The following is a 144,179-nucleotide window of genomic DNA, read 5'->3' as shown; positions in this document are numbered from 1 at the left end:
CTGAGTAATGAGGATTCCACTGGCCCACTCATAACTTGGGATGCCTTTAAGGCATGGGTGAGAGGGGAGTATATTAGGAAAATTGCTCATAGGAAAAGGGTGTCTGCGCAGTCTCTGAGGCAACTAGAAGAACAGGCTCAGGAACGGGAGCAAATATACGTTGATGCCCCGACTTCAGATAACTATATATTATGGCAATACACCCTCAGGGAACTATCGCTGTTGAGAGTAGACCTCACGAAGAAGTCTATGATGGCTTGCGCCCAGAGGGTATTTGAGTATGGGGATAAAAATGGCAGGCTTTTGGCCTGGCTGGCAAAAGGACAATATGCAACAACTCATGTAGGTAGGATAAGAGACACAGACGGTACCATACTAACTACCCCAGCGACAATTAGTAATAGATTTTTTCAATTCTACCAAGAACTATATTCCACTAGAGTGAATTATGCAGCCCCTGACCTCTCTGACTACTTGGATCACATTCCTCTACCCGAACTTGACGTAGACTAACGCAAAGCTCTAGAGGCAGATATAACATTGGAAGAGATCCAGACGGCCATGGGCTGTATGCAAGCGGGGAAGGCTCCAGGCCCAGATGGCCTACCCATAGAGTTTTACTCACAGAATCAGGAACTGTTGGCCCCCAGACTAGTCTCTCTCCTCTCACAATTCCATACTCTTGGTTCACTACCTGATTCCATGTACGAAGCGGTGGTGGTGTTGGTGCCCAAACCCGGTAAGGACCCTGAGGAGTGCGCCTCGTATAGGCCCATATCTCTGATAAATGCGGATGCCAAGATATTGGCCAAACTTTTGGCTCTTAGGCTGGCAACAGTGATTGAAAGCTTAATCCATCTAGACCAGACGGGGTTCATGCCGGGGAAAGGCACCGATATCAATATACGCAGGCTTTTTCTAAATCTTGACACGGATCATGACAATGCAGGCACTAGAGTCATAGCTTCCCTAGACGCGGAGAAAGCCTTTGACTCCGTGGAATGGGGGTACCTGGAGGAGATAATGAAGCGGTTTGGTTTTGGCCCTAAGTTTCTTCACTGGATAGGCTTACTATATAAATCCCCTAGGGCGAGGATCCGCATAAATGATGCCCTCTCGGACTATTTTCTTCTCCAGAGGGGCACTAGGCAAGGTTGCCCCCTGTCGCCCAGTCTATTTGCACTGGCTCTAGAGCCACTGGCTATTTTAATACGGAACTCACACGATGTACGGGGACTCAGGGTTGGCCCTCTGGAGGAGAAAATTTCTTTATATGCGGATGACGCATTACTGTATCTACATGACGCCGAGACCTCTTTGCAAGCTGCACTGAGGATCTTTGACGGGTTTGGGAGGTTTTCGGGGATTAAAATTAATTGGTCTAAATCGGTTCTCTTCCCAATAGACCCTCAAGCCAGGGCAGTGGTGCCATTAACTCCGTTGGTATGGGTGGAGGAGTTCAAATATTTGGGGATTGTGGTAACTAAGGACCTCCAGGCCTTTCGTCGCCTCAATATACAACCCATTTTAACAAGACTAAAAGAGCATTGCTCTAAATGGAAGGACTTACCACTTAATCTGTTAGGGCGCATTAACAGATTAAAAATGCTCTATCTACCCAGGTTCAATTATGTATTTCCTAACTGCCCGATGTGGCTCCCTGGGTCACTCTTTAAAGACATAGATGTATGCATTGGCTCATTTTTGTGGAAAGGGTCCTCCCCCAGATTAGCTAGATCGACTCTACAGCTTCCGGTTCATTGTTGGGGTCTTGCACTGCCTAATCTACAGATCTATTATTGGGCTGCAGTACTAGTCACTGTGAGATGGTGGTTTGAACAATCTAGATTTTAGGATCCCTCAAGGAGCTAGGGAATGTAGTATATAGAGGCCCCTCAGCATACCCTTCACTCCCAGGCCCCACCAAGGTGACCCTTAAAGTATGGGCAGTAGCCAGGAGGAGATTCCTGTGCCCTCGGCAGTACTCCCCCTTCTCTCCATTATGGGGAAACCCTTCACTTCCTCATTTTAGGACAATACCAGACCCGCAAGTATGGGCCCGTTTTGGGATTAAGGTCCTTCAAGATGTTATTCACTCAGGGACACTGTTATCATTTCAGGCGCTAGCAAAGAAATATGGACTTCACGAGGGAATGTTATTTAGATATTATCAGTTAAGTCATGCAGCTAGGGCACAATTCACTTTCCCTGTAAGCTTAAAAACGGATCCCATTGAGGGAATTTTGGCACAGGAGACTCTCAAGAAGACCCTCTCCACCCTATATCTCGCCTTATTAGAAAGTGATTCCCCCAAAATGAATGCCCTTTGGGGCAAGTGGCAGGCTGATATCCCTGGCTTGGATAGGGAGACTTGGGAGGAGTGCTTTGAGGATGGGTCTAAGCTAGTGATTTCTTCAAGGGATAAATTACTGCAAACTAAGTTTATGCATCGGGTCTACTACACCCCTCAGAGACTGCACCAGATTTACCCTGATAGGTCGCGAACTGTCCCAGATATCAGTCCCCTGATAGCACGTACATGCATATGTTCTGGACCTGTCCCCGTATTGTGCAATTTTGGGAAACGATCTTTGAAAGCATCGATATCCGCTTACAATTAACGCTACCAATATTACCTGAGTTGGCTCTTTTGGGTATTCATGAGGATGACCAGAGACCTAAATATATGAAAACACTTATCTCATTGTTGTTGTTCTATGCCAAGAAAGAGGTCCTTAAGAAATGGGCATCACCGTCTCCTCCTAAAGTGGAGACATGGTACTCCACTATCAATGCTATACTACCCCTTTATAGGATGACATACACTAGCAGGGGGTGCCCATAGAAGTTTGATCGGATATGGCTACCATGGACTGAGCAATTCTAATATCAATGCCACGGGACTGGTTGTGTACCACCCTGGGAAGTGAAGGAAATAGGAGGCTCCCCCCCCGATACAGAATAGGATCACTTTGAAAACCTGACATTATTACCTGTGAGCATAGCTATGGTTTACGTGCTGTTAACAATGCTGTTCTATGCATCCTACTTTTAATTTAATGGATGGATATAATGTCTGTTTAAGATATTTTGATGTACCTCAAGCTGATAACTCCACAAATGTGTGTAAGAGTTTGATTCCTGTATAATCTTTGTTATATGATGACTTCTACAATAAAGACCAACCTTGTTGTTAAAAAAAAGCCAATATAAAGGAATAGTAGTGGTAAAAAAAAAGCACTATTGGATTTAATTAACCTTTTTTTGGGATTAATTCTCCTTTAAGGGGATGTGGCAGGGGCGTGTCCTATGGCTACATACATTTGCTAGTAGGTGTCCCTCATTCCCATCTCAAAATGCTGGGAGATATGCTGATAGTAATAAAACAGCTGATGAGTAAAATATACTTGAGGACATGTAAGTTCTAGGTATACTTGGTGCACAAATATCTTGAGCTGTATGGCCTTGGTCAACCCCTCCCTCCCCTGCTGTTATAGCAGAAACTATTAGCCTAACAAAAAAAACTAAAATTGTCCGGTATGCAGCTTGAGCCCTGTAACAAAAAAAACAAAAAAAGTTCAACCAAAAGTGTCGACAGTTCAGCATTGGAAGAACTGCAACCAGGAGTTGTTCTATAGTGACAGTTGCATATAGCAGAATTGAAATGACTGACCATGATACAGTGTTCACCTCATAGTTAGTGTCCCCCTTAACTGTGTGCAAACACTTCACAGATGTAATTCCTTGTTTGTAGGAGGGGGCCAACTAAAAAGTAGATATCTGGGTCCCGGATCACCGGACCACCAGCGGGCCTGTCTTGCGTCCATAACCAATCCATAAAATGAAAAGATTAGTCAGGATAAACAGAAAAAACAAAACGAAGGGAACACAAAATAGAGAACCAAAGAGCAGATCAGAAAAAGCCTCTTCCTCAAAGGAATAGCAATGTTTCACAGGTTTTGGTCTAGCCAGTCGCTAGCATCTTGCGGGGATTCAAAGAATTCCACAGTACCTTTGTGTTGTACATGGAGATGATTGGGTACAGCATGCTGCATTTCAGCTCCCTTTCTCTGAGCCTTCTCTTCACATCTGTAAAAGATCGGCGTCTTCGCAGCGTCTCCGTTGAGAAGTCCGGGAACAGCATAATGCGAGCGTTTTCAAACTTTAATTCCTTGTGTTTTCATGCTTCCGCCAGTAACATATCTCGGTCCCTGTAATTAAGGAACCTGACCAGAAATGGCCGTGGTGGGGCGCCCAAGGGTCTGGCTCCTATTGGAACCCTGTGTGCTCTTTCAGCGACATACATGGGGGGGGAGATCACCTAATGCCAGCAAGGATTTAAAAAACTGTTCTGCAAATGTAGTTGTAGCAGTCCCTTCAGCCCCCTCCGGCAACCCCACCACCCTCACGTTATTTCTTCTCTGACGGTCCTCCGCGTCATCTGCTCTGTATTGCAGTGAGCGTTTACCATCTCTTTCATTTCCGCCAGTTGTGAGCCCTGTGCATGGGAGGCATCCTCCACCTCCGAGATACGGTCCTCTGCTGTGGTCAATCTGCCTCTAATTTTGTCAAGATCATGGCAGATGAGATTGCATTCTGACGCCAGGAGATCAATGCGCCCCATGAGTTCCGACTTTGACGCCGCAATGGCTTCCAGGATTGGACCTGTTACGGCTGCCGTATTCACCTCAATCTCCTGTGGCATGGGAGATGAGTCCACCGGCCCCCTTGGTATAGCAGTACCTTGCTGTGCCATCTTCACTGCTGGTGGTTTGGCGCGCAGTGTTGCAGGGACAGGAGTTGAGACGGAGGAGGAGTGGACAGGGCTAGCTGCCATGCTTCCCTGGGAGCGGAGTTGTCTCTGTTCCAGCGGCAGTTGTAAATGCTGATTCTTCTGCTTTTTTGATACCGAAGACGGCATCTTACTGTGCCCGACAGACTCCGCTAGCGTGGTGTCACTGACAGTGCTGGTGGGTGCCGGTCAATCGCCGTAATCGGGATAGATTACCGGAGGATAGCTGGAGCTCTGGGAAAACACGTCCTGCCGCAATCACATCCGGCCACGCCCCCAAAATCATTAAGTTAACATGGGAGCTAACTTTGTCCCAAGCTATGCCAATCTCACCATGGGTCTGTGGGAGAATCTGTACATCTGGCATAACAGTCCCTTTTCCTCACACTTGACATTTTATGGCCAGTATATCGATGATATCATAATCATTTGGGATGGTCCTAAATCTCTAATCTCACAATTTGTAGCCCACTGTAATACCAACGATATAGGTTTATCATTCACTTCAATCTGTGATGATAAATCTTTAGCTTTCCTTGACCTTACACTCAGTCATGATCAAGGAATCATACATTCCCAAAATTACACCAAATCAACCGCAGGCAACTCTTATCTGCATTACCACAGTTGTCATCACCCTCGCTGGATCAAGAACATCTCCAAAAGCCAATACTGCCGTCTCAAACATAACTGTACTAGAGATGAAGATTACGCTACCCATGGTCAACATCCTAAACAAAAATTCCTAGAGAAAGGTTACCCACCCACCTTCATAGACGAAGCCTTCATGTTTTACACACAACAAAGCAATACCAAAGATAGACAAAATAATAAAAACACCTTGTCCATACAACAATTGAGATCCATAACCAATTTTCACACTAAATTTAGAAATATGAAACGCATATTCCAAAAGCATTCTACAAGAGGACCCACAATTTCAGCCCCACCCCTCATCTCTTATAAACGAGCCAGGAACCTAAAAATCAAACTTGCACCCAGCAGATTAAAGCCAACTTCTTCCTTCACCAGTGCCCCCTTGAGGTTTTTCAACATTCAAGGCATGTATCAATGTTGTAAGTCTGAGTGCCTGACTTGCTCACATGTCACCCATAGACAAAAATAATTCCACTCCAAGGGCCAAAAATATCCCATATCCGACTTTTAAACTTGCTCATCAGAGTTTGTGGTGTATTGCCTATCCTGTCCATGTGGCCTACAATACGCTGGGTCAGACTAACATAGTGTCCCCAAACATTTTCTCATTCACCACAGACACTCCTCCGTTGACCTGAAAGTTTGGGTAATCGAAGCAATACCCAATAATTTCCCAGCAGTCGAACGCCTTAGGCTCCTTTGCGCAAGAGAATCCTACTGGATATACTGATTAGCTACCCTTGCGCCGCATGGGCTGAATGAGGAACTATAAATTATCCCTTTACTTTAAATATTGGTCTAGATTAGCACCATTTAACTTCTAATCCTATACCCCATTCTTTCTTGTATACATGTGTACTCTTATTTATATATACACACACAACATTCTGACATGACCCCTTCCTCCCTCCATTCTTTTTTTTTTTTTTTCCCCTTCCATTTTCTCCCATCCTTTCGATCTGCTCTGGTCCGATGAGACCAAAATTTAACTTTTTGGCTAAAAACAAAACACTATGTGTGGCAGGAAAACGAACACTGCACATCACCCTGAACACACCATCCCTGCCATGAAACGTGGTGGCAGCATCATGTTGTGGGGATGCTTTTCTTCAGCAGGGATAAGGAAGCTGGTCAGAATTGATGGGAACATGGATGGAGCCAAATACAGGGCAATCTTAGACAAAACCTGTTAGAGACTGCAAAAGACTTGAGACTGGGGCGGAGGTTCACCTTCCAGAAGGACAACAACCTTAAACATGCAGCCAGAGCTACAATGGAATGGTTTAGATCAAAGCATATTCATGTGTTAGAATGCCCCAGTCAAAGTCCAGACCTCAATCCAATCGAGAATCTGTTGCAAGACTTGAAAATTGCTGTTCACAGATGCTCTCCATCCAATCTGACAGAGCTTGAGCTATTTTGTAAAGAAGAATGGGCAAAAATTTTATTCTCCAGATGTGCAAAGCTGGTAGAGACATACTCAAAAAGACTTGCAGCTGTAATTGCAGCGAAAGGTGGTTCTACAAAGTATTGACTCAGGGGGGCTGAATACAAATGCACGCCACACTTTTCACATATTTATTTGTAAAAAATGTTGAAAACCATTTATCATTTTCCTTCCACTTCACAATTATGTGCGACTTTGTGTTGGTCTATCACATAAAATCCCAATAAACTTAATTTTCATTTTTGGTTGTTAAATGTGGAAAATTTCAAGGGGTATGAATACTTTTTTAGGACACTGTACAAGTCCATTCATGCCTCTCTGTTTGGGAGTCATGCTTGTAACTGTCAGCAGCTTGCAATGCTGCCTGGGACTTGTCGTTCTGCAACAGTTGAAGGGCCTCAGGTTGAGCACCCATGCTTTATGATGACTGGGAACATGTTTCCCTCCTAGCAACGTAAAGGAGTTTTTACTTTTGATGGGAAATTTGTTAAGTCGTATTTACCCACTGTAGATGCTCCAGTGCCCTGCCTTAATGAACATACAGTCAGGTCCATAAATATTGGATTTGTAAATGAAACAAAAAAAGATGTGCTTTAACAGCAGACTTTCAGCTTTAATTTGAGGGTATTTACATCCAAATCAGGTGAACGGTGTAGAAATTATAACAGTTTGTATATGTGCCTCCCACTTTTTAAGGGACCAAAAGTAATGGGACAATTGGCTGCTCAGCTGTTCCATGGCCAGGTGTGTGTTATTCCCTCATTATCCCATTTACAAGGAGCAGATAAAAGGTCCAGAGTTCATTTCAAGCGTGCTATTTGCATTTGGAATCTGTTGCTGTCAACTCTCAATATGAGATCCAGAGAGCTGTCACTATCAGTGAAGCAAGCCATCACAAAACAAACCCATCAGAGAGATAGCAAAAACATTAGGTGTGGCCAAATCAACTGTTTGGAACATCCTTAAAAAGAAAGAAAGCACCGGTGAGCTCAGCAACACCAAAAGACCCAGAAGACCACGGAAAACAACTGTGGTGGATGACCAAAGAATTCTTTCCCTGGTGAAGAAAACACCCTTCACAACAGTTGGCCAGATCAAGAACACTCTCCAAGAGGTAAGTGTAAGTGTGTCAAAGTCAACAATCAAGAGAAGACTTCACCAGAGTGAATACAGAGGGTTCACCACAAGATGTTAACCATTGGTGAGCCTCAAAAACAGGAAGGCCAGATTAGAGTTTGCCAAACAACATCTAAAAAAGCCTTCACAGTTCTGGAACAACATCCTATGGACACCTGAGACCAAGATCAACTTGTACCAGAGTGATGGGAAGAGAAGAGTATGGAGAAGGAAAGGGACTGCTCATGATCCAAAGCATACCAACCCATCAATGAAGCATGGTGGTGGTAGTGTCATGGCGTGGGCATGTATGGCTGCCAATGGAACTGGTTCTCTTGTATTTATTGATGATGTGACTGCTGACAAAAGCAGCAGGATGAATTCTGAAGTGTTTCAGGCAATATTATCTGCTCATATTCAGCAAAATGCTTCAGAACTCATTGGACGGTGCTTCACAGTGCAGATGGACAATGACCCGAAGCATACTGTGAAAGCAACCAAAGAGTTGTTTAAGGGAAAGAAGTGGAATGTTATGCAATGGCCAAGTCAATCACCTGACCTGAATCCGATTGAGCATGCATTTCACTTGCTGAAGACAAAACTGAAGGGAAAATGCCCCAAGAACAAGCAGGAACTGAAGACAGTTGCAGTAGAGCATCACCACGGATGAAACCCAGCGTCTTGTGATGTCTATGCATTCCAGACTTCAGGCTGTAATTGACTGCAAAGGATTTGCAACCAAGTATTAAAAAGTGAAAGTTTGATGGATGATTGTTAATCTGTCCCATTACTTTTGGTCCCTTAAAAGGTGGGAGGCACATATACAAACTGTTGTAATTCCTACACCGTTCACCTGATTTGGATGTAAATACCCTCAAATCAAAGCTGAAAGTCTGCAGTTAAAGCACATCTTGTTCGTTTCATTCAAATCCATTGTGGTGGTGTATTGAGACAAAAAGTTTAGAATTGTGTCAATGTCCCAATATTTATGGACCTGACTGTACCACCAAACAGGTTGATTATATTTTTTGCCTTTAAAGTGGTTATAAACTTTAGACATGAAATAAGAACAAAGCTTATCCCTCCATGGTGTGTACTTGTCTCAACTGAGAGCACGAAGTGACATTTCTGTCTGCTGGTTCGTTCCTCTGCTATCAGCATGAATCACTTTTGACAAGTTTCCCTGACACCAACCAATCAAAAACATGAACGGGGGGGGGCTCCAGCTGATTGACAGCCTTAGCTCTGTTCCTGTGTGAAGGTGGGTTTGTCCCTTTCCTCCAATCAGCTCTCAGAGCTCTCCTCACTGAGCTCAGCAGAGTGTAACTTCAGCTCTCTGCCTCCATTTTTCTAGCCGCTCAGACAAGCTTTATAAATTCGGCACTTTGAATGGTTGTAAAGAAGACCGCAGATATACAGGTACAATGTATATAGGATTTGTTTAATGTCTGTGTATCACCTGAGGCCAGTCACTTCATTGGGTATATGTAAGTGTGTACAACCACTTTAAGGATTTTGCTGACTTGATAGTTTATATTCTAAGGTCTTAGTTTGAGCTATCTGCTGTAACTGTCCAACCCTTACTGACGGTGCCTCAAATTTGTGCATCTATGTTAGAGTGAATTAACTCTAACATTGAAATTCTTCCTCTTATTTATTGTACTTATTTTTATTAAAGCATTACTAAACCCACAACAGTGAATAAAATCAGTCTGTAAAGTAACTTGTTATACTCACTGTGGAACAGGGCTGGTGCTACCACTAGGCGAACTAGGCAGCCACCTGGGGCGCACTGCCGCCTAGGGCGCAGCCAGGACCACTGGTTTCCTTACTCTCCACTGGGAGCTTGTCAGTGCCTAGTTCTCCGTAGTCCAGGATGCGAAGGGCGCGCACAGTGACAGCACATTACCACTGCCAGGCCACCTCAGCTCTCAGCACTCACACACACACAGAGAAAGCAGCGTGTTCTGCCTTCACTTCCCGGGCCATTTGTCACAGTTTACTGAAAGGCAGGAGCGAGGGAAGTGTGGGAATCTCTTCCTAATAACAAGGTGGGGGGAGGCCATCCCGCCCCAGGGTGGGGAACACTTGACAGGTGACCACACTGCTTATACACACGTACTTTGTCCTCTTGCACTCACTTGAGCCCCGGGACAGCACAACACACAGGCAGCCATTGGCCCCGCCCACAACCACATGGAACGCCAACCCCTGTTATCGATTGGCAGTGGGACAACAAGCACACCACTCCAGGATTTGCTGCTCTGACGGGCTGCTTATTGCTGACATCGGATTCCATGCAACGTGCCTGCCTCAGCTCTCTCCTTATTTTTTAAGGGCAGCCCTGAGAAGCTGGCACTAACAGCCAATGCAGTGAGTGAAGTTCTGGCACCTGTCACACTGGCCTCCCCACCTGTCACACTGGTCCCTCACCTGTTACACTGGTCCCCCACCTGTCACACTGGCCTCCCACCTGTCACACTGGCCCCCCACCTGTCACACTGGCCCCCACCTATCACACTTTCCCCAACCTGTCACACTCCTCCCCCCAATTGTCACACTCCTCCCCCACCTGTTACATTCTCCCCACACCTGTCACACTCTCCCCCACCTGTCACACTGCTGGATAGGGATGTCTCCTTGCTGGATTTGGCTGCCTTTGTTATACAGGGATGTCTCCCTGTGAGAAATCAAGAGTGTGAATTTTAAAGGCTAATATGCAAGTTATTGTCCTTAATAGGGTTTGGGGACCCGGGTCCTGCCCCAGGGTACATGTATCAATGCAAAAAAAAGTTTTAAAAATGGCAGTTTTTTCAGGAGCAGTGATTTTAATGATGCTTAAAGTGAAAAAATAAAAGTGAAATATTCCTTTAAATATCGTGCCTGGGAGGGGTGTCTATAGTATGTCTGCAAAGTGGCGCGTGTTTCCTGTGTTTAGAACAGTCCCTGTTCAAAGTTACATTTCTAAAGGAAAAAAGTAATTTAAAACTGCTTGCAGCTTTAATGTCATGTCTGGTCCCGGCAATATGGATGAAAATCATTGAGAAACCACCCCCCAGCCCATTACCAGCCCCTTTGGGCCTTGTATGGATATTAAGGGGAACCCCGCACCCAAATAAAAAAAAGGAAAGGCGTGGGGCGCCCAGGCCCTATATACTCTGAACAGCAGTATACAGGCGGTGCAAACAAGACAGGGACTGTAGGTTTGTTCTTAAGTAGAATCTGTAATTTTGAACTGGTACATTTTTTACGTGTAGCTCCAGCCAAAAAATCTATTTTTAAGCTTTTTGGAAAACATAGGGAATGATTATCACCCCTTTGTTTTGCTGTCTGTGCACCTGTTCAGAAGATTTCACCTCACTTTCTGTCCCAATGACAATTGGATTTTGAAAATGTGGGGTTTTTAGTGAAACAAGGAACTCTTACTGGAGAGAATTTCCCTTCCTAGGGGTAGATTTCCTCTCACTTCCTGTTGACTCCTTCCGTTTGCAAGTAGGAGTCGTTTGTAAGTTGGATGTTTGAAAGTAGGGGCCTGCCCTATATACACTGCAGAAATTTGGGCCTTGGGTGTTGGTGTTGCCACAACACTGTAAGGCCTCACAGTTACTCTTGGTGGGTGCAGGAAGGGGCCCTGCTGTGAAATATTAGATCAAGAATAGTAATTACATGCCCCTCTGCAACAGGGTCAGAAAAATTGGGCCTTTGGTGGTGGACGGTGTGGTGGCATTGCCACAACACTGTAAGGCCTCACAGTTACTCTTGGTGGGTGCAGGAACGGGTCCTGCTGTGAAATATTAGATCAAGAATTGTAATTACATGGCCCTGTTAAACAGGGGCTGAAAAATTGGGCCTAAGGCACTGGTGCTGGTGCCACAACACTGCAACCCCCCACAGATACTCTAGTTGGAGCACAGGAATGAGCCCTGCTGCAAATGATTGCATCAAAAATTGTAATTACATGCCCCTTAAACAGGGGCAGAAAAATTGGGCCTTAGCCATTGGTGGCAGTCCCCAGAACCAAAAATGTTCTTACAAGCTATCAGCATGAACATTGAGGAGGAAGAGGATAGTCACTCAACATAACAAGATAGTCACTCAGCATCAGCATAGGCAGTCTTGAAGGGATCTCATCAGGTGCTTGGTAGCTGGTGATCCAAGACTGATTAATTTTTGTGAAGGTCAGCCGATCGACCAATTCGGTGGACAGGCGCACCCTGTGATCGGTTACAAAGCCTCCAGCAGCACCGAATGTGCGTTCCGAAAGATCGCTGGATGCAGGACAGGCCAGTAGCTCAATTGGATACTGTGCAAGCTCTAGCCAGTGATCCATCCTCAAGACCCAGTAACCCAGAGGATTTTCGGTGGGAAAGGTGTCCAAGTCTGATCTTGCCCCTAGGTTTTCCTGCACCATGTGAATCAGACGCTGGTGATGGTTGCTGGAACCGATCATACCTTGGGGCTGAACGCATCGGTCAGACAGCCACCGCTCCTTCTGTGACTGACCGAAGCCTCAGCAACACGTTGTCCAGGAGGACCAGGAGACTGAATCGCCTGCCTGCCTGTAGTATTATTAGGAGAAAACAACAGGAATTGTCTGCAGTGAGCTTTAGCTGCACACTGTACCCAGTATACAGTACACTAATATACTGCAGCTAGCTGAATCAACTGCCTGCCTGTGGTATTATTAGGAAGAGAACACCAGCAATTGTCTGCAGTTAGCTTTGGTTGCACACTGTGCACAGGATACAGTACACTGACTGAAAATACTGCAGCTGCCTGCCTGTGGTATTATTAGGAAGAGAACACCAGCAATTGTCTGCAGTTAGCGTTAGTTGCACACTGTGCACAGGATACACTGACTGAAAATACTGCAGCTAGGGGGGCGCATGCGTGAGGCTCGACATGGAGGACGTGTCCCGTTAGAGCTCCGCACTCCCCGCTGCATTGCCGGAGGTATACTGGGCTTCTGAACCGCCCTACAACTCAGCTGCCACAGCGATCCACTGGCGGAACATCCACAGCCTCATCCGGGATGGTTTTAACAGGGCACCGTAGTAAAGGTAAACCTAAACCTATTAAGGAAGCCCTGGCCCACGCCTCATCTAAGATGGCGGCGAAGGCTCTAGCGAAGCAGCACGCTGCATCCCCTGCTAACCCGGGACCGATGGACAGTGAAGAGGAGGATGACACAGACCTTAACCTGAGCGCCTCCCCAGTGCTACCACAGTCAGGTATGTCACAAAAAAGACTTCCTTACACACATGGAATCCATACTGCAGAGGGCCCTTAAAGCTACATCAGACCAGATAACAAAGAGACTGTCCAGATAAATAAGGGAGCTAGGACAGCGCACAGCAGATTTGGAGACAAGGGTAGACGACATAGAACTAACCCTGAACAAATTCAAATGACAGCAGACAGGAAAAGAGCTGACATTTCGCACTAAACGTTAGTGCTTACTCATGAGTAAGCACTAACGTTTAGTGCGAAACGTCAGCCCTTTTCCTGTCTGCTGTCATTTGAATTTGATGTGAACCTGTTGAATAAACGGAGCAAACCTACGAGTGCGGCTGTCCAGCATTTATTTATGTTTCATTGCCACTAGCAATAGCCAGCACCGACAACCTCCAAACCGAGAAGGATTCACCTCTTGCCTGTCAAATCCTCCTGGAGCGGTGATAACTCTCTCATAGAACTAACCCTGCAAGAACATGCCCAAGAACAAGCAGCACTCTGTGAGGAGAATGCTACACTCCTTTCCCGCTTAGAGGACGCAGAGAACCGCTCCCGCAGACCTAATTTGCGGTTCCGTGGGATCCCTGAAACGATTGACGATTTACAATCCTTTACTACTGCCCTGTTTCAGGAACTGTCTCCTTCCATACCCATCGAGCCTCTTGAATTTGACAGAATTCACAGTGCACTTACTAGCCGCCAGACAGACAGCCCACCGCGAGATATAATCGTTAAACTGCATTTTTTTCGTACGAAAGAGCAACTCCTCACTGCTGCTTGTAATAAAGACGCTCTCCTGTTCCAAACACATGCTTACCAACTCTTTTCAGATCTGGCCCCCCTAACAATCGCTAAACGTCGAGCAATGAAGCCACAGCTCCAAATCCTTCTGTAGCACCAGCTCAAATACACCTGGCAATTTCCATTTGCCCTGCAGTTTACGTACCAAGGCCAGCAACATTCCTGTACTACGCCTGAATCACCGCAGCGCCTCCTTGAGTCCCTACACCTAGCTACCCCAGCTCAGCAAGCTGAGACTATGCTCCCACGAACACCAGCCCGTCCAGCAGCTTCCCCGTACAACACAACGCTGAAACGCAACCAGCCAGGCCCATCATCTATCCTGAAGGGAACCCCATCCCGGACCCACAACCACCGCTTCAATGACCCGAAGACCTCCGTGCCTGGCTGATTAGACCCAACCCTCCCTTCTCTACAACTTATTTTTTCTCAGTATTTGTGGGATAATTGACCCCCGCAAGCCTCTATCTTAATCCCGTACAATTGAGATCCAGAGACACACGTCCTGGTAGATACTCTTTACCTTACGCCGGATGGCCCACACAGGCCCCTACAACCCTGCTAGGGTTGCATTGGTTCAGACCCTATTTATCTGTTGCCTTGTTATTTATTGAGCACACAGCTCAATAATGACCAGTTTCTTCTTTTTCTTTCTCCCCCCCCCCCCCTTTTTTTTTTCTTTTTAATTGTTTTTTGTTTTTTCCTCATAGCACGGTCATCTGGTTTGATGCGAGTAACAAAATAGCCTTGCACTTATTTAGGCCCAGATGCTTTAATTTCAAAGTACAATTTTACTTGTTTATTGATGTTTACATGACTAGTTGCCAAATATTCTTGCTGCACCCTCCCTAATCTACCCTCCCTTCTCACCTACCCTCCCCCCAAATCCCTTACCCTCTTCTCCCCTGCTCCCTCCTACCCCCTCCTCCCTATCCCACTCCCCAGCGAGAATATCCCCATTTAACATCTGGCGACATTGTTACAACCTGCTATGTTAGTAACAAAAGTTCAAGCAAGAAACTGACTTATATATTATGTTCTAGTTCCATGTTACCGTTATGAATTATATTTTTGCATCGGGGAGCTGTCACTGCTCCCCCCCTCTACGGTGTGCTCACTCCTCAGCTAGCAGGCCAGTTGTGGTCAGGTCGGGCAATAGAGTCCAACCTTTAAGGTTATTTTTGCTCTACTGGTTGCCCTACAGAACCTCCACAATGTTCTCTGACAACCCTTTCCTTTCCCCTTTCTTTTCTAGCTTCTCTCCATCTTTCCTCTATGGTCGGTCGGTTCACATGGGCCTGACGTCCCCTCATAATAGCTTACACCAGACCAGATGGCCCCCCTGAACATACTCTCTCTAAATGTTAAGGGACTCAACTCCCCTAAAAAAAGGGTTAAAGCTTTCCAATCATTTGCGTCCCTTAAAGCCAGCATAGTAGCCCTACAGGAAACACACTTTTTGACCCGCGACACCCCTAAATACTTGAGCTCCCGCTATCCCCAAGTATTCACCGCTTCAGCCGTCACAAAGCATAGAGGTGTCCTACTGGCCTTCCACCACACACTACCTTTTACCCCTCTTAACGAGATTAAGGACCCTGAAGGCCATTATATTATTTTAGTTGACCTCCTACAAGACATCGAAACAACATTCGTTTCATACTATGCTCCTAACCATAATCCAAACCCGTTCTTCTCTCACCTCCTGCAAGTGGTACGTACACACTGTAAGGGAACTTTGTTTATGTGCAGCGATTCAAATCTTGTTCTCCACCCACGTCTTGACAAATCCCCGTATGCCCCAGAACAGCACTCACCTTCCCTACAGTTCCGCAAACGACTCCAACAATCATCCCTGCTTGACACCTGGAGAGAATGCAACCCCTCCAGAAGGAATTATACATTCTATTCCTATCCACATAAGTCCTTCTCCAGGATAGATCATATATTTATCCCGGTGGCATCTGCACCACTTTTGCTACACTCCAGCATACAACCCATTACATGGTCTGACCACTGTGCTGTGGTAACAACGATCTCTTCCCTGATCCCCCAAAACAAAGACCGCACCTGGTGCATAAATGATGCACACCTGACCAACAAATCCTATTGCTTTGACATCCAGCTCGCCCTTAAAGAGTACCTTACACATAATGTAACACCAGACATTTCCCCAGTTCTACTGTGGGAGGCACACAAGCCTGTCATACGAGGCACATGTATCTCAGTCTCTACACACCTTAAACGTGACAAAAAACTCAAGTTGCAACAACTCGAAACAGAATATCACCACCACTTCCTCCAATTCCAATCCTCCCCAACGGAACCTCACAGAATAAAGCTAGAAAAAAACAAAGTGGAACTAGACCTGCTACTAGCAGAAACGGCAGACAAGGCCATTTGTAGATCTAACCACACCATATACACTAAGGCTAATAAGCCAGACACCTTCCTAGCTCTGCGACTTCGTCGACCTGACCGAACTCATAACCACATCCGACTCAAGTTGGCTAAAGACATCCACTCAAGCAATCCTGTTAAAGTGCTTGCGGAGTTCCGTAAGAGACTAACCGAACTATATGAAGCGAAAGCATCTTTTCCTCAGCACCAGGCAGAAATATTGTTCCAAAATGTACCTATGCCCAAATTATCAGAAGCCAACCGCGAGTCCATGGAAAGTCCGGTTATGACCGATGAAGTCCTTCTAGCGATTAAATCACTCAAACCCCACAAGAGACCTGGACCAGACGGTCTTTCGAGCACGTATTTTTTAAAAATTTGCTGATACACTAGCCCCGCTCCTGACAAATTCTTTCAATGCCCTGCTTAAACACTGCTCCTTTGGGCGGGACACATTGACTGCCATCATATCCATGATACCCAAACCTAACACAGATACCACCCTATGGTTCAACTACAGGCCTATATACCTGCTTAATCTTGATATCAAGATCCTAGCCAAAATCTTAGCAATAAGACTTCAACATTGGACGGCTTATACATAAGGACCAACATCCGTCGAGTAATCCTTCTACAACACATTGCTAAAACCCGCAACATACCCATGCATCTTTTATCCCTCGACATTAGGAAGGCATTCGATACGGTCTCCTGGTCCTACCTACACTTCATATTGCAACGCTGGGGCTTTGGTCCAAATCTTCTACAATGGATAACCTCCCTCTATGACCAGCCCCAGGTGTATGTCAAATACTCCGGGTTCCGCTCAGACTGCTTTCCTATTCAGCGGGGGACAAGGCAGGGTTGCCCCCTTTCCCCCCTATTTTATGCCCTAGTAATTGAGCCACAAGCTGCCCTGATAAGAGCTAACCCCAACATAAAAGGCATAGAGGCTGCCACTACCTCCCACAAACTTTGTCTCTTTGCCGACGGCGCCTTACTATTCATAACTTCTCCCCATACGACCCTCCCAAACCTCATTCAAACATTAGATAAATTTGCTGTCATAACCGGATTGGAGGTCAACCAATCCAAATCCAGAGCCCTCAATGTATCCCTACTGAACGACGAGTTTAAACATTTACAGGACAATTAGCCCTTTAATTGGTCCGATTCCTCGATTCCATACTTAGGTATAAAATTAACGAGCAATCCAGCACAACTTTTTCAGACAAACTACCTCCCTATGCTGCCTCATCTCACCACCTTGCTGGCCTCTTGGCAGCCGCTGTGCATTTCCTGGCTGGGGTGCGTAGCGGCGGTCAAGATGTCACTCCTGCCGAAACTCCTATACCTCTATAGAGTCCCCCCTATTGCAATTCCCCTTTACTTCCACCGGGTTATACAATCAAGAGTATTTAAGTATATCTGGGGCCCCATTAAACCAAGGATGTCAAGGTCCATACTGCACCGTAGCAGACACAGCTGTGGTCTGGGAATTCCTAATTTTGCACAATATTTTCACGCAGCCCAATTGGCTCAGATTGCATTATATCATGCACAATACGAGATTCCATTATGGGTCAGCTTAGAAGCAATGGATCTCCACCCCCTGGCAGTAAACAACCTATTGTGGATGTTCGAAAAAGCAAGAACCCTAGAAATAGGGAACTTGTGTACCCCCCAGTACAGTGGGACTTTATAGGCGAACAAATCGATTGCGTTTAAATAAAACTATTATTTATTTGAAAAAAGCATAAAAACAAGACAGACTAAACATAAATCTCTACGAAAGTGCTTATGCAGTGAGTTTTCTTTCATATTGGTCATTGTATACTTCCATCTATAAATACATGTTTCTCTGTAGGCCTAACATGTTTCAGGACAATGTCCCTACTTCAGAGGCGTATTGCAGAGAGAAATTATATGTATAGAAGACACATTCAAAAGTTTGATCTTTAAGATGAAAATAATGTGCATGAAATATGCACAAAAGCAAACTTTTATATCAAATGAAAAAAAGAAGAGAAAAAGTGGGTGATTTGATAAAATAGCAATGGCCATCAGTTAGCCGAATGGCGGACGTGACGGTTTTCCCCTGGATTCAGATATGGCCCCGCAAAGGCCCCCAAATAAGAGGATGACCCTGCTGCGTCCACAGAGTGGCCTTGTTTGGGTTTAACCGTGTTGTGCAAGCGGCTGGAGCGTGATGAGCATTAATAGAAATGGTTTAACATTTGGTTTAACATCGTTAAACCACTCGAAGCTCATCCCTAAAGGGGATATCTCCCTGCTGGATTTGGCTGCCTTTGTTATATGGGGTTGTCTCTTTGCTGTATTTGGCTGTCTCTTTGGTATATGTGAATGTTTCTTTGCTGGATCGGGCTGTGGTTTTTTTTTGCTGGATTGGCCTGTCTCTTTGGCATCTTATTGCAGGTATTTTTGCAAATTGAAAAGAAATTTAGCAGTTTCATATTTAGATGTTTTAATATTTTCTACTGTTTCTAAAATGGTAAGAGTTTTCATTTTTTTTTGGGGGGGGGGGGCACAAGTAGCCGGTCATGCCTAGGGTGCAAAATAGTCTAGCACCGGCATCTGCCTTGTGTAAAAAGGCTGTATTACCCTGTCTTCTCTGATCCTCCCATTCTTCCACTGTCCCCAAACTATCTCCTGATGAAACAGAGCCTTGGGGCACTCTGCACATGCTCAGTTTTGTGTGTATTGCTAAAAAGTTTTTTGTTTTTTTTGTCTTGGGAGGTTGCATGTGATCGGCACATGGCCAATCAACACTGTCCAGAGGGTCAGGGGTCATGCAGCTTCAAAGGACAGTCGAGGCGAATGAAAACTCCTCCTACAAGCTTTAACCAAACACTGATAGAAGTCACAAGACTGCTATATACTGCTAATGAGAAAAGGTATTTAGCAGTTTTAATTTACCAACGCTATTCCATTTCCATGTTCTGTATACTGTGGGAAACCAGATATAGTAAATGCAGGGTCCTGGGTTTAGTAAAACTTTAAGTGCTTATAGGTGGTTTCCTAACCCTAGCTACTCTACAGTGAATCCTGCCCTTTACACGACCAGGTTTTTTGATTCCTAGGTTATAGTGTGAATATCTCATTACACAACCACTTTTGGCTTTGAAATGGAAGGACTCCTTTTCTTTCTGCTCCTATTGTCCTTGTTCACCAATTGGTGTTACAATCCATCCCATATACTTTATACAGGTGTTGTTGATCACCGTACCTTTTCCATTTAACCACTTAAGCCCCAGACCATTTGGCTGCCCAAAGACCAGAGCACTTTTTGCGATTTCGGCACTGCGTCGCTTTAACTGACAATTGCGCGGTCGTGCGATGTGGCTCCCAAACAAAATTGACATCCCTTTTTCTCCCACAAATAAAACTTTCTTTTGGTGGTATTTGATCACCTCTGCGGTTTTTATTTTTTGCGCTATAAACAAAAAAAATAACGACAATTTTGATAAAAACGCATTATTTCTTGCTTTTTGCTATAATAAATATCCCCAAAAAATATATAAAAAAATGTTTTCTCCTCAGTTTAAGCCAATACGTATTCTTCTACATATTTTTGGTGAAAAAAAAAAAAAAAAATCGCAATAAACGTTTATTGATTTGTAGACGCTATAACTTTTGTGCAAACCAAATAGGGGATAGTTTTATGGCATTTTTATTTTTTTTTTAAATTTTTTTACTAGTAATGGCGGTGATCAGCGATTTTTATCGTGACTGCGACATTATGGTGGACAGATCGGACACTTTTGGAGTGATTTTGGGACCAGAAACGCACCAGCACCTTTGCAGCCATAGTGCTATTTGCTGGGTGTTTGGTGTGCTTCTGTACCTTTAAGAAGGGATGGGCTGCCCTTCAGTCCACCTGCCAGCATTTATCCATTAGAATGCATGTGCCTCCACTGTGGGGACACTCATATTTTAATGTTAGGACCACAGATATCAGGGTGCCGTGACGAGGCTCTGTGGCTTACGCATGCATTTGCAAATGTGTGTGGACTAAACCCCTGTTTTTAACGCGTACTGTTAGACAGGTCAATTTGGTTGTCTGCGAGCTGGTGGTAAGTAGGCTTTGGTTTTTTCCTGGGCATTCCCCAGGCTTTGTTTGCATCTGAATATCTCATTACACAACCACTTTTGGCTGTGAACTGGAAGGACTCCTTTTCTTTCTGCTCCTATTGTCCTTGTTCACCAATTGGTGTTACAATCCATCCCATATACTTTATACAGGTGTTGTTGATCACTGTACCTTTTCCATTTAACCACTTAAGCCCCAGACCATTTGGCTGCCCAAAGACCAGAGCACTTTTTGCGATTGACATCCCTTTTTCCCCCACAAATAAAACTTTCTTTTGGTGGTACTTGATCACCTCTGCGGTTTTTATTTTTTGCGCTATAAACAAAAAAAATAACGACAATTTTGATAAAAACGCATTATTTCTTACTTTTTGTTATAATAAATATCCCCAAAAAATATATTAAAAAAAATTGTTTTCTCCTCAGTTTAAGCCGATACGTATTCTTCTTCTACATATTTTTGGTAAAAAAAAAATCGCAATAAGCGTTTATTGATTTGTAGATGCTATAACTTTTGCGCAAACCAAATAGGGGATAGTTTTATGGCATTTTTATTATTATTTTTTTTTTTTTACTAGTAGTGGCGGTGATCAGCGATTTTTATCGTGACTGTGACATTATGGTGGACAGATCAGACACTTTTGGAGCGATTTTGGGACCATTCACATTTATACAGCGATCAGTGCAATTAGAAATTCATTGATTACTGCGTAAATATGACTGGCAGTGAAGGGGTTAACCACTAGGTGGCGCTGTAGGGGTTAAGTGTGTCCTAGGGAGTGATTGTGGGGGGGGGGGGCTATGTGTGACACGACACTGATCACCGCTCCCAATCACAGGGAGCGGTGATCAGTGTCCTGTCACTAGGCAGAACAGGGAAATGCTTGTTTACATCAACATTTCCCCGTTCTTCCTCTCTATTAATCTGCCTGTATGCGCCCTTCTGCCGACATATATCGGCTGTGAACCGGTCGGCAATCAGTTAAGGCTGGGTTCACACTGGAGAATGCAGCAGCTCAAAGCAGGAGTCCGGTGCGTCTCCTTTCAGCCCAAATTTTGGGCTGAACTCAGACCTGAAATGGACCAAAAGATGCGCAGGACTCCTGTGCAATTCGATGCAGAGAGGTGTGAACCGACTCCATAGAGCAGGGATATACAATTAGCAGACCTCCAGCTGTTGTAGAACTACAAGTCCCATGAGGCATCGCAAGACTCTGACAACCACAAGCATGATACCCAGAGGCAAAAGCATGATGGGACTTGTCGTTTTGCAACAGCTGGAGGTCCGCTAATTGCATATCCTTGCCATAGAGCCATTGCTCCATTGCTATGATTGTCCCAGGTACCAATTACATAGTAAAAAATTGTCATGAATGGCAGCCATTCATGATTCATTATTTACTAATGTGACAATGTGATTGGTCATGCTGATCACATGGTGTACAGGGCTAATCACAGCAGCCCCTGTACCATGTGGTAGCCATTCATAATCGTTAAAATGATTGCTGTTACGGTGATCATCACTGTAGCAATAAATCACAGTGTAAAAAAAAAATCCCACTCACCTTCCCAGAGTAGTACAGTGGCACTATGGTGACATTGCACTACTCTGGTGACAATTAAAAAAAATTGTGAATAAAAAAAAAAAAAAAAAAAAAAAATGTAGGAAAATAAAAATAAAAATGTGTGCCGCTATATGTAAACAGCAGCGGCCGCTGTCAGCCGCCATTAATTTAAATGAAATGACTTGCCTCATTTAAAGTCCCCATGAGCACTGTTCCTTTATTCCTTTATTCTTACTTTACTCCAGTGACAGCTAGGATGGAAAGTCAGAATGAGTGCACTCTCGCAGGAGTTAACGCTGTCCCTTGATCACATATCTGCACATGAGCAGTGTGCGCTCTTTCACCAATCATAACAGAGCTCAGAGGAGAGGGGAAAAGAGAATGTACATGTATGCAGATTTGTGGATCAGGGTGAACACTTGTTCCTGTGATGATAGGGCGCACTCATCAGACCCTTCATCCGGGCTGATATTTGGGGGGGCTAGGATCCCTCACAATGCTACTTTTTTTTTTTTTTTTGTGCTTGGACACTTGGTGTACAGTTTAACTGCTTGCCAACCGTGTACTCTACATTATCCTGCATTTCCAGGTCCGGTGTGCGTACATGTGCCTTCGGCGACCCACTCCTGCTGTTATTGGACACAGCAGGAGGCAATCAGCGGGTCCAGCAGACATGATGTCCGCCAGGACCTGCCAATCATTTGGAACACAGGCAGAACTACGGTCTGCCTATGTAAACAAGGCAGATTGCCGTTCTGTTAGAAGGAAAGGTTGTGATCCTGCGTTCTTGCAAAGCAGGAACACGGATCTCTGCTTTCCCATACTACAAGCACCTCACACAGTGTACACAAGCACAGGTTAGGCACACAGTTAACCCCCTTGGTCGCACCGATGTTAACCCCTTCCCTGCCGTTATCATTAGTACAGTGACAGTGCATATTTTTAGCACTGATCATTGTATTAGTATCACTGGTCCCCAAAAAAAGCGTCACTTCGTGTCCAATTGGTCCACCGCAATGTCGCAGTCCCGCTATACAGTGAGAGAAAAAACCCACTGACAAAGAAATGATCAGTCTATAACAGCTGTTTTTAACCAGGGTGCCTTGAGGTTTCTTCAGGGGTGCCTTGGCAAAATGCCTAAAAATTGCCCAAAAATGTATAGAAGCAAGCAGGTGGATGAAGGCTGCCTTTTAGTTACACAAAGCCACAGGTTTTTATTATGCATCATTTCAACCTTTAACCCCCGGCGCCCACATGATTGGATTTGATTGACAGCAGCGAGAGCCAATGGCTGCGCTGCTATCAATCTATCCAATTGGGACACGAGACACCGGCCGGAGCTGGTTTACACGTTCCTGTCGCGCAAATTTCGGGGCTCAGGTAAGTATAAGGGGGGCTCGGGGGCGCTGCTGCATTATAAAATGTTTTTCACCTTAATGCATAGAAAGCATTAAGGCTAAAAACGGCAAGGGTTTACAACCCCTTTAAGCACTTACGGACCGCCCGCCGCAGTTTTACCTTAGTACTTTTGAAGAGGAATATCATTGTTATGGCAGCAGCTAGCTGCCATAACCCCGCTATCCTCTTCTTCAGCGGGTGGTCAGCTTTCAGATAAAAGTGGTCTCTGCGACGGATTCGCAGCGAGATCACTTTTAATGGCGGCGGGAGGGGGCCTCCCACCGCGCTCTGGTGCCCTCCGATGCTTACTGGAGCCGTCGGTAGCAGTGGAGGCGGATCCTTCTCCTGGCTTGACATGGAGACGAGTGAGGGGAAGATGGCCCCCACCCGTCTCCATATCATTGTAGGGCGGAAGCGACGTCAAAACGTCACTTCTGCCCATAGCTCTTAAAGGGCTATTTTTTTTTTTTTTTTTTCATATGACAACATTTTTTTTTTTATCGCATTATGAGATCTGAGTTTTTTTTTACCCCAGATCTCATATTTAAGAGGTCCTGTCATGCGTTTTTTTCTATTACAAGGAATGTTTACATTCCTTGTAATAGGAATAAAAGTGACACAATTTTTTTTTTTTTTTAAAGAACAGTGTAAAATAAATAAGCCGAGCTCACATGCAGAAGCGAACGCATACGTGGGTAGCGCCTGCATATGAAAACGGTGTTCAAACCACACATGTGAGGTATCGCCGCGATCAGTAGAGCGAGAGCAATAATTCTAGCCCTAGGCTCCCTCTGTAACTCAAAACATGCAACCTGTAGATTTTTTTTAATGTCGCCTATGGAGATTTTTAAGGGTAAAAGTTTGTCGCCATTCCACGAGCAGGTGCAATTTTGAGGTGCATGTCGGGTATCAATTTACTCAGCGTAAAATTATCTTTCACAATATAAAAAAAATTAGGCTAACTTTACTGTTGTCTTATTTTTTAATTAAAAAAAGTGTATTTTTTCCAAAAAAAGTGCGCTTGTAAGACCGCTGCGCAAATGCGGAGTGAGAGAAAGTATTGCAACGACCGCCATTTTATGCTAAGGTGTTAGAAAAAAAAATATAGAATGTTTGGGAGTTCTAAGTAATTTTCTAGCAAAAAAACTGTTTTTAACTTGTAAACAACAAATCTCAGAAAGAGGCTTGGTCCTTAAGTGGTTAAGGTTTCGAGGCTGATGTCTGGTACTTGTACCTCGAGTTTTCTATGGAATTAGAGGGGTTGTAAAGTCTCAAGGTTTTTAACCACTAGGGGACCAGCCGCCGCAGTTATACTGCGGCAGGTTGGCTTTCCTGGGAAAATCGCCGTAGCTATACGTCAGCCGCTTTAAGACCACTAGGGGGTACGCGTGCACCCGTGGCACGGCAAGAGAGCCAATGCACGTGCCCGGCGGCCTCGATGTCCGCTGGGCACCTGCGATCGCTCCTGAGAGAGACAAAACGGAGATCTGTCAATGTAAACAGACAGATCTCAGTTCTATCAGGGGAGAGGAGACTGATCTGTTGTTCATACCAAGTATGAGCAGTGATCGGTCTCCTCCTCCTGGCAGTCCCACCCCCCACCCCCCCAGTTAGAATCACTTCCTAGGACACACATTTAACCCCTTGATCGCCCCCCAGTGTTAACCCTTTCCCTGCCAGTGACATTTATACAGTAATCTATAGCACTGATCGCTGTATAAATGTCAGTGGTCCCAAAAAAGTGTCAAAAGTTTCCGATCTGTCCACCGCAATGTCGCAGTCCCAATAAAAAAAAAAAATTGCAGATTACTAGTAAGAAAAAATAAATGAATAACAAAAATGCCATAAATATATCCCCTATTATGTAGACGCTATAATGACGTCACTTCCCGTTTACTCGGCTGCCAATGGCGCCAGTTTTAAAAAGATACACAGTATTCAGAATCGCCGTTTTCGGCCATCTGAATACTGTGAAGTGCAAAGGAGGGATCGGGGGTCTTTTAGACCCCCGATCCTTCCATAAAGAGTACCTGTCACCACCTATTACTGTCACAAGGGATGTTAACATTCCATGTGACAGCAATAAAAGTGATCAAAATTTTTTTTTTTTAAACACATTTTATAAAAATAAATAAAATACATAAGAAAAAAATTTTTTTTAAAGCGCCCCCGTCCCCACAAGCTCGCGCAGCAAAGAAAATGCATACGGAAGTCGCGCCCGCATATGTAAACGTGTTCAAATCACACATGTGAGGTATCGCCGCAATCGTCAGAGCGAGAGCAATAATTCTAGCACTAGACCTCTGTAACTCTAACCTCGTAACCGTAAAAAAAAAAAAATTAAAGGGTCGCCTATGGAAAATCTTAGGTACTGTAGTTTGTCGCCATTCCACGAGTGCGTGCAATTATAAAGCGTGACATGTTTGGTATCTATTTACTCAGCGTAACATCATCTTTCACATTATACAAAAAAATTGGGGTAACTTTACTGTTTGGATTTTTTTTAATTCATGAAAAAAGTGTCCCTTTTCCCAAAAATTTGCGTTTAAAACACTACTGCACAAATACCATGTGATATAAAATATTGCAATAATCTCCATTTTATTCTCTAGATTCTCTGCTAAAAAATATATATAATGTTTGGGGGTTCTAAGTAATTTTCTAGCAAAAAATACGGATTTTAACTTGTAAACACCAAATTTCAAAAATAGGCTTAGTCATCAAAAGGGTTAAAGGCCATTTTAAATCACTTTAAGGTCTGGAGACTGGGTAGGCCACTCCAGGACCTTGATGTGCTTCTTCTTGAGCCACTCCTTTGTTGCCTTGGCCATGTGTTTTGGGTCATTGTCATGCTGGAATACCTATCTACGACCCATTTTCAATGCCCTGGCTGAGGGAAGGAGGTTCTCACCCAAGATTTGACGGTACATGCCCCCATCCATCATCCCTTTGATATGGTGAAGTCCTGTCCTCTTAGCAGAAATATACCCCCAAGGCATAATGTTTCCACTTCCATGTTTGACGGTGGGGATGGTGTTCTTGGGGGTCATACAATAGGAAAAAAATTCAGGATGTGGGCCCAATCTACTGACCTACTCTTTCTTCAATTCTTGGGGTCATAGGCAGCATTCCTGCTCCTCCAAACACATTGAGTTGATGCCAAAGAGCTTGATTTTGGTCTCATCTGACCACAAGACTTTCACCCAGTTCTCCTCTGAATCATTCAGATGTTCATTAGCAAACTTCAGACGGGCCTGTACATGTGCTTTCTTGAGCAGGGGGACCTTGCAGCATTTCAGTCCTTCACTGCGTAGTGTGTTACCAATTGTTTTCTTGGTGACTATGGTCCCAGCATTGACAAGATTCTCCTGTGTAGTTCTGGGCTGATTCCTCACTGTTCTCGTTATCATTGAAACTCCAGAAGGTGAGATCTTGCATGGAGCCCCAGACCGAGGGAGATTGAGTTATTTTGTGTTTCTTCCATTTGCAAATATTCACACCAACTGTTGTCACCCTCTCACCAAGCTGCTGAAACTGCCTCAGTGTGAAAGGGGTCTAAAGCCTCATACACACGATAGGACTTTGTACAAACTTTCCCATGGATTTTTGTACAAAGGGCGTTGGCCATAAGTTTGTATTGCATACATATGGCAGAACTTTTTCAGCCACTTTTCACCAAATCACATGGTTTTTCAGCTCTTTACCACCACCCTTTGGTCAACTTCTGTATTGTTGTCTGATATCGTGTCAATCTCGCCGCTTTTATCAGCGAGATTGACACCTTGCGAGCCGGGGTCACACTGGTGCGGGGATCCGACTTGGATCCCCGCCAATACCAGGCACTGTTTGGTATGAATCTTGAGGGGGAACTCCACGACAAATTTTAAATAACAAAAACGGCATGGGTTCCCCTCCAGGGGCATAGCAGGCCCTGAGGTCTGGTATGGATTTTAAGGGGAACCCCTACACTGAAAAAATGGCGTGGGGATCCCCCCAGAATCCATACCAGACCCTTTTCCGAGCACGCAGCCCAGCCGGTCAGGAAAGGGGGTGGGGACGAGCGAGCGCCCCCCCCTCCTGAGCTGTACCAGGCCACATGCCCTCAACATGGGGGGGTGGGTGCTTTGGGGGAGGGGGGCACCCTGTGGCCCCCCAGCCCATGTTGATGAGGACAAGGGCCTCTTCCTGACAACCCTGGCCGTTGGTTGTCGGGGTCTGCGGGGGCTTATCGGAATCCGGGAGCCCCCAGATCCTGGATCCCCACCCTATGTGGATGAGTATGGGGTACATCGTACCCCTACCCATTCACCTAGGGAAAAAAGTGTCAATAAAAAAAACACACTACACAGGTTTTTATAGTAATTTATTAGACAGCTCCTGGGGTCTTCTTCCCACTTCGGGGGTCTTCTTCCGACTTCGCCGCTCTCTCTGGCCTCTTCTCCCGGTGTCCGGTTCTTCTACCGCTCTCCGCCCATTTCTCCCGGTGCTCGACCACTTCTCCCGGCTCCTCTGCTATCTTCTGACGCTCTTTTGCTAGCGGTGGACGGACTTCTGCGTCGTATTCTTCCCTCTTCTCTTCTTCCGATGTTGACACGACGCTCTCTCCCGCTGTAAGGGCCCTTTCACACTGGGGCGGTTTGCAGGCGCTATTGCGCTAATAGCGTCCGCAAACCGACCCAAAACAGCCGCTGTTGTCTCTCCAGTGTGAAAGCCCCGAGGGCTTTCACACTGGAGCGGTGCGCTGGCAGGACGGGAAAAAAAGTCCTGCTAGCAGCATCTTCAGAGCGATGAAGGAGCGGAGTGTATACAGCTCCCTCACCGCTCCTGCCCATTGAAATCAATGGGACAGCGCGGCTATACCGCCGGCAAAGCGCCTCTGCAGAGCCGCTTTCTGGTGGTTTTTAACCCTTTCTCGGCCGCTAGCGGGGGGTAAAACCCGCTAGCAGCCGAATACCGACGGTAAAGCGCCGCTTACAATAGCGGCGCTTTACCGCCACCGCCCCCTGCGTGAAAGGGCCCTAATGCTGTCTGAGCGCTCCGCAATGACTTATATAGTCGGAGACCCTGCCGCCTTATGACATCATAGTCCTGGGGAGAAGACGCCGGAGAGAGCGGAGAAGAACCGGACAGCGGGAGAAGAGGCTGGAGAGACCCCCGAAGTCGGAAGAAGACCCCGGAGCTGATAATAAATTACTTTAAAAACCTGTGTAATGTGTTTTTTTTTTTTTTTTTTTTATTGACACTTTTTTTCCCTAGGTGAATGGGTAGGGGTACGATGTACCCCATACTCATTCACATAGGGTGGGGGGCAGGGATCTGGGGGCCCTCTTATTAAAGGGTGCTCCCGGATTCCGATAACCCCTCGCCCACAGACCCCGACAACCAATGGCCAGGGTTGTCGGGAAGAGGCCCTTGTCCTCATCAACATAGGGACAAGGTGCTTTGGGGTGGGGGGGCCGCAGGGCGCCCCCCTCCTCCAAAGCACCCACCCTCCATGTTGAGGGCATGCGGTCTGGTACGGTTCAGGAGGAGGGGCGCTCGCTCGTCCCCACCCCCTTTCCTGACCGGCCTGGCTGCGTGCTCAGATAAGGGGCTGGTATGGATTTGGGGGGGGGGGGGCCACACGCCGTTTTTTCGGCATGGGGGGGGGTTCACCTTAAAATCCATACCAGACCGAAGGGCCTGGTATTCCCCCAGAGAGGAATTCCCTCTCGTGCCCGCCACAATAGGAAAATGTGTTTTTCGTATTGCAGCCAGCACGAGATGTACAGTACCCTGTCACCGAGAACCAGCACGGAAACATTCTTGCGGCTGCGTAGTATAGTTTGTAAAAAAAGTCCGATGGTTTTATCGGACTTTGCCCCATCGGACTTTTGTTGCCGGAACAAAAGTCCGATGGAAACAGAAAAAGTTTGTCTGATGGAGCGTACACACGGTCGGATGTTGCTCCAAAAGAGCTCATTTGCATGTTTGTTGTCAAAAAGTCAGATCGTGTGTACGGGCCTTAAGAGAATTCTCCTAGTCTCAGCTCTGTACCTGTATAGAAGACACCTGGAAGCCAGAAATCTTGCTGATTGATAAGGGATCAAATATTTATTTCACTTGTACTGACTCACTAGTCTGTCTCTCACTGTTCAAAAAAACCTACTATTAAAATTATAGACTGATCATTTCTTTGTCAGTGGGCAAACAAAATCAGGGGATCAAATACTTTTTTCCCCTCACTGTAAGTCACAGGCCGCCGCCATAACTAGTAAAAAAAAAAAATTTAAAAATCCATAAATCTATCCCATACCAAAAATATGTAACAGAATACATAGTGGCCTTAATTGATGAAGAAATTTTATTTTTTTCCATTGGCTATGTTTTATATTAGAAAGTAAAAAATATTGTGTTTTTTTTTTTTTTTCAAAATTGTTGGTCTTTTTCATTTATAGCACAAAAAATAAAAACTGCAAATACCACCAAAAGAAAGCTATATTTGTAGAAAAAAAGGACATATGTTTTATTTGGGTACAGCGTTGCAATTGTCAGTTAAATTAACGTAGTGCCGTATCGCAAACAATGGCCTGATCATAAAGGGGGTAAAACTTCCGTGGTGAATTGAAGCCTATGCCTGGTACACATAGTAAGGTTGAATAAAGACACCAGTCCAACCTGAGTGAGTGTCTACAATTGTCCCTATCCCTGTACATTGTGTCTCATTAAGATGCTTATCTATTATATTATTATTTAAGGTACCCATATAGCACCGACAATTTATGCAGTGCTCCACACATACATTGCACACTCACGTCGGTCCCTACCCATTCATATACTAGGGCCAATTTTGGACAGAAACCAATTAACCTACCAGCATGTCTTTGGAGTGTACACACGATGAGATTATCGGACGAATGATCGTCCGTTTTTGTTTGTATGCTACTCTCATACTGAAAATTAAGAGGTTACTAAAGTTACAAAAATTCTCGTACGACAGAATAAAAATTCGGAAGTGATGTCGTGTGTTGTATTTTCAGACAACCGCTGTACTGATTAAATGAAAATCGTCCAATCTGGTATCGTATGAGAAAATTTTCGTGCTTGTCCCATCAGGTAATTTTGCATCAATTGTCGTAATCGCCACTCGAGAGCTGACTGGCCGATCGCTTCAAAATCTCTATTTTTCATATGATTTTCTGATTGTGTGCGTATGGGCCATTCGTTTCGGCACCCAGATCTGTAAATTTCCGGGGGGGGGGCCCTATACCTATAAATGTTATCATAATGGTGAACTAACCCTATAGAGGGGTCCACATACCAGACCATAGAGGGCCCAGTGAGAGGGGAATGAAGGACAGTCGGAGGCCATGTCATACTCAGCATTTCTAGTAGAAGGTGGCTCTGAGGGAATGTTGTATTGAGCCCCCATTGAAATCATGACAGCTTGAAACCGCCGCACTTTCACTTTCGCTTTCCAGCGACTCCATTTTAGCAGTGACCGAGCTGAGGAGAAGGAGGAAGTGCTAAGAACACAAAGAAAATTCCCCCCACATTGAGGAGCGGCCATAGCAGAGCAGAGTCTAATCGTGTGAGGAGCGACCAACTGTCACCATGGCCGACCCCGCATACCAGCCGACCACAGAGCCCATGGAAAACAAGACGCCTAAGGCGTGGTGCACCGTACAGGTCGTCTACAAAGTGTGTCAGCTGGTGAGTGCGAGGAGATGGGGTGTCGTGTGGCGGGTATCGCCGTCTTCCCGGGCGGGCCCTGTGCTCACAGGTGGGGGAAGGAGGCATGACCCGAGTCCCCTCACACTGAGGAGAACACTCCAAGACTGCACGGCGGGCATGACAACCAATCAGCTTCTACTTTTTATTTTCAAACTTTAACAGCACAAGTTGAAGTTAGAAGTTGATTGGTTACTATGTATGTATGTTGTTGCCCCAGTTCTAGTACATTCTCTGCACTGTGCTCATGGAGGACACCTAGTCTGTTGCCAGTGGAGAGAGCTCTGTATACATTAGTCCTTGTATTATGTGTTTACAGTATATACTGACCAGCCATAACATTATGTCCACTGACAGGTAAAGTTACAATGGCACATGAAAGTGGGGGCGATATATTTGGCAACCAGTAAATACTTTGTCCCCAAAGATGATGTGTTAAAAGCAGAAGAAATGGTCAAGTCTAAAGCCTCGTACATGCTACTAGTTTTTTGGGTTGAACGAAAAGAAAAAAAAAAAACCTGACAGCTCAGGTTGGAGCCGCAGTACTAACAATCTGATGTTAGTACATCAATCTCCTCCCGCTGTTCTATTGTGTTCTGACAGGGAGACAGGCCCCCTGCCCCACCAGAACACTCCGGTCAGCGCTCTCACCCATCCAGGAACAGGTCAGTAGACCTTTTTCAGTAATGAACTTTTGGGTCCTTTTACACGGACGGACGCCGCTTTGCTCAGCAGGGAATCGCAGGCGGATAACAGGTTTGTCTCCGCTCACTGTTCAGAGTGGAGACTGGAGTCCCGCTCTCCTCCTATATGGGGAAAACGGACCGCCTGTCTGTTCTCACCTGAACTTATCCGATTCAATTCTCCAGACGGATGGAATATAGGGTCACCATCCTTCTGACTTTGGGTGACGGGGTCGGATTGGAGAGCGGCGGATGTCAGCGGAAATGTCACCATTGACATCCTCCTCTCCATAGGGGTGAATGGAGGGTCCCATCAGGTCCGCCTGAAAAACTGACAGGCAGACCTGATCAGACCACCCATGTGAAAGGACCCTTTGACAGAAGCTGACCGATTTGAGTGACTCTGACAAGGGGCAAATTGTAATGTCTGAACAACTGGGTCAGAGCAACTCAAAAACTGCATTCTTATTATTTTATTATTCACGATTTATATAGCGCCAACAGTTTACGCAGCGCTTTACAATGTATAGGGGGGACAACACAATTACAGTACAGTTCAATACAAAAGGTACCGGAGGGCCCTGCTCGTAGAGCTCACATTCTAAAGTGAGGGGGTGGTGGTACAAAAGGTAATAGCTGCGGAGAATGGATTTGATGGGGGTTCTTATGGGACATTCCCAGTCTGCAGTGGTCATAACTAGGAATGAGCTCAGGCGTGTTCGTAATCCCACCAGGAAGCTGACACTGCACACCGCTAATCCCAGACAGTGAGACATTTCCCGACCTGCAGCTGCACAGATCAGGAAATGTCTCAGAGCTTGTGATTAGCGGTGTGGGCTTCCTGGTGGGATCCCAAACACGCCCAAGCCCATCTCTAGTCATGACCTAACAAAATTGGTCTAAGGAAGGAAATTTAGCAATAGGTACATGGGCTGCCAAGTGTCATTGATGTACAAGGGGAGTGAAGGCTGGCCTGCGTTGTTCGATCCAATAGAAGCTTGTGCTACTGTAGCTAAAAATGTTGGAATAGTTCATGCTGGTCATGATAGAAAGGTGTTAGAGCACACAGATCATCGCAGTTTGTTGTATAGAGGGCTGCGTAGCCACAGACCGGTCAGGGAGCCCGTGCTGACCTGTGTCCACAGCCAAAAGTGCCTACAATGGATACCTGATCATCAGAACTAGACCAAAGAGCAATGGAAGAAGGTGACATGGGCTGATGAATTCAAGAATGGTTTGAGGAACACGAGTTTCAGGCATTGACTTGGCCTTCCAATTCTCAATCCAATCGAGCCTCTGGGATGTACTGGAAAAACAAGTCCGATCCATGAAGGCCCCACCTCACATCTTACAGGACTTAAAAGATCTGCTACTGATGGCTTGGAGATACCACAACATATCTTCAGAGCTCTACCGGTGTCCACGCCTCAACAGCTCAGGGCTGTTTTTGAGGCAAAAGGGGGACCTATTTACTCATAGGGGAGTGGTCATAAAGTTATGGCTAATTGGTGTATGTATAGCCTAAACTTCTTTTAAAGCAGAACTCCACCCAAAAGGGGAAGTTCCACTTTAAGGCCTCCTCTTCACCAAATGGCACTCTTTCTTTTGATGGGTTTGGGTGGAGCGGGTATATGGTTTTGACATGTGCCTGCTCCCACTTCTGCTTGGATTGCCTAGGCGATCTCGGTGGAAGTTCCTTCTCCCTCCCTCTCTGCGGTCTTCTGGGACTTGTCACAGGTCCCAGAAGACTACCGGACCATTCAGAGAGCGCAGCTTGCACCTGGCTGTGAAGCCACAAGCTGTCATAGTTGAGATGACAGAAGATCGAGGGAAAGAACAGCTCAGGTGAGGACCTCGCTGGATCCTGGTACAGGTGAGTGTCTGTTTGTTTATTAAAAGTCAGCGGCTACAGTTTTTGTAGCCGCTGACTTTTTATAAACACAACAATGACTGGAGCTCCTCTTTAGGTTTTGGCTAGAATAGTCACGTAGTGGGCAATCATTTGTGTTGCTCCTGATGCCACCAAAGGGCCCAAGATAATATTCAGTCAGTGAATGTAACATCTAAAGAGACTGTACTCCTGCAACAGGAGATGATCACAGACTATAGGCATTTTATAATCGAGGCATTGGTGGCTTCAGGCATACTGTGCTTGTCACCTTACATCTAAAGGGCTGCATGTAAGGGTTGATTTACTTAAGACAAATAGGCTGTTAACTTTTCCCCCCAATTTTCCTTGCACGTGATTGGGTGGTCTTTGAAAAATAGTTTTCCGTGAGATTCCATTGTAAAATCAAAATAAAATCTACAATGTTGAGTATATGAGATTGGAGATGTGCTACAGGTATGGCTGGATATTGTAGATATGCTGCAGAAGACATTGAGATATTGGGGCCATCTATTAAGAATCTAGTAGTTTAGTAAAGCCTTCTTAAAATAGAAAGCATTTGCTGTGATTTGGATGACTCCACACACTATCCTAAGGAATACTCCTCTTACGTGTGATGGAATGAGACATGTGAATACCTTTTGAGTTAGGAAGGGTTTATTGTGCTATGCACTGATTGGCGTAGGGGCTTTTGGATTGCTGTAGTCCCTTCTCACTAGGGAAGAGCGCGGATGTGTTCAGATCCTAGTCCAAACCCATGTGAGCGAGCCCGCCAGTAAGTTGTCCTGTACTAGGCCAATGATCTGTGGCTGAGGCATTCCCTGGCCAGCAGCCACATGTCTGATTGCCTTTTGTATATGTGCTGTTGTGGGGTGGCGATTGGCCCAGTACATTGATCGCTTCCAGACAGGCTCACTCATGTGGGATCGGACTAGGATCTGAACACGCTCAAGCTCATTCCTACTTCTCACAGTAACATGTATGGGTAGCAGTTGTGGCACAATAGTTCAATCCCCTAATAATCCCCCTATGGATTGAAACACAGGCATGCGGGAGGCTGTAAAAATTTGTTGTGCTAAATTTGAAGTACAGACACAAGTAAGGTAGTGTAAAAGAAATAAATTAAACCAGTTAACGCCTTGACCAATATTTTAAATTGTCACTAAACACAAGTGGAAAAAAAAAATATGTTCAGTTGCCTCATTAACTAGTACAGCACTTTGGACAGGTAGCATGTCCAAAGAGTGAAGGGTTGAGCACAAGCTGATGGGCACAATAGCAGCCATCAGCTTATGTTTGTGTTCCTCAGCCACTTCTTGGCTGTAAAGTGAAAGCGATCTGGTGTCTGTATACCTCTGAACACTTTTACAGTGCGGTCCCCGCCCCCACAATTAACAGCTTGACCGCTCTTTTAAAAGAGAAGTATGGGTTTATACTTACCTAAGTGGATGTAGCATGGGACCGATGCTGCATCGGTCCCCCCCGGCATCTCTACACTGAGAACTGAGACATCAAACGTGGCTAATGGCTTGGTTCTCACAGATCCCCGAGAGGACAGCCGTTGACTGTCAATCAGCAGCTCTCCTCCTCTCTGCTTCTCTAGGAGGGGCGGGGATCGGCCCTCTCAAGTCTCAGCGGCTTGCTGAGACAGGCATCAGTCCAGGCACCTGGCGCATCCAGACTTCATTGTCGTGATGATGCGGTGCCTGGACTGATTCCTGTGACGTCAGCAGAGAGCAGACTTCAGACCGCTCTCTGCTAAAAATGATTCACAGGAGTGCAGAACGAATTGCACTCCTGTGACCCTTAGGAGAAACCCAGCCAAACAAGCTCAGGCTAGACTTGTCCTTTAAGACTGGGTTTACACTTATGCGAATTGGATGTGGTTTCTCCACATCCAGTTCGCATGACAGAAGAGTATGACTGGCTCTCAATGGAGCCGGTTCACACATCTCCAGCTATGGAGCGCACTGCAGAAGGGCCCTGTGCGTCCTTTTGGCTCATTTTCAGGGGCGAAGCAGGACCAAATTTTTCCCTGAATTCGGACCTGAAATGGAGCCAGAGACGCATAGGACCATTCTGCAGTGCACTCCATGCATCTTTGGCTCCATTTCAGGTCCGAATTCAGGCAAAAATTCGACCTGATTGGCCCCTGAAACTGAGAACAGGGATGCACCGGACTCCTGCTACGAGCCGCTCCACAAATAGTGTAAACCCAGCCATAAGTGTCGCTAAACGCAAGTAAAAAAAAGTATATTCTGTACCCCCCATTGACTAGTACAGCTCCTTGAACCTACCTACATAGTATGACCAAAGATTGAAGAGTTAAGCATAAGCTGAAGGCTTGTGCTTGTGTTCTTCAGCCAGTTCCTGGCTGTTATATGAAAGTGATTTGGCAGCTGTATAGCCATTGATCACTTTCACAGCGCGGTCCGCGTGCGAGAAACAGGTACTGGAAATTCTTTTTACCTTATGACTTCATAAACGCTTTAAAGTGGTTCTAGAGATTTTTGGGTACCTTTTTTGTTTTTGGTGATACCACGGGCGCACCCAATTATAAGACTTGGCATGTTTGGTATCGTTTTACTCGTGGCAACCCCATATTTTATATTTTACCAAAGAATTGGGTATTATATTATGTTTGTGTGCAAAAATTGTATTTATTTTTTTCCCTGAAAATATGCGTTTTGATAAACAGTTAAGAAATAAGAAATTGCAACTACTATTGTTTTATTCTGCAAGGCCTCTACTTTCAGAAAATATATAGTGTTTGGGGGTTTTAAGTAATTTTAAATGCAGGTTTTACGTGTGTGCAAAAAATGCTCTAGAGCATAGATAAGTGGTTAATAGACAGACGGTCCTGTATAATGGCATCACACAGCACCAACAGGTTCTGTTCACTCTACATGGTCCCACTGTAGCCACCCTCCTCTGCTCGCTCCCAAGATAAATTACAGTAGCACGTGCCAATGTGTCAAGCACTGGTATGTAAAAGAACAGAGAAAACGCCTATTCATAAAAAGGCCAAAAACCTTTGGTGTCACCATTGAAAGATTTATGACATGTAGTGTCATGAATTATTGTAATAGATGCTGGTGCTTGATATCCGTTGCTTGAAGGAGGAACTCGCAGGAAGTAAACAAAAAAGGGCACATGCATGGGTGCAACAATAGTCAGAGTTTGTAGTTTCAGCCGGGTGGTGCAGATAGCGGTAACATACGAGCACTACTGACACAGACTGGAAATGAAGGAAAAGGATCCTCCATCGTGAGTGTGTGGAGAGAAAATTTATCACACACAAAACGGTATGTGAGATCTGTTTGCACATTTTAAGCGTTAGTGGTGCTTTATATTTTAATCTCGATTGAGACTGATTCTGCAAGGAGTGTTTTTAGTGACACTTTACCTGAAATAAAATACTTTTTAAAGAAAAGTTCATATCCTATCACCATCTGGTTATAGCAAGTCAGTCATTAGGAAATTGTTATGTACTCAGGTAGCCATAACTATTAGACCTCATGTTCTCCTAGAAGCCTTTCCTCCTGGCAGCAGCGTTTTTGGGAAAAAATACGCCCGACGCTTGTAAAAGTGTCCAACACCTTTACAAAGCGTTTAGGCGCTTTTACAGGCTTCAAGCTCTTGGGCATTAATTAATTTCATTGGCCAGAAAAAATCATTTTTTCTGGCCATTAAAATGAAATAATGCTCAAGCGCTAAACGCGCGGAGCATTTAGACGCGTTTACAAGTGTCAAGCGCTTTTTCTGCCAAAACGCTCCTGGATGCACTGGCAGTGTTTTTTTTTTTTTTTTTTCTTTGCCTCTAAAAACCCCTGCGATTTTACTCCAAATTGAGTTTTGCATCTCTTTATTTTCTTTTTGTTTGTTTTTTTTTTTTTTTGCCCAGTTTGTTGTTGGGTAGATTAAAAAACGCAAATCATGGCAAAAACGCACTACATGCTTTTCTGCGGCTTCTCCATTGAAGTTCATTGAGCCAAAAAAGCACAGTTTTGTGTTTTTAAAAAAGTTCTTGACCCTTTCCAAAAATGCAGTGGCTGAAAAAAGCGTAGATGTGAATGTGTGCCATAGGAAACCATGTTAAATGGACTGTAATGCATTTATGTAAAAAGCACCAAAAAACGCATAGATGTGTGCATGGACACATAGGCTAACATGGAGGGGCGTTAGGGAAAAAAAAAAATTCCTGAAGCCCCTAAAAGCGTCAGTAAAAATGTCCCGTGTGCATGAGGCTTAATACATTTTTTGTTACTGGGCAGTTAGTGGAAATGCACCCAGATGTGATATTTCAGTTATAAGTGAAGCACATTAAGCTGCATCACCTGTTGACTGCTTTCAGGGCTCGATCACACCAGCCTGTGTGTGTGCTGTGTAAGCGCGGTGTGGTGCGTTGTTAGAACACATTATACGGTTTACTTTTTTCTCTTTTTTACCTTTATTACATTATCATAAAATGACACTTCATTGAAGTCTATGCAGTGCAGTGTCATGACGTGTGTTACGTAAAAAATGCAGCATGTCTGCTCTTTTATGCACCGCAGCCCATCCCAACGTAGCATTATGGGGTGAACAGGATAGACCGGTGGTCTCCAAACTGCGGCTCGGGGGGCCAGATGTGGCCCTTTGCTTGTCTTTATCTGGCCCTCTGGGTCACTATTCCACCAACTGACACCAATGGTGGAGCACCATTCCCCCTACTGGGATGTGAGAAGGTGGAAGCACTTACACACCTGTATTCATTCCTCAAATTAAAACCAATGACGGGACACTGATGCCTGGGCATTTTCTACTCCCAATGGTCACAGTCTGGCCCCCCTAAAGCCTGAAGGACAGTAAACCGGCCTCTTGCTTAGAAAGTTTGGAGACCCCTAGGATAGACAGAAAACAAGCATTTTGTATGTGCCCGTTTTGAGCCTATGTTGTGTGCAGATCATAGCAGCTCGGTGAATGAGTCCTCCATGTGCAGATTGTGATAAACTGAAAGGGTTAACATGTGTCTTCACCTCTCCGCACCTTGACTTTTATTTCCGGCCCTGAAAATCAAATATTCCTGCACATATTACACTTTTTCTACTGTTTGTGTTTTTCCTGGTCAGACTTGGAGATGTTTCTGGGAAAATTGCCCATGTAGATGGTGTGTTTGTGAAAACCGAGAGCTCCCACGTCTACATCACAGCCTAGTGCTTCGGGAAGTCATGTGATATCTCACAGCAGCATGTAAACTTTCATATGATTGTGCTGTAACTTGAAATGCTTCTGTAGTTTCTGTTTCTCGGAATTGAATGGCATCTAAAAGTGAGGGAGAGGCTGAACAGTCTAGTGCTGTTTGACATTAGTCACTTATGACTAGCTGGGAAAAGAAGTTCCCAACTACAAGCATATTACTGCAACTGTGAAGTCTGAAGATCAGAGGGTCATTGGCCATAGGTTCTGAGAACTGTACAACAAAGATCTGATTGAGTGTCCAAGCACAGAGCCTCGGTCATCCATACCAGAAACACAAAGGTGGTGGTGTACCTGCAGGAGCTGAGCAATCATAGAATTACAGGGAAGAAGAGAATCCTCCCTTGCAGAGGGGCTGCCCCTGAACTACCCCACCCCACTGTAAGAGTTAAATGCTCGTTAAGTCTAGGGGTAGATAATTAAGGTATGACACTTTACACTTTACACTCACATGTTTGTGCTGCATTTACATATGTACAGCATTATAACAAGCTATTGGCAGCTGCTGCTTATGCAGCCCACAAATTAACTTTTTTTTTTTTTTTTTCATATTTCAACCAGTGGGTTGGACAAGAAAAAAAAAAAAGGATCCATTCACCCGATCCATGCGTTTTGAGGGGAATCATTTCCACAGTGCTTTATGTGTTCTAACAGAAGGGAGACTTCCCTGCCGTCATAATACAGGCAGTGTCTGAGTTACAAACAACACCTACTTGTAAACGGACCTTTAAAGGGGTACAGACTCGTTTTTTTTTTGTTTTTTTTCACCCTATGCATTAAGGTGAAAAAACACCTGGCAGTCACCAGCCCCCCGTTTTACTTACCTGAGCCCCGTCATCTTCTTCAGCGGGGGCACGCCATCCTCTCCACGGAGTCCCAGCTTTGATTGGACAGATTGATAGCAGCACAGCCATTGGCTCCCGCTGCTGTCAATCAAATCCAATGACCCAGGGGCGGGGCTGTCAATACTTTCAGCTTCTATGGACACCGAATGAATGACTCGGGAGCGCGCCTGCAAGGTAACCCCCTCGGGATATCGCTTCTCCTAGGGGGTTATCTAATGCGGGAGGAGCCGTGAGAGCCGCCGAGGGACCCCAGAAGAGGCTGTATGGGGCCACTCTGTGCAAAACGTGCTGCACAGTGGAGGTAAGTATGACATGTTTGTTATTTTTAAAAAAACAAAAAAAAAACTAAGCTTTAGTATCACTTTAATGCCGGCCGCTTTTGCTCCACGCTGGTCCTGGATACCTCCGAGCAGCTATCTTGCAGTGCTGGGCACATCCCACACTGCAGTACTACAAGTACCGCATGGCCAGAAGAGCCCCAGATAACATAAATGCATGCCCAGAGGCGCCCGAAACATCCCACATCCCTGCACAGGCTGAAGTTACACTTAATGCACTGTTCCGACTTGCACACAAATTCCACTTAAGAACAAACCTACAGACCCTATTGTGTTCATAACTCGGGGACCGCCTGTACACTGATTAGTGCTGCAGCTATAGCCAATGCCACTGATTAATCAGGAAATACCCAACAGTCGGGTGAAATTGCAATCCATGTATAGCTGGCTTTTTAGGGTCAACATATCAATATTAACAGTTTTTTCAGCCATTACGCCTGCACGGCTGACTAGACCATTGTTGACATGACAGCTCTGAATGACTCATTCATGTGGCAGTGGAAGGAAGAGGTCATTCCACTTCAATATCACTAGTGTGGAAATCAGAGGTGTAGGCACTACTAGCTACACCTTGTTGATATTTTTATTTTATTTATTTCAGGTACTTGTATAGCGCCGTCAATTTACGCAGCGCTTTACATATACATTGTACATTCGCATCAGTCCCTACCCTCAAGGAGCTTACAATCTAAGGTCCCTAACTCACATTCATACATACTAGGGACAATTTAGACAGGATCCAATTAACCTACCACGTGTCAGCCTTGAGTAGAGGACATGGCCAATTGGAGGATACAATACCCTGTACATATATACAGTGGGGACGGAAAGTATTCAGACCCCCTTAAATTTTTCTCTTTGTTATATTGCAGCCATTTGCTAAAATCATTTGAATTCATTTTTTTCCTCATTAATGTACACACAGCACCCCATATTGACAGAAAAACACAGAATTGTTGACATTTTTGCAGATTTATTAAAAAAGAAAAACTGAAATTTCACATGGTCCTAAGTATTCAGACCCTTTGCTCAGTATTTAGTAGAAGCACCCTTTTGATCTAATACAGCCATGAGTCTTTTTGGGAAAGATGCAACAAGTTTTTCACACCTGGATTTGGGGATCCTCTGCCATTCCTCCTTGCAGATCCTCTCTAGTTCTGTCAGATTGGATGGTAAACATTGGTGGACAGCCATTTTTAGGTCTCTCCAGAGATGCTCAATTGGGTTTAAGTCAGGGCTCTGGCTGGGACATTCAAGAACAGTCACTGAGTTGTTGTGAAGCCACTCCTTCGTTATTTTAGCTGTGTGCTTAGGGTCATTGTCTTGTTGGAAGGTAAACCTTCGGCCTAGTCTGAGGTCCTGAGCACTCTGGAGAAGATTTCCGTCCAGGATATCCCTGTACTTGGAGCATTCATCTTTCCCTCAATTGTAACCAGTCATCCCGTCCCTGCAGCTGAAAAACACCCCCACAGCATGATGCTGCCACCACCATGCTTCACTGTTGGGACTGTATTGGACAGGTGATGAGCAGTGCCTGGTTTTCTCCACACATACCGCTTAGGTGTTTCAGGTGTTTATTTTTTAGCAAACTCCATGCGGGCTTTCATGTGTCTTGCACTGAGGAGAGGCTTCTGTCGGGCCACTCTGCCATAAAGCCCTGATTGGTGGAGGCCTGCAGCGATGGTTGACTTTCTACAACTTTCTCCCATCTGCCGACTGCATCTCTGGAGCTCAGCCAGAGTGATCTTTGGTTTCTTTTTTACCTCTCTCACCAAGGCTCTTCTCCCCCGATAGCTCAGTTTGGCTGGACGGCCAGCTCTAGGAAGGGTTCTGGTTGTCCCAAACGTTTTCCATTTAAGGATTATGGAGGCCACTGTTCTCTTAGGAACCTTAAGTGCAACAGAATTTTTTTGTAACCTTGGCCAGATCTGTGCTTTGCCACAATTCTGTCTCTGAGCTCTTCAGGCAGTTTCTTTTGACCTCATGATTCTCATTTGCTCTGACATGCACTGTGAGCTGTAAGGTCTTATATAGACAGGTGTGCTTTCCTAATCAAGTCCAATCAGTAGCTGGACTCAAATGAAGGTGTAGAACCATCTCAAGGATGATCAGAAGAAATGCACAGTCACAGTGTCACAGCAAAGGGTCTGAATACTTGGGACCATGTGATATTTCAGTTTTTCTTTTTTAATAAATCTGCAAAAATGTCAACAATTCTGTGTTTTTTTTTTTTCTGTCAATATGGGGTGCTGTGTGTACATTAATGAGGAAGAAAAATGATTTTAGCAAATGCCTGCAATATAACAGAGTGAAAAATTTAAGGGGGTCTGAATACTTTCCGTCCCCATTGTATATGTAGCACAAATGTTACATGCATACAGACAACTTCAAACACAGGATCCTTCTGCTGTGCTTCTGCCTGCCAGATCTTATGTTTGTTTATCCCCCCCAATCTTACACTCACTGTTCGGGTATGGGTGCTGGCTGTCAGAATACAGTAGACATAACTGCAGATATGTCCATCCGGGCTGTTTAGCATGGATCAGGGAAACTAAGCAATTTCTCTGTGGGCTGAACAAGTGAAATCTTAACATGTATGGCCAGCTTAAGTGCACTTTCACACTGCCCCACTGCGCTTTGGTCACCCACATTTTTCGTGTGGGTAAGCTGTGCTTTCCCATAGACTTTTTTTATTATGCCCTGCATTTTTGGTATGCTTTCAGAAACACGCCAAAACCCTCAGGACGTAATAGAAGTCTATGGGAATGTGCAGCAGATCAGTGTGACGCTGCCTTAACAGCCTAGTTGTCAATGGAGCATTTTTACATGACCTTTACTGTATTTGTGGGCGCATCTGAGCTGGAATTTCCTTACATTAGAGAAAATGAAACCAAAATCTTAACTTTGTTAGGATAAGATCGTTTCTGGTAAATGAAATTTAACTTAGTGAATCTATACCTTAACTAACTATGAACTTGTTTTGCACTTTTGCCAGTTTTGTCTGTAGTCTACAAAACATCTCACTCTATGTAATGAAGAAGATGAGAGGCGGAGGTGATCTGTAGTCCTAGCCTAGGGTGACAGTGCTAGGTAAAGTACAATGAATAAATGTCACCCAAGAACAGAAAGTGTGGTGGTAGTAGAATCGCCAGGAAATATAAAAGGAAAAAACCTGATAAAAAAAGAAAATGAATGCAGCCACCACATCTAAGGCCTGGTAAGCAGCAACATATTACACTTTAACACCCAGTTATCATAAACACATACCAGGAAGCTAAGTTAAGGCTCTCAGGCTGCAATCACACCAGAGTGTAGCGTCTGAGTGTTTTTCGTGCGACTTGCACGCGTTTTTGAGCTTTGGTGTTTATTTATTAGCCAAAAATAGAAAACTATCATCTGTTGCTAGATATTTCAACTTTTGTAGCTTTTCCACTAGCTTTTATTCCTTTTTTAATTTGTTTTATTCATTTATTATTATTATTGTAGCGCCCACCAGTTTGGGTAAGTGCTACAATAGAGAGTTTAGTGTTAAAATAGGTTACATTTGCCAGAATCTCACTCTGTAGTATAATCTGGTGGGGTTTGATTTCTGGGGAGGTTTAATAGTGTAGAGGAGGGTGTGACCCCCTGCACTCTGCTTGAACAGTTTCCTTTGTTTTCTGAGGTTTGGCCTAGAAGACAGAAGGAATATGAGTGTGAGTGACAGGTAGCTTTTGGAAGACGTCTCTGGACCAATGGTTAATTTGTTGGGACAGGGGCGGGACTTCTATTTAAGGCCTGGTCACATGGTTCCCGTGGTTCTTGTTCTGCATGGGAAGTGAGAGGAGCCTGGCGTGTAGAGGATGTAGAGACCCGGAGTTTTCCATGTGTGCTCTTCCCCCTCGGGGGGAAGAGGGACCTGTGCTCGGTGTGGATATGGATGGGTGGAGAAGAGACCCAGGAGACAGGATTCAGACACTGATATAGCACTGATGCTCTCCCGGCCAGAGGAGAGGAACTGCAAAACCATGCGTATGGAGAGGAATTGAATTGAACTACTTCTTCTAAATCGCTGCCAATACTGACAACCAGGAATGGGTGAGGATTTTCTGTGTGCGACATGGATCATTACTCAGGAACACAAGTGAGTGTAAAACCAAAGGGAAACAGTAACAATGAGAGACTTTACAGGGATCGGTGTGCGGGGTTCAGGGTAATTGAGCTGGGCCTTAGAGAACTGATACTCTTGGGGAATCCAGAAGTCACCTTCTGAATGTGATTCAAGGAATCATTCATGAAGTGAGAATCATAGTGCTGCAGAAGTCAAGAAGTGGCGGTAAAGAGGAAGAAGAAAACATGCACCACACAGTATAGTGCTGCATTGTTCAAAGTGACTTTTCAACACGATGCGGCCTTTCATATGGAATCCACAATGAACTTGTATATAGTTCACTTTCATTTGACTGTCTGCGTGTTCTATATTGTTGAGGAGTAGGGGGATGGCAAAAGCTCCAGGGTAGAACAAACTTTTAGCCGCTCCTACGGGAGTAGGGTGCTTCATTATTTTATTTTTTTTTTTGGTGGTAAGGGGTTAGAGCAGTGGTTCTCAACTCCTGTCCTCAAGACCCACTAACAGGCCAGGTTTGCAAGATAACTGAAACACATCACAGGTCATATAATTTGCTGCTCAGTATCGGCATCTCCCTAAGGTAATACTTAAAATCTGGCCTGTTAGTGGGCCCTGAGGACAGGGGTGAGAACCACTGGGTTAGAGTTAAGGTTAGGTTAGGATTGGGAGTTGGAGTTAGGATCAGGGGTTTATTATTTATTTGTAAAATGATAAAAACACAGCGCCAAGGGTCATTTAGACCCCTTTCACACTGGAGGCGTTTTTCAGGCGCTACAGCGCTAAAAATAGTACCTGCATGGCGCCTGAAAAAAGCCTCAGCTACAAACCCAGTGTGAAAGCCTGGGTGCTTTCACACTGGGGCGCAGCGCTGGCAGGGCGTCACAAAAAGTCCTGCCAGCAGCTTCTTTGCAGCGGTGGAGGAGCGGTGAATACACCACTCATGTCCATTGAAAATAATGGGGCAGCGCCGGCAAAGCGCAGCTGTGTTTTGCGGGTGGCTTTAACCCCTTTTCAGCCGCTAGCTGGGGGTTAAAACCGTCCCGCTAGCGGCCGAATGGCGCCGCTAAAAATAGCGCCGCTTTACCGCTGACGGCTCAGTATGAAAGGGGTCTAATGGGAACTGAGATGTAGGGATAATAATGAAACTGCAGATCGCAGCTGTCCTGATTTTTGGTGAACCAAAAACTAAAATTGCAAAAAAGAGAAAGGAAAGCAGCGCTCATCCAAAAAACTCTGAGGCTGATTTAATGCAGATAAGGCACCAAGTGAGTTTAATTACCACCTTAATCAGCCACAGAGTCTGTGTAATTAATGTGTGTTCTGGATTAAAGGGACGATGTGGCAACTCTACCTATGAGTCACCCCTCTAATTGAGTATCTAAGTGAAGAAGATACTATAAGACCTAAAAATATATACACAAAATGAAGTGCAAATGGTGCTCACAATAAATACCAATCTATAACATATACAATACATTTCATAATGTGAATATGTAATATACCAAGTCCATAGTTATCCAAATTTTTTTTTCTAAATATGAAAAATGGGGAAAAAAATATATAAAGTGATAACCATAAATATATAAAGTGATAATCATAATGCCAAAAAATGCAAAACAATAGTGACATTCAGTGATATCTTGTATGTCGATCAATTTTGTGAATATGACACCCAATTTGATCCTCCACCAGTCGTACTAAACAAACTCACCGGATGGAATGGCTGGTAAAATTATAAACCAGCAGCTGCTCTTTTAAGCAATATATGCTTTGATCCAAGAAGCTGTTAGAACTGCACACTGTCGTCTCAGGACACGACCCACATATATGTAAAATGGAAGGAGGCGTCTCCAATAGTGTTATAATGTTTTTAATTGGATTTTATAAGCGTCAGACACTAGGGATTGAATGCATCTATGTGTTCCAAATGGCCTCCGGCCGCTAGACAATTTGGAACACACAGATGCATTCGATCCCTAGTGTCGGGTCTGACGCTTATAAACTGTGAGTGAATTTTTTTATGTTTTAACCACTTCAGCCCAGGGAGGATTTGTCCCCTTAATGACCAGCCCATTTTTTGCGATACGGCACTGCGTTGCTCTGACAATTGTGCGGTCGTGTGACGCTGTACCCAAACAAAATTGACATCCTTTTTTTGCCACAAATAGAACTTTCTTTTAGTGGTATTTGATAACCTCTGCGGTTTTTATTTTTTGCGATATAAACAAAGAGCGACAATTTTGAAAAAACATTTTTTTTTTTTCTTTTTGCTATAATACATATACAAAACAAATATAAAAAAACTAATTTATTCATCAGTTTAGGCCAATATATATTCTTCTACATGTTTTTGGTAAAAAAAAAAAAAAATCACAATAGGTGTATATTGATTGGTTTGCGCAAAAGTTATCACGTCTACAAACTATGGGATAGATTTAGGGACTTTTATTTATTTCTTGTTTTTTTTTTTTTACTGGTAAAGGCGGCAAACTGTGATTTAATTTTTTTTTTTTTTTTTTTGCAGCACTGCAACATTGCGGCAGACAAATCTGACCCCAAATGGCACTTTTTGGGGACCAGTGACATTATTACATTGATCAGTGCATTTTTTTTAGCACTGATCAATGTAAAAATGATGCTGACAGGGAAGGGGCTAACGGTGTGGGGCGATCAAGGGGTTAAATGTGTTCCCTCAGCGTGTATGCCAGCGGACATCGGGTCTGCAGAACCCGCGATCACAGAGCTCCCAGCAGGCGCGGGCTGCCGGCGGCGCTTGCGCACCTGCAGGCCGCCTCTTACAGGGCAACGTACAGGTATGTTAATCTGCCTGTACGTGCCCTTCTGCCGCAGTATATCTGCGTGTGGCGGTCAGGAAGCAAAAATGTATTAATTAATATTTTTTAAGGTTAAGGGTTAATTATCGTATATTTATGTATTATTAAAGCGTTAACCAAAAAAATAAAAAATAAATCCTGTTCCCTTAAAGCATGTTATACAGCACATTGCTTGTGCTGTGTAATTTGGCCCATTCTATCATTTAAAAAACCTGTCTGATCCTGCCTGGCTATACCCTCCCCCCCTGTAAACTAATCATGGCTGCTGAGCCCTAACACCATTAAGTTTACTTGCCTCTGTCATCCGCAGCCCTGCTCTGTCCTCCTCTGTGCTCTCTCCCCCCTCCCCTCCCTGCCTGTCTGCTCGTGTCACTGCCCGCCCCCTCTGCTCCTGATGCTCAAATAACTTTTCATATCCTACATAATCCTCCCTGTGTCCTAATAACAGGAGCTCCTGTCTGTGTTTTTATGAATGTCAGCGGGGGAATCTCGGCCCCGCCCGCTGCATCTGTCAACCGGGCAGAGGAGAGAGCTGGCCGGTGACATGATTGCTGGAAATCGCTCTAAAATACGGTAAAGGAGGCATTATTTTTTTATAAAACACAGAGACGGGAGCACTTGTCATTAAGACACAGAGAGGATTATATGAAGTAGTGAAAGTTATTTGTGAATTTTGTTTACATTTATATAGTTTTGCTATTTTATGTTCTACAGTTTTTAGTTTGAGCAGAAAATCGTGCGCACATGCGTGACAAAGCACACGAATGGCACGTTTTATATTCATTTCTATGGGAATAAAAACACGACAAAAACACCCAAATCTGCTCACTTCGAGCTACAACAAAAGCTCCAGAACATTTTTGAGCTTCAGGTGACTTTGAGTGGAGATGTGAACCATCTCCATAAAGAATAATTGATTTTTTTTTTTTTTTCTCCAGCGTTTTGGAGCTTTAACCACTTAAGGACCAGCCTCGTTTTGGAATTTAGGTGTTTACATGTTTAAAACAGGTTTTTTTTTGCTAGAAAATTACTTAGAACCCCCAAACATTATATATTGTTTTTTTTTCTAACACCCTAGAGAATAAAATGGCGGTCATTGCAATACTTTTTTTCACACTGTATTTGCGCACCTGTCTTACAAGCGCGCTTTTTTTGGAAAAAATTAACTTTTTTTGAATAAAAAAATAAGACAACAGTAAAATTAGCCCAATTTTTTTTATATTGTGAAAGATAATGTTACGCCGAGTAAATTGATACCCAACACATCACAATTCAAAATTTGCGCCCACTCGTGGAATGGCGTCAAACTTTTACCCTCAAAAATCTCCATAGGCGGCGTTTAAAAAATTCTACAGATTGCATGTTTTGCGTTACAGAGGAGGTCGAGGATGAAAATTTATTGCTCTTGCTCTAAAAAAAAAAAATGTTATTATTTATTTTTTATATATATATATATATATATATATATATATATATATATATATATATATATATATATATATATATATATATATATATAAAAATTGTGTCACTTTTATTCCTGTTACAAGGAATGTAAACATCCCTTGTAATAGAAAAAAGCATGACAGATCCTCTTAAATATGAGATCTGGGGTCAAAAAGACCTCAGATCTCATATTTACACTATAAAATGCAATAAAAAAAAAAGACATTGAAAAAAATGTGCCTTTAAGACATATGGGCGGAAGTGACGTTTTGACGTCACTTTCGCCCTGCAGTGTCATGGAGACGAGTGGGCGCCATCTTGGCCTCACTCTTCTCCCGGCACAGCTAGAGGACAGATGCGATCGCCTCCGCCGCTACTGACGGCTCCGGTAAGCGGCGGAGGGCACCGATTGCGGCAGGAGGGGGGGGGCCCTCTCCCGCCACCGATAAAAGTGATCTCGTGGCGAATCCGCCACAGAGACCACTTTTATCTGAAAGCTGACCGCCGCACGAAAACGGGGATACCGGGGTTATGGCAGCTAGCTGCTGCCCTAACAACGATATCCGCCGCCAAACTTAGGACGTACATCAGCGTGCGGCGGTCGGCAAGTGGTTAAGCTACAAACCGCTGAGGTGTGAATGGGGCCTCACAGTTGAAGCCCAACTATGGTGCAAGTGCAAGGGGTGTTGGAATTATGTATTACACAAACAAGGAGATCTAAATAAGGTGTTGATATAAATTAGCGGACAGGGAGAGTTTTACCTTTAGGCACAGTAGGGACAGTCGTACTGTATAGGGACTTTTCTAAATGATCTAATATTTTCACCTATGATAAGTAAAAATACAGTCCTCTCATAAAGTGGAAACTAGAAACTGTTCAGTGTAAAAGGGATAGTCCTAGCAAAGGAAATAGCTTCAGGATCCAAAGGTTATGTGCAGACAGGATCTGGGGGTGGAGATCTGGCCTTGTCAGAGTAACAAGGGGAACTCACTGAAAGAAACAGCATTTTACTATGGATTTCTGTCATTTTATCTGTCAAGGCGTAGTTAAGGTCATAGTGGCACATAACCTTTTTGTTACTATTTAGGCCACAATGTAAAGTAGTCTGTTCTGTGTCAATTTGTTTGATCATGTGCATTCATGTGACACCCAAGGGCATTGTGTTGGTGAGACAGGGTGAAAACCTACTCTATCAGACCTTGATCTAGACTGCTGTTAGTACAGCAGCAAAAGGAAAAAAAAAATATTAATTGCGAACATTATATGACATGTTAGCCACAAACGGCAGTGGAAAAAAATTGGCAATGCCTTTTGTTAGCCAATTGAAATTAAAACTTCAGTGCTGAAACTGAAAATTCAGGATGCACTTGGCTGAAACTGAAATTGACGGTTTAAAAAAAATATATATATACTGTACATTATACAGTATCTCACAAAAGTGAGTACACCCCTCACATTTTTGTAAATATTTTATTATATCTTATTATGTGACAACACTGAAGAAATGACACTTTGCTACAATGTAAAGTAGTGAGTGTACAGCTTGTATAACAGTGTACATTTGCTGTCCCCTCAAAGTAACTCAACACAGCCATTAATGTCTAAACCACTGGCAACAAAAGTGAGTACACCCCTAAGTGAAAATGTCCAAATTTGGCTCAAAGTGTCAATATTTTGGCCACCATTATATTCCAGCACTGCCTTAACCCTCTTGAGCATGGAGTTCACCGGAGCTTCACAGGTTGCCACTGGAGTCCTCTTCCATTCCTCCATGACGACATCACAGAGCTGGTGGATGTTAGAGACCTTGCACTTCTCCACCTTCCATTTGAGGATGCCCCACAGTTGCTCAATAGGGTTTAGGTCTGGAGACATGCTTGGCCAGTCCAACACCTTTACCCTCAGCTTCTTTAGCAAGGCAGTGTTTGTCTTGGAGGTGTGTGAGGGGTCGTTATCATGTTGGAATACTGCCCTGTGGCCCAGTCTCCGAAGAGAGGGGATCATGCACTGCTTCAGTATGTCATAGTACATGTTGGCATTCATGGTTCTCTCAATGAACTGTAGCTCCCCAGTGCCGGCAGCACTCATGCAGCCCCAGACCATGACACTCCCACCACCATGCTTGACTGTAGGCAAGACACACTTGTCTTTGTACTCCTCACCTGGTTGTCACCACACATGCTTGACACCATCTGAACCAAATAAGTTTATCTTGGTCTCACCAGACCACAGGACATGGTTCCAGTAATCCATGTCCTTAATCTGCTTGTCTTCAGCTAACTGTTTGTGGGATTTATTGTGCATCATCTTTAGAAGAGGCTTCCTTCTGAGAGGACAGCCATGCAGACCAATTTGATGCAGTGTGCGGCGTATGGTCTGAGCACTGACAGGCTGACCCCTTCAACCTCTGCAGCAATGGTGGCAGCACTCATATGTCTATTTCCCGAAAGACAACCTCAGTATATGACGCTGAGTATGAGAGAGTGAGAGGGATAACACCAAATTTAACACACCTGCTCCCCATTCACACCTGAGACCTTGTAATACTAACGAGTCACATGACATCAGGGGAGGGGAAATGACTAATTGGGCCCAATTTGGACATTTTTACTTAGGGGTGTACAAACTTTTGTTGCCAGTGGTTTAGACATTAATGGCTATATGAGTTATTTTGAGGGGACACCACATTTACACTGTTATACAAGCTGTACACTCGCTACTTTACATTGTAGCAATGTATCATTTCTTCAGTGTTGTCACATGAAAAGATTTATTTTCTTTTATTTGGAGGAGGGAATTTGTTATTAAGCACATCTTCCTGCTTGCATGTCTGATCTAATGGCAGATAGACTTACTAGAAATGCTAGTGGGTGTTTCCAAAGTGAGTTCTCAACAAATTAAGCCAGGGGTCAGGAACCTTTTTGGCTGAGAGAGCCATGAATGCCACATATTTTAAAATGTAATTCTGTGAGAGCCATACAATATGTTTACAACTAAATACAAGTAAATGTGTACATTTTATGTAAGACCAACGCTTTTAAAGTACAATAAGTCTCTGAATTCTTTTTAATAACGTTGTTATGCTGTTGCTAACCAATGACGAATAAAGTACTACTTACTATTAATGCGACTTTTCGTGTTCGATTAATCGATTTTTTTTAATCGACTAATTTCGATTAATTAAAACTGTAATGTCGTCATCTCCCCCCACTGTAATATCCACATCATCTTCCCCCACTGTAATATCCACATCATCTCCCCCCACTGTAATATCCACATCATCTCCCCCCACTGTAATGTCCACATCTCCCCCCACTGTAATGTCCACATCTCCCCCACGATTGTCTGCTTGCTTACCACTACACAAGCAGGCAGATCCAGGAGCAGTTGAGGCGGGTGATGATGACGTCATGCCGCTGTTCACCTAGGCCGTCGCTCCAGAGCTAGGCTGAAGCCGCGGCCTTTCCTATGGGCTCAATCCGCAGATCGGCACACCACGCGATCCGCGGATTGAGAGGCGAGAGCCAGATGCAGCCATCAAAAGAGCCACATCTGACTCGCGAGCCATAGGTTCCCGACCCCTGAACTAAGCATACAGTTTAGTTTCGCTTTTAGCCCCCGTCCAACTTGAGTGTTTTTTCTGCTTGTTTCTGTATGCCTGACTAGTAAGCCCAACATACAGAATCCCACTCTTTCTAATTGTCCTTGTCATGGGCACTCAACCTGTGACCCTTCAGCTGTTGTGGAACTACAAGTCCTATCATGCCTCTGCTTTTGGGAGTCATGCTTGTAACTGTCAGTGGCTTGCAATGCCTCATGGGACTTGTAGTCCTGCAACAGCTGGAGGGCCACAGGTTAAGCATCTATGCTGTACCTGCTACTTCTCAACAAGAGTACATGAGCTTTATATTTTTCTTAGCATTTTCAAGCGTTTTTGGTCCAATAGACTTCAATGGGTGTACCTGTAAATATAATCTGTAATGTGCACGTTTTACGCCTGAAGAACTCCCCTCCTCCCATAAAACTTCTCTTCTCCCCTTGCCCAGCCCAAGAAACAAACTCTTGAAGTTACATGCACAAAAACGCTTGTAAAACGCCTGTAATACACCTGATGTAAAAAAAATTTTTAAAAAAATAAAATAAATGCTTCACCAGGATTATGATCTTCTCAGGTGTGAATGCAGGCTGAATCTTACAAGTTTTCTGATGCCTGATCTTATAAATGTGCATTTAGTGTTTTTGTTTAGCTTATTTGAGTTTTTTTTAACTGTATTTTGATTGCATTTGCTTTTAAATGACGTGCCAGGTACAGGCTCCGTTCACATTGCTGCAATGCGGGAACCACAGCGATTCTTGTGGGTTATCCCGCACTGTATCAGAATCGCAGGCAGCTAATACTCTGCTCTGCAAACCGCTGCAGGTATCAATATAAAATTAATGACGCCCCCAAATCGGTACACAGTGCGAACTGTGGAATCGGATCGCATGGGTCTGAACACGGACAAAAAAAAGGGTCCTGCACCATTTTTGGTGAGAATGCGATGCGATTTCAGACATACAAACTGTCTGAATTCACACCGCACAGACATCGCATGTGATGTGCACAGGAATGCGGTGCCAATCACATGTGATGTTTGCAATCGCATTAGGGTGAACCGAGCCTGGGAAATGCTAACCAAGACCGCACATCTAGCTATGTTCATAAAACTGCGGCCAAACGTCTCCAGAAAACGTTTGAACAGCGGTGGTTGACACGCTCTGGGAAATGGAGAATGGTTGAGCTTGCTTTACAAATTCTGAGCAGAAAAAAGCCACACGTCTTCACTGATCTGAGAGGAGGAAAGAAGGGTGTGTGCTGCAGCTGCCATCCTGTTTACACACAACTATGGAGGAGAATTAGGTCATGTTTTGTTGGTATCTAAAATGTACACACTTTCTGCAATTTGTGAACGAAAAGATTACATCAGATATTTACAAGTGTGACATGTAGTAATGTTACCACACTTGGTCTGTTTTTTCATTTATTTTTATTTTTTTTATTTATTTTTTTTGCAACCAGAACTGTAGTTGCTTTGTTAGTTGTAAAGCGCTACCTAAACTGTTGGCGCTATATAAATCCTGTGTAATAATAATAATATTATTATTATTATTATTATTATTATTATTATTATTATTGGAAGCTCAGCCAGTCTAGACTTTGAAGCTTTTGTTAGAGGCAGTTATGCAACTCGGAGAACCACAAATGAATTTATCCTTTTCCTATGAGAAAACTCTGTGATATCTTTTGCACAGCCTGAGATCCCAGTGTCACAAGATACCATTTGTCGGATCTGACTACAACACTATTGGGTTGAATTACTAAAAGGCTGTTCCCTTTTTAAGTGAACTTGGTGAATGAAGTAATTTTTCACTTGCAAAGAATATCCAGTCGCATGCAAGGAAAATTTAAAACAAAAAAATGTTTTTTTTTGCTTGAAATGTGATTGGATAATGGAAGTCAGCAGAGTTTCAACTGATTCACAAAATGTAAAAATCCTCATTCAGGCCTGATTCACATCTATGCATTTTTAGTGCTTTTTGCATTTTGCAGATCTGCACTACAGTCCATTTAACATGGTTTCCTATGGAACACGTTCTGTAGTGCAAATCTGCAAAATGCAAAAAGCACTAAAAATGCATAGGTGTGAATCAGGCCTCAGTGTTGGGTGACTCCCATGATGCAAAGAGGGATTCAACAAACCAGGGTGGATCTGATTTAAATTAAGTCGATTTAAATCACTAATAAAAAGACTCGATTTAAATCATCATTTTTAAAGAGCAACTGTCATCTCTGTCCCGCAGCAGATCCTCCTTTGACCCGTTGACAGTCCCATTCACTTTAAATGGGACGGCTGGTGATGCGGCAGTGGCACAACAAGGTGAGGGACGTGACGGCAACAGGTGAGTGGATGCCCGCTAACAGGCGCTGCCATGATGGATCTGAAATGACAGGTGCTCTTTAAATTTAAGGACTTATTGTTGCTGGTAGTTAGAATCTTTAATATTTTCAAACAAAATGAAGGTTTCCTATTTAGAGTAATAAGCTGTCAGGTTAGTAACACAGCATTATCAGAACCGATTCGATCATACAGTTTGTAGTGTACATAGATTTGCAAAACAATGGGGTAAAGGAATATTCCTGAACTTTGTTTTATTTCATGGTTCCTGGGAAATTGTGAGAATGTATCAATGCAATGCATGTTATCTCAGCTTGCATTCATTGAATGAGTACCAATAATGTAAATATTGCAGAGTTATACAGCCTCGTGCTACATAACTAAGCTCCATTTCATGCTGAATAAGCTAAATAAGCTAGTAAATCATTAATTTTTATCCACCCAGCAACAAGCATTGAATGAGGATTTTTAAACTTTGAGACACTGATGTACATATGAACAATTTTTTTTATTTTTTTTTGGTTTTATCACAGATGGTACCAATTTAATTTTTTTTCACTCAAGGGGTGGATGGAAGGTCAACATCACTTGGAATATTTTTGGCACTTCAGCCCCAGAAGGATTTACCCACTTCCTGACCAGAACACTGTGTAGCTTTAACTGACAATTGCGCGGTTGTGTGACGTTGCACCCAAACAAAATTGATGTCCTTTTTTTCCCCAGAAATAGAGCTTTCTTTTGTTGGTATTTGATCACATCTGTGTTTTTTTATTTTTTGCGCTATAAACAAAAAAAGAGCGACAATTTTGAAAAAAAGCTATATTTTTTACTTTTTGCTATAATAAATATCCCCCACAAATATATAGAAAAACAGATTTCTTTCTCAGTTTAGGCTGATATGTATTCTTCTACATATTTTTGGTAAAAAAAAATCGCAATAAGCATATATTGATTGGCTTGAGCAAAAGTTATAGTGTCTACAAAATATGGGATAGATTTATGGCATTTTTATTATATATTTTTTATTACTAATGGCGGCGATCTGCAATTTTTTTTTTTTTTTCATGACTGCGACATTATGGCGGACACATTGGACACTTTTGACACTATTTTGGGATTGTCATTTATACAGAGATCAGTGCTATAAAAATGCACTGATTACTGTGTAAATGACAATGGCAGGGAAGGGGTTAAACACTAGGGAGCGATCAAGGGGTTAAGTGTCTCCTAGGGAGTGATTCTAACTGTGGGGGGAGATTGTCTCACTAGAACATGACAGAGATCACTGCTCCTGATGACAGTTTACATGGGCATCTCCCCGTTCTGCTGCTCTGTGACACGATTGCGGGCCCCCCGGCGGACATCGAGCCCACGGGCGCAGTCACGGAGTACACGGCGTGCGTGCGCACCCACAATGCTGCGATTTAAAGGGGATGTACCTGTACGCCCATTTGCCCAGCCGTGTCATTGTGCCGACGTACATCATCGTGCGCTGGTCGGCAAGGGGTTAAACTATAACTATAGGCAAAACTTTTTTTTTTTTTAGTTTTGGATAATGTGGCGAGGGATTAGAACACCTGTCAGTTTTTATTGCGGTCAGTGCCCCCATTAAGGAGATTCATCCTCCTCTGTTTGTCCTATTTATCATTATCATTGAAAGTGAAAGTAAAAGAAAATCCTAAATTATGGGTTGTCCCCAGAAAAGTAATAGAGGGGAAATCTTCCAATGGGAACACTAATTCCTTGGGGACCCCCAGGTTTCCTGAACATCTTTAATTTGCAGGGATTTACTCTCGCATCCAAAATGAGAAAAAAAGTTTTGCCTATAGTTCTACTTTAATTATTTACTTATTAACTATATTTGTTATATAATCCTTTGTTGTGGCATGGCATTGTTTTTGCCCTCATCATTGCTTTTCTTTTTTTTCCCCAAAAGAGCAAAACCAAGATCCACTTTTGCAGCCAAGTTGGGATAACACCTACTGTACATTTATTACATGCTCCCGTTATAACTTGCAAAATATGTTAAAGAATGTTTCAAAGTGCACTTATTCTTTTGGCCCCCATTCATTGACCTGACAGATCTCACCCATCCCCTCCACAGATGCATACTTTCCAAGATTCAACGCCTGTGGCCTCCTGTGTCTGTTGACATTCAGTACAGAAAGTCCTCTTTCGCTGACCATGTTGGTGCCGTAAAAAAGTAGACTTGTCTCCCTCTATCTCCCAGCCTGTGAGATGGAGGTAGTCAAAACCCTATAGATCCTTGTCCATGAGATGAAGACAAGCCCCATAGAAGTCTACAAGACTCCATTGCACAGCTAGGGAGAGAGAGGACTTGCAGCTCTGGATGTCCATAAACACCAAGAGGCCACGTGTCAAAGCTGGGTAAGCATGCTTCTGTGGATCAGGGGGACAAAAAGTAAAAGTTTACTTTGTCTGAATGTGCATTTATTTAACCTCTTGACACCGGCTGCAAGCACGGTAGCTATCAGAGATTGGTAAGCTCCCGATGCATTCTTGCAATCAGGAGCTTTCTGATCATGTGACAGCCAATCACAGCGTTTACATTACCCGAATGCACCGCCTCCAGGCTTTTAGAAGTCTAAGGGGGGGGGGGGGGGTTGGTGCGAAGGGAATAACACTTGTTAAAGCCTGCATTTTATGCTGGAAAAATGATCAGTGGTACTAGCTGTATAGATTACTTTTATCTGAAAACCGAGAGTTGGCTGGAAATAAATCAATACCAAGATTACGGCTGGGTTTTGTTTCAACCCCTTGAATACCAGAACATTTTATTAAAGTATCTTGGTAGACAAGGGATTAAGGAGAGACTGGTGAGCTCTGTTTACTATAATTAACCCCTGTGTGTACTGTGTTGGCAGATCATCATTATCAGTTGTATACTAGATGTGATTACTGTCTGTCCTAAAACATTTGAAAGATCTGGAGGCTTGGGTGATAAGTTGTATGTTAATGAACTTTACAACCCTAATTTCAAAAGAGTTGGGATGCTATGTAAAATCTACTTAAAAACACAATGCAATGATTTGCAGAACTCATGAGCCTGTATTTTATTCGCAATAGAAAACAGAAAACATATCACATGTTTTAAAATGAAAAATTATACCATTTAAAAAAAAAAAAAAAATGAAAGCAGAGTTTCACCCTCCCCTCCAAAAATTAAAAGCCAGCAGCTACACATACTGTAGCTGCTGACTTTTAATATTAGGACACTTACCTGTCCAGGAGTCAAGCGACGTCGGCACCGCAGTTGATGTTTCTGTCGGGTGCTGCCGCCACCATTGCCGGTGTTCTGACAAAAATTAGCAGCCCGGCAGAATGTGCAACCTGCGTCACTTCCTGTGACGTGGAATTAGCTGTATCGCCAAACTGCGCTCGCTGTGCATGCGCAATGTGTCATACATGCCTTCAGTGGCTGATGTCGGTGCACAGAGGAATTTGCCTGACAAAATGCTCGACTGACTACTGCGCATGTGCACGGCAGAAATCAACTAACACTTTGGTGTTTAATGTAGTAAGATGTCCGCTGCCCCGCCTTCTTACTGTAGGTGTGATGAGGTTGAGCGTAAGGTCTACCAAGATGGGCTTAGCAATGTAAATTTCGTAAGTAGTTGATTTCTGCCGTGAGCATGTGCAGTAGTCACGCAAGCATTTTGTGAGGCAAATTCCTCTGTGCACCGATGTCGGCCACTGAAGGCATGTATGACGCGTTGTGCATTCGCAGTGAGCGCGGTTTGGCGATACAGCTGATTCCAGGTCACAGGAAGTGACGCAGGTTGCACATTTTGCCAGGTTGCTCATTTTGTCAGAACACCGGCAAGGGATCCCGGCCGTGAAGCCTTTCCGCTTCACGGCCGGGTCCCTACTGCGCAGGCGCGCTGTGCTCCCTCACTGGCCGGGGGGGAGGAGGGAGCCAGACCTCTGAGGTACCTTGCCGGGGATGTTTACATTACTTGTAATAGGAATAAACGTTTAAAGAACAGTGCAAAAAAAAAAAGGTAAAATAAATAAGAAAAAAAAATTAAAAAATTTTAAGCACGGCCTGTCCCAACAAGCCTGCGTGCAGAAGGGAACGCATACGCGAGTAGCGCCCACATATGAAATCGGTGTTCAAACCACACATATGAGGTATCGCCGTGATTGGTAGAGCGAGAGCAATAATTCTAGACCTCCTCTGTAACTCAAAACATGCAACCTGTAGATTTTTTTTAAACGTTGCCTATGGAGATTTTTAAGGGTAAAAGTTTGTCACCATTCTACGAGCGGGCGCAATTTTGAAGCATGACGTGTTGGGTATCAATTTACTCGGCGTAACATCATCTTTCACAATCTAAAAAAAAATTTGGCTAACTTTACTGTTGTGTTATTTTTTTAATTCAAAAAAGTGTATTTTTTCCCAAAAAAGTGCGCTTGTAAGACCGTTGCGCAAATACGGTGTGACAAAAAGTATTGCAACGACCGCCATTTTATGCTGTAGGGTGTTAGAAAAAAAAAAGGATATAATGTTTGGGGGTTCTAAGTAATTTTCTAGCAAAAGAAAACTGTTTTTAACTTGTAAACAACAAATCTCAGAAAGAGTCCCGGTCCTTAAGTGGTTAACTGGCTCGCCTGCAGCCAGATCTTTCACCAATTGAAAACATTTGGCGCATCTTGAAATGAAAAATATGACAAAGAACTGTTAGATTCCTATATCAGGCAAGAATAGGACAACATTCAGCAGGAGTACTGGTTCACGTTTTAGATTGTGGATACAATCCTGTTTGTAGTACATGCAGTCGCTTCGTTTTTGTGATAAAGTTTGGTGTAAAATGCGCAAAAATATATTTGCCTTTGTTTTTTCCCCCTGTACTATACTAACGCACAGTAAATAAGCAGAAGGAAATTGCTGCAATCGCATTCTCAGTGACACATTTGCTATAGGGGAAACTCCCTGCTTTTCTTGGAAGAGATACTTTGGCCTGAACAGCCCTATTTTATTTTATAGTCTTGTCTGTCATAAGATTTAACCACTGCAGCCCCGGAAGATCTAGCTGCTCAATGACCAGAGCATTTTCTGCGATACGGCACTGCGTCGATTTAACTGACAATTGCGCAGACGTGCGACGCTGTAACCAAACAAAACGGACGTCCTTTTTTTCCCACAAATAGAGCTTTCTTTTGGTGGTATATGATCATCTCTGCGGATTTTATTTTTTGTACTATAAACAAAAAAGTTCGACAATTTTGAAATAAACACAATATTTTGTACTTTTTGCTATAATAAATATCCCCAATTTCTTTTAAAAAAAGCTAATTTTTTTTCTCAGTTTAGGCCGATATGTATTCTTCTGCATATTTTTGGTAATAAAAATCGAAAGCGTATATTGATTGGTTTGCGCAAAAGTTATATCGTCTACAAAATAGGGGATAGATTTATTTTATTTTTATTTTTACTAGTAATGGCGGCGATCTGCGTTTTTTTTTTTTTTTTTTTTTTTTTTTTTTTTTTTTTTTACGTGACTGCAACATTATGGCGGACACATTGGACATTTTTGACACATTTATGGGGACGACTGACCATTATACAGCTATAAAAATGCACTGATTACTGTATAAATGTCACTGGTAGGGAAGGAGTTAACACTAGGGGCGATTAAGGGGTTAACTGTGTTCTAACTGTAGGGGGAGGGGACTGACTAGAGGGGATGACAGATCGTGGTTCCTAGCTATTAGGAACTCACAATCTGTCTCTCCTCACAGAACAGGGATTTGTGTACACAGTTGTTTACACACACACACGTCCCTTTTTTTGCCTCTCGTGCTCGCGATCACTCGTGGCCGGCAGTCACGCGACCGTCGCCCACGAGCATCGGCACCCCCGCAGTGCAGCGGGCGTGTGCGCACGCCTGCTATCCCGCTTAAAGGAGCCAACATATAGCTACGATGGCTCGCGGGAACGTACCGACTTGCCGCAGTATAATGACAGTGGCTGGTCGACAAGTGGTTAAGGGACTTTATGCAAGGGGTATTAGGAACAAGAAAAGCAACAAGATTGCATCTAGAGGTGGCGGAAGTAAAAGGGCCCACCCTGCAACCACTCCTCCCCCTTCCCCTGTGCAAGTATATGAATTAAAAGTTTGCAACTACATTGGTTTTTACTCTACGGTTCTCTGCTTTCAGAGAATTTATAATGTTTGGGGGTTTTAAGTAAATTTCAGGCCCAAAATGTATTTCTTTATCGCCCATTGAGGGACACAGAAATTCAGAAACAGAGATCATGCTGCTATCACAGAAGGTTGGGCCACTTGCAAACAAATGTTGTTTTCTTTTGCTGGTGTCCAAGAAGGTTGAACACACTTTCTTCAGCTCTGCTGAGACAAGTCTAACATTTATATTGCTAGCCTTTTTACTTTGGATTTTTCTTTTTTTAAGTGACTTCAGTCAAGATATCTACACTGCTGTTTGGGTTGATCTTTTAATGGCAACTGTCTGAATCGCATTTCCTCATCCATAGATTTGGAAGCTGTACCCAGACGCCATTGCGCTCTGCATTGTGACGCTTTCCAGTAGGGGTGCACCAAATGGAAATTTTGGTACCAAAACCGAAAATGCAGGGTGCACGAAAACCGAAACCAAAAATGTTTATATATATATATATATATATATATATATATAAAGTATTAGAGATCTCACATGAGAAAGGAACGCAAGGGGGCGCTGAACTAAGTGCAGTATGAAGAACACCTGCATTTATTAAAGTAAAAAAGCAGCTCACGTGTATGAAAGACTGATATATCTATTGTACAGCACAGGGTGGATTTGATTTAAATCACTAGTAAAAAGGCTTGATTTAAATCAACTCTATTTTAACCACTTACCGACCGGCTCCTGTACATATATGTTGGCAGTTTGAAGATGGATAGCTCGGTAACAGCAGCAGCTGCTGCCACAACCGAGGTATGCATCTTTAGAGCCGGTCGTTCTGATTACGATAATGGTGGTCTCTGTGGCGGATTCGCCGTGAGATCAGTTATCGACGGCGGGAGAGGTGCCACCCCCCCTCCCTCCGCTGCTTACCGGATACGTCGGCAGAGGCGATCGGGACCTGTCCGTGTATGGAGACGAGTGAGGGGAAGATGGCCTCCACCCATCTCCATACTATAGCAGGGCAGAAGCGACGTCAAAACGTCACTTCCGTCCATACATCTTAAAGGCACATTTTTCTGTTGTCATTTTTCAAATGACAAATTTTTTTTATTGAATTTAAGTCCAAATATGAGATCTGAGGTCTTTTTGACACCAGATCTCATATTTAAAAGGACCTGTCATGCTTTTTTTTTTCTATTACAAGGGATGTTTACATAGGATAGGAATAAAAGTGATTCAATTTTTTTTTTTTTTTTTTTACAGTGAAAAAATAAATAAAATCAAGTAAAATAAATAAAAAAAAAAAAAATGTTTAAAGTGCCCCGTCCCGACGAGCTCGTGCGCAGAAGCAAACGCATACGTGAGTAGCTCCCGCACATGAAAGCGGTGGTCAAACCACACATGTGAGGTATCGCCGCGATCGGTAGAGTGAGAGCAATAATTCTCGCCCTAGACCTCCTCTGTAAGTCAAAACATGCAACCTGTAGAATTTCTTAAACATCGCCTATGGAGATTTTTAAGGGTAAAAGTTTGACGTCATTCCTCGAGCAGGCGCAATTTTGAAGCGTGACATGTTGGGTATCAATTTACTCACCGTAACATTAGCTTTCACAATGTAAAAAAAATTGGGCTAACTTTACTGTTGTCTTATTTTTTTTTTAATTCAAAAAAGTGAATTTTTTCCAAAAAAAGTGCGCTTGTAAGACTGCTGCGCAAATACGGTGTGAAAAAAAGTATTGCAATGACCACCATTTTATTCTCTAGGGTGTTAGAAAAAAACAATATATAATGTGTGGGGGTTCTAAGTAATTTTCTAGCAAAAAAAACTGTTTTAAACTTGTAAACACCAAAATCTCAAAACGAGGCTGGTCCTTAAGTGGTTAAATCATCATTTTTTAAGGAGCAGCTGTCATCTCTGTCCCACAGCAGCTCTTCCTTTGACCCACTGTTGACTCACCGACAGTCTCATTCACTTTACTGAGATGGCTGGTCATGCGGCAGTGACACAACAAGGTGAGGGACGTGTCGGCAGCAGGCGAGTGTATGCCCGCTAACAGGCGCTGCCATGATTTAAGTGTAAGGAATACTTGCTGGTATAGTAAGCTGGTTAGTAAAACAGCGATATCAGAACCGATTCAATCATACAGTTTGTAGTGTACATAGATTTGCAAAAAAATGGGACAAAGGAATATTCCTGAACATTGTTTTATCTCATGGTTACTGTGAAATTGTGTGACTGCATCAATGCAGTGCATTATCTCAGCTTGCAGAGCTTGGATTCATTGAATGAGTTTTAAAAAAATGTAAATATTGCAGAATATACAGCCTTAATGCTACATAAGCTCCATTTCATGAGGAATAAACTAAATTATTAATGTATCTTAAATAGAAAACTATCTTTTAGAAAGATTTTTACTCCAAAAGCATTTTATTAAAATAAATTTGATTTTAAATCAAAAACATACACATTTTTTTTGATTACTTTTAAATAAAAAAACAATGATTTTTTTTTTTTTTTTTTATCCACCCTGGTACAACATATTCTCCAGTACTCTCCCAGTGTAGCACAGTGTCCCTGCTCTGACAGATCACGGCCAAAAGCTGCAGGAACCAGTGACTTACTCCAGCGTCCCACGCTGCTTCCTGCGACTGTGATCTTCTGCCATCCCAGAGGCGCATTGTCAGAGCAGGGACCTTGTGCTGTACTGGGAGAGTACGGGAGACCGTGTTGACTCCTCGCCTTGCCGCAGTACAATAGATATGCCTGTCTTTTTCATACACATGAGTTGCTTATTTTACTTTTAATAACCCCAGGTATTCTTTATGTTGCACTTAGTTTGGAACCCCCTTGTGTTCCTTTCTTGTATTCCTATAGAGTATTGCTTCGATCTATGGGGTGCTGCCACTGCCACTGCTGCTGTGAAGCTGGACCGTTTTTTTTTATTTTTTATCACGGACTCCTTTTTTATGGCTTTGATATTTTTGTTTTTTTTAATTATTATTATTATTATTATACAGGATTTATATAGCGCCAACAGTTTACACAGCACTTTACAATATAAAAAGGAAACAAAGTTTTTATAGGTTATTCCTCATTTCTCCAGCACCATTTTTTTTTCTATTGTCTTAGAGATCTCATATGTATGTAAAAACTTCTGGCAATTTTTTAAAACCCGTAGATACTATGATGCTGCAAATCTTTTAATAATTTTTTAAAGATTATTCACTTGAATATAGAGGGATGTATTGAATAAATCAAATCTTTTAAAATTTTGCAATATGATGTGCGTTGTGCCCCATGCCAACATGAATTTGTGTGCTGTGAAGTAAAATAATGTTGTGTAAATGGCATGTATGTTCATTACTGACACAATGTATGTCTGTCTTTTACAGCTGTTGTCCTTGGTGGCATTTATATGTGAAGAGGTCATCACTCAGTGCGAAACATGCTCTGGATTATATATCTTTGAGTTTGTCAGCTGTAGTGCATTTTTAATCAGCCTCCTCATGTTGGTGGTTTACATCACACCTCTGCAAAAGAAAATCAACATTCCAAGCTTCAAGAAAGTTGTAAGTATGGCTACTAGTAACAGGAATATAACCTAACTGTATTATTTGGACCAGCTTGGCTATACAAGCATGTCTTGAGTATTCATAGGTTAGTGGGAGCACTGTGGGTCGCTCAGCATCCTACTGTACAGTTTTAGTAAAGTAACGCGCACTGCAGCCAGGAATCATTTTTCAGGTGGTCCACAAATTAATTGTGGTTTGCCTCTGAATCTGAACATGGACCTGAACTCTGAAAGTGAAGATTTGCTATCTTAAAGAAAACATCAAGAATTGTTAAATGTGCCTAAATGGTACTTTAGCATTTGTCTTAATTTCCTTCAGAAAAATAGCAATGTCTGTGCCCCGACCTTCATAGCGGTACTGTATAGCTGTAATATGTGCTATATTGTACTGTTTCTTGTCACGTGAGATTTGGGGAGGTCAGCTCCATACAGCTCTTTGTTCTCCTTGCTGAAGAGAAATCTGTATGAGAGGACCTACAGTGGAAGGATTTATTCTGTGAATTACTTTTCCGAACATCTCTTGCTGCTTTTTGAATATTACCTGGTTAGTCATCAATGGGCAGCTCTGATATGAGGAAGCAAAGTCCTGCTCCCCTACCAAGATGGCTGTCTACACATAGACACAATGCAGAACAAGGCATGGTAAGTCAGCAATGGGGCGACAAATAAGCTTTGGGCAGTTTACGGCCTTTACTGGTGACTAGACTTTTGCCCACTGTTTGTCTTTATTTGGCACAGTTTTTAGTGTTTAGGTCCTCTTTAAAATACATCTGTAATCTAGGATTCCATCCATAATTATATTTAGCTGGCTGTCTTTGGGTTTAGTCCTTTGAGTCCCTGATATAAAACAGACCTGCAGTGATGTCTGAACACCTGATTTGCATATTTGTTTTGGTCCATTGATGGTCGCTTCCACTTGCTAGTTTGATTTACATACCTGATCAGTCTTCATGCATATCTCTCAGATGTTTCTGGGTATTACAGATCTTGTTTGGCTTCAGCAGTTGCCATATATTTCCATTTGTTAAAGCTGAACTTCAGGCTGAAAGAAAATCTATTTCCTTTAGTAACAGTTTTCCAGCAAACATGGAATTTGTTGTGTCAGTATATGAGCATCCTATGAGCTGAGATCTTACATTTCCAGCTCGGTGACTTTATTTATGTAGACTGGTCAAGTATGCAAAGCCAAATCCCCAAATTGATTCAGAGGACATGCAAGAAGGTTTAGCTGTCTGTTACAGGAGTAGATATGGTCCACTTTGCATTGTTGCTTGCACAAATCTGATCTGTACGGAAGAGTCATCAAAAATATACCATACCTAATGCCATCACAAAATCAGTGATGGAAATCTGCAACATCTCACTTAGAGTGGAAGAAAAGTCTAACCGTTCATAAAAATGTTCCTACCCTCTCCTCCTACCTATCCTACCCTGTATAAAAGATATGTGTACTTGCTTATTTTGAATCCTCTCCGGTTGAGTCATGTGATCCGGCTCCCTTGTGTAAGTGAGAGCTCAACAACGGCTGTGAATTCCTGCAGGCGTGACGTCACCCATAGGCTGCTATGACCCAGCCGACGTCGGGGGTCTCTCCTCTCGCTTGCAGTTGCTACTCGCTGACACAGGGGAGCTGGAACTGCAGCTCATGTGACCAGAGTGGATTTAACCACTTCAGCCCCGGAAGGATTTACCCCCTTCCTGACCAGAGCACTTTTTCCAATTTGGCACTGCGTCGCTTTAACTGCTAATTGCGCGGTCATGCAATGCTGTACCCAAACTAAATTTGCGTCCTTTTCTTCCCACAAATAGAGCTTTCTTTTGATGGTATTTGATCACCTCTGCCGTTTTTATTTTTTGCGCTATACACGGAAAAAGACCGAAAATTTTGAAAAAAAATGATATTTTCTACTTTTTGTTCTAAAAAAAATCCAATAAACTCAATTTTAGTCATACATTTAGGCCAAAATGTATTTGGCCACATGTCTTTGGTAAAAAAAATGTCAATAAGCGTATATTTATTGGTTTGCGCAAAAGTTATAGCGCCTACAAACTAGGGTACATTTTCTGGAATTTACACAGCCTTTAGTTTATGACTGCCTATGTCGTTTCTTGAGGTGCTAAAATGGCAGGGCAGTACAAAACCCCCACAAATGACCCCATTTTGGAAAGTAGACACCCCAAGGAAATTGCTGAGAGGCATGTTGAGCCCATTGAATATTCATTTTTTTTGTCCCAAGTGATTGAATAATGACAAAAAAAAAAAATTACAAAAAGTTGTCACTAAATGATATATTGCTCACACAGGCCATGGGCATATGTGGAATTGCACCCCAAAATACATTTAACTGCTTCTCCTGAGTACGGGGATACCACATGTGTGGGACTTTTTGGGAGCCTAGCCGCATACGGGGCCCCGAAAACCAATCACTGCCTTCAGGATTTCTAAGGGCGTACATTTTGGATTTTACTCCTCACTACCTATCACAGTTTTTTGAAGGCCATAAAATGCCCAGATGGCACAAACCCCCCCCCCAAATGACCCCATTTTGGAAAGTAGACACCCCAAGCTATTTGCTGAGAGGCATGTTGAGTCCATGGAATATTTTATATTTTGACACAAGTTGCGGGAAAGTGACTATTTATTTATTTATTTTTTTGCACAAAGTTGTCACTAAATGATATATTGCTCACACAGGCCATGGGCATATGTGGAATTGCACCCCAAAATACATTCTGCTGCTTCTCTTGAGTACGGGGATACCACATGTGTGGGACTTTTTAGGAGCCTAGCCGCGTACGGGGCCCCGAAAACCAATCACCGCCTTCAGGATTTCTAAGGGTGTACATTTTTGATTTCACTCTTCACTGCCTATCACAGTTTCGGAGGTCATGGAATGCCCAGGTGGCACAAACCCCCCCCCCCCCCCAAATGACCCCATTTTGGAAAGTAGACACCCCAAGCTATTTGCTGAGAGGCATGGTGAGTATTTTGCAGCTCTCATTTGTTTTTGAAAATGAAGAAAGACAAAAAAAAAAATTTTTTTTTTCTTTTTTTAATTTTCAAATCTTTGTGACAAAAAGTGAGGTCTGCAAAATACTCACTATACCTCTCAGCAAATAGCTTGGGGTGTCTACTTTCCAAAATGGGGTCATTTGGGGGGGTTTTGTGCCACCTGGGCATTCCATGGTCTCCGAGACTGTGATAGGCAGTGAAGAGTGAAATCAAAAATTTACGCCCTTAGAAAGCCTGAAGGCGGTGCTTGGTTTTCGGGGTCCCATACGCGGCTAGGCTCCCAAAAAGTCTCTCACATGTGGTATCCCCGTACTCAGGAGAAGCAACAGAATGTATTTTGGGGTGTAATTTCACATATTCCCATGGCATGTTTGAGCAATATATCATTTAGTGACAACTTTGTGCAAAAAAAAAAAAAAAAAATTTGTCTCTTTCCCGCAACTTGTGTCACAATATAAAATATTCCATGGACTCGACATGCCTCTCAGCAAATAGCTTGGGGTGTCTACTTTCCAAAATGGGGTCATTTGGGGGGGGTTTGAACTGTCCTGGCATTTTATGCACAACATTTAGAAGCTTATGTCACACATCACCCACTCTTCTAACCACTTGAAGACAAAGCCCTTTCTGACACTTTTTGATTACATGAAAAAATTATTTTTTTTTGCAAGAAAATTACTTTGAACCCCCAAACATTATATATTTTTTTTAAAGCAAATGCCCTACAGATTAAAATGGTGGGCGTTTCATTTTTTTTTTTTTTCACACAGTATTTGCGCAGCGATTTTTCAAACGCATTTTTTGGGGAAAAAACACACTTTTTTACATTTTAATGCACTAAAACACACTATATTGCCCAAATGTTTGATGAAATAAAAAAGATGATCTTAGGCCGAGTAAATGGATACCAAACATGACATGCTTTACAATTGTGCACAAACGTGCAGTGGCAACAAAATAAATACATTTTTAAAAGCCTTTAAAAGCCTTTACAGGTTACCACTTTAGATTTACAGAGGAGGTCTACTGCTAAAATTACTGCCCTCGATCTGACCGTCGCGGTGATACCTCACATGCATGGTGCAATTGCTGTTTACATTTGACGCCAGACCGACGCTTGCGTTCGCCTTAGCGCGAGAGCAGGGGGGACAGGGGTGCTTTTTTTTTTTTTTTTTTTTTTTTTTTTTTCTTTATTATTTTTTTGCTTTTTTATCTTATCTTAAAACTGTTCCTTTCATTTTTTTTTTTTTTTTTTTTTTTTTTAATCATTTTTATTTTTATCTCAAGGAATGTAAATATCCCCTGTGATAGCAATAGGTAGTGACAGGTACTCTTTTTTGAAAAAATTGGGGTCTATTAGACCCTAGATTTCTCTTCTGCCCTCAAAGCATCTGACCACACCAAGATCGGTGTGATAAAATGCTTCCCCAATTTCCCAATGGCGCTATTTACATCCGGCGAAATCTAAGTCATAAAATGCTCGTAGCTTCCGGTTTCTTAGGCCATAGAGATGTTTGGAGCCACTCTGGTCTCTGATCAGCTCTATGGTCAGCTGGCTGAATCACCGGCTGCATTCTCAGGTTCCCTGTTGAGACAGGAGAGCCAGAGAAAAACACGGAAGACGGTGGGGGGGAGGGGGCATTCTCTCCCACTGCTTGTAAAAGCAGTCTAGAGGCTAATTAGCTGCTAGGATTGCTTTTACATGAAAGCCGACCGCTGGCTGAAAAGAATGATACCAAGATGATACCTAAACCTGCAAGCATCATTCTGGTATAACCACTCAAAGTCGTGAATGGTGTACCTGAAGACAAAAAAATGGTTAACAATAAAGCACAGTAAACGGTAAAAGTATAAAAAATTGCATACCTGAAAAGCAAACATGATAAAACATAATAACAATAAAACATTGCAGAATAGAATACAGTAAAAAAGAGCAGAACAATAGAGAGAGAACAATAAAACGACAACTATTATTTTTTATTTTATATTTTTGTTTGTGTTTTTTTTTTTTTTTTTTTTTTTTTACACTTTTTTTGTAACTGTAACTTTTATAACTGTAACCGGTTCCAGGTTCGGGTCTCTCAAAATGCGATGGCATCTTGGGAGACCCTGTGAAAGTGTGCCTAGTCTGTGCAATGCTGTACCCTACGCTAAAACTCAACTAGTGAATGGTAGCGTTCAAAACATTCACCAATGCAAAGACCAGGATTGTCAGGACAGGAGGGACAATAATAGCGGGTGTCACGCCTATATCCGCGCTTGCTGCAGACACGACATCTTTTTTTGGGGGGGTTCGTTGGGTAGGGGTACTCGGGAGGACATAAAAATGCCTCTCATGCAGCCGACTGCATTTGGTTGGGGATGTGAATGGGGGAAGTACGGGCGCTGCAGAAGTGGTGGGTTCCCAATTAGGATTGGCGAATGCAGCAGGAAGGGCACTATGGGCACGACGGGCCTGTGTTTGTCTTCCTTTTTGGTGGCAGCGGGACACTATTTGTGCTTGCCACCTCACCAGCTTGAACTGCACTTATGGGACTCGCCACGTCACCAAGTGTTACTGCAGTGCTGGTTTGACTACGACCGGGGTGTACTAGGCCGCTGGCGCTTGCCAGTTCACCAAAACGCTACCAAAAAAACTGTTAACGATCGCAGGGATCAGGCCTGACTCTGCGAACGCTGCAGTTATGCGTTTAGTGTTTTGTAAGTGACAGTGATCGATCGATACTGCACTTGGGTGGGCTGGGCCGGGTGGAGGGGCAAAACGCAGGTGCTAGCAGGTATCGGGGCTGATCCCACTAACACTGCGTTTTTGGGAACCCTAAACTGCTGGGGACGCCAGTATAGATCTGATCGGATCAGATATTGATCAGTTCAGATACTATACCACTAAGGGAGGTGTGCGTGCGTGGGTGTTAGCGCTACTGGCACTAACCTGACGCTGCCTGGGGCTGGTGCTTGCCAGTTCACCAAAACGCTACCAAAAAAACTGTTAGCGATCGCAGGGATCAGGCCTGACTCTGTGAACACTGCAGTTATGTGTTTAGTGTTTTGTAAGTGACAGTGATCGATCGATACTGCACTTGGGTGGGCTGGGCTGGGCCGGGCGGAGGGGTAAAACGCAGGTGCTAGCAGGTATCTGGGCTGATCCCGCTAACACTGCGTTTTTGGGAACCCTAAACTGCTGGGGACGCTAGTATAGATCTGATCGGATCAGATATTGATCCGTTCAGATACTATACCACTAAGGGAGGCGTATGCTGCGTGCGTGGGTGTTAGCGGTACTGGCGCTAATCTGACGCTGCCTGGGGCGACGCATATCACCGCCGGGCGATCAGGGGGCTAAACCTTTATTCGGTAATAAACGGCGGGTGCCCTAACACTATAAAAAATAAACGAACTAACCAGCGTCACCCGTAACGGTTATACGGTGATCAGTGGTGAAAGGGTTAACTAGGGGGCAATCAAGGGGTTAAAACATTTATTAGGTAGTATATGGGGGTCCCTGTCGCTATAAAACGCTGACTTCGAACCTAAATATTTACGTCCCTAACTAGCGTCACCAGCGACACTAATACAGCGATCAGAAAAATGATCGCTTAGCTACACTGGTGACGGGGGGTGATCAAGGGGTTAAAACTTTATTAGTGGGGGTTAGGGGGGTATCCTAGACCTAAAGGGGGCCTAACACTCACTGCCCTAACACACTAACTGTCACAAACTGACACCAATACAGTAATCAAAAAAAAAAAAAAAAAAACCTGCTTGGTGTCAGTTTGTGACAGGTGGGGGGTGATTGGGGGGCGATCGGGGGGGGGGGGGGGGGGGGATCGGGGTGTTTTGTGTGCCTGGCATGTTCTACTGTGTGTGTGTGTTTGGTGCACTCACATTACAGTCTTCTCTCCTCGGCCCGGAACGGAAAATACCGAGCCGAGGAGAGATGACATAATTTCCTCTGCCTCTGTGTACAATACAGAGGCAGGGAAATGATCCCATTGGCTGAGAGCGATCGCGAGGGGTGGGGCCACGAATGGATGGCCTCCCCCTCACCACCGATCGCCAGGGGAGATTTGCCGACCGCCGCAGGCACCGGGGGGGGTCCGATCGGACCCCCCACCCGCGGGCAGGCAAGGATGTACATGTAAGTCCTTTTGCCTGCCCGTGCCGCTCTGTCGACGTACATCGTCGTGCGGCGGTCGGCAACTGGTTAAAATGGGCAACAAGTACACATGTATACAGGATAGGTAGGAGGAGGGTGGAGGAAACATTTTCTTTCTCGGACATCACGGGACACAGAGCCACAGTAATAACTGATGGGTTATGTAGGTACCTTTAGGTATTGGACACTGGTCACACCCTAATCGGGAAGTTCAACCCCCTATATAATCCCTCTCCTTCCAGGGATACCTCAGTTTTTACACCAGTGTCTTAGGTGTTGGACTTGTAAAGATGTCCTGTGCTAAAGCTCCAAAGGGAATATCCTGATATCCTATACTGGGGCAAGCCAGGCGAACCGGATCCTTTCAAAGTGTCCTTTCATGGCCGAATTGGATGGTACCCGGGTCTCGTGTCCGAAGAAACGAGGTTTTACCTGTAACGCTTCTCTTTTTAGAGAGCTGGACCCCGCAGATCAGAAAATGGCTTTAAACCTCCTAATTTCTGGCTGGGTGCTTTACAGGGCCAGAACTGCAGGATCCCCCTATTCGTAGGGGGCCCCAGTCTCTGACGTTTTTTTCATACGGCGCCCACCGTGAGAGGTGAAGATTGGGTCTGTGTATACAGCACCCTGCGGCTGGATAAGGTAAGAGGAGATTCCACAGAATTTTGAATTCTAGTAGGTTTTCTCCTTTAAGGTAAATGCATGCTATGCCTATTGTGACCACCGGGGGCTGCCAAGAGCACATACCTTCTCATGCCGTTTTCTGTCTCAGCGTTCCACGCTACACAGCTCTTCCGACCAGCTCCAGGTAGGATGGGATGGGGGATTTCTCCTCAGGGATGTTCCCCCCGGGCTTAGGGGAGGCTGCAAGTGGGCTGTAAGGCAGTTTGTTACACCGCACTGTCACCGCCGCTGTCGCCGTCACCACCACCAGGCCGCCATTGCAGGTATGCAGGCCCCCATCCCTGCCGACCTCTCCCCTTCCTCCTCCACCCCCAGCCTTCCTCCATGATAATTCCGGAAGGGTCAGGCTCGCGCAGGAGGCGCAGGAGGCGCTCATTTTCGAAAAAGACGAGCGAGGGGGGGGCGTGCCGTCAGCACAGCGTCAGCGTGTTTAGACGCCCACAGTGCCAGAAGCATGGCTACTTAAAGCACACTCTACAGGTGCTCTGAGCCTTGGAGGGACACAGAGCTGACAGTCGCATGTAAGGTGGGACACAGGCATTATCCTATATATAGTCTGACTTGTCCTGTAGACAACGCTCAGATGCTCAGGGATCCTGTGGATAAAAAGATGGAATCCTTATTAAAGGATGTTTTTTCCTTGGCAGGATCAGTGGCCCAACCTGCAGTAGCAGCGATTGGAGTCTGTCAATACTTAAGAGACCATGTTAAGCAGGTCATCAAAGTATTACCTGAACAACAGGCCCAGGGGTTTGCTAACCTTCCAGCGGCCTTATGTTATGTGGTTGACGCCATCAGAGATTTTATCATGCAAACCTCTCGCCTTTCACTTGGGTTGGTGCATATGCGTAGAATCTTATGGTTGAAAAATTGGTCAGCCGAAGCACCATGTAAGAAGCTCTTGGCTGGGTTCCCTTTTCGTGGTGCAAAGTTGTTTGGAGAAGACTTGGATAACTATATCAAGAGAATCTCTTGTGGGAAAAGCACTCTTACCTGTTAAGAAGAAGAGTAAGCGTCTAGAGTTTGAAAGCGTCTCTTTCAAACGGACTCTTTCCCCAGCGCCAGGGGCTTCAGCCTCCAGGCAGTCCCAACGGCCTCCTCCGTCTGGGGCAAGAAACAAGAGTCAACCCCATGAACAAAAGAAGTCCTGGGGGAAGAAGTCTTCTAGACAAAACACTAAGACCTCTTCATGAAGAGGCGCCCCCGTTCGCTCGAGTGGGGGGAAGACTGCTACAGTTCTCAAAGCTCTGGCAGGAGGACTTCCAGGACAGATGGGTAATCTCCACGGTAACCTTAGGGTACAAGCTGGAGTTCCAAGAATTTCTCTCTCCTCGTTTCCTCAGATCAAGTGTTCCCAGAGACCCAGAGAAGAAGCAGTCGCTCCTTCTAGTGTTAGAGCGACTTTTGTCGCAAAAGGTCATTATGGTGGTTCCCACAAAGGATCAAGGATTGGGCTTCTATTCCAACCTTTTTACGGTCCAAAAACCAAATGGGGTTGTCAGACCCATTCTGGATTTAAGGGATCTGAATCGATTCCTAAGGATTCAATCCTTCCGCATGGAATCAATTCGGACAGTAGTCTCCATCCTGCAGGGAGGAGAATTTTTGGTCGGTGGCTTCCTTGAACGGGAACTTGAGAACCACGGTCAAGTATCTGGAACATCTAGGTTGGATCCTCAACCTAGAAAAATCTTTCCTAAAACCAGTAAGAAGACTGGAGTATTTGGGTCTGATCATAGATACAAGCCAGGAGAAGGTATTTCTTCCCCAGGCAAAGATCACTGCTTTAAGGGAGCTGATTCTGACAGTCAGGACCAAGAAGGGTCCTTCTGTCCGCCTTTTGTATGAGGCTGCTGGGAAAGATGGTGTCTTCATTCGAAGCAGTTCCCTATGCTCAGTTCCATTCAAGACTACTGCAACACAGTATTCTGTCGGCCTGGAACATTAAGGTTCAGGCATTAGACTTTCTGATGCACCTGTCACATGCGGTGCGTCAGAGCCTCAATTGGTGGCTCATACCCGAAAACCTGCAGAAGGGGAAATCCTTTCTACCAGTTACCTGGACGGTGGTAACAACAGATGCCAGTCTGTCAGGTTGGGGAGCAGTGCTGGAACAGTCTGCGATCCAGGGGCTATGGTCCAAGACCTGAGAGGACCTTACCCATCAACATTCTGGAGATCCGGGCAGTATACCTAGCCCTAAGAGCCTGAACTATCAGGCTACAGGGTTGCCCGGTCAGGATCCAGTCCGACAATGCCACAGCAGTGGCTTATGTTAATCATCAGGGAGGCACCCGGAGCCGAGCTGCTCAAAAGGAGGTGAACCAGATCTTAGTCTGGGCAGAGATGCATGTGCCATGCATATCGGCAGTTTTCATTCCAGGGATAGAGAACTGGCAGGCGGACTATCTAAGTCGCCAGCAGTTACTCCCAGAGGAATGGTCTCTGCATCCCGACGTCTTTTTGGCCATATGCCAAAGATGGGGGGGTCCCAGATGTAGATCTCTTTGCATCCCGATTCAACAAACAGATTTGTGGCAAGGACGAGGGATCCTCTTGCATGCGGGACGGATGCGTTGGTGATTCCGTGGCATCGGTTCTCACTGATTTATGCATTCCCGCCTATTTTGCTACTGCCACGACTACTTCGCAGGATCAGGCAGGAAAGGAAGTCGGTACTTCTGGTGGCCCCCGCTTGGCCCAGAAGGACTTGGTATGCAGAAATGGTAAGGATGGCGGTGGGTTCCCCGCAGACCCTAACGGTACGCCCAGACCTGTTATCTCAAGGTCCAGTGTTCCATCCTGCCTTACAAACGCTAAATTTGACGGTTTGGCTATTGAGACCCACGTTCTGAAGAGTCGTGGGCTTTCAGGTCCTGTCATATCTACCTTGATCAATGCAAGGAAGCCAGCTTCCAGAATGATTTATCATAGAGTCTGGAAAGCTTATGTATCCTGGTGTGAATCCAGGGGTTGGCATCCCAGAAAATATGTCATAGGTAGAATTTTTGATTTTCTACAATTAGGATTAGAGATGAAGCTGGCCTTGAGTACCATCAAGGGCCAGGTCTCGGCTTTATCAGTATTGTTTTAACGGCCACTTGCTTCGCATTCTTTGGTCCGAAACAGGGGGTGATGTGTCTTAATCCTCCGGTTAAGGTGCCCCTAAACCCCTGGGACTTGAAATTGGTCCTGTCTGTGTTACAGAAACAGCCTTTTGAACCAATACGTCAGATTCCTTTTTCTGGTAGCTATCTCTTCTGCTAGAAGAGTATCAGAATTGGCAGCTCTTTCCTGTAAAGAGCCTTATTTGATTATACGCAAGGATAGAGTGGTACTGCGCCCTCATCCTAGTTTTTTTACCGAAGGTGGTTTCAGATTTTCATCTAAACCAAGACATTGTTCTGCCTTCCTTTTTTCCAGATCCCTGTTCTTCGGAAGAGAGGTCACTACATTCTTTGGATGTAGTAAGAGCAGTCAAGACCTATCTAGAAGAAACTGCTCAAATTCGCAAAACGGATGTTTTGTTCGTGCTGCCAGAGGGTCCCAATAGAGGACAGGCAGCGTCAAAAGCGACCATTTCTAAATGGATTCGACAATTGATTATTCAGGCTTACGGTTTGAAACAGAAGATTCCTCCGTTTCAGATCAAGGCACATTCCACAAGGTCTATTGGTGCTTCTTGGGCAGTGCATCACCAGGCCTCTATGGCTCAGATCTGCAAGGCCGCAACCTGGTCTTCAGTTCATACATTCACCAGATTCTATCAGGTGGATGTGAGAAGGCATGAGGATATCGCCTTTGGGCGTAGTGTGCTGCAGGCAGCGGTACGAGGTCCTCAGGTTTGATTGCACCCTACTTGGTTGTGATTTCCTCCCCCCCCCCCCCCCCCCCCTCAGTTGGCATTGCTTTGGGACATCCCATCAGTTATTACTGTGGCTCTGTGTCCCGTGATGTCCGAGAAAGAAAATAGGATTTTTTATAACAGCTTACCTGTAAAATCCTTTTCTTTCAATGGACATCATGGGACACAGAGGTCCCGCCCCTCTTCTAATACACTTATATTGCTTTGCTACAAAACTGAGGTATCCCTGGAAGGGGAGGGATTATATAGGGGGTTGAACTTCCTGATTAGGGTGTGACCAGTGTCCAATACCTAAAGGTACCTACATAACCCATCAGTTATTAGTGTGGCTCTGTGTCCCGTGATGTCCATCGAAAGAAAAGGATTTTACAGGTAAGCTGTTATAAAAAATCCTATTTTAAAGAATAGGCCAGTTTTACACTGCTGCGCTGCAGTTTGGCCGCAGACTGGGTGTATCTGCAGTTTTTTGCGCGTTTTAACTGCAGTCCGACTTTCTATTAGGTCGTACATTTTTTACACATTTCCTAAAAGCACACTAAAGATACAGCATGCAGGACTTTTGTTGCACTTTTAGAAAAAAGTGCGACCTAAATAAAAGCCTATGGCAGTGTTTATCAACTTTTTTCCGGTCGGGGCGCCCCTGAAAAGTATTTTCAGTCTCAAGGCACCCCAGTCAAAGGCTTGGTTCACATTCCTGCATGCCGTGGAGTGCGCACAAAATTGCACCCGTTCCTGACACGCAGACAAATGCTCTGCTCTTTAGGGGTGCCATTAATTCCTAATGGAACACATTGGCAAATGGACAGAGGCTAAAACCGCATGTAATGTGCCTGAAAACCACGGATATATTCACTCTGCGGCCAAACCGCAGCACAGTAGTATAAAACTAGCCTTGGAGTCTGGCTTTTCTTCTACTTTATATAAGCAAGTTTTTTTGCGACTAAGTGCTGTGGTCTGATAAAATAAAAATTATAATTTAAACTGATGTTTTATAATTTATATAAAATTTACATTCACCAGCCACTTTATTAGTAACACCTTTATAGTACTGGGTTGGACCCTCTTTTGCCTTCAGAACCGCCTTAATTCTTTCTGGCATAGATTCAACAAGGTGTTAAAAACACTCCTCAGAGATTTTGGTCTAAATTGACATGATAGCCTCACGCAGTTGCAGCAGATTTGTTGGCTGCACATCCATGATGCGAATCTCCCGTTCAACCACATCCCAAAGGTGCTCTATTGGATTGAGATCTGGTGACTGTGGAGGTCATTGTCATGTTCAAAAAAACAGTGGTGAGATGATTTAAACTTTGTGACATGTTGCATTATCCTGCTGGAAGGAGCCATCAGAAGATGGGTACACTGTAGTCATAAAGGGATGGACATGGTCAGCAACAATACAATTGGTACATCAGACCAGGCTACGTTTTTCCAATCTTCTATTGTCCAATTTTAGTGATTCTGTGCGAATTGTAGCCTCAGTTTCTTGTTCTTAGCTGACAGGAGTGGCATCCTGTGTCTCTCACAACTGCTGCTTACTGGATATTTTCTCTTTTTCGGACTATTCTCTAAACCCTAAAGATGGCTGTTTGTGAAAATCCTGGTAGATCAGCAGTTGCTTAACACCAACAACCACGCCACGTTCCAAGTCACTTTAATCCCTGTTCTTTCCCATTCTGATGCTCGGTTTGATTAAGCAAATTGTCTTTATTAAGTCTAGATGCCTAAATGCATTGAGTTGCTGCCATGTGATTATCTAATTAGCAATTTTGTGTTACAAAGCAATTGAGGTGTAACTAATACAGTGGCCAGTGAGTGTATATTTTCCCAATATTATTATACAGGATTTATATAGCGCCAACAGTTTGCGCAGCGTATCAGTACAGTAGGAGTCAGAGGACTTATTAGAGCTTACAATCTAAAATGGCAGGTGAAATGATACAAAAGGTAATAACTGTGGGGCATGAGCTTATGGAGATAGTGGAAGTACAGGTGTTGGCTGAAGGCAGGATAGGCTTCTCTGAAGAAAAGGGTTTAAAGGGATTGCCTAAAAGTGGACAGAGTAGGAGCTAGCCAGACAGATTGGGGTAGGGAGTTCCATAGGATGGGAGAGGCTCAGGAGAAGTCCTGGAGGCGAGCATGGGAGGAGGTGACAAGGGAGCTAGAAACCAGGAGGTCTTGGGAGGAATGAAGAGAACGATTAGGTTGTATTTTGAGACTAGGTTAGTGATGTAGTGGGGGGCTAGGTTATAGATGACTTTGTAAGTTGTTAGTATTTTGAATTAAATTAGTTGGGAGAGTGGCAGCCAATGGAGGGACGGACAGAGAGGAGTAGCAGACACTTAGCGGTTTGTAAGGTGGGTGAGTCTGGCAGCAGGATTCATGATGGACGTAATAGGGGGGGCTATTAGGAGGGAGTTGTAGTAGTAGAGGCGGGAGATGACCAGGGAGTTGATTTGGGAGCTTTGTGGTGTCAGAAAAGGATGTATTTTGGAGCTGTTGGGTAGGTTGAAGTGGCAAGCTTTGAACAGTGATTGGATGTAAGGCTGAAAGGAAAGTTCAGAATCCACCTAGCACCCTGGCATGCGGAGATGGGATGATGTCTGTGCCATTGATCTTGACAGAGATGTCAGGGGAAGGGGCACGTATTTAAGTAGAATTGTAAGTGACACTGAAGGTGTGGTGGGATAAGTAGGATGAAAACCAATGAATAGTACAGTCACGGAGACCAAAGGAGTAACGTTTTTTTGAGGAGGAGCAGGTGGTCAACCATATCAAATTCCAGAAGTAGGAGTACAGAATATTGTCCATTGGTTTTTGCTGTTAGTAAATTGTTTGTGAGTTTTAGGAGAGCAGTTTCTGTGGAGTGTTGAGGGCGAAATCCAGACTGAAGGGAAGATTATTCTTAATGAGGTGGTCGCTCATTTGGTTATAGACCAGATGTTCAAGGAGTTTGGAGGAAAAGGAGCAAGGAGATGGGACATAGGTTAAGATTGGTGGAGTCCAAGGAAGGCTTTTTAAGTATGGGGGTGACTAGTACATGTTTTAGATAGTTGGAGAAGATGCAATTTTAAACGAAACTGAAGGGAACAGCAACAGAATCTTGGTGACGTAGTATAAATAAATATATAACTGTGTTTTAGTGTTTATTGAGCTCCATCTAGAGGATTGTGTGGTGAATTACAAATATTTCTGTTTTGCAGGATTTCTGGATCACATTCGCCACCGGTGTATCGTTTTTCATTGCCTCCATTGTGTTTATTGCCACAATAGAATTGACAGCACTTGCGCAAGTATCCGTGGTAAGTTGTCATCTTCTGTTATCTAAACTTCACAACTGCTGTGTGTGCCAGAAAATGTCTACAAGTGCCTTGTACCAACTACTCTGTCTTCTCAATAGAAGTATCTGAATTGTATTGGAAGGGTTAGAACTTCGATCAGATTTTTATTGCACCTGGGGATTCACGATTGTTACTGCTACAGAAAGTGATTGAAACTGCAAAACATTCCCAGCACCTCCAGTTCATCAGAATTGGAGGTGAGCAGGAGACTTCCTGTTCAGGTGATGATGATCAAATTGGTAATAAACCCAAAACCAAAATGTAATCTATTGCAGCTTACCAATCATTCGATGTGCTGGCTGCATCCATTTCCTTTTTTTCCCCTCTATTTTTACCTGGTGATCTGGCCAGTAATGCACCTCCTGTAATAGAGTGCCCCCACTCCGGATGAAGGAGCACAGGGGGCACCTTTTGGACAGCAGCATTGTAAGCCTGGGAGGAGGATGTTCCCCTAGCAGTTTTAACTACACTAACAAATTTAAGCTATACTCCTGCTCACACTGCAGTTACACCAACAGTTTTTTTTTTTTCCTTTTGGGATAAATGTTTTACATGAATGAATAAAAAACTACTCCCTATCATCACCTTATGGCGTATTGACATGCACCACTAGGCTCAATCTAGTGACGCCTGGGGTCCCCCCTCCTCCCACCCTGTCTTCCCCCTCCTTCCACCCTGTCTTCCCCCCCTCCTTCCACCCTGTCTCCCCCCCTCCTTCCACCCTGTCTTCCCCCCCTCCTTCCACCCTGTCTCCCCCCCTCCTTCCACCCTGTCTCCCCCCCTCCTTCCACCCTGTCTCCCCCCCTCCTTCCACCCTGTCTCCCCCCCCTCCTTCCACCCTGTCTCCCCCCCCTCCTTCCACCCTGTCTCCCCCCCCTCCTTCCACCCTGTCTTCCTTTTCTTTCTCTTTCTTTCTCACCACTCCCTTGGCTTTCCTCCACTACTTTCTTCCTTCTATACCATGGCTCCCCCCTATGGGAAGCCAACCTCCCAGAATTCACTATTATACTCTTCTACATGAGCACTTATCTCATTAAATTATGTAAGCTCTACCTGTTTATTATACTGCCTGATGTAACTAAAGTACTCCCTACATTCTCTGGATGGCCAGGCCTTGGGTGTTATCTAAAGATACTTAATATGTATCTAAGATCTACATCTACGCATAACGCCCAATGTGTTAAAGCAGAGTTCCACTGGTTTTTGAATTTATTAAGTCAGCAGCTGCAAAAAGTATAGCTGCTGACTTTTAATAAACAGCCACTCACCTGTCCCATGGTCCATCGATGTGGCCGCCCGAAGCCTGCGTTCTCTCCCCCTCCTCTTCGTGGCGCCGACATTGTGAGTGTGGGCACCTGACTGTGACAGTTTATGGCTTCACAGCCAGGCGCACATTGCACATGCGTGAGCCGCACTGCGCTCCGTCAATGGCCAGGCAATGTTCTGGGACCTGTCACGAGTTCCAGAACATTGCCGGGAGGGAGTGGCCGCCTAGAAATCGCCTAGGTGGTCAGAAGTCAGAAGTGGAACAGGAAGTCCCACTCCAAACCAGGTACCCAGCCCAACCCCCCCCCAAAAAAATGACATGCCAATTGTGGCATGTCAGGGGGCGGGGAGTACTTAAAGCGGAAGTTCCACTTTTGGGTGGAACTCCGCTTTAAATGTGCATGGTTACTGTTGTGCTACCTGTTTACCTTTTTGTCCATTTATGGACCATTGATTGACGGTATCACTTTTGTTCCTTACTGATCAACAAAATACTTACACAGGAGACTGAAGGTTGGCTGTATTGTTTTCCCCTCACGACACAGCTTGTTTCCAGACGGGGTGTCCGAGGGTACCAGACGATCCTCCTAACCTCACAATTCAGCCCTTGGAATGGATTACATTGCTCACGCATGTCTGTTATTGTTTTGCCGTTTGTATCCATTGATACGACTCTATTTCCTATATCCTAATGTATGGTTGACATTGTTCCCCCCCCCTTTTTTTTTTTTTCTGTTCTTCCTGAAAACTTCAATACAAATATTGGACAAGAATAAATAAAAGCTGATCTAAGCATCCCTGTTAGTGGTAAATGGTTTGTCTCAGCACTCTTACTGCTACATATGCAGGATAGCTTGTTATGTTGTAGAACAACAGACTTACTGGCAGGATCACAGGTGAAACTAAAAAAAAGAAAGCCTAAAAAGAAAACGAATGCAGCCTCCACATCTAAGAATTGGTAAGCTGCGATATAATGTTTGCTTTTGGGTTTAATTCTTCTTTTTAAAAGAGAATTTCCCTGCACTTTGGGGGAAGTTTTATCTCTCTACTTTTGTCTCTGGGACAGGAATCTCCCTAAGAGGCCACAAACAGCAAAGAAAAATTATGACCGGGGTTGCAGCCAATTCCTACACTGTCAATTACACTCACCTTCCCCCAGAGCATGTCCCAGCTCCGCCCCCCTCCCCCTTCCCCCCTCATTGGGAAATTGATTTTTTTTTTTTCACTCCCTGGCCAGGCAGGTAACGTTTTTGCTGAGTTGCTGCTGGAAATTTGGCTTTTACTGACCTACACACATCCAGAACTAAATCTCCCATGTGCACGTTACTAAACCTGGAGAGTGCAAAATCTTGTGTAGCTGTGCATAGAAACCAATCGGCTTTCAGGTTTTATTGTCAAAGCTTACACGAGAAAGCTAGAGTTAGAAGCTGATTGGCTACCATGCACAGTTTTAGTAAATCTATGCCAGAGTGTGGGCAGGCATTCGGGAGTTAAGGCAGTAACATTGACTTGTTGGTCTATATATGCAAGTGAATTGGAACTAGAAGGGGGGGGGGGGAGTTTTGTAGTTCAGGAACACCTAAATTACTAGACAGTCCACAAGGATAAATAACTTATTTATTTATTTATTTATTTCAGGTACTTATATAGCGCCGTCAATTTACGCAGCGCTTTACATATACATTGTACATTCACATCAGTCCCTACCCTCAAGGAGCTTACAATCTAAGGTCCCTAACTCACATTCATACATACTAGGGACAATTTAGACAGGATCTAATTAACCTACCAGCATGTCTTTGGAGTGTGGGAGGAAACCGGAGTACCCGGAGGAAACCCACGCAGGCACAGGGAGAACATGCAAACTCCAAGCAGGTAGTGTCGTGGTTGGGATTTGAACCAGTGACCCTTCTTACTGCTAGGCGAGAGTGCTACCACTACACCACTGTGCCGCACTTTTGTCTTGATCCATTGATATCTTCTGTCTGGCTCTGAGCCACACAACCTTTCATACAAAAAAGCTTCCTTCGAGGTCCCCTCCTTCTGATAGGACACTATTCATACCTGGGGTTGATTAAACAGTCATTGTATGTGTGTGGGTTTGGTTGGATTAGTGACTTACCTTGGAGGGAATGGAGAAGGAGCTAAACTTTGCTAGTTTTAGTGTTTCGACCTTTGGGAGGTTAAAGTGGTTCCAAAGGCTGAAAGTTTTTTACCTTCAAGCATACTATGCTTGAAGGTAAAAAACCTTCTGTGTGCAGTGGCCCCCCTAATACCTGAGCCCCGTCGCGATCCAGCGATTTGCACAAGAGCTTTGGCTCTCTGGGGACTCCCCCTCCTCGTTGGCTGAGACAGCAGTGAGAGCCATTGGTTCCCACTGCTGTCAATCACAGCCAGTGAGCCAATGAGTAGTGCGAGGGGGTGGGGCCAAGCCGTGGCTCTGTGTGCGAATGGACACACAGAGCAGCGGCTCAGGAACAAGTCTGTTGGGGCGCCCCCATAGCAAGCTGCTTGCTCTGGGACCCAAGCAGGAGGATTGGGGCTGCTCTGTGCAAAACCACTGCACAGAGCAGGTAAGTATGACATGTTTATTATAAAAAAAATCCATGGCCTTTAATATCACTTAAATTGGTGATTTTACGCCGCCTTTGTGATACTTGCCTTTTTTTTGCTGTGTTTTAATAGCTATAGCTCCTGTAACAGAGCTAAATACTTTAGGGGTCCAGGAGTTCGAAAGCTGCGGTCTTCTTCCCCTCCTTTCCTTAAGGACGGATCAGAGCGATTCTGATTGGTTGGAGCAGAATCAAAATTGCTTTGATCTATAAGAAAAGGATATAGGATAAGACCGCAGATTTCAAATCCCCAGACCCTTGCACTAGTTGTGTGGGCAGTGAAAGCTATTTATCCATGGATGTAAGTGCAGTGGGGGACCAGAGGAGGTGGGGGAGGTGATTATGGTGTTTTTATTTTTTTTTTGTGAAAAGGTGAGCTTACACTTTAATTATTGATTAAAATCCACTTCCCCACTTGTGGCATATTGATTGCCTGGGTTATCAACTCTAGATTGATTATGGAAAGGAAATCATTTATTGAAGTGTGTTATGGCCACCATTATTACTAATGTCTTGTCTTGTTTTGATTTCTCTTTCAGGCTTTTGGGTTCTTTGCATCCTTTGCATTTTTAGGAGAACTCTATAGCATGTGGAAAAATGACTACTTACAAAGGAAAGATCAGCCCAAGAAGACACCAAATGCAAATGGTGGAGCTGAGGGGCAGCCTCTAAACCACCCCGTCCAAGAAAACCCACAAAACTGAACTGTGTGTACATTCTGCTACAGCTATACAGCCCTTCTATCCTCCACACTTGTATTGTCTGTATTTGAGTCATGAAATGTGTGACATCACAGCTGATATTCCAGGATGGCCTATATCACAAAATCTATTACAGGAATCATTTATCTACATTCAATAAGAACGGTCTGTGATGTTTTTTCATTGTAGGTTTGCCCAGGGGCAACGCAGTCGTAGCTTGTGAGAAGTGCGGCTCAATATAATTATGTAAATAATTCATGTGTTTTTTTTTTGTTTTGTTTTTTTTAATGATTTTAGAATGCAGACTTCTCCACCAAGGAGATAGATTTTATCTTTCAACCTAGATTGCTTGTTCCCATGAGCGGACCTCATCTTCATATTGCCATATACTGGCTTCTACTAGCGTAGGTGAAACAAAATATTTATTCGCAATAAGTTAATATAAAAAAAAAAATCATTTGTTTAAAAGAAATGCCGTATCGTTCCTCCATGCACAGATATGTCTAGCTCTGTAAAATGTATCGCTGGCAACGATCGCAGTAGCTTAGGCCAGAAGCTGAATTTATTAAGCAGAGTTTATCTGATATGTTTTGCTTATCATAGCTAGTGCTGCCAAGAGCCAACCCCATCCACAATGGATATGTTAGATCCGCATGGCTTATAGCAGGTTATATATATCTAGATCTAGATCTAGATCTATATATATATATATATATCTCTATCATGTTAACGACTTTTGTATCTCTCAGATATTTTAGTAGCAAGATATCCCCACCATAATTCTCACTACTACACATATGACATGGCCAGACCTTGTTCTCCCTTTACTTTTGAGGATAATCGTATGGATGAACTGAGACAAGCTGCAGAGAAATTTCACTGTTGGAATCTTCTATAGATTTCTGAAGCCAACCCGTAGATCCTAAAGCTGAGGTGTGCCCAAAAATCCATTTGCAAAGGTAAAATAAGTTTGCTGCACCATTTGCTATATATTACTGAAGCTGCAGTCTCCCGCTGGTGGCAACATCCAATGTGGACGCTAGTTCCGGCTGTGGTACACTGATCATTCATAGAAAAAGCTTTGCATTGTTTTCAATGAGTGCAAGGTGCTCTGTGATTGGAGGAGGTGCAGATGAATGGCATGTTTCCCCTCCTCCATTTACAGAATGCCTTGAATTCATTGAAAAGAATGCAATGCTTTTTACAAATGGAGGAGGTGCTGAGCTCATAGATGGAACTACAAGTCTCAGCACTGGATAATTGGTGCCAAAAGGAGACTGCTGCCTGTTTAAAAGTATGATATGTAACAAGCACTGCAGCAGCCAGATATGAGGCACACTTCATTAGACCTAACTTATTTCTACTGAGAAAATGGCTGAAAATAATTTTTGCCTATATTTCAGCTTCAATTTATACTAATAATTGGGTCTGGGCTTTTACAGGTTAACCTCTCTGTATGATCAGCAAATACTGTGTATCCATGGCAGCCCACAGAGTGACATTTACCCCCGTCCTTCACACCAGTTGCAACTTGACAAATCAAAGTCGCATGATCAGTCACCCCCTATTTACAGCTATGGAACCGTTCAAATCTTGAGTCGCAGAGACTTTCAAAAAGGTTTCTGCACTATTTTAGTGAGATTTCATGTGTGACTTGCATTGACATCTGTGCATGAAGTTACAAAGAGGTCGGCAAGCCGCACATGTAGTCGCCTTTGAAATGACGGTAAAGTAGCGCAACTTCAAAGCCGCACCCGGTGTGAACTGGGGCTTAGATGTGAAATGTACTCATCTAAATGTTTGCCTGCATTGGATAATGATTTTGGCAGTGTGAGGTCAGGCCAAGAGGTAATATACAGCCCAGCCAGCCTCATTTACTTTCATATAATTGGGGGCATAACACAAAGCTAAAGCAGACCATGATCCACCATATGCGGACTTTACTACAAGGTAGATCTTATTTCTCCTATATAATCCTCATATTTTACATTGTTTATGCCTTTTCTTTTTTTGTTATATATTTTTTTGTTGTTGTAATCATCCAGCGTGATGTGGGTGTTTTTAAAAGATGTTTGAACTATGAACCCTAAATGCATACGCACAGAGGTGTGTGTGTTTTTTTTAATGGCCACCATTAATTTTTAATTATATGTTTCTGATTATCAATTAGAACAATGTAAATTATCTGGAATTTTTTAAAAATTGTATTTTTAATTTGTATCCAGGTGAAGCCGACTTTCACCTGCTGAACATTTTAGCAATAGATCTAAAGTTTGTGAATATATTCTTAATGTAAGCACTTATTTCACATTATGGGAATTGGCGCACACTATGCAGGAGCTGCTTCTATTGCTGCCATTACCTTGTTAGAATGTAAGACACTGGAGATTACTTTCCATAGTGGGATGACATTTTGTGAAGTTAAAATTTACAAAGGCATTCTTTTTTTATACAGAATATGAAGGAGTTTAAATACAGGTCTTTTTTTTTTTTTTTTTTGCAGTCAGTCCTTTTGTGTAGAATTCCCAGTGGAACAGGTGGCCTCGATGGGAGATTTTCCCTGACTTCCTGTTTAGTGACAACTGTAAAAATGTGGCTATCCCATTACGTTTTGTCTTGGCGGCAGTGGTCTCCAGGACACAGAGAGGGTGAATCTCCCTAGCTGTGACACAGAAAAATAAAATCTCATACTTAGTGATTGTAAAGTCTTGTTTTTTTTTTCTATTAAAATAACAAACATGTTCTACTTACCTGTTCTGTGTAATGGTTTTGCACAGGGCAGCCCAGATCCTCCTCTTCTCGGGTCCCTGGCTGGAGCTCCTGGCCCCTCCCTCCTGTTGGGTGCCCCCACAGTAAGCAGCTTACTATGGGGGCACCCGAGCTGAGCTGCTGCTCCGTGTATCCATTCAGACACAGAGCTGGGGGGGCGCTGCACAGAAGGCTTTTTATCTTCATGCATAGAATGCATGAGCATAAAAAACTTTCTGACTTTATAGTTAGACCCCTTTCACACTGAGGCGCTACAGCGTTAAAAATAGGGCCTGCATAGCGCCTCTCCTGTCTCTCCAGTGTGAAAACCTGAGTGCTTTCACACTGGAGCTGTGCGCTTGCAGGACTGTAAAAAAAGTCCTGCAAGCCGCATCTTTGCAGTGCTGTAGAAGCAGTGTATACGCTGCTCCTAAAGCACCCCTGCCATTGAAAACAATGGGCAGCGCCACCAAACCGCCACCGCAGCGGTGCTTTGAACCCTTTTTCGGCCGCTAGCAGGGGTTAAAACCGCCCCGCTAGTGGCCGAATAGCGCCACTAAAATGGCGGTTTACTGCCGACGCCCGCCCCCCCCCCAGTGTGAAAGGGCTCTTACTTTAAGTGGGTATAGAATTTAAGTCTCTTTACAAATACAGACCAGCACACGCTTTTGTCATATGTACACTACCAAAGCACTGTTAAAATATGTAGACTACAAATTTGAATCAGATTTGGCATCTTTGATTAAAAAAAAATCTGGGGTTTTACCGTGTACAAATTAGTGTAGTGTCACCATAAACATTACAAACTTTGTACAATCAACTTTAGATTTAAAGCTCTGTAAAATGAAGACCTGACTAATCTATCCAATCAGGCAGGCACTTGCACTAGTTGGTAGGTGTAAAGGTAATGTAATGTATGTGGTGATCTTTTAGACCTTTCTATTTTCAAGAAACCGTTTAATTGATGCAATCATATGTGCCTTACATGTTTCTAAAGAAAATGCCACAACTGCAGAGTACTTTATTATTATTTTTTTTTTCTCCAGCACAGTGTTGTACTATCAACCATGGAAACGAATCATATTGAAGATTGCAATATAATGGGCAGGCAAATGACTGGTTTCTCTGGGTTACTATACACCATTGCATGGCAACATATTATTATAGAGAACCTGAGAGGTTAGATGTATAGAAGCTGTCATTGCTGATTTGTATTTAAAGGAGTACACTTTGGGTTGCCTTCCTACAATACATAATGAAGCCTGGATCAGGATGACAGTGGGGAAGTTGGCTTTAACTAGCAATAATATCTTCCATATTTCTACTCTCATGAGTTCACTTTATTATAAATTTCTAAATGTACACTATGGTGTGTTCAGTCTATTAAATGTGGTATATCTATCCACTCGTATTATATTTCTTTTTTATATAATTCTCTGATCATTAAGTGATTATACATTGTCCTAAAATCATGGCTTTATCTAATCTCAAATGTGTAAATAAAACCTTCAAATGTAATTGATGAAACTTGTCTTGGTGTTTTATTTTTAAGGAAAATGATCAGTATATTTAAGTATTCACTCATTTTAGTAAAGATGGAGTTCAGGACAAACATACTGAGGACTTAACTAAGCTTTCTGTCAGAAGAGGTGTGTGCCACATCAACAGAGCAGTCAGACCTGTTACAGGTCTATCTGTGCCACCTGCGCCAGTTTTCCTGAAACAAACTAGTGGAGGTCTGCCTCTAATTAACAGAGGCAATATGGCAGTTTTCCAGAGAAAACTGTCACCGATTACTGCCATTTGTTACCTTGTCCTATGGGATCTGAGCGGTCAGCCGACAGAATGGATCACCCCTTTTGTTAATTAAGAGCAAGCTGCACAACTCTTGGTTAACCCCCCCCCATTCTCCTAAAAAGGCTATGCTATATATAAGCTGAATTCCCAGAATTGTAAAGAAAAAAAAACCCTTGCAGTGGGCCCTCTGTGCACTGCAAGAGTTAAATGCTTGTTGTTTCTAGGAGTATTGGAAGAGGCTGTATTACTTGCTGTACTCCAGACTCCAGTGCTGTCCTCTGTTATCATGGTAGCATCAAAAAAAAATAAAAGACATATAGATATCTCACTGTGCTTTAACTATTGGCAGTCTCAGATTCATAACTCTCCTGGATTCACCAGGGGCTCAATACTTGAAACTTCTCAGCAAATATCATTCCAAAGGCACAACAGGTGCAATCATAAACTCACTTGTGAGCAGGAAAGGGGCATCCCGCAGCATATCAGAGATGTAAGTGGCAAATCACATCAGGCACCTGTCAGCGATTCGGAGGAAGTGACTCCAACCACAAGGAAGCGTCTCTGGGGGAGGTAAAAATCTTGTAGTCTCCCCATCTTGTACCCGGAGACGTGCAGGGAAAAGGATGCTGTAGCGAATGCCTTTAAGGCGCATGGCTGCCTTGACTTGATCGAAAGAGCGTCTAAGTTTCTGAGTCTCAACTGAGTAGTCAGGGAAAATTAGTAAGTAAATAACTTATTATTCTAAAATTGCAAACCCCCCTTTACTCTGGCAGCTCGGAGCACCTCATCTCTGTCCCTGAAGTTTAAGAATTTCAAAATGAAAGTGCGCGGTGGCGCTCCAGGGGGACCTGGTTTAGGTGGAATCCGATGAGCCCGCTCAACAGCATAAAATGGCGAGAACTGGGCCGTGGGAAGGAGGCTGCGGAATAATTCTTCAATAAATTCTGTGGGACGGTGACCCTCAGCTCCCTCCGCCAATCCCACGACACGTAGGTTGTTCCTCCTATTGCGATTTTCTGCATCTTCAGATTCATACTCTAGGGCCTTAATTTTGGTATGGAGGGCGCGGAGGTCAGCGCCATGAGCCTCCACAGTGTCCTCCACATGCCCCAGGCGCTGCTCAGCAGTGTGTAATCTGGAGCGGATCTTGTCCATATCTTGTCTGATCAGCCCTACATCAGACTGTACAGCATCAACTTTGCCTGTAAGGGCGGTGAGAGAGGCCTGGCAAGTAGCTATTGCTGCTAGCACATCAGCCAGACCTGACTGGGGAGAGGTGGATTGTCCCGGCTGCTCAGTCTGAGACGCCAAGTCCGTGCGCGCCCGTCTTCCGGCCCCCACGCGGTCTGGACAGGCCGCCTCCGGTATCTCTGTCACTGGGGGAAATTTTAATTTCTTACCCCTGCCGCTGGATGACCGAGCCGATCGGCGGTGCATGTAGGTGGTTTCGGCCGGTAGCACAGCGTTTTTCTGCCCACTAGCAGGGAAACAGCCTCGGATCCCGGCGGAGCTCTCTGAGAAAGCGTCCTCTCACAGCGCCATCTTGGCCACGCCCCCAGTGCTGTCCTCTTCTACCTGGAGCTCAAGGTTGTGGGCAGTCCCTCGCATAAAAAAAAAGGTAAGAACCCTTCATTGTTTGTGGAGGAGAGGAGCGTACAACCACGGCTGGGAACGCCTTACAGAGTTAGCAGTGCCAGACCATGTAGATGTAGGAATCCTGCTGGAACCAGCGATAAGGTATTACTCCTTATTCCTGTAGGTCTTAGCCTTAATGAGCATAAACTCTTGTAGTGTGAGGATTTTATTTTCCTAACCCCGAGTACAGCTTTAACCACTTGCCGACCGGCTCACACCGATGTACGGCGGCAAAGTGGTTACTTCTTGTGAATTGGAGTGATAGCAGGCGCGTGCCCACTGCATGACGGGGAAACGATGCTCGTGGCCGGCGGGCATGATCGCGTGCACGAGAGCAGGAACAGGGTTCTGTCAGGAGAGAGGAGACATATCGTTTGTTCCTACTAAGTAGGAACAACGATTTGTCTCCTCCCCTAGTCAGTCCTATCCCCCCAGTTAGAACACACCTAGGGAACACACGTTTAACCCCTTGATTGCCCCCTAGTGTTAACCCCTTCCCTGTCAGTGACATTTACACAGTAATCAGTGCATTTTTATAGCACTGATCGCTGTATAAATGTCAATGGCCTGAAAAATGTGTCAAGTGTCCGATCTGTCCATTGCAATGTTGCAGTACCGCTAAAAATCGCAGATCACCACCATTACTAATAAAAAAAAAAATATATAAAAATTCCATAATCCCTTCCCATAGTTTGTAGACGCTATAAAACATTTTTGGGGGTATTTATTATAGCAAAAAGTAAAAAATATTGTCTTTTTTTTTTTTTTTTTTTCAAAATTGTTTTTGTTTATAGTGCAAAAAATAAAAACTGCAGAGGTGATCAAATACCACCAAAAGAAAGCTCTATTTGTGGGAAAAAAGGACATCAATTTTGTTTGGGTACAGCATCGCCCGACAGGCGCAATTGTCAGTTAAAGCAACGCAGCTCCGTATCGCAAAAAATGGCCTGGTCATTAAAGAGGAAGTAAACTCAGCTCCTCAAATGCTCCTTAATAAATCCAGTGTAATAAAGCTTTCCATAACATTCTGCATCATTCTTTCCTCCCTAAGAGCCCTTTCATACTGGGGCGGTTTGCAGGCGTTATTGCGCTAAAAATACCGCCTGCAAACCGACCCAAAACAGCCTCTACTGTTTGTTCAGTGTGAAAGCCCGAGGGCTTTCACACTGAAGCGGTGCGCTGGCAGGAGAAGAAAAAAACTCCTGCAAGCCGCATCTTTGGAGCCGTGAAGGAGCGGTGTATTCACCGCTCCTAAACCGCTCCTGCCCATTGAAATCAATCGGACAGCGCGGCAATACCGCAGCTAGAGCTGCGCTATTGGAGCGGTTTTAACCCTTTTTCGGCCGCCAGTGGGGGTTAAAACCGCACCGCTAGCGGCCGAATACCACCGCAAAAACGGCGGTAAAGCAGCGCTAAAAATAGCGCTGTTTTACCGCCGATGCCCTCACCGCCCCAGTGTGAAAGGGGACTTAGGATGTTTCTTATTTTTTTTTCCAGTTGATTTGTAATTTCTACTTCCTGGTTGCAGCCAGCGCCATCTTAGCTACTGTCTTCTGAGTCTGAAGAGCAGTTTACTTCCGCCCTTACTGTTTCTGGTTGTCCCTGTGTTTCGTCAGATTTGGCGACCCGTCAGAATGTGCAACGGAAGTGACATTTTGTCACCGCCATCTTGCTACACCCCCTACTCGCCCACAGTAAGGATACACTGAGAAGAGGGAAAGCGTACATCTTGTTACACCCACCGGAGTATTGCATTCTACACTTATTTTTAACAGTAAACTGAGGTTATATAGTGAAATACAGTATTAAGAACTCCGTCTGACAGTTTAGATGTCGAATTTTAAAAGCCGCGAACTTCTGTCAGATTAGCAAACCTGTGAGATCAGCAGGCTTGCCGCTGCTTTTAAAATCAACATCTAAACAGTCAGTTCTAAGTACTGTATTTCACTATATAACCTCAGTTTACAGTTAAAAATAAGTGTAAAATGCAAAACTGCGGTGGGTGTAACAAGATGTCCTCTTGCCCCCTTCCCACTCTATCCTTACTGTGGGCGAGTGCAGGGTGTAGCAAGATGGCGGTGACGTAACATCACTTCCGTTATACATTCTGACGGATCGCCAAATCTGATGAAACACCTGCTGTAACCTCGTACATGCTCAGTAACGTAGCCAAGACTCGTTTTCATTCCCGATTTAGTATAGCAATATTGTCCCACATATTGAAGCATAGAGAGGTGAGCAAGCTTTGCAACACATATTTAGTGATCGTTTAATATGTTTTTGACACAATCTACTTGATGAAGCTTATCTCCTTGCTCCTGTGTCCCATGCAAAGTGCTGATGTTTACACTCCCTGCGATGTTGCAGGAACTTGTGAATAGCACTGTAATCCGAGATCTCGGAGATTCATATGAGATTCATATGAATGAATGGACAGACAGCACAAGGAGCGTGCCGTGAATCGGGTAAAATCTGTGCATGTGCTGCTGACGTCATGAAAAAGAAAAAAGCAGATTACCAGCAATCGGAGCAAGTTAGAACTCATTCATGCAAAGCAATTTGTACAGTGCTTATCACTGATTTAAATGGGGAAAAGTTATCTGGGTGAGTTTACAGCCACTTTAAGCAGCCAAATCTTTCAGTCTGTAAGTGGTTAAATCTATAAAATTGTATCATTCTCTGATAGCAGTCATTCTGGACAAAGCAAAGTTTGCTTCAACCACTGTTACAAAATTAGTTGAAATTCCCCAAAATGTATACATTTCCTGAAAGAACCCCCCCAAGTAATAAAATGGTGGTAGCTGTCACAAGATATTGGCATACATATTTATCATGTGTCATATCGCTTCTTTTATGAAGTTGAAATATAGAAGTACTTTACTATCCAAAGTCAAAACAACAAGGGCAAAAGATTTAATAGATGGAAAGCTGAAAAAATGACCGAAGGTGCATTTTTGTGTAAGTTAACATTCTGTTGAATTGGGGCAGCCGATTGAAATGAAGGGAGCTGCCAGCACATCAGAAAGGTCCACATAAAAGCAGACATGCACCACTTTTTGCAATGCAGCACAGCATCCAGACCGTAGTGTGCTGCTGTGCATTGCAGGGTGCTGAAACACAAATACTAAGGGAATGCACTGTCATTGAAAATGAGTGGCACTGCAATGTGTTGACACATGGAATGAGTGTCTTACTACAGCACAACAGTGCGAAAAGGACCTAAAGTCACTTTCATTTTTGCATGTTAGAAATGAAGGCCAGCAAATAAACCCAAAGATATAATTATACATGAATTAGGTAGAAAAAAAAAAGGTGGTGGGGAGGGAGGGACGGAGAGGGTATAGTTGGGGGCCAGGCCGTGCACAGGTAGCCTACTACATATGTAGATGGTATTCTCCCAGTGAATCAAGTTGCCTAAGGTATTGGGTGTTTTTGTAAGCTCCAACAATATAGCAATATATGTATTGTAAGGGTACAGTAAGATGGAGAAGCAGATGGAAGGGGTAGGAAGGGGGAAGGCTTTGGGGTCCCTGCCAGAATTTCCCACTTCATAAAGCTTAAAGTAGAACCATAAGCGGGGGGGGGGGGGGGGGGGGTCATAACCCCTGTCAGTTTATTTTTTGCCATTTGTATCTCATTGGGGAGATTTACCTTCATTTCATGCCCCATAGCCAAAACAGGAAGTGAGAGAAAATACTGCAAATGAAGGGAATCTGTTGGGGCCCCCAGGTCACCAGAACTAGTGTCCATATTAGATTTGATTAATTTTCTGGAGACTTCCCAAAATTTTGGATTTTCTCGTACTTTTAAGGATAATGGTACAGAACACAATAAAAACTGACAGGGGTTTTAATACCTCTTCAATCTATCCAAAAAAATAAAAAGTTTTGCCTTTTAGTTGTACATTAATTATCACAGCAATCGTAACAAGTATTTGAGGTTCAAAATTGTGTTTATACTCTCTAGACCAAACTTTTAAGAATTTTGTGTGGGTATCATTAAGTATAGAAGTAACTTCCTCATGAATCACAATGCCCATAATCTGTATCTTCACCTCCATGAGGTTTCTAGGAGAGCTGTCTCCAAGCTTTGGCTATAGTTTGGCGTGTAGCTAGGAAAATTAAGGTAGCTTCTTTTCTGTAGTAGTGAGGTCAGAAATAGGTCTATGAAGTAAAGCTTCCCAGCTGTTACAAACTAAGTTCTTATGAAGGTCAGTCCAAATCAAATGATGTACCTGTATGGACAGTTTTTGAACTTTTGAGTATTGCTAACATCGCGGTGTAATGTTCCAGGTGTTCTGCAGCCTCTAAAGCGAAAAAAATAACCTGTTGGTGTAAATTTAGCCAGCCGCTCGGTGGTCACATACCATCAAAATAGTAGATTGTAGGCATTTTCCTGGGCTAGAATATTGGTGGAACATTTTGCTGTCAATAACCAACTTTTTTCCAGTCCAAAACATCTAAAGATTCCCTTATGCCGCGTACACACGACCGGTTTTGCCGTTGGAATAAACGCCGAAGGTTACTTCGACGGAATTCCATTCAAGCGGTCTTGCCTACACATGGTCAAACCAAAGTCTGACCGTCCAGACCGCGGTGACGTACAGCACGTAGGACGGGACTAGAAAAAGGAAGTTCAATAGCCAGTAGCCAATAGCTTCTGTCTCGTACTTGCTTCAGAGCATGCGTCATTTTTGGTCCGTCGGAACAGCATAGAGACGAGCGGTTTTCCCGATAGGAATTGGTTCCGTCGGAAATATTTAGAACATGTTCTCTTTCTAGGTCCGTCAGAATTTTCGAAAAAGAAAGTCCGATGAGGCATACACACGATCAGAATAGATGATGAAAAGCTTCTGTTGGACTTTTTCTGTCGGACATTCCGCTCGTGTGTACGCGGCTTTAGGTTTTGTTCCCAGTTAAACATATTTAGAGTTTAGAGCCATGTGAGGGCTGTGTATATGAGAGCTATTAGACCTGTTGAGTGTGGGTTGTTTTTGCATCTAGGACAAGCTGTAGATAAAAAAAAATACTTTTTGTTTGCAATAAAGCACTTTTGTTTTTTTAAATGAATGCTGGCAAAAAAAGCAATTTTTTAAAAATGCTTCCATATTTTTTAATACATTACATAGAAAATATTTGCAAGACTGTATTGCCAAAAAAAGCCTAGTTTGTCTGTAAAAAAAACAAAGTATGGATTATTTTTTTATTATAAATAATGGCAACACTGAATTAAAAAAAATAAAAATAATGTCCCACAAAATCTAGGTAGAAAATGAAGCCGGTCTCAGTATTCTGTTCGTACATTTATACCCCTTATGAACCAGAGCAATTTTTCCAACAGTCTTTAAGGTAATCAATAAGAAATATGAAGAAGTAGGCACACTCTAAACGAATATGCTGCGCCCCCTCCCTTCATACTTTCCGTTCTCATTTGTGTTGAATGGTTACCAATGTTTCACAAACATTTCAAAAGAAAAAAAGGGCTGCTCTATAAGAATTTATATATATATATATATATATATATATATATATAAAAATTTTTTCCAGTCATAAATAGAATGTGGTAAGAGAAAGTCCACACACTTTATGAGACTTTTTCCTGTTAATGGGGAAAAAAGTAAAATGCCAGTAAATGTTTTAACCTACAAAATGCCACACCTCCGCACCACCACAACTTCACTTGAATGGGTCACATTTGGCATACTCATACTGTTTTAAATTTTTGCTTTGGCATGTGTACAACCCTGACCCTTTTGAGGAGGTCAGGGGTGGTTTAAACTAGAAGTGCGCAAATTTTTTTTTGTACCGAAAATGCAGGATGCACTTGGCCGAAAACTGAAACTGAAAATTTTGGTGCATCTCTAGTTTAAACCTGATATTTTTTAATAGTTCCATAATAGTAGTGCAATATTTAAAGGAGTTGTAAAGTCTCAAGTTCTTTGAATGCATGAATGTAAAAAACCTGTGCTGCAGCTGCCCCCCAGAGCTCACCCTTTTCTTACCTGAACCCAATCGTTCCAGCGTCGAGGACGAGCACAGCAGCTTCAATCGCTGTATCGGGTCCTCATTGGATAGACTGACAGCTGCGAAATCGGCTCTCTGTGGGGGCACTAGATGAAGAGGTGGAGCCAGGAGCACAGCGGGGGGGGACCATAGAGGATTAGGGCCGAACTGTGCAAAACCCTTGCACAGAGGAGGTAAGTATAACATGTTTGTAAAAGGTTTTTTTTTTGTTTTTTTTAACAATCACTTTAAGTTATATATAACATCCAGTAGTTGCCATTAAAGACATATCCAAGAAAAAAATGGCCAGGGTACTCAGCAAAGCATGAAATACATAATCAAACGATAAAGCGGCACTTGTGAAATCACATTGTGAAATCACAATGACGTTTTTTTTTTTTTTTTATTTAAAATCCCTCCCATCATTATCACCCACATGTAATGGACATCATCAAGTGCAAAGGTCAAAGGTTTAACTAAAAAAAAAAATTGTACATACAAAATGGTCACACATGAAGGACAGAGCAAACTCAGGCAGTAATTGCAAGTGCCAGAGACAAGAAAAGGCATGACAGAGCATTGTGCTGCCTAGGCAAGATGGCCACCAAAGTGTACTCAGGGTTGGGATAGGAGAAAATGGTGGACAGTTGAATGTACAGGAAAAAGTATAAGGAAGGTACTGCAGAGCAACCTGCAGCACCAGATATGCAGACCAAGAGACAAGCCCAAAAATAGACCCTGGGGGAAAAAAAAGGTAAAGGTCAGCAGCTGCAAATAAATCCAGTGTAAAATCACCATAAACACGCTGAAAGTGAAAAGAGCTGCATGAATCCAAGTGTTGGACTACTTGGGTGCCTTTTCTGTGCTTTCAATTTGGACATTTACCCACCATTTTTTTTTTTGTTTTGATCTTAGCACTTGATGATGTCATCGTATGTGGGCTGTAATGCTGGGAGCAGTTTTTAGGGTATATATATATATATATATATATATATATATATATATATATACCCTAAAAATGGCTCCCTTCACTGTCCTGAAGAAGGACGAGCTTGTGCTTTGCCGAAACATCAAAATAAAACGTCATTACTGCGTGTTCATCTTTCAAGGCCCATGAGTGCTGCTTTATCTTTTAGATTTTATGTTTGTGTGTATATACACTATATTACCAAAAGTATTGAGACGCGCCTGCCTTTACACGCACATGAACTTTAATGGCATCCCAGTCTTAGTCCATAGGGTTCAATATTGAGTTGGCCCATCCTTTGCAGCTATAACAGCTTTAACTCTTTTGGGAAGGCTGTCCACAAGGTTTAGGAGTGTGCCTATGGGAATGGTTGACCATTCTTACAGAAGCTCATTTTTGAGGTCAGACACTGATGTTGGAGAAAAGGCCTAGCTGGCAGTCTCAGCTCTAATTCATCCCAAAGATGTTCTATCGGGTTGAGGTCAGGACTCTGTGCAGGCCAGTCTTCACCTCAAACTCATCCATGTCTTTATGGATCTTGCTTTGTGCACTGCTGCGCAGTCATGTTGGAACAGGAAGGGTCTATCCCCAAACTGTTCCCACAAAGTTGAGAGCATGAAATTGTCCAAAAACTCTCATACTGGTCACTGGAAGTTCAACATGGCACCTCATGTCAAAGAACTCACTGAGGAAAAAAATAATTGTTGCTCTACATAAAATTAGCCTAGGCTATAAGAAGATTGCCAAGACCTTGCAACGGAGCTGCAGCACGGTGGCCAAGTCCATACAGCGGTTTAACAGGACAGGTTCCCCTCAGAACAGGCCTCGCCATGGTCGACCAAAGAAGTTGATATCCAAAGGTTGTCTTTGGGAAATGGATGTATAAGTGCTGCCAGCATTGCTGCAGAGGTTGAAGGGGTGGGGGGTCAGCCTGTCAGTGCTCAGACCATACGCCGCACACTGCATCACATCCTCTCAAGACCTTCTGCTCTCTAGCTCACTCATTACCTCCCTCCTCGCCTCCAGGACTTTTCCAAAGCCTCTCCAATCCTATGGAATGCCGTACCCCAATCTGAACCACTTATCTCGTACTCTATTCGTTTTTAGACGATCCCTGAAAACCCTTCTCTTCAGAGAAGCCTACCCTACCCACACCTAACAACAACTGTATTTTTTTTTTCATTTTCTCCATCAGCTCACCCCCCACAGTGATTACCTTTTGTTTGCACTTGACCCTCCCTTCTAGATTGTAAGCTCTAACGAGCAGGGCCCTCTGATCTCTACTGTATTGATTTGTATTGTACTTGAACTGTCTGCCCTCATGTTGTAAAGAGCTGCGTAAACTGTTGGCGCTATATAAGTGTAAAGGCTGGCCGGAGGAGTCTGAGAGGGCCAGTGTTGTCAGCGTTTTTGGGTTCAGAAGGGGGTGAGGCCAACACGTCACTTCCAGGTCCTTGCTGAGCCACGGTCGGCTGCAACCATGGTGGCGTTACCTCTCGGTGCTCACACCGGGGATTCCGCCTGCCAGCCAGCTTTTCCCGGTGTTTTCGCCGGGGGGGCGATCGGCCGCCCACAGCTCCTTTTATTCTCCCTGGGTTGGTCCGGCGCCCCTTCTCCCGCTGTTCGGGGGGGGGGGTGTTCGCTGCCCGCCTCCTCTCCCCTCTCCGTGCACATCCAGCTCCACAAGGGATCCGCCCGCTGGGGGGATGATCGGCCGCCAGCTCCTCTCTCCCCATGAACATCTGCTTCATGTGGGAGCCACCAGCTTCTCCGGGTGTTTGCGGGGGTGATCGCTGCCCGCCTCTTCTCCCCGTGCACATCCAGTTCCACGAGGGAGCTGCCTGCCGGGGAAGGGGGCGATCGGCCGTCCACCAGCTCCTTTTTCCCTGGGTAGATCCAGCATCGGGGGGGGGCGCCCACTTCTCCCAGCGTTCCTGCCCGCTTCCCACAGTGTTCCTGCCTGCTTCTCCTGGCATTCCCACGGGGGGGTCATCGGCCGCCCACCAGCCAGCTCCTCTCTCCCCATACAGATCCAGCTCCACAAGGGAGCCGCCCGCCAGAGGGGTGATCGTCTGCCCCCCCTGCAGCTCCTCTCTCCCCATGCACATTTTGCGCCATGGGAGCTGCTCTCCCGCTTCTCCGGGGGTTCACATGGGGGGGGGATTAGTCGGCCGCCTGCTCCAATCCTCATGCGGCTCCATGAGGGGGCTGCCAGCCCGTTTCTCCCGGTGTTCACATGGGGCGGATGGGCGGCCACCCGCCTGCCTGCTCCTCTCTCTCCCCACAATTGGTATCGCTGCAAGCCCAGTCACAGAGGACATCAGACCTGCACACAGCAGTCATGGCAACAGCCAGTCGTGAGGTGACAGGTCGGTTGTGGCTTGCAGTAGATGTACCATGCTGGATTGTTTATCATTTATTATTATCATCATTTCATTGTGGTTTCAGTCGCATGTCATTCCCAAGCTTACATAAGGGGTCATTCATTGTCAGCAGGGCTTGGCAAGACGGGGAGGATGTAAACCACATACATTGCTACTTTTACTTGGTTATTTTGTTTCTTGGTCAGTGTTTCTATCATAGCGTTTCTGCCCCGGCGTTTCTGTCATAGCGTTCTGCCCCGGCGTTTCTGTCATAGCGTTCTGCCCCGGCGTTTCTGTCATAGCGTTCTGCCCCAGCTTTTCTGTCATAGCGTTCTGCCCCAGCTTTTCTGCTTAGCGTTCTGCCCCAGCATTTCTGTCATGGCATTTCTCCCCCAGGGTTTCTGTCATAGCATTTCTGCCCCAGTTCTGTCACAGCATTGCTGCCCCAGGGTTTCTGTCATAGCGTTTTTCTGCCTCAGGGTTTCTGTCGTAGCGTTCGGCCCCAGCATTTCTGTCACAGCGTCCTGCCCCAGCATTTCTGTCTCGGCGTACAGTCTCTGCATTTTGTCATAGCGTTTCTGCCCCAGTGTTTTTCATAGTGTTTTCTGCCCCAGGATTTCTGTCACAGCATTTCTGCCCCAGGACTTCTGTCATAGCGTTTCTGCCCCAGGATTTCTGTTATGGCATCTCTGCCTCAGGATTTCTGTCATGGCGTTTTTCTGTCATAGTGTTCTGTCCCAGCATTTCTGTCTCTGCGTTCAGTCTCGGCATTTCTTTCATACCATTTCTTTCATAGTGCTTCTGGCCCAGGATTTCTGGCATTGCATTTCTGCCTCAGCGTTCTGTCATTGCGTTTCTGCCCCAGGATTTCTGTCATGGCATTTCTGCCTCAGCAATTCTGCCCCAGGTTTTCTGTCATGGCATTTCTGCCTCAGCGTTTCCGCCCTAGGCTTTCTGTCATGGCATTTCTGCCTCAGCGTTTCTGCCCCAGGATTTCTGTCATTGCATTTCTGCTTCAGTGTTTAAGTCTCAGCGTTTCTGTCACAGCGTTTCTGCCCCAGGATTTCTGTCATAGTGTTTCTGTCATAGCGTTGCTGTCCGTGTGTTTCTGCCCCAGGATTTCTGTCGTAGCATTCTGTCTCAGCGTTCAGTCTCAGCATTTCTGTCACAGCGTTACTGTCCTTGCGTTTCTGCCCCAGCATTTCTGCCCCAGCATTTCTGTCACAGCGTTTCGGCCTCAGTGTTCAGTCTCAGCATTTCTGTCATAGCGTTTCAGGCTCGGTGTTTCAGTCTTCACCGTTTCTCACAGGGGCGTTGTTGTTCAGTCATGGCATATACTCCAATAGCTGTTTTCGTCTTCGTTGGTTGTCATGTCTCATCGTATCTTTGTTCATGTTTGTACCTGGGTCAGTTAGCTAGGGCTCACATGTCAGGATCTGTCACGTCTACAGATCCATACGGGCTGAGGTTTCGTTTGTTAATGATTGTTGTCCACAATCTTCTCGCCCGTATACCATACCTCATACGATGCATGTTAATTCACCACACCTGTACGACTACCCACCATGGTCTGTGGGTACACTAGCCCTGAGTTTTCAGTTTAATTACCTGTCTCTGCGCTGCAGGTTACTCGGGCTCACTTACCATTTACACGAGGTGGGGGGTCCATCATCAGGTTCATTTACGCGCAGTGGTCTTGACATTTCTGCTCATGTTCTCACACTTAGGTAGGCACGGGGGGGGGGGTGGGTGTTGTTCTCATGTCTGGCTGTCTGTTATTTCTCTAGTTTGTGTTCTCAGGTTGGGCTGTATTGGCATCCATCGTCCCCTTTACGGTCCTTAAGTGGTAGGTTTGGGCAAACGTCGTCATGATTATGGATTCCACTCTCGCCTCTGATCTCTTGTCTAGGATGTAGCCTGAAGAACTGCTCAGGGACGTCAGTCCAGTCAGCTTTTCTGATCCCCAGCCTGTTCCAGGTGGGGGGGGGCTTCAGTCACTTTGGGCATGACTGTATCTGCCAAGGATCTTTTTTCTCTGGGATGGAGTCTGGCCCTCCTTCCTTGGTTCAGGGTCCAGGCTTGGTTGTCAGGTCACAGGCTGATGCACGACCCGATCGAATCAGGTGGGACCAGTGTTCTGTGTCTGGCATGGTTTCTCCAGGTTTGACGATGCTTATTGCCATAGTGCATGGGCCTCATCTGCCTACTCCATCACATCCATCAGGTATCCAGCATTTCACACTCCTGCCAGTTGTCCTTTTGGCACTCACCCTCTCACTTCCCCATACCAAGTATTGGTAGGCCAAGGGTTGGGGGCTTTTCACTGAGCTACTTCACTGGTGTCCGTTTGAAGTATTTTGATCTTCTCTGCCATCATTTTGCAGGGGCTCCTCGGGCCAGTCCTTGCTCCCTTTCCCCCCACATATCCTCTCATTCACAAGCAGTTCATTCTCATGTCTGGGTTCTCTCGGGCATCAGGCTCATCCAATCTTTCATGGGATGTTCAGTTGGGTTCTGGGTAGCTTTGCAGGTTCTGTAGGGGGTTCGTTCCCATCACCAAGTCAGGAGTCGGTGGGTTTCTTCTGTCATAGCGGATACTTACCGGATACATACTGTTGCCATCTGGGCGCACGCTACTCCACTTGATGGATTGTTACCTTACCTTCTTCACCTAAATTTGGTGTATTTTTGCCCACTTTTCAGGCATACTGACCAGTCAGGCCAAGGCACACCTCAGGCCTTGGTTATTAGGAGTATCGCATTTCACACTTGAAGACTTTGACTAAAAGTGTAAAGGCTGGCCGGAGGCTAGCCTGTATTTGTGGGAGGAGTCTGAGAGGGCTATTTAAGCCTCCTCCTCTGTCAGGACCAGTGTTGTCAGTGTTTTTGGGTTCCCACCCACCCGTTCCCCCAGTCTTCATACATACTCTTAGTACTTTTTTCTTATTCTTACATTTCTTATGCTCACATTGGTCAGCATGGCTGTCATCCCAGAAGGAAGCCTCTTCTAAAGATGATACACAAGAAAGCCCGCTAACAGTTTGATGAAGACAAGCAGACTAGGGAAATTGATTACAGGAACCATGTCCTGTGGTCTGATGAGACCAAGATAAACTTATTTGGTTCAGATGGTGTCAAGGGTGTGTGGCGGCAACCAGGTGAGTACAAAGACAAGTGTGTCTTGCCTACAGTCAAGCATGGTGGTGGGGAGTGTAATGGTCTGGGGCTGCATGAGTGCTGCCGCCACTGGGGAGCTACAGTTCATTGAGAGAACCATGAATGCCAACATGTACTGTGCCATGCTGAAGCAGAGCATGATCCTCTCCCTTCAGAGACTGGGTCGCAGGGCAGTATTCCATGATTACGACCCCAAACACACCTCCAAGATGACCACTGCCTTGTTAAAGAAGCTGAGGATAAAGGTGATGGACTGGCCAAGCATGTCTCCAGACCTAAACCCTATTGAGCATCTGTGAGGCATCCTAAAATGGAAGGTGGAAGAGCGCAAGGTCTCTAACATCCACCAGCTCTGTGATGTCGTCATGGAGGAGTGGAAGAGGACTCCAGTGGCAACCTGTGAAGCTCTGGTGAACTCCATGCCCAAGAGGGTTAAGGCAGTGCTGGAAAACAATGGTGGCCACACAAAATATTGACACTGTGTGCCCAATTTGGACATTTTCACTTAGGGGTGTTTTTACTTTTGTTGCCTGCGGTTTAGACAATAATGGCTGTGTGTTGTTATTTTGAGGGGACAGCAAATTTACACTGTTATACAAGCTGTACACTCACTACATTGTAACAAAGTGTAATTTCTTCAGTGTTGTCACATGAAAAGATATAATAAAATATTTACAAAAATGTGAGGGGTATACTAACTTTTGTGAGATACTGTGTGTATGTATATATATATATATATATGTACACATAGGGGTTTATTTACTAAATGCAAATCCACTTTGCACTACAAGTGCACTTGGAAGTGCAGCCGCTGTAGATCAGAGGGGAAGCTCTGAAATTAGGGGAAGCTCTGCTGATTTTATCATCCAATTATATGCAAGCAAAAATGCTGTTTTTTTTTTTTTCCTTGCATGTCCCCCTCAGATCTACAGCGACTGCACTTCTAAGTGCAAATGTAGTGCAAAGTGGATTTGCCTTTAGTAAATAACCCCCACGGTATATATAAAACTTCATAAATATCTGGACAAGAAGTTGTGACGTAATATCATTAGTCCAATAGGCTTAAATCGGAGGTCCACCCAAAAAGGGAAGCTCCGCTTGTTTGCTTCCAAAACCAGGTACCTGCTTCCACTTCCAGGTAAGATCGCCGCAATTATTGTGCAGTGATCTATGAAACTTCCGACCCCTCCTCCCCCGCCTCCTGCTGCCTTCTGGGAGACACACAGGTCCCAGAAGACAGCGGGACCATTAAGAAAGCACAGCGCGACTTGTGCATGCGCAGTAGAAAACGGGCTGTGAAGCCGCAACGATGCCTGCGCGGATGGATTGGCTTGGGGTGCCGACATCACAGGCTCCCTGGACAGGTAAGTGTCCTCATATTAAAAGTCAGCAACTACAGTATTTGTAGCTGCTGACTTTAAATGTTTTTTTTTTTTCCCAGGCTGGAACTTCTCTTTTAAGTTTCAAAGCTTACACAAGGATAAGAATCCCTTTTTTTTTTTTTTTTAAGTGACACTAATTGAAAGACGTGGTAGTATGAGAAGAAACACCATTTTCTCTGCACAGATTCACACTGTTGTAACATGTTGCAATACACATTGGTGTGCTGCAGTGACATTAATTCAGAATTTTAAATGGCGCTCCAATGCACATTTCTGGTACACCTGCATTGTATGGCACCTCAACACACAGTAGTAGATTACTTTATTATTTTAATAGGTTGGTAAAAATGAGGAATGCACTTTTTTCTGTGCATTAGGCTGCCCATTAAATGAATGGGCAGGAATAATGCTATGCACTTTTGTTGCACAACACAACATGCATTACTGGATATGCGTTAAACGCAACACACAAAGTTAAACCAGCCCTCACTCTTTTACTGTACGGAAATCCAAAACCATGGGAAAGTAATATGATTTTATGGACCCACATATGTTTTCTTTGTAAGCTTGCTTGTGAACTGTTGGGTGCTTAAATAAATGCTTTATTATATTTTTTCTATTGCATGGAGAACGTTTGCATATCAATCATTTTTTAATCAACAATTTTACCATTGTTCGACAAGGGCCCAATTTTTTTTTGCTAAAAGCTGTCCCCTTTTCCAACTTAAAGTAATATGTAAGTTTAGTAATATGTTACTAAATGAGCAGCCCACACACACCCTGAGTCCCCATTGTAACAGAGAACTGGGGATCTTTTCCCCGCACCTGCTGTCATAATTTAAAAAAAAACATGGCCAAAAGAGTTCTGTAAATGGGAGAACTACAACTACCGTCATCCATTGCAGCTGACGGCTTGTATTTCTCAATGAACTACAAGGGCGCTGATCAGCACTCTTGGTAGTTCATTGATCCTTTCTGTCATTTAGTAACTGCCTGCCCGGACAGCTACACTGAGAGTCTGCAGGAGTCTGAGATTGCACCCCTGATCTGCTGATTGTGGCTTTACAGGCTTCTAATAAAATATTTTTTTTTTACCTGCAAAAAGATATGCATTTACTTTTATTTTTTAAAAAGGTGAAATTATCCTTTAAGAAGGAACCTCTCCCTTATCATAAAAATTACAGCAAAGGCTCCTTTAGAAATGTTTAGTAATGTAAAGCTTTAAACAGATGCTTATAGATAGTTCCGGGCCCTTTATTTTTTGCATATCTTGTTTTTCTTTTCCTCCCTATTACTCTCACGGTGGAATTCATTTCCCTTTACTTCCTGGATCTCTGGCATGGAACTCTAGTGCCCCATACACACGAGATTATCGGACGAATCGTCCGTTTTTTTATTGCATGCTGATCTCAGATCGAATCTGAGGAGTTTACTAAAGTCACGAAAATTCCTGCACGACAGAAAAAAAATTCGGAAGTGATGTCATGTGTTGTAATGCATTTGTATTGCATTTTCGAAACGATAGCTGTACTGATTAAACGAAAATCGTACGATCTGGCATCGTACAAAAAAAAGTTTCCTGCATGTCCGATAGAATACTATCGAATGAACTGTCCTGATCGGCTCTCGAAAGCTCTGTACTATCGATATGATTATCGTACGATCACTTCGAAAGCGGTATTTTCCGTACGATTTTTTGATCGTGTGTACGGGGCTTAAGTTGGCCTCATGGAGAAACTTCAGGATGCATTTTTGAGGCCAAAGTTACATGACTAGAACCTCACTTAACCAGAAAGGTAAAACAGTAATTGAAGGTAAAGCCAAAAAATGTTTGTTTAACAAATGAATGTATTGTAAGTTGATTCCATATCAGTATGTAGAGCTGTGTAGTAAAATTGAAAGGGGTAAAGAACCCAAATAAAAGACACGTTCAAACTTTTAAAGAAAACATAAAACAAATTACACAGTTGCCATTTTTTTTCTAATAAAGCAAAAATGTATAATCAAAATTACATTTTGAGAGAATTGAATTATACAACACAGCATACGCATAGAAAAAAACATTTCACATCTTGATTGCACGAACAAAAAAACATACATATTTTGTCTTTCGATTCACTGAAAAAAAATTCATAGGCTAAAGTATAACACAAAATTAGCAAAAGTGAAATGTAAATATATTGCATGCAATTCAAATTTGGATACTTTATTCTCCTGCTTGGGATCTTGTGGTTCTTGTTTATCCACAAAGGGCTCATGCTTGGAGGTAGTGGAAGCAAAGCACTGCCAGTCTCATAATTCCACCCTTTGTCATATGCCATCATGGTGGGAAGACATGGCTCAGAGAACAACTAAATGAACAGGAGAGTGACATCACATGGCCAGACAAATGAGTCCATGTTCATTATGATGTAGCACAGTGCAACCAAAGGCAATCACTTGACCCATAGCTTGTATGTATTGACCTATTTGATCCAATACATTTGTTTGGCATGTTTGGGGAAAGGCTATGATAGCACACCACTTTGTTGCTTTTTTGTTCAGGGACTAATACTTCGCTGTTCACAAAAAAAAATGTTATACAAAACTGACATCCTTTCCATACATCTTGATGTTCACATTTGTGATAAGCATACCCTTCAATTCTAAGCACAGAAGCAGTTAGCAATATATATTATTTTTCTGATGGCCATGTCTACACAGTTGATCCCTGTAGGCTTCCCCTTGGCCTTGGGATTCAGGTCAATATGCATCTAAGGCAGGGGAGGCTGGATTAATTTCTCCTAGGAAATCTAGACAGCAAGATTAAGTGTACTTTATATGAAAATACTTTAAAAGGTCCCTCAGACCAAACATGAAATTTAAGTAATAGGCATGTCATGGCCTGGCTTCTTTCATTTCAAAGATTTCCACAGTCTGTAAAAGGAAGTACTTGGCTAAAGCCAGGGTACAGAGGCCCAAACATTCTATGTAGCATTTGGGCCACCATCAGATCCCTACTGTCAGTTCAACATCAGTCCTCCAAGAGCAGCTTAAAGAGCAGCATAAAACCTGGTACACACGAGCCAAATATTGTCCAGTTGATAGCTTGATAGCTGTCCAAGCTGATAGTCAGCCCATGTGCATAGCAGCGTTTGTCGAATGAGCATGCTGGAAAAACAGCAGCCAGTAAGCATCCGATCAGCGCTTGCAGACAATGACTGCGAGTGCTGACTGGTGGGGGAAGGAGGGGAATGATCCCCCTGTCAGAATGCAATAGCTCAGCAGGGAGATCACTGTACTAACATGGCATATTTAGTACAGTAAACACCTCACAAGCTCCTCTGTTTTTTTTCTTCGTTTAGCATGCTGGGTTGAACGAAAAAAACTGTCAGTGTGTACCAGGCTCAATGGAGTCCAGCAACAAGATCTCCCTACTGAAATTCTTAGCTCCCCCATACAGAATCTGCAGAAGGAGGTGTGGCACCCTCTGCTGCATTTCAAACAGATAAAAATTCCAATAAGGAGACTCACCTTGTAATGGTTGCAGCTGGAAATTCAGATGTAAAGATTTCCACCTGGGTTTCCTTTGATCTAACTGCAGAAGTGAAATGTTGAAGCAGTATGCAGTTATAAAATTTCAGCATTTTCTCCAACTTTAGTACAGTGGAACCTCAGATTGCAAGTAACACGGTTAACGAGCGTTTCGCAATAGGAGCACTGTATTTTTAAAAATTGTAACTCGGTTTGCAAGTGTTGTCTCGCAAAACGAGCATGATTCAGGCCAAAGTGGTGTGCAGTACCGCTTTTGGCCTGAGGTGGGGGGGGCGCCAGAGCCGATCAGAGCGGAACGTCACGTTCGGAAATGCACGGTAAGGCCCGAGTACAGCATGGCTGACCTTGGCAAATCTTGGGTAGAAAATCTTTCCGAGGTTTGCCGAGGTCCGCCAAAGTGTCCTCAGGCCTTTTTGGCCGTCTCCGAGGCTCTCCGGCGCCCCCCGCCTCTGGCCGCATGCGGTATTGCATCCCATTGAAGTCAATGCGGAATGAATTATTTTCGCTTCCATTGACTTCAATGAGAAAACTCGCTTTGATATGCGAGTACTTTGGATTACAAGCATACCCCTGGAACGGATTATCGTCGTAATCCGAGGTTCCACTGTATTTGGACTTTGGACTAGAGTCTAGACGTGCACTTCTCCCTTCCTACCACTAGATGCTGCTTGTAGATGCAGGTGAATTGGAATGTGATTTTAGAGCATCCCCAGTTTGTTCTACCCGAGACTGACTCTTCTTCATGTCCTACACCCCAAGTGTACCTGTAAAGGGTATAACACCTGGGAAGACGCTGAGACCTTGGCTGCGTACATAAAAAGCCCGGACTGGGTATTAAGCCAGAAGCGCATGTGATCTCCTGTAATAAGAGATCAACAGGAGTCGGTAAGCGGCAGTGTGTGTGGAGGTGGAAGGCAGATCTTTTTCTCATCACTATTCCCGGGTGTTTTGTGTACTGATTTCACAATGGAGATCTACTATCAATAAAATTGACTGGCCACAGTATGCAGCTTGATCAATTTTATTTATGATTTTCACTCCAGAAAGGTTGAATTATTTTTAACTCATTGCACGGATTCACTTTATGGAAATATAGTGCGACTTGATATTGGAAATTGTTGACTGATGTATGTATCTTGCGGGAAGTCGCAAGCTGCTTTTCTATATTCATTTAAATTTTCATTATAAATCACAAATTTATATCACACATTATTTAGGACAGTGCAGTAATTTTTTAATTATTCTGATATTCATTAAACTAATACCTGGTGATTCTGCCTGGAAGGTCCTTGTTCAGATACTTACAGTTATAGGGTGACAACCCTCCTTCCCTGTTTCACAATTCTACTCTTGCATTTTCACCCTGTTACAAACTTTCTCAGCTGAGGCTACAAGTGGCTGTGACAACATACATTGCACAGGCATGATCCATTGTAACCCGTATTTCACTCACAAAGGTAGCAGGGAAGAAGCACTTTCAGTAGAGCCTTAAAGTCCAGCAGTTCCATCTTACTTTCTGTGGCCAGTGGCTGGACTGAAGATTTGACGGTGCAGCTGTCTGTCAGCCTCAGGACCCACTCATACCAGCAGGTGTACGTTATGCTCTTTCAAACGCGCATCCTCTGGTGTGTGCTGTGTAGGGGCGGTGCAAAGCATCACACTGTTTACTTTTTTGTCTTTTTTAAAATCTTTTTTGAAAAGTCATATAATGACATTTTATTTATTGGGATACATTGTAGAGTGTCACCACGAGCTGCTTAAAAATGCAACATGTCCTTTTTTGTACCTTATGTCCTCAGACATAAGGTACATTTCCTTGTCTATGCATTGGGCAACACTGTCCAATACAGCCCAACAAGGCTGTTGTGAAAGAGCCCTAAGGCAAAAACTAAAGGAACTATTTGTTGATGTAACAAATGTCCTGTACACATGGGCGGACTTTTCGGCTACAAAGGTCCGACAGTTTTTCCGACTGACTTTCGAACGAACGGACTTGCCTACACATGATCACACCAAAGTCCGACGGATTCGTACGTGATGACGTACGACCGGACTAAAATAAGGAAGTTGATAGCCAGTAGCCAATAGCTGCTCTAGCGTCGGATTAGCATACAGATGAGCGGATTTTTTGACCGGACTCGAGTCCGTCGGACAAATTTGAAACATGTTCCAAATCTAAAGTCCGTCAGATTTTCGACCGAAAAAGTCCGCTGTAGGTCCGATGGAGCCCACACACGGTCGGTTTGTCCGCCGGATTCGGTCTGTCGCTCGTGTGTACACGGCATAAGTGGCATCCTTCATTACTGAGAAGCACCTTGGGCAGGATGATGTATACTCCTGGGTCCTTGTTACAACAACATTGAACATTTTTTTGTATTCCTTTATTATACAGTATGAGTTTACAGACCACTGTGTTATTTATTCAATTTCTCTTACTTATTAGTTTGTTACAATGTATCTAGAAGATATCAGATGATATCTAGATACATTGTATGTAGAGGCGTATTATTTCAGGTTTCTATATAAATTTAGTAATATGTCTCCATCTAGTGGCCATAATATATTATTACCTTCACATTTAAATAAGGCTATCACATTTTCTTTTCCAATTTAACTTCTATTGACAGTTTAATATTGTTATAGTTTTAATGTATCCTTCATCTTCTTGGGGTGCAATGCATTTTTTTATTTGCTTTGATTCTGTGGTTCTATGTGTTATTTAATGTTACTTCTATTTCTGTTTTAATGTCACCTCTACTCCCATCTTAGTGTACACACATACATACATATATATATATTCTGCAAAAAAACAAGCTTGAGAAAGGAGTTGTGATCTCAAGACATCCTGTTATAGTAAAAAGGACCCAGAAGGCGGACGCCTAAGGTACTTCTCAGTATTTAAGGACATCGCTTGGTTACATCAGGAGCAACAAAACTTGAGTTTTTTTGTTTTAAATTGCCTTTTTTTCCCTTGGACTAACATTAAGACTTGTTCCCGTTTACCTCTTTTCTATTATCACAATGCTTTGCGCTCATGTCCAATAGTCCAAAGTAACCTTCTCTGAGAAATGCAGCCATCACTGGATCACCTGTATGTGGAAAGAGGTGGCTACAAAGAGACTGCAAGAGATCAGCAGTACTGGTATGCAACCAAGGATGAAAAATGGTCAAAACAGTATTTTATTAAAAAAACAAAACATGTCAATTGTTTGTAATACACAGTGCTTTAGCAAACTAAATGTCATTCAGTTAGGGTTCACATCTACTTTAAGTAACAGGAAAAAGTATAAAATTGTTCCAATCCATTATTGACAGCTTTGTAAACAATTCTCATGGAGCTATTCTGCATTTGCTCTCCTGGCAGTGACTGCTTTGGGAACCGTCCTTTGGTTTACATTAACAGGTTTATTTTTGGTTCTTGGTCCATAAATGGCAGTTTTGGTGCTTGTAGAAAAATCGGAGTGCAATGTTTGTATCTTTGGTTGGCAGTATGACACTCAAAGGACTGGCAGTGATGAGGCACAGAGTTCAGAAGAAAAGGTCATGTCTTCTGGAACCAACTTGAAGAACGTCCCCTTCTATGAATTCCATTATGAATCACAAGGGGTACTGGAAAACTTTACCATTGAGTCACCAAAGTGCTACATTTTAAGGGTTTGCCTGCAGTGGGACGACTGCTGCATTCATTTACACACAATTAGCTGCCTTCAATGTGTAGAGATTTACCATCAAGAAGATTATGTTTGTTCACTGGGGGAAGAAGTTCAGAAATAGTGTCAACAATTTTCACCATACACTTCAATGTCCTTTCGTCTCTGGAAGACTAAGGTGTCCGGGCAATCATACAGCGGCACCTGAAAATAACAGATGTGACAAATGACCATGTATACAGATTACTGTAGAGAAAATGAGGCTAGCTAACCATGAGGGGGCCTGCTTGTTGACATATAGATACAACTAAAGCCATAGGGCCCTGTGCAATCTTCTCTGAGAACCCTCTTATGCCATAAAAACTCCTTTTGTGGAATAGAATGTAAGGATTTTGTTCTAAAATGCGGACATTTACACTAAAATATTAAACTGAATTACTAAGCTATGTCTTCCCCGATCTTGGGAATCTTTTCTTTAATTGTGTGGTCAACTAACATCATATGGGCAACCTTGAAGCTGAACTCTGGGTACAAAAACTATCATTAAGGGCCGGTTCAGGCCATGCCTACACCTGAATCGCACAGGAATTCGCTATACGTTCCTGTGCAATTCAGACTGCATGCACAACGCACTCTTATTTTCGATCTGTAGTGGATGTCAATAGAAAGTTAACGACACCCCAAATGCACTGCGCTTTCCCGCACTGGGTTGCATTGTACTTTTGTACCATGCGATCTGGTTGCAGTGCATTTTTTGTATGCACTACTTTGGCGTGGTACAGTGTGATTTTAGCCCATTCAGAATGAACGGGCTGAAATCGCACTGCATAGAACTTCATGCACAGCACGTTCTTGTGCAATTCATGTGTCGGCATGGTGTGAACCAGCCCTTAAACATATTCCTGAATAGTCACAGAATCCACCTTATATGTGTCAATCTCCTTGTCAATCCTAGATATTACCATATATAGTAGCAGTGGCATCATCACCGTGTGGAACATAACCTGTGAAGAGAAAAAAATGTGGGGGGGGGGGGGCCCAGTAGACCCACCCACTACAGGCTGCCTGGATAAAACTAGACTTAGATAAAAAGGAAGGAATGCCCGGTGTCCAGAGAAATGTGCCTTCTAAAATATGGTTCATGGATCTTTATTAAAAATTAGCAACATGTACATCGAGCCAACGCATTTCAGGGGAACAGACTCCCCTTCTTCAGGGCTGTTGCTGCATACTATTTGGTGGGAACGATCCAATGAGTGGTTATGTTGGTTTAAGGTTTCTGAATGGCAGGATTCCGGCTTCTGCTGTATAGGCAGCAATAAAAGCCAGCATCCTGCCATTTAGAAATCTTGATCCAACATAACCACTCATGGGTATTGTTCTCACCAAATAGTACACAGCAACAGCCCTGAAGAAGGGGGAGTCTATTCCCCCAAAACACATTGGCTTGATGTACATGTTCACAAAAAAAAAAAAAAAAACAAGTGATAAAATTGCGCTTGCTCTAAAGCAGGGGTCCTCAAACTACGGCCCGCGGGCCACATGCGGCCCGCCGAGGACATTTATCCGGCCCACCCCACCCAGGGCCGGATTCCTGACAGGCCAGGCTCGGGCCGGGGCCAGGTCGGCTCGGCTTGGGCAGGTCCACTCTGCTTCAGGAGGGAGCATTCCTGCTCCGCTCAAGCCGCCTCCCCCACCCCAGTAATGGAGGGCTCCGTGTGCCGCGCTGCATGCTGGGAAGTGTAGTTTCCTGCACAGTCCCGCGCGATTCACAGCACAGATTCACGTCTTCCTCACGCAGACAGGAGGCACGGAGGGTGACATCGAGAGCGGAGGCTTCAGGCAACAGCCTGCTAACAAGTGAGGACCCCTGTCCATCCCACTGTCCCCCTGTCCACCTGTCCATCCCACTGTCCCCCTGTCCACCCCTCTGTCCCCCTGTCCACCCCTCTGTCCCCCTGTCCACCCCTCTGTCCCCCTGTCCATCCCACTGTCCCCCTGTCCACCCCACTGTCCCCCTGTCCACCCCACTGTCCCCCTGTCCACCCCTCTGTCCCCCTGTCCACCCCTCTGTCCCTCCCACTGTCCACCCCTCTGTCCCCCTGTCCATCCCACTGTCCCCCTGTCCACCCCTCTGTCCCCCTGTCCACCCCACTGTTAAAATTAGTGAGTGTCCGGTGCTTTAAATAAGAAATATAAAAGGAGGAGGAGGTCTCCGTGTGTGACTGGAGACACAGACTGCCGTCCGCTACCTGACATGTGGAGGGAGCTGGAAAGAAGTGCCCCAAGCCATATGCTGGGATAGTTAACGCTATATTTGGAGAAGACATTTCCATGAAGCCCCCTGGGACCCCTCCATCTCCAGGTTGCCAAGGTCTTCCCTCCATTGCCGGTGTGCAATACAAGCTGGTTTGACCCTGACAGCATATGCTGTTTTGGGTTCAAACCCTCCGGTAAGCCTCCATCTTCACTGGCTGTGGGTATTGCACGTTTTCATGAAGACACTGTGGTGCGGTGTATCGAATTGGTCTTTTTACTTACCATCCAACAAGATCTAATATGTACATGTAGTAGACTTATTAGTAACCAGCTGTGTACTATTTCATAATAGTCCGCATAGTGTTACACGCTGGTGACGGCATTGTGCACATTAAGGTCCTTATTGTTTACAGACTTCAATTATTAGTTCACTGATGGACATTCTATTTGCTTTTGATGGACATTTATATTTTATATTTCTTATTTAAAGCACCGGACACTCACTCATTTTTTTCACAATTTGTATATTGAGGGTGTATTTTCATTTTTATTTAGCGCTACACTTTTGGTTTTATATTGATGTACATGTTGCTAATTTTTAATAAAGATCCATGAACCATACTTTAGAAGTCACATTTCTCTGGACACCGGGCGCTCCTTCCTTTTTATCTAAGTCTACATGCTGGAACAACCTTAAAAAGGTTGTAAACTCTTTAAAAAAGAAAAAAAACCTTGTAAGACAAAGGCATAATGAGCTAGTATGCATCGCATACCAGCTCATTATGGAATACTTACCTTAGAAGGAAGCCTTCCAGAGGCACCCGCACACCACTGAGATGGCTGACATTTTCCTCTGAGTTTATTTCGGGTTCGCGGGCTCCGGCGCTGTGAGTGGCCGGAGCCACGATGATGTCACTCCCGCACATGTGCGGGGGAGTCGCCGTTCACGGCACAGGGCTCGGAAGGAACGACACCCGTGGCCATTCCTTCAGGGATGTCACTGGCTGCATATAATGTAAATATCTCTTAAACGGTACACGTTTAGAAGATATTTACAGTACCTATAGGTAAGCCTTATTTTATAGGTTTACCTAAAGGTAAATGTCTGCAGAGGAAGTTTACTTCCTCTCTAAGGTCACACAGAAAAGGCAGCAGCCCAATCCCCGAGAGGACCCATCACCACCATCCATCACTGGGCACTATCCCCGGAAAGGCATTTCTTCCTTTTTGCCCACACGAATACCCACAAAGAACCAGTGACCAATCCAGTCAGTCTACCATGGTCTACAACACAAGCTGAATAAAACTAGAGAAGACTAATCACTCTGCACAAGGAGAGAGAACAGCAGCGATCGGTCTTTATTACAGGATGCTCCTGCAAAGAAGAAAAGTTCCACACTGGATTACTGCACAGATCTGGAAGAAATACACAAAGCACACCAAGATCCAAGTAAAAATAATTATGCCTCCCGTGTTTAGATCTGCTTTTCCTGGAGCTCTGCTATAAAGGAAATCTGTGCTTTCTTCTTGTAGCTCGATTAGTGTGCTGAGAGCGTACAGCCCCACAGACACATATTTTGCAGGGGCTGGACGTCAAAGTCCACTTTTTTATGCCACTGTGCGGCTGGCAGGAAGCTAATGCCCCTCTCCCAGAAAAGCATAGTCACCTTTCCCTGGCTCCCTCACTGCTCTGTTCAGCCACTATGAGAAAAGGAATTTCCTGTTGCTTCCTGATGTGGAGGAGCACATGAGGAGCAGATGTTTTGAGGCACCCCAGTTAACGCTTACTACATTTCGGGGAAGGAGCGCAAAACCATCTGCATTCCCAAAACACACACAAATGTGCTGCTCTTTAGCAGATGCACAGGGCTGTCAATTATTAATGGTACCCCCATGCACATGCAGTGTGTTTTCAACGTGGTGCAATTCATTAAAAAAAAAAGGTTCAGGGACAAGGGCTGGTTTACACCAGAACTCACTTGGTGTACATTTCCCACACTGTAGGTAATTGCACTGCCCTTGCGATCTGCATGCAGGTGCCAATGCATTGTTAACTACACCCCAAACACAAATCACCAATGCAGTGTGTTTGAAGGCACCAGATTGCATGGTACTACAGTACCAGGCAGTTTGGCATGGCGCTCGTTTTTCAAAGTAGTGCATGCACTGGTGTTTCTGCGTTTCAGTGCGATTTGCAACCCATTCAAATGAATAAGCTGAAAAATCATGTTGCATGTTCCCCTCCCTGCTAACCTCTGCACCCCAATTCCACTGCACTCACCTTTGGACTCCAATCCCCCGGCTAATCTCTGCACCCCAAAACCCTTCTGTTAACCTCTGTACCACAACTCCCCTCTCGGCTCACCTTGGTACCCCAATACCCCCTCTCTGCTCACTTCTGTACCCCAACCCCCCCCTTTCTACTAACATCCACCCCCCCCTCTCTGTTCACCTCTGCACCCCAAATCCCCCTCTCTGCTCACCTCCATACCCCAAAATCCTCTTTCTGCTAACCTCCACACCCCCCTCTCTGCTCACCTCTGTCACCCAACACCCTCTCTACTCACCTCCACATCCAACCTTCTCTCTACTCTCCTCCACACCCCAAACCCCCTCTCTGCTCACCTCCACACCCCACTCTCTCTGCTAACCCTCCCTTTTGTTCCCCTCCACGCCCTACTTTCCTCTCACCAGAGCATCAGGGCAGGACCGTTCTGCCATTACAATCCACACAGCTGTGGGCAGAGCAAGCCGGGTACTGTCCTGTATGGGGAGGCAGAGAGCTCAGTTATAGAAAGCTGCCTCCCTCGCCACTGCTTTTCATTGCACTCTGCCAATCAAGCTCCTGCTTTGCTGATGTTTGGCAGAGTGGGAGTTTAGTCAGATCTAACAGCCTTTTTCAACCAGGATGGTGTGGCACCCCTGAGGACCTCAGGCAGCAGCCCAGGGTGATGTGGCACCCCCCGTTGAGAAAGGCTGGTCTAGCTAATAAAGGTGGTGGGGGGAGAGTCTTCAGCCTGTAAGCTTTGTCTAGAGAGACTCTGAGCCTACACAGGGCTCCCCTCCTTTGTACTGGATGAATGGAGTAGCAGGGCAGTGGAACAAAAGGAAGTATGTGATGCTAGGAAAAGAGGAATTAAAGTAGTTTCACTAGCTATGAAAAATGAAATGTTGGTCTATGGATTCATTTAGAAATACCTGTGTTTTCTCCTTCAAATAAACAATGAATGATTGTGGAGGGCTCCTTCCCTGCCAGAAGCCCAATTTGTGACTATTTCTATTGTTGAGCACTGACATCATTCACACTCATCATTGTAGCAGTGCTGCTGAGTCTGCTGCATGAGTCTCAATGGAGAGTGAAGGAGAGAACTAACATGACCCTTCCACTGCATAACTCTTAACTGTACATGACTGTTGTGGAGTTCAGGCAGAGCCCTGTTGATTCTAACCCCATTTGCTGTGAGCGCGCCTATGAGGCAGTTGCTCTGACACGCCCCCTTTACCAGCGCTGTCAAACACCAATTAATTATTCATCTGCTCCAAAGTAGCAAGCTCTGATTCTACTGCCCCAATGAATTAGGAATTTGAAATTTGAAATAGGAAAAGTGCTACATGCACCTTGTGTCACCATCCTGCCCTGCATGAACAGATTTGCCTAAAAAGGAAACCAGTGCCCTGTAGGGTTATCTGCATCAAATGACACCTTCAACATGCCTACTGAGCCTATTACTATTCTCTCTAAAAATCAAGCACAGAAAGCTGCAAAGCTGCATTTACTTATAGAATATTCATTTTGTTTTACATATTCAGTTGCATTAACATATTTCCTCACACAATTCTTGCTTTCTTAAAATGTATCTCTAAACAGATCTATTTTCTTTAGAATAATGTAGGGAAGAGTTGGAACCTCTGTCAGGTTTTTATTGCTGTCTGTGTCCCTGGTGTTCAGATTTGGCCTCTACTTCCTGGAGATCATTGTCACTGGGACAGAAAATTAATTTAAAAAAATCCAAAATGTTACAGCTGTGACTGGCACAGAAGGTGATGGGAAATCTTACTATGGAGACACCTGTTTCGGTCAAAGAAGGGATTTCCCTTCACCAGATAACCTCTCACTTCCTATTGTGTCTCCATGGCAGCCCTCTAGGGGAACAAAAAAAAAAACCTAATAGGAATTGACCATTCCCTACTCTTTTCACCCCTCCCCCTTCACAAAAGTTACAACTTACCACTTGACTGAGTCACAAATGTTACTTTATATGAAAGCACCATGCCCACAGTACAAAGGAATGTAGCTATGAATCCAAAAACCTGAAAGATGAAAGGTACAGCATATTACTAATTGATCAGTTCAGTGCCTGTATAAATACAGCAGACTGTCAGTATCAAATGTATCAAGAACACAAAGACTTGTTCTCTTTAGGTTGCTTCTTTCTTTTAAAATTATTGAACTGCAGGCAGCCATCTAATGCACAGCAGATTGGCTTAGTGATTAGTACTACTTCCTTGCAGAAGGGTCCTCAGTTTGAATCCCATCCAGGACACTACCTGCATGGAGTTTGCCTGTTCTCCCTGTGCTTGCATGGGTTTCTTCTAAGTATTATGGTTTCTTCCTACCCTCCAAAAATGCTGGTAGGTTTATTGGCTCCTGTCCAAATTGACCCTAGTAGGTATATGCATGTGAGGTGGGGACATTAGATTGTAGAGTAATTAAGAGCAGTGATGTCAATGTACAAAATATAAAATGTTGCAATAAACTGTTATGAAATCTGACGACGCAGGATTTGTATTTCTGTCCGTCCAGTCCTGAGATTTAGCCACCCAGCCTGTCAGTGGAGAGGGTCTTACTTTTCTCTGCTGCAGTTTCATGTGCGCTTATGAATCTTGACCCTTCCCCCACCTTGTGACTGGACAGTAAAAGGTAAACAAGCACACTGGTGAACTCATCTTTCTGTCACTCCACTCTCTCCACCTATCAGCATGTTCCTGGCACTGTAGCGCTCCATGTGCTGCTTCTCCCTTCCCTTGTCTGAGCTCTGCTGTACAGCAGATCAGCCAGAGGCTGATATCAAGTCAAATTTAGGTGCTCACACTGCATTTATTAATGTATTATTGATTATCATTTAGCAACCTGGCTATGGTATACATACTGCATACAGTGGGGAAAATAATTATTTGATCCCCTGTAGATTTTGTAAGTTTGCCCACTCACAAATAAATGAAAGGTTTATAATTTTTATCATAGTTGTATTTTAAATGATAGTGACAGAATATCAACCAAACATCCAGAAAAAACACATGATACAAATGTTATAAATGAAGTTGCAGTTCAGTAAGTAAAATAAATATTTGATCCCCTACCAACCAACAATAATTCTGGCTCCCACAGACTGGCTACAGTATGTGCTCATGTGGTACACAGATTAGTCCTGTCAATTTAAGAAGGTGCTCCTAACGACAATGCGTTATGTGTATAAAAGACACCTGTCCACAGAATCTCTTTCTTTCAAACCTCGCCATCATGGGCTAGACCAAAGAGCTGTCAAAGGATGTCAGGGACAAGATTTGTAGACCTGCACAAGGCTGGAATAGGCTATAAGACCATCAGTAAGAAGCTTGGTGAGAAGGAGACACTGTTGGAGCGATTATTCGCAAAAGAAATACAAAATAACGATCAATTGCCCTCGGTCTGGAGCTCCATACAAGATTTCACTTCATGGGGTAAGGATGATCATAAGAAAAGTGAGGGATCAGCCCAGAACTACACAGGAGGAGCTTGTGAATGATCTCAAGGTAGTTTGGACCACAGTAACCAAACTATTGGTAATGCAATCTGCCACCATGGATTAAAATCCTGCAGCGCCCGCAAGGTCGAAAAATTCTGACTATGACCCTAAGAACACCATCCCTACAGTCAAGCACAGAGGTGGAAACATTATGCTTTGGGGCTGTTTCTCTGCTAAAGGTACAGGCCAACTTTGCAGCATTGAGGGGCCAATGAACTCTTCAATTGTTACACAGAATCGGGGAAATGCTGTTTTAAGATCGGGAGGGGGGTAGAATCGTGATTTAGATTCTTTAATGATTAATTGCGCAGCTCTACTCTTGGGTGCTGCTGCCACCATTCGTGGTAAGGGAAACTGGCAGTGAATCCTTTCAAGGAAAGAGGGGGGCCGAGGTCGCTGGGGCGCAGTCTCCCGGAAGTGAGTGACGGGTACCTGTAAAAAACAGGTACCCCCCCCCCCCCCCGAAAGGTGCCAAATGTGGTACCGGAGGGGGGAGGAGGCAGATAAGCAGAGCTTCCACTTTGGGGTGGAACTCTGCTTTAAGGTCATGGAGTGGCCTAGCCAGGCTCCAGACCTTAATCCTATAGAAAATTTATGGAGGGAGCTGAAACTTCGAGTTGCCAAGCGACAGCCAAGAAACCTTAAGGATTTAGAGACCAAAAATCCCTCCTGAGATGTGTGCAAACCTGCTAACCATTTACAAGAAACGTCTTACCTCTGTGCTTGTCAACAAGGTTTTCTCCACCAAGTACTAAGTCATGTTTTGCATGGGGATCAAATACTTATTTTACTCACTGTACTGCAACTCAATTTATAACATTTGTATCATGTGTTTCTTCTGGATTTTTGGTTGATATTCTGTCTCTATCATTTAAAATACACCTATAATAAAAATTATAGACCCTTAATTTTTTTGTAAGTGGGCAAACTTACAAAATCTGCAGGAGATCAAATAATTATTTTCCCCACTTTATGTCTGGATTTGTTGAATGTATGCACACTACAAAACGTGTGCAATAGATCTAATTGTGCTCAACCACATTTGAGTCTTTTTTTTTTTTGTCTTAACACATTCCTCTTAAGGAGAAATAATATTATCTTGTAATACATTCTACTTTGTTTATAAAAACATGACAAAGAATCCTCAGAGCCCTGTGGGTTATCTAAAGCAACAGCACAAAAGAATGTGCTTACTTTAATTCCTGCTTTGTCTGGATCAAACCTCAGATGGAGCCATCCATTATCAGCGTATTTAATTTATAGATATAGTTTACACCAACCTTTCTCAACCAGCGTCCCTCCAAAGGCTGTTAATGGTTGCTTGAGCAATGAGCAGTTGCTTGAGCAATGATATGCAACCATCTGTATGTAAGGGGAGGATTTTTCCTAGTGACCACAAATAGAAGGAGCATTCTTCCCAGTGACAATCACCCTAATGTACTGTGAGCTGTAGATATAGCAATTATTAGTTCTCTGAGACCACAAAGTTATTTCAAGGGTTCCTCCATGTTAAAAAGGTTGAGAATGGCTGGTGTATACTGAACATGTGCTATTCTAGATTTGGTTGGATATAACCTAGCTATGGTATAACATAGTACATATGTCTGGATTTGTTAATTGTATAAAAATTACAAAACTTGTGCAACAGATCTAATTAAACTCAACCCACATTTGAGACCTTTTTTGTTTTTAGCACATCCCTTTTATGGGGAAACATCCATATTTTGGATTAAATTTGACTTTTTTTTTTTTGATAAATGACAAAAGATTCTCAGAGCACTAGAAAGTCAAAGACATCCATCCACTCCTTTAAACTGTGTATAGGTTTCCCCTTGAACTTTTTTTTTTAAACAAGCTTTTTTCGAAAGAGGGGCTAAGGATACTAAGCACAACATGTTTAGAGGAGCCTAAAGCTTGAACTGAAGGAAGGAAAACTATTCTATGTACAACACCACATTCCTAACAAGAAGCATCAATGGATCAAAAAAATACTCCCAAGATGAGTTTTCTGTAGAGTGTGCCTGACAAAGACCACTAGGTGTTTTGTTCAGGGAGTTAAGAGCAGCCAGAGGCTGAATGACGGCAGGTTATCATTTACACATATCTTACCGATCCAGCCACTAGTCCACCAATACTATAACTTTTCACAGCAGCCACAATGGAGCCAATAAGCAGAAGGATGGTGGAGATAGCATAGTGTAACAGTTCCTATAGGAAAATAAATATTTATTTAATAAACCTGAGGATCTTGTATGCACATCTAAAAGTGTATATCAGGAAAAATTATAGAAAAATATATTTAGTATATCTCTACAATCCATGCACAACCCCCCCCCCCCCCCCATTTTTTAAATCAATTTAAAGATGCTGCAAGTACAGAAAAATATCTGTGGAACTTAAAAAGATGCCCTGAACTCCTAATTTCCTGTTGTGAGGCTAACAACACACAGGATTTTATGGGCTGAAATCACAAGAAATAGTGACAGCCTTGCCAAGTTGCCCTTCACTAAACTTTTGCCTAGACTCCTTGAGATAATACAAGAAGTGTGCACAGGACACAAGACAGCTCTGAATTTCTTTTACAAAGTCTTTATTGGTAGAAAAGTAAATTCAACAGATTAGTGCAACGGTGTGATGGTTACATCAAACATAAGATGGAGAGGAAGATCCCAACAAAGGGATGTTATATACATGGTACAATATTCATCAGTACAATAGAAAACAGCAGCGATATGTTGCGATGAAGATCATTTAATGCCCCAGAGTATATTGTATAGTAAGCAAAGTCTCGGAAACCCAAAGCCATAGAGAGGAGTGCATACATACATAGATTAACTGCATATTGATTATGGATAAGAGAGAAAAATGATTATTTGTGTTATTTTTATTTTTTGTTTTTTTCCATCACTGTAACCATCTTCCCTGGACAGACTCCTGGAAACCAGGAATGTCAAAGAAAGTATAAAGAAAAAGAAAGGGAATGGTTAGACTATAGAAGACAGGGGGGGGTGGGGGGTATAAGAGAGAAAAAAGAGAAGGAGGAGAGAACGGAGGGAATCCATAGTCTACATACTTTGGAACAAGTCCACCAGATGTGGGCCATGATACCTTCCTGCGAACAACCCCGGTAACAGTGAGGGGAATAGGAAGAAATAAAACAAGCTAGTCTAGCTGGCGTATAATACCATCTATAGAACACTTTGTATGAATTTTCCAGAATAAGAACATTCCTAGATCTCTTCGTAAGGGCTATTGTCATGATCTGCCAGTCCTCTGGGTCCAACTGTTTACCCAAGTCTCTCTCCCATTGGAGATGATACGATCTCACTGGGGGTTTCCTAGCGGAAATGATTGATGAGTAAAGTAAAGATATTAATCCCGGGGAATGGGGTTTAGCCCTGCAGATGCTTTCAAAGGGGGTCAAGGTGTATGGGGTAGGTCGGGCCTTTGTGAGTAAAGTGTTTAAAGAGTAAAGTGTTTAATTTGAAGGTAACTATCATGGGAAGAGCTGAGAACATTGAATGTTATTATTCTTGTAGGGGTGAACAGAGAATGAATGTCAGTGAATCCATTATCTGTCCACCACGAGAATTGTTTAGGATTCTCACAACTGGGGGGAAATAAAGGGCAGTGAGTAAGACGCAGTAATGGTAAGTGGGGGGATAGTAGTCCTGCTGAGAATTTAACAGTCCCATAGGTGAAGAGAGTGTGTCATACACGGCCCAAACCTGTGTGTGGGAGTTTTGTGGGGGGAGCCAGTGTACAGAGGAAATAGGAATAGGGTGAGATTTGACCAAATCAATAGTGGCCCATAGCGGCATTTGATATGTGTCATGAAGGTGAGATAGTGGGGCTATGTTCGCTGCCGTGTAGTATGCCTGAAGATTGGGGACCAAAAGACCTCCGTTGATCCGCTGGGAGTACAGAGTTTGCTTATTGTTCTGGGGTCGTGTGGAACCCCAGACGAATTTCAAGAGCTTGCGTTGGTGAATTTGTAATATATAGGAGGCGATCGGGACTGGTAATACTCGAGAGAGATACAACTGTTTCGGAAGGTAGGTCAAAAGAACCGCAGAAATCCTGCCCTAATAGATCTAATAGATCCTGAATCTATTATAGAAAGATGTTTTCTAAGCATTATCATATGATGTGGGTGAGAGTAGTACATGTAATCTTTACTCAGTGGGTGCAATTCTCTCCAGAGGTCTAACAGATCATGAGAGCGTAGGGAGTGGGAAATTTTTTTAGTTGCAGGTGAGGCAGCCACCCTTTCTGAAGGGTATTTATCCAGTAGAGGATCCAGGGCCACATTCGAGTCCCCTGCTAAAAGCAGGGTACCTTTTTGGTGAGATGTCAATAGGGAGCAGACATAGGATAAGAAGGGTCCCGGGTTAGAATTGGGGGCATAATAGGTCATTATGGTAACTTCTGCATCCTGAATGGTACCTATGAGCAGAAGGTATCTACCATCGGGGTCTGCTATCTGGTTAATACAGTTAAAAGGCACCAATTTGCGAAAAGCTATCAGAACGCCCTGCTTGGCCGGGCCGTTAGCAATAAACACCTGGGGGTACTGGACATCAAAATACTTTGGGCTGGAGGCAGAGGAAAATTAGTTTCCTGTAGACATGCTATATTTATATGTTGTTTTTTAAGATACTTAAATACTTTCACTACAACCAGTGTAGCGTCATGGTGGAAATATGGTTAAGGGTTTACCATTGTCACCGTATGCAACCCGCACAGACTCAGAGAAGGGTAAAGAGAAGGGAGATCATGGGGAAAGAAGAGGGAGGTAGTAAAAGAGAGAGAGAAAGAGAAGTACAATAAGGCCGAGGAAATCTCAGGAGAAAAATTCGGATAAAGCAATAGTGCAACCAATCGTGGGTCCAGGGACCCACCAAAAGGTTGGTGGTTGGCTAGGACCATAGTCCTAAGCAAGTGCCGACACTGTGGGGGTACAGTGGTCCACCGGACCCATTCGGCTTACTTAACCATTTAAACCAAATAAAAATGCATAACCATTTAAACCAAATAAAAATGCATAACAATGAGCACTTAATATAATGTAATATAGTAGACACAAACTATTAAAGAGAAAACAGTAATTTCTAGCTCAAACACAAGATTGGGTTAGACCCATTCCAGGCTCCCCGGGCAAGGCCAGGGAGAGGTAACTAGCATAGAAATTGAGCAATTTAGGTATCAACTACCTATTAGGTAACTGTTGTGGTAAATGAAATCAACCAGTGAAAATGTGCATTATCTGGTAGGTCAGAGGTCATTCATGATGGCCAGAAGAAATAACATCACAGTCCGAAGACCAAAATGGGCACGGAGTGGACCTTTAAACTGAATGAGTAACAACTGGCCAAGGATGAATCTGAGACATTAGCCAACTCCTCAACCATGGGCCACCTTCCCCCTGGTTGCCATCTATCAAACTGGGCGACCCAGGGTGGTGGCCCCACACTTGGCAGTGTCAGACACTTTTAACTGTAAGGCAACAATCATGTGTGCATTAAAGTAGTAAACAAAAAATAACAAAAAATAAAAATAGATTTATAAAAGTTTGGTACCAACAAAGCGGCTCTAGGGAGCCTCTCAGTGACTGCGGGAAGATGGAATCAACCTCAGTAAGTGTAGCCAAAGTGGGCTACAATGTGAAAAAAGCCTGAGAAATAACTCAGGCCCACGTTGAAGTGAAAACCTGAAGTTCAGGAAAGTTCAGTTCCTCACAGCTCTGAATTTCTAATATGATCAACAAGTATTTCTTACACTTATCAAACAAATGTAAAATTATGTTTTTAATTATATCTTCAACACAGCAAAAGGGAGCAAATAAAAGAAGTTCATTATTGAGGTTGACATTATTTGCATACACTTATCAGGGATCACTAAAGTGATAGTAAAGTCCACACTGTTTGCTTGTACCTACAGGTAACCCTAGAATAAGGCTTACCTGTAGGTAAAGTAAATACCTCCTAATTGTGCACTGTTTAGGAGATATTTACTATAGCAGCAGCCAGTGACGTCACCGGTGCATGCACACTGCGCAATCAATGGCCAGTGTGCCATCCATTGAGAGAGCCTTGCTGCAGCCGTGAGGTCATTGCGGTGTGGCCGGTCAAACAGCTAAAGCCTACGAGCCCGGAAGAAAAACCGAGTGAAGATGGCAGCCCTCAGCAGTGACAGTGTACCGCTGGAGGACTTCACTCTAAGCTAACTATTTCCTAATGTGCTAGTATGCGATGCATACTAACACATTATGCTATTATCCTGCAGGGGACCATTTTGCTGGAATTTTTCTTTTTTGTGGCTTACTACCACTTTTTACCTGCAGCCCCTCTACCCATACAGTGCACTTCAGAAAAGATGCCAATAGGCTCACTCAGTTCCCAGCTCCACCAAAAACCTAAGCCACTGGTAACAGCTTTCTCCCTTCTGAACTTTTATTTTTTTAGGGAGAATGCAACAGAAGGATTGGGATACTGTACCAGTGAACACGACACTCAATTGTGGTGATGGCAATAAGGGCAGAACTGACAACTGCACCTGGGACATCTTACTGTTGAAGTCCTAAAGATATAAGGCACCATTCAGAGTCTTAGGTTGAAGTACCCTTTTTATTATTGCCTTGACTTCTGTATATTTGCCTTTAAAGAAATTTGGTACAAATGTTTTCATTGAAGTACGTACCGTCAATGGCCATGAGACACAAGTCAGCATTCTGTATATCCGGAACAGGGACACCGCATAGAAGACAAGTATTAATATCATAAAGCATATTGTAATAACTTCAAAATAGCGGTAGGTGCTGTAGTCTGTCCAAACAGAGTTCCTCACACACAAGAAAGCTATCAGCAAGCACACCTGAAAGAAAATAAATAAATACATCTTTAGACAAAGGTAAATAGGTTATATAATATTAACATCATTGATTACCATATTAATTTACAATACAGATATGCGGTGCTGTGTTTTACTAATACATTCACCAACAAATTTTTTTTTAAATCTTTTTTTTTTATACCTCATATGGGTGATGTTGTAGTCAATATTAATTTACAGGGCTAAAGCAAGAAGTAGCATATATTGGTTGCTTATATGCTTTTTAACTGACATTTTATATCTTTTGTAGTACTTATATAAAATCTTTATATTACAGATATACATTTAAAGTGTATGTAAAGCTTTTGGATAGAATGTGGAAGGGTTTAAATATTTGTGTGGTTTTAATTGCTGTTTGTGTGGAGAATCACCCTATTTGCTGGTGTCTCCTGTCTCTTGTACAGAAAATAACGTGAGATCCAAAACTTTGAGCTGTAACAAGAACAAGAGGTGAGGGAAAATCATCTAATGAGCAACCTGTTTTGCTGTGTCTTTGCATACACTTTTATACAAAATGTACCAATGACAATGTCATCCTAGAGAGTATTACGGGCTTTGAAACAAATAAGCAAAGAAAAAGCTGCTTTACCTTATACTCACTCTTTCAGACTGAAGCTCCAAAGGACCCATCTGAACAGATGAGGTAGGTCATTCAGCTGGGTGTGTACATTTCCGATTATGCTACTGTGCTCAGTAAATAAAGGCCTTTTTCAGCAAAGCAGTTAATTATAATATATATAAGTGCACTTGCTAGCTTCTAATATTTTATTTCCATACCTATATAGTTTGAGCAGCCATAGTGTCAGTGAATCGTAAGCTTTAGTAGGAAAAGCATAGAGTAAGCTGATAAACTGCATGGTGAGAGATTAAGGTTAGGAAACTATACTTTAATTCTGATTGCTAGCTCTTTGGGCAACCAACCCCTTTGCTCTTTTTTACAATTCTATTATTGGGGGCTTTTTATGTATTTTTATGCTTTTTATTTTGTAGTTGACTCAAGTTCATTTTTGGCTGCTATTTTTTTGCATTCATTGAAAACTTCTTTTTTATTTTTTTTGCTGCAAGGCTTTCCATTAAAAAATGGGCTTTTGCTTTAGGGGTGATATTTTGAGCGCTTAATTAATTTGCAGGATATATTGGGATCCTCCCATAGTGTGTAAAACCTTTGATTTATTTGTGAAAAAAAACAATCGCATACAGAAGCTAATTCCAAAAAAACATGCAGGGTAACATTTACCCGATCTGTCCGGTCAAAACTGGGAAGCTGCTTAGTAATTTGCGTGTGTTCCACTGGGACCAGAAATGACGCACCATGTGTTCCGCTTGACGCGTTTCATCATTACAGTAAGACCGATCACCAGGGTGGATAAAAATCAATGATTTTTAAGAAAAAAAGCCAAACAAATCAAATTTTGTTTGATTTAAATCGGATTTTTTGGATTTTTATCACATTTATTTTATTAAAATGCTTTCGGAGTAAAAATATATCTAAAGATAGTTTTCTTTTTAAGATACATTATTAATTTCATTTATTCAGCACGAAATGCAGCTTAGTTATGTAGTATGAGGCTGTATGTTCTGCAATATTTACATTTTTGGTAAACTCAATGAATCCGAGCTCTGCAAGCTAAGATAACATGCACTGCATTGATGCATTCACAAAATTAACAGTAACCATGAGATAAAACAAAGTTCAGGAATATTCCTTTATGTACACTACAAACTGTATGATTGAATGATTGAATCGGTTCTGATATCACTGTTTTACTAACATGACAGCTTATTATTCTAAATAAGAAACCTTCATTTTGTTTGCAAATATTAAAGATTCCAACTACCAGCAAGAATGCGTCCTTACATTTAAAGAGCACCTGTCATTTCAGATCCACCATAGCAGCTCCTGTTAGCAGGCATCCACTCACCTGCTGCCACCATATCCCCCCTCCTTGTCACTGCCACATCACCAGCTGTCCCATTAAAGTGAATGGCACTGTCCACGAGTCAACAGCGGGTCAGAGGAGGAGCTGCTGCGGGACAGAGATGACAGTTGTTCTTTAAAAATTATTATTTAAATCGAGTTGCTTTAAATCAAGCCTTTTTACTAGTGATTTAACTCAAATCCACCCTGCCGACCACCCAAACATACATTGTAAAATATGTAATGCCAGACAATTAGTTGGGTGTAAATGGACAGCCAGTCTGTTTACGTCCGACTGCCCATACAGGAGAGCAGGCTGTGTCCTTGTCTGCTCTGCATAAGCGGAGCGAGCACCTGACCTGTCATCTACCTGCTCCGGGGGGATCACCAGACAGTGGATCGCAGCAAGAGTCTGTCCCGTGTGAAAGGGGCCTTAGGTGCAGACTAGAGATCAGGTGCTTCTATATTTGAAAATAGACAACTTGATCTGTTTAAGTTTTACTATCATCTTTGCCTTTCCTGATCTAGACAGGGTAACACCTGTGTGCATGCGTAGGTGTTACATTATCAGTGACCATCTGGCTGAAAAGGATTGCCCCGGATCTGGAAGAATTAGTGTCATTGACAGTGGTAGCCATGGGCATCCGCAGAACTTTTTTCAGGGGGGGCATCATTTTAAGGTCACCAATGCTCCGCCCCTTTTCAATTATGTCATGAAGGGGAGGGGCTTAGTCATTATCACATAAAGCGTGATACCCTTCCCCTGCCAAATTTGGCACATTTTGTTTCTGCAATAATAATCCCCAATATCGGTGTCAGTTTCTGCAATAATAATCCCCAGTATTGGTGTCAGTTTCTGCAATAATAATCCCCAGCGTTGGTGCAGTAGCTGCAATATTAGCCCCAGCATAGATGGTGAGTCGTGATATGCTAATTTAAAACCATGCAGCATGAAGGAGCTAAATCAACACTGACATTGGCCACTAATTCAGCTCAAGGGGTTAATGAACATTGCTATTGATCACTAATGCAGTAGCGGCCAGTGGCAGTGTTAATTACCCCTTTGTATTGCAGCAGGAATAGGTTAACACTGACACTGGCCACTAATGCAGCACAAAGGGGTTAATCAACTGCTACTGGCCACTAATGCATTATCAATCAATGGCAGTGTTCATAAATGCCTTGTGCTAGTGGCCAGTGTCAGTACATTAACCCCTTCATGCTGCATATTACTGGCTAATGGCTTAATTAACCCCCAATCACAAAACCCACCACAGCTCCCAAGACATTAACCAGTTCAGTGCACTGGAAAAGCGTCACTGCAACATTACACTGTTAAGGAAAAAAACTTCCCCTCTGTCTGCCATTGCTCACTTACCTAATTCCAGTAACATGCACGCTCCCTCGCGGTGCCTCTCTCTCTCTTCCTGTCCCGCCCTCTGAATGACATCATGTCAGACGCGGAGACTAGAAATGATCTGACAGAGAAGTGTAACTGATGTCTTCTCAACTGAGTGTAGGAGCGCAGGGAGCGTTCCAGCACTCGGCACCCCGCTGCAGCTCTGCAAGGACACTTTAGGTCTGACTTGAGTAGTGATCTGTGACTGTGTACTGATGTGCATGTTCATCTGCCATCGAGCACAGTTTACCAGGCACTGCCCACACTGTCACCTTGTCAATTCCAGGGGGGGCACTTGACCCCCCTTGCCCCCTGCTGCGGATGCCCCTGGTGGTAGTGGATGACACAAACTCCCTTTAATTCACAAACATTTCTTTTTATCTATAAAAAAATGTACTTTTCCATTTTTTAAATTATTATCTACTGAAATTAACAATTTACATTGCTTTTGTAATGGCCTTCCGCTCTCATCTTCTGTTTTGGCACTGTGAAATCTGGCCCTGTCCACAGAAGCAGTAAGGAGGCAGAGGGATGTGGTTTTAATGTTTCAATGCCTCAGTCTTCTATGAGGAGAGTTTCCTGCTTGTGGTTTTAAAGAAACCCTCCCAATTGCTGTAAGCATGTTGCTGTCCCTTCCGTGACTAACACTGCCCCCACTTTTCCACTATCAGCACCAATATTCTTATGATTCTTTTGCTATTATATTCTCTTCTAATGAAGGAATTTTCCATTTGGGAGCTCCCAAACACAGAATTGGTTGCTGGATCGCTACTTTTCCCTTAAACTACGTAAATATATATGATTCTCATTTCTCCTGGTAAGTAGCATTTTATCTGAAAGAAAGCTGATAATGGAAAGTTACCAAAACAATTAAATACAATATAGCAGAAAATGAATGCATTATAAATGTTTTGTCCCTGCTGGAGGAAGTGAATAAATTCCAGAAAAAGAAATCAGTAATGCAATCACTACATTTTATGGGGGGGGGGTGGAGGGAGGTGTTGGAAAATTCTACAGAAAACATTATTTCTGCAAAAAAATATGTTGTTTAAACAAGTCATCTTGTGCTTCCTATGCATGGTTTCTTCCCAAGTAATGCCCTGTACAATCGGATTTTCCGCCAACAAATGTTGGCTAGCAGGTTCTAAAATTTTCCAATTGTGTACACAAGTCCGTCGGACAAAACTCCACGCATGCTCAGAATCAAGTATGAGCCGGAGATATAACTAGCGTTCGTAATGAAGATATCATGTACGTCTTGTACGTCACTACGTTCATAATTGTTGGCCAACATTTGTGTGACCGTGTGTATGCAAGACAAGTTGGAGCCAACATCCTTCGAACAAAAATCCATGGTTTTGTTGTTGGAAAGTCCGATCGTGTGTACGGGGGGGGGGGGGGGGGGGGGGTTTGGGGGGTTGGGTGGATGGATTCCTCCATCGACCTCTTTTGTATGCATGGGTGGCATCACCCCCACCAGAGCTGCCCGAACACACTTTAGCAGGCACCCGGATGGTCTTGGACGGTTCTGGACCGAGCCGAACATCACTGCCATATTTTTTTACTGGCAACTTTTTCCTTTTTACTGGCATTTATTGGCAGGAGAAAACTGCCTGTTTTTTACTGGCTGCCAGTAAAAATACTGACGTTTGCAACACGGATAAGGAAGCCCACTTTTCTGCCCGCCAGCAAGCCCACACACCTGCCAGTAAGTCCTCACAGTGGTATAATTAGCATTGGTGCATCTAGGTAGGGGAGACTGGGTAGTGCTTAAAAACTATTAGAATAGATTCCCAAGTAAATAATGTCCCCGCATGTTGATGTCCCACACTCCTGCCTACAGCAGTACTTTTATCTATATATATAAAAAAAGACCAATCATTAGTGCCTTCTGTCTTTTATCACCAGCAACTAAGTACCTATGCAAAATCTTTTGATGCTTACATTCTATTACTAGTGGAAGATTTAACCCATACCACCTCTGTATTTTCTATATTCCTATATTCATTTCTATACATGGTCAGCAACAATACTCAGGTAGGCTGTGGCATTTAAACAATGCTCAATTGGTACTAAGGGGCCCAAAGTGTTCCAAGAAAATATCCCCAACACCATTACACCACCACCAGCCTGAACCGTTGATACAAAGCAGGAAGGATCCATACTTTCATGTTGTTTACGCCAAATTCTGACCCTAACATGTGAATGTCGCAGCTGAAATTGAGACTCATCAGACCAGGCAATGTTTTTCCAATCTTTTATTGTCCAATTTTGGTGAGCCTGTGCGAATTGCAGCCTTAGTTTCCTGTTCTTCGCTGACAGGAGTGGCACCCGGTGTGGTCTTCTGCTGCTGTAGCCCATCTGCTTCAAGGTTGTGCGTTCAGAGATGGCATTCTGCATACCTTGGTTGTAACGAGTGGTTATTTGAGTTACTATTGCCTTTCTATCATCTCAAACCAGTCTGCCCATTCTCCTCTGACCTCTGATATCAACAAGGAATTTCCTCCACACAACTGCCGCACACTGGATATTTCCTTGTTTTCGGACCATTCTCTGTAAACCCTAGGGATGGTTGTGCGTGAAAATCCCAGTAGATAAGCAGTTTTTAAAATACGCAGACCAGCCTGTCTGGCACCAACAACCATGTCACGTTCAAAAGTCACTTAAATCCCCTTTCTTCCCCATTCTGGAGCTCGGTTTGAACTTCGGGAAGTCAACTTCCCGACGTCTAGATGCCTAAATACATTGAGTTGCTGCGATGTGCTTGGCTGATTAGCAATTTGTGTCACAGAGAAATTTAATCTAATAAAGTGGCCAGTATGAGTGTACAGTATATATTGTATATATATATATATATATATATATATATAGTCAGGTGTGGTTAGGATTGCTGGTTAGACATTTTATTTAGCTTTTCATGTTTATTGTTTGCTGGTGTGTGACTATCTTTCATTCACTGTAAATAAGCCTCACTTTAAAGATAAACATACATGGTCTGGTCCCCATTTCCTTGTGTAGGTACATTTATCAGGTTATCCCAGCACCTGATTCCTGACACTTGGTCTGTACATTGTGAGTACCTTTCCTTTAATAAAATTATGGCTTTTGAGAAGTATTACACAATGTTGCATCTGGTTCCTATTGATGGTGTTAATGCTTCATAAATTAAAGTGATTGTAACGGCTCGTTTTTAATTTTTTAATAACAAACATGTCTATACTTACCTGCTCTGTGCAAGGGTTTTGCACAGAACGGCCCTGATCCTCCTTTTCTGGGGTGCCTAAGCGGCGCTCCTGGCTCCTCCTCTTCAGCGACTGGTCCCACGGAGAGCGGATTTCCATGGGGGCACTCTTCAGTCCTGCTGCTGCGTCCATTGACACAGACAACAGGACTCGGCCCCACCCCCCGTGTCACTGGATTTGATTGCCAATGGCTCCTACTGCTATCAATCTATCCAATGAGGACCCGAGACAGTGGCTAGATCTGCTGTGCTCGTCCTCGACGCTGGAATGATCAGGCTCAGGTAAGAAAAAGGGGGGGGGGGGGCTCTGGGGGGCTTCTGCAGCACAGAAAGTTTTTCATCTTAAAGTGGAGGGCCACCCTGAAAAAAAAAGTTACACTAAAAATCCTAAAAAAAAAAAATTTGAATAAAAAAATTTTTTAAACTTACCTAAACCCTTGTTGCTAGGCAGTCTTCCTAATCTGCCTCTTCCTTTTCCGCGGCGTGTTCTGCTCCTCGGTGAGCGGCCCCGTTGTCTTCTAGGAACTGTGTGTGTTCCCAGGACACCACGGGGCCATTCACAGATCGCTGCGCCGCTCACGCATGCGCAGTAGGAAACTGGCAGTGAAGCCGTAAGGCTCCACTGCCTGTTTCCCTTACCTAGGATGGCGGTGCCGGGACCCAAGAGCCGAGGGACGGGTCGGCCTCGGGAGGCCGACATCGCGGGCACCCAGGACAGGTAAGTACTTATGTAAAGTCAGCAGCTACTGTGTTTGTAGCTGCTAACTTTTAATTTTTTTTTTTTTTAGGCCGGAATCACGCTTTAATGCATAGAATGCATTAAGGTGAAAAACCTTGAGACTTTACAACTCCATTAAGACAACATCATGTTATATTTTCTAGATTCATGACCTGATGATTTGTGTTAATGTTCTAGTCTTTCAATCAACATTACATGTTGGTCACTGGGATTGTATGTAGCCAGGATGTTGGTGGAATGGAACCAGAAGGCTCATTAATAAAACAGTTGCATTAAAATGACTGTTTACAGCAAAATGCACAATCATTTACAAGAACACACTTAAGACTGTTCAGTGCATTATTTATAAGACAACTTCATCCCACAGCCATTATCCTAAAAATGTTTTTATCTGATTGATTTCAGAAACAGGCATTTTATCATCAGACTAAAAAATAATACTTTTAAAAGGAAATTCCAATCTAAAGACAATATTTCCAGTAAACTGCTTTTATTATTATTATTATTATACAGGATGTAGTGTATATGCAGGTGAAAAAAAAGGTGCAGCACTATACCTTAAAACGACCTTAAAAACCATGTGTAAAACCAAATAAAACTTTATAGAAAACCTATGATTTTTTGGTGTTATTTTATTCTTAAAATATAATAAAATAAAAGTACCCTTCCATCCTTATCTTCAATGTATATAGCATGAAGAGTTTTACGAAATGGAGGGAGGCAATACAGTTACATTACAATTCAGTACAAGAGGGATTAGAAGGCCCTGCTCATGGGAGCTTACAATCTAAAAGTTCCACCCCAAAGCTAATCAGTTATGCTCAGTGCAGTGCAGACAAGAAGAGTTCTATATTAGATCAAATTGCATTATGTGCAATGTGTATAAGTACTGTGCATACTCTTTATTGTGAAAGACAATAATTTGTCTGCTCCCTGCTATTTACTGCATTTGTAAACGAGAAAGTAAAAAAATGTATTAATTACAGATATTTATATAGCACTGACAATTTACACAAATGATATCTGTAGCAAATATATTTCAGATGGAGAGTTTACAAGAAAGTGGCACTGGTATGTTACAAGAGTACTGATTTGTTTTTTATCAGAGATTGCCAACTCCACCCCACCGTCTTGGAGCACCGCTGTACCTTTTGTTTCAATCTTCCTTCTACTCTCCAGGGAGGATGAGTATTAAAATCTGCTTTTTCATTTTAACAGCTGCAGGGCTGTTTTTAAAAGAAAAGTACTTGAGCTGGGATTTTTTTTCTCCAGTTGTGTTGGGGAAACATGTACAGAGAGAAAAATGAAGACCCCCATTGCTGACCTGTTTATGAAAATACTAACTGGCTGGCTCAGTTTTCAGTCATTTTTTAGGCTCTAAACTGAAACAAGCATACAGACTAGATAGAACAAGGTCAGGAGTCTTGATCTGTACAGGTTTCCTAGTGGCTAGAAAAGCTTCAAACATACACTAGATTGCCAAAAGTATTGGGTCGCCTGCCTTTACACGCACATGAACTGTAATGGCATGCCATTCTTAGTCTATAGGGTTCAATATTGAGTTGGTCTATGGGAATGTTTGACCATTCTTACAGAAGCGCATTTGTGAGGTCAGGCACTGATGTTGGATGAGAAGGCCTGGCTCACAGTCTCCGCCTGAATTCATTCCAAAGGTGTTCTGTCGGGTTGAGGTCAGGACTCTGTGCAGGTCAATCAAGTTCCTCCACCACAAACTTGCTCATCCAATTTCTTAATTGACCTTGTTTGTTCACTGGTGTGCAGTCATATTGGAACAGGAAGGGTACCATCCCCAAACTGTTCCCACAAAGTTGGGAGCATTAAATTGTCCAAAATGTCTTGGTATCCTGACACCTTAAGAGTTCCCTTTACTGGAATTAAAGGGCCAAGCCTAACCCCTGAAAAACAACCACACACTATAACCCCCCTCCACCAAATGATTTGGAGGGGTGGCCCTATACTTTTTGCAATATAGTGTGGATGAGCAATTTTGGGGGAATGGAATCAAAATGGTGCCAATGGTTGTGCCATACCTCAGCAAATTGGAGAGATTAATAGCAGTTCAACATATGGGACTAACAATGGCAAAGGCGAAGAAAGAAATGTGCTGGGATCAATGTGTGTGTGTGTGTGTGGGGGGGGGGGGTCCCTTTAGCAGTGCTGTCACTGGAAGAGTAAAAATGTTCCTGCATCAGTGCTGTTGCTGGCTGAAAAAATATCACTTAATCAGTGATGTCACTCTAAAGAAAAAATGTATCTGCATCAGTGATGCCAGTGGAAGGAAAAAATGTCCCTGCATCAGTGATGTCACTGTAAGGGAAAATTGTTACTGTGTAGGTGTTGTCACGGAAAAATGCCAGTGTGTAAGTGGAGACACTGGAAGGAAAATAATATCACTGCACTGATATCAGTGGCAGGAAAATAGGCTGAACAAATCTAATCAGGAAAGAGGCCCAGTACCAATGATGCTATGGGAGTTGTCCTTGGACTTTTCCTACACAATGTGTGCTGTCAATAAGCATAATGTAATGAACTAGAAATTCCTGCTGGAAATTCCCATCATACTGACCTGGCCACACACTAGCCCCTTCCTATATGTGACCCAGCAAAGAAGACGCACTGTGAGAACTAATGACACCGTGTGGCCTTGCTGGTTTCACCATGGAAATGGATGATGCTATGCAGCCTGCCTACCATCCTACAACGAATGGCACTGTATCACCAGGAGAGGGATCCAACTGTCATTGCTTATTGGGGTAAAGAGGAGATGAAACAGGAGAACTGAGTGCCAAGGCTATAGTAATGTTCAGAGAGAAGAAGGAACAGCCCTGAGCTGGTGAACTGTGCAGAGTCGGTAACAAGTCAGCAACGTAACAAAAAATAGCGGCTTTGGAAATTTCCCTTCAATTCCTGTCCTTTAGACTCAACAGGAAGTGGGAAGAAATCTTTCAATGTTTCTCTTAGACAGTCTTCATGGGAGCAAATGTCCCAGTTGAAAGATCTCCACTCTATCCTTGCTCCACTGGCAAATAAACATGCTTGACTTACCCTCATTTTTATTTGCGATGGACACTGGTGATCAGGACAATTATAGACAATTGGAGAGAGAGAAAGTGTGAATCTCCATATTGGGGAGATAGATATAAGAATAGTGTGAATCAGGCAAATACTGCATTATGACCAAAAGTGGGAGCTGGCGATCATCGTAAATAAGTATTTCTTTCTAATGATCATCAGCTCTATGCAATGGCCATGATGGATGTGCACAGAGTGAATGTACATACAGTTTCCCAGGACAAATTGCTCTGTATATTTTTTAACAATACAGCTCACAGAGAGAGTGAATCTCTCCAATGGGACACAGCAATAAAAATCTGACAGTGGTTCTAATCCATCAACACTATATAAATATAGTTTTGCCCTTTAATTATCCTTTTAAAGGGGAGCTCCACCCAAAAAGGGGAAGTTCGTCTTTAAGCATGCCTCCCCCCCTCCTATGCCACATTCGGCCTGTCAATTTTTGAGGGGGAACGGGTTCCTAGTTTGAACAGGTACCCGCTTTCACTTCCGGTCGGAACAACTAGGCGATCCGACCAAGAGTTCTCCTCTCCCCCTCCCTCCCTGCAATCTTGTGGGACATGTCACAGGTCCCAGAAGATTGCCCGACCATTAAGGAGGCACAGCGTGACTCACACATGTGCAGTGCGCACCCGGCTGTGAAGCCGCAAGCTGTCACAGCCGGGTGCCCACAGTTGTAATGCTGGTGCTGGGAGAGGAGAGAGAGAGTATGAAGGGTCCAGGCGGACGCATCACTGGATCGTGGGACAGGTGAGTGTGTTTATTAAAAGTCAGCAGCTAAACTTTCTGTAGCTGCTGACTTTTAATACACACAAAAAAGGCTGGAACCCTGCTTTTAAGCCCCTGAGGACCTTTTATTACACAGATAGCAGTGTGTTCAGTATAACATCCCACTATGCTTGCCTTCCTGGGGCCCAAAGTGCTTCCGGAGGTGAAAAGATCACGTCACACAATTGTGGAATCAATCCTTGTCACAGGCAAGTATTTCCTTACCAAACCAAAGCTTTTTGGAAACTTAAAGGAAATCTATGGTCACTGCATACACAAATGTAATTTTATAACATCAGCATTATAATAGCAAAACAAAATTAATAGGTATTATTGACATCCAATATAAGCTTACTTGAAAAATCTCCTTTTATGTTAAGAGTTCTGCCTCTCTGCTGGACATCTCTTTTCACAACTTCCTGTTTTTCCAACATACTTCACAGCTTCTCCTCTGCTGTTTACATTCACTTTTAAAGCAGTTGCATACCCCACCTTTCACATTTGTACGGTTAAGGGGATATTCACCTTGCATGCAGCCACTGATGTCAGCGGCGCATGTGCTCTGAAGGTCCGGCGGATGCTGCCGGAAAATCAGAGCTCATTGCCGAAAAAGAGGACTCCAGCGCGCATGCGCGGGAGTGACGTCAACGTGGCTCTGGCAACTCACAGCGCCGAAGCCATGAACCCGGAAGAAACGCAGAGGGAACATGCCAGCTCCCTCAGCGGGGACTGGGAGGTGGTGCCGGCGCTTCGTTCTAAGGTAAGTATTTCATACTAAACTAGTATGCGGTGCATACTCGCTCATTATGCCTTTGCCTTACAGGTTTTGTTTTTTTTGCAGGTATACAACCACTTTAAGGACTACATATCCCATGGTACCTTGCTGCTTGCAAGCAGTGATTCCTGTACTGACTCCGCCTCCTGAAACTCCTCCTCTCAGCTCCTCTGTAATTCAGTAGGCAGGCTCTGTGAAATGTGTGACACAGCAGTGCCTATCAAAAGGGCATAGTGAATATGTCACAGAATTCAAGAAAGTAAATGTGTGTGGATCTTCACTAAGTAAGTTTACAAACTTCAAGATTGTACAGATTAATAGGAGTAGGCTAAAAATAATTGAAATACAATGTGGAAATGAACATATGATTTTAACTTGACCATATACTGTATACACTTTAAAGCAAAACTAAATGACATCCTTATTCTCCAAAAATAATCCATACACATCCACAACTTAATGGTCCTGTAATCTATTTTTCATAAAATTGTTTCTTACTGTGTTTTTCTGCTTCTGTGTAACATCCTCAGTGAGCTCCCGAACCTCAATTTTTTCCCCTCACTTCTGTTTGTTTGAAATGCGCAGTGCACATTAGTCATATGCACAGCTCTGTGCACACTACAAATGACGTAGTCCACAGTCCACCTTGGGAGTGAGCAAGACAGGGTGGTTACATTTATTCATACATCGGGGGACCATGGAGAACGAAGGTAGCCACCCACTAACAGGAAATCGGTTCACAGCAAAAAGAAAAAGGAATGTGGAGAGGATAGATTGCACATTTTTGAGTTAGGAATATATAATTAAATGTCATTTTAAAACAAGAGATTTGTGTCACTTTAATGCGGTTGTATACCCCACTTTCACATTTTTACCTACAGGTAAGCCTATAATAAGGCTTACCTGTAGGTAAAATGAATATCTCCTAAACCTGTACGGTTTAGGCGATATTCACCTTGCATGCAGCTACTGAAATCAGCGGCGCATGCGCTCTGAAGGTCTGGCGGGTCCTGCCAGAAAATCAGAGCTCCATGCCAGAAAGAGGACCCCCTGTACGCATGTGCGGGAGTGACATCATCACGGCTCCGGCCACTGACAGCACCGGAACCGCAAACCTGGAAGAAACGCAGAGGGAACATGTCCGCTACATCAGCGGTGACTGGGAGGCGATGCCGTCACTTCGTTCTAAGGTAAGTATTTCATAATGAGCTAGTATGCGGTGCATACTAGCTCATTATGCCATTGCTTGCCTTACAGTTTTTTGGGGTTTTTTGCGGGTATACAACCGCTTTAAGTGTTCCAAATAGTGTATGCAAAAACAACAAAACTTTGTCTTGACTTCAGTCATGTCTGTCTTTATCTAGAAAAAAAAAAAACGGGTGTAAATATAGAAAAGTCTGAAGAGGAAATGTTTCTGTCATTGCACACAGCCTGTCGGTCAGGTGGTTCCAGTGATGCGTGATCATAACTTCCGTTGCAATCATGCCATTACACTAAAAATTGTCAGCTAAGTCAGATGAATAGTAGGCTGTGTCTTCACATCATTTGGAATGCAGAGGTTTGGATGCTTTATACATTATTTACATTTGTACTGTCAGATTTGAAAATTAAGAAAACAGAGATCAGTCTTTTTCTCTTTGTCATCCATGCACTACTGTAATACAGCATATCTCACTGATATTAAAGCGGTTGTATACCCGCACATCTAAAAAAAAAAAAAAAGAAAAGAAAAGAAAAAAAAACCCTGCAAGGCAAAGGCATAATGAGCTAGTATGCACCGCTTACTAGCTCATTGTGAAATACTTACCTTAGATCGAAGCTCCCGTATTGCAGCCTGGTCCACGCCGAGGGAGCTGACATCTTGTCCTCAGCGATTCTTCCGGGTTCGCGGGTCCAGCGCTGTGAGTGGCCGGGGCCGCGATGACATCACTCCCGCACATGCATGTGGGAGTCTTCTTCCCGGCAAGGTCCAGCAGCGTCTGCCGGCCCTTCAGCCCGGGCATTCAGAGCGAATGCGCAGTTGACATCAGCGGCTGCATGCAACGGGAATATCTCCTAAACCATACAGGTTTAGGTGATATTTATTGTACCTACCAATAAGCCTTATTATAGGCTTACCGGTATGTAAAAATGACAAATTAGGGTATACAACCACTTTAAAGCGTATGTACACCTAAAAATCAAACATTTGTGTACTGCAGCTAAACAGTCCTTAGCTGTAGTGCCTATATTTGTTTACTTTTATGTGTTTTTCCCATTTTTTTTACTTGGTAAGCCTGTAAATAACACTTCCTGTCCCTTTGGGGGTTATTTACCCAAAGGTTAATTGAACACGCTGAAGTTAGAAGCTGATCGGCTACCGCGCACAACTGTAACAGATTCTGAGTGTACCAGTTTTAGTAAATCTCCCCCATTTGTGTCTATGCCTCTTTTTCCTCCGCAGTATTTACAGGGCCAGCCTTGTTTGTCACACATGCTGTTGTTCATTTCGATTACAAGGTGGACTGATGGGACTAGAAGTTTACACAAGCAAGATACGGTTCATTGCGCTTTCATTTGAGTTTGCAAAAAGTTATAAAGACTTCCTTTTTTTTTTGCACGATTACCAAGTATTTTGTGTACTTATTGAAAATGTTATATCCTGAAAAAATAAAACTAATGCAGCGACCAAATGTAAATACAAATTCCAGGCATGGCTATATTATACATAATTACATTGGTCCAGTATGCCTCTATCTAACTATGTATATACCATACCTGGCCAATGCACCTGCAAGCTGGAAATCACTAAAGCAGACACCGCTACTTCAGTGATCTCCACTTTCTTCCATCTCCCATGCTGAGAGGCCAGCCTGGACAAGATAGAGTGTGATGCCTCGCATTCTCTGAATGGCGCCCATGCCAAGGGGCCAACCTCTTGTGTTCAGTAAGTGCAGGAGATCTATAGGGCCCTAGAGATGAACACATGGAGACAGGACTGATCTCTGGTGATCCCCTTCTTGGATGATGTGGTGGAGGCTATGGTGCACAGATGACTGATCTGGATGTCCTGGAGTAGCGGAAACAAGGGAAACAAGAACCATTGCTACAGTGACTACAGGAAACCATCTGTGAAGACTGCCTATGATATCCCATATTGCCTGTCACCCCTGCAGGGGTATAAGGAGACGGTGAGTGGGCAGCCATAGGGGGAGCACAGAAGTCACCGATCTTTTTCTGAGCACAAGAGTCACCAGACTGTTTGGAACTTTTCTGACACACAAATATATAAAAACATTTCCTTTTTAAAAAAAACTATTTTTTGGAGCATTGAGGGCTCTTTCACTTTTTTCTTTTTTTTTTTGTGTTTTTTATAGTATCAACATTTTTTTGTGGCACGTATTGCACATATGTTCAGCACCTTCGATTACCCCAGTATACATGCGGGTGCCATGTTCTACTTATAAATGGTGGTTTGATGTATCACTTATATTTTTATTTACTGTGTGTTTTAATAGATTTTTGCACTAAACAATTAGTGTTTACACAGGTATATGTTTACAGGGGGTTGTTTTAATTTAATTTAATTTATTTTATTATGAACTTATTATCACAGTGGTTCTGCTAGCACTGATGTTGCACATACAATTTACATACCCCCCAAAAGGGAGCGCCATTCACCCCATTCTTTATCTTTTTATACTCCGTATTACTTCGTTTTGGTGAATCTTAAGTTGATTGTATAGGCATGTATGGTCAGATTGTATGGTGTGGTGAGCCTTAAGCCTAGTACACACGGGACAAATGTCGTCTGGCATCGGCCTGTGTGTATGGCAGCCGGTCCGACAGAAGCCGGCCATTAGGCTCAAAGGCTCATGACCGAAAAAGGTCTGCCAATGGCTTCCAATCAGCGCTCTCTGCCAACAGCTGAGAGCGCTGACCGGAGTGTTCTGGCGAGGGGCCGTCCCCCTGTCAGAACACAAAAGCACAGTAGGGGAGAACGCATACTAACATGGGATTGTTAGTACCGCGGCTCCAATCTGGTGGTGTGTATTAGACCAGTGGTTATCAACCCTGTCCTCAGGGCCCGCCAACAGGCCAGGTTTGCAAAATAACTGAAATACATCACAGGTGATATCATTTGCTGCTCAGTGATTACAGTATTCTAGTCTGCATCTCCCCAAGGTAATACTTAAAACCTGGCCTGTTAGTGGGCCCTGAAGACAGGGTTGATGACCACTGTATTAGGCCCCTTTCACACGATCGGACCGTTCAGGTCCGCCTGTCAGTTTTGACGGCGGACCTGAACGGGCGCTCCATGTTAGCCTATGGAGCGTCGGATGTCAGCGGAGACATGTCCGCTGACATCCGACCCGGTCCGATCCGCTAAAAGCAGATGGATGGCACTACTTCCAGGTCCGTCTCTTTCAACTGCAGCTAGTATTGTATCACTCTAAAGCTGGAGCTGTTTTGATATGCTTGCACCTTCTCGTGCTTGTGAGTATGTTTTTGGCTTTTATATTTAATAAAATTTGATGATGGTAATACACTAGGCGTTTGCGCCCTCCTGTGTTTTTTTACAGTTGTTTCCGAAGACTCCCCGCTTGAGGAGGGCAGCATCACTTTGAATATTATGTGAACACCATTGGCTGTAGGACGTAGTGAGCACTGAAGTGGTAATACATTAGTATACTTAGGTAATATAATCAAACAATCCTAAGATACAGTGGCGGCTGGTGCTCAAAATTTTGGGGGGCGCAAACAAACTGAAAAATTTTGAAAAAAATTAATCAATTGCAGCCACTGTGCCAATTAAACGCAGCCACTGTGCCCATCGATTGCAGCCACTGTGCCCATCGATTGCAGCCACTGTGCCCATCAAATGCCGCCACTGTGCCCATCAAGCGCAGCCACTGTGCCATCAAACACAGCCACTGCGCTCATCAAATGCCGCCACTGTGCCCATCAAATGCCACCACTGTGCCCATCAATTGCCACCACTATTCTCATCAAACGCAGCCACTGTGCTCATCAAACGCAGCTACTGTGCCATCAAATGCAGCCGCTGTGTCATCAAACGCAGCCACTGTGCCCATCAATTTCCGCCACTGTAACCATTGAATGCTGCCACTGTGCCCATCAAATGTTGCCACTGTGCCCATCGAATGCTGCCACTGTGCCCATCGAATGCTGCCACTGTGCCATCAAATGCTGCCACTGTGACCCCCCACCACCACCCGCTCGCCATCTGCCCGGCACTTACTCTGTCTTGGTTGGGCAGCAGGTAACGGCGGTAAGCGGTGTCCTCCATGCGTCTTCTCCTGTCCCCCCTTTAGGCGTTTCAGCCACTCAGGTGAGGGGTAACAGACCCAAGCACCTGATTGGCGGAGAGGCGGTTCAGTGTTAGGAAAGCAAATATTCATTCGCTGTTCTAACACACCTGGGTGAACTGCGAGTGCCAAGCATGGCGCTTGCAGGTCACCTTTTTTGACGCCTATTAGAGCCTATGGCTCTAATCAAGTGCTTCAAAAACACCCCCCGTCGCTGTAATTCAGGCATCCGGCGCCCAAAGAAGGGGTGGCAGCGGCGGCCATAGATATAGTCATGCTATGCATGAATCTATCCATTGGTTATAGAGAAGGTGGCTGGAGAAAGGGGGCGGTGCCTGTGCGCCCTTATGGACGCCCTGCCACCGCTGCGATAGATGGAAGTTGCTGATATCAACATGTATTACCAAACCAGATACAATGTAAGTCTGGCTATATTATTATTATTACATTTTTTTACTATTAGGTTTAATAACATTTTAACGATTTCACCTGGAAGAATAATGAAAACCTATCAAATATTGGTTTCAGAAGAACCTAAAGACAAATCTTTTTGCTTATGTTGTAATGAATGTGTTGACTCCCTTGCACATTTTTGCTGGGATCTGTTGAAGCTTTCCCAGTGTGGACAGAGACGGCACCAATCTCCTTCCATATCAGTCCTTTTTTAAGATTGTCCTTGTACTGCTCATGCTTAAGCCGGATACACCATGGGCCAAATGTCGGAAGACATTTGCCGATTCAAAAAAAAGACAGCCAACATTAGACCCATGTGTATGATGGTCTGTCCGACAGAAGCCAGCCATTTTTCTGGCTTCTGTTTGACGAGCATGCTGGA

General features: G+C 43.7%; 2 protein-coding genes across 2 annotated transcripts in view; one reads left to right on the top strand and one right to left on the bottom strand.

Moving 5' to 3' along the window:
• The first annotated feature begins 30,965 nt into the window (after positions 1 to 30,965).
• On the top strand, positions 30,966 to 88,183 carry CMTM6 (CKLF like MARVEL transmembrane domain containing 6). Its single transcript, XM_073630297.1, has 4 exons — positions 30,966 to 31,213; positions 64,092 to 64,268; positions 79,192 to 79,290; positions 83,747 to 88,183. The coding sequence occupies exons 1-4, from the start codon at positions 31,115 to 31,117 to the stop codon at positions 83,909 to 83,911; spliced, it is 540 nt and encodes a 179-aa protein (XP_073486398.1). The 5' UTR covers positions 30,966 to 31,114; the 3' UTR covers positions 83,912 to 88,183.
• A 22,492-nt stretch (positions 88,184 to 110,675) lies between these two features.
• The window catches only part of CMTM7 (CKLF like MARVEL transmembrane domain containing 7), a 66,820-nt gene continuing 33,316 nt past the window's right edge, over positions 110,676 to 144,179 (bottom strand). The window contains exons 2-5 of the mRNA XM_073630296.1: positions 125,908 to 126,081; positions 121,318 to 121,416; positions 117,652 to 117,733; positions 110,676 to 111,367 (exon numbers count right to left, since the gene is read on the bottom strand). Coding sequence (XP_073486397.1) covers positions 111,354 to 111,367; positions 117,652 to 117,733; positions 121,318 to 121,416; positions 125,908 to 126,081 — 369 coding nt within the window. The 3' untranslated portion in view covers positions 110,676 to 111,353. The remainder of the gene's footprint in view (positions 111,368 to 117,651; positions 117,734 to 121,317; positions 121,417 to 125,907; positions 126,082 to 144,179) is intronic.

The sequence above is a fragment of the Aquarana catesbeiana genome, linkage group LG05 (assembly GCF_042186555.1).
Source record: "Aquarana catesbeiana isolate 2022-GZ linkage group LG05, ASM4218655v1, whole genome shotgun sequence".
In the NCBI taxonomy this organism is placed as follows: Eukaryota; Metazoa; Chordata; class Amphibia; order Anura; family Ranidae; genus Aquarana; species Aquarana catesbeiana.
Note: the sequence above shows the minus strand (reverse complement) of the source record. Positions and strands in the feature narration are given on the sequence as shown.

Coding starts and splice junctions, on each gene's coding strand:
- CMTM6 (XM_073630297.1), top strand. CDS start 31,115: ATGGCCGACCCCGCATACCAGCCGACCACAGAGCCCATGGAAAACAAG. Junction 31,214..64,091: donor TCTACAAAGTGTGTCAGCTG/GTGAGTGCGAGG, acceptor TGTCTTTTACAG/CTGTTGTCCTTGGTGGCATT. Junction 79,291..83,746: donor CACTTGCGCAAGTATCCGTG/GTAAGTTGTCAT, acceptor TTTCTCTTTCAG/GCTTTTGGGTTCTTTGCATC.